Source organism: Oncorhynchus gorbuscha, linkage group LG12, assembly GCF_021184085.1.
Source record: "Oncorhynchus gorbuscha isolate QuinsamMale2020 ecotype Even-year linkage group LG12, OgorEven_v1.0, whole genome shotgun sequence".
In the NCBI taxonomy this organism is placed as follows: Eukaryota; Metazoa; Chordata; class Actinopteri; order Salmoniformes; family Salmonidae; genus Oncorhynchus; species Oncorhynchus gorbuscha.
The window spans coordinates 75,748,154-75,892,332 of NC_060184.1; the positions used below are offsets into that span (position 1 = coordinate 75,748,154).

At 44.0% G+C, this 144,179-nt stretch overlaps 2 protein-coding genes across 3 annotated transcripts in view; one reads left to right on the forward strand and one right to left on the reverse strand.

Annotated features, from left to right (window-relative positions):
- Positions 1-5,596, forward strand: part of LOC123991410 (myosin-7-like) — a 24,267-nt gene extending 18,671 nt beyond the window's left edge. For both annotated transcript variants that reach the window (XM_046292984.1, XM_046292983.1), the window contains 9 exons: positions 1,132-1,256; positions 1,344-1,652; positions 1,760-1,963; positions 2,065-2,361; positions 2,513-2,617; positions 2,717-2,812; positions 2,897-3,031; positions 4,551-4,599; positions 5,470-5,596. In XM_046292984.1, coding sequence (XP_046148940.1) covers positions 1,132-1,256; positions 1,344-1,652; positions 1,760-1,963; positions 2,065-2,361; positions 2,513-2,617; positions 2,717-2,812; positions 2,897-3,031; positions 4,551-4,571 — 1,292 coding nt within the window. In that variant the 3' untranslated portion in view covers positions 4,572-4,599; positions 5,470-5,596. The remainder of the gene's footprint in view (positions 1-1,131; positions 1,257-1,343; positions 1,653-1,759; positions 1,964-2,064; positions 2,362-2,512; positions 2,618-2,716; positions 2,813-2,896; positions 3,032-4,550; positions 4,600-5,469) is intronic.
- A 20,618-nt stretch (positions 5,597-26,214) lies between these two features.
- LOC123991411 (microtubule-associated protein 4-like) lies at positions 26,215-66,904 on the reverse strand. The gene is made up of 11 exons (XM_046292985.1): positions 66,593-66,904; positions 63,155-63,400; positions 59,378-59,531; positions 59,018-59,080; positions 53,340-53,614; positions 52,047-52,109; positions 40,522-40,614; positions 38,829-38,910; positions 38,452-38,564; positions 28,133-28,310; positions 26,215-27,347 (listed from the first exon to the last, which is right to left on the reverse strand). The coding sequence occupies exons 1-11, from the start codon at positions 66,707-66,709 to the stop codon at positions 27,343-27,345; spliced, it is 1,389 nt and encodes a 462-aa protein (XP_046148941.1). The 5' UTR covers positions 66,710-66,904; the 3' UTR covers positions 26,215-27,342.
- Positions 66,905-144,179: the final 77,275 nt, after the last annotated feature.

Below are 144,179 nucleotides of genomic sequence, written 5' to 3' on the forward strand. Positions count from 1 at the left end.
TAACGTTTCAATCGGTGACGGCACTCGCTCTGAGACCTTGAAGTAGTTGTTCCCCTTGCTCTGCAAGGGCCGCGGCATTTGTGGAGCAATGGATAACAATGCTTCGAGGGTGACTGTTTTCGATGTGTTCCTGGTTCGAGCCCAGGTAGGGGCGAGGAGAGGGACGGAAGCTATACTGTTACACTGGCAATATTAAAGTGCCTCTAAGAACATCCAAAAGTCAAAGGTATATGAAATACAAATGGTAAAGAGATAAATAGTCGTATAATTCCTATAATAACTGCAACCTAAAACTTCTTACCTGGGAATATTGAAGACTCATGTTAAAAGGAACCACCAGCTATCTCATGTTCTGAGCAAGGAACTTAAACGTTAGCTTTTTTACATTGCACTTTTACTTTAGTCTCCAACACTTTGATTTTGCATGATTTAAACCAAATTGAACATGTATCATTATTTATTTGAGGCTAAATAGATTTTATTGATATATTATATTAAGTTAAAATAAAAGTGTTCATTCAGTATTCTTGTAATTGTCATTACTACAAATAAATAAATAAATACAAATTGGTCACTTAACCGGTACCGGCTTTTTTTGGTCCTCCAATAATCGGTATCGGCATTGAAAAATCATAATTGGTCGACCTCTAGTCAGTAGTGATCAAAACGTCCATATTAGACAAAAACATTTATAAAAAATTATCATCGGATCTATACGAATCAAGTATGTTACCTATTTTGGATTCAAAACTAATTTCGCCTAAAGGTGACTAGTTTGCATCCCTGTATCTTATACAATGTGTGACTCTGTCACTATCAAATCTATTCACTTTCTGTAAGAGAATATGTATAATTAAATTGAGTTCATATATTTACATTACATTTAAGTCATTTAGCAGACGCTCTTATCCAGAGCGACTTACAATAAATGATCATAATAAAACATATTTGGTAGCGGAATAATAACACTTGGGGAAATTAGGTCAATTTATTATCCTTCTTCTTCTTATTATTATTATCCTTTGTCTTCTTCTTATCACTAAATAGCATAACTTAGACATTTAAAGATGGAGAATACAACAACATCAGAGATAATTCAAATATTCTGATTAACAATTACATTTTCCACAGAGGAAATTTCTGACCTGACTGAGCAACTTGGTGAGGGAGGAAAGAGCATCCATGAGCTGGAGAAGATCCGTAAACAGCTGGAGCAGGAGAAGGCTGAGATACAGTCTGCTTTAGAAGAAGCTGAGGTAAGAATATAAAACATTTACAGATAGTGAAAGTTCCAGAATTGAATTGTAAAATCTTCTAAACTATGGGTGGCTGTGTTCTCATAGGGATCCCTAGAGCATGAGGAGGGCAAGATCCTGAGAGCACAGCTGGAGTTCAATCAGGTCAAAGCTGACATTGAACGGAAACTGGTGGAGAAGGATGAGGAGATGGAGATGAATAAGAGGAACCAGCAGAGAGTGGTGGATACCCTGCAAAGCTCCCTGGAGTCAGAGACTCGCAGCAGGAATGAAGCTCTCAGACTGAAGAAGAAGATGGAGGGAGATCTCAATGAGATGGAGATCCAGCTCAGCCAGGCCAACAGGCAGGCAGCAGAGGCCCAGAAGCAACTTAAGGGTCTTCATTCCCATCTGAAGGTAACACCTCCACACCATTGTGAATTAAAAACATTGCTTGTGCCTTCACAAAAAGCCAAACCACACTGTGAAACAAAATATAGTAAAATCATAAATTCTCTCTACAGGATTCTCAAATGCAGCTGGATGATGCTCTTCGTGGCAATGATGATCTGAAGGAGAACATTGCTATTGTAGAGAGACGCAACAACCTGATGCAGGCTGAATTGGATGAGCTGAGAGCCATGGTGGAGCAGACTGAGAGAGGCCGCAAACTGGCTGAGCAGGAACTGCTGGATGTTAGTGAGAGAGTTCAGCTGCTGCACTCACAGGTAAGACGGTAATAGATAACAATTTGTGTTCTCCTTAAAATGTCTGCGATTTGAGATTTGTTGAGGTTATATTAAAAGGAATTTGTCATATATATGTGTAGAACACCAGCCTGTTGAGCCAGAAGAAGAAGCTAGAGGGTGACACATCCCAGCTTCAGAATGAAGTGGAGGAGGCTGTGCAGGAGTGCAGAAATGCTGAGGAAAAGGCCAAAAAGGCCATTACTGATGCTGCCATGATGGCAGAGGAGCTGAAGAAGGAGCAGGACACCAGTTCTCATCTGGAGCGCATGAAAAAGAACATGGAGCAGACCATCAAGGACCTGCAGCACCGCCTGGATGAAGCTGAACAAATTGCCATGAAAGGTGGCAAGAAGCAGATCCAGAAGCTGGAGTCCAGAGTAAGTGTCTGAGGCCCAGCTACATAATCTTCTATTCATTCTAAATAATTTTTTCATATTTCTAGTCATATTTCTAGCTTTAATATTAAAAGCAGTGGTAACTAACAAGGTAAATGGAATTAATGTGTTAACATTCATCATTTCTTTCTAGGTGAGGGAGCTAGAGAGTGAAGTGGAAATGGAGCAAAGGAGGAGCAGTGATTCTGTGAAAGGTGTCCGTAAATATGAGAGACGCATCAAGGAGCTCACCTACCAGGTACATCACATATTTTAATTTGACAGTGCATTATTAACATGCTAAGAATCAAATGCAAGACACACAAATGACAAGTTTTTCCTTTATTTTTGGGTACAGACTGAGGAAGACCGTAAGAATTTGTCCCGTCTTCAAGACCTGGTGGACAAACTGCAGCTGAAGGTCAAATCCTACAAGAGAACTTCAGAAGAGGCTGTAAGTAGAAAATGTTCCATCATCCAACTAATTCATCTGTAATTCTCAAATTGTTGTTTGCTAAAAACTTAAATCATTTCACAGGAAGAACAAGCCAATTCTAATTTGGGCAAGTTCCGCAAGATTCAGCATGAACTGGATGAGGCAGAGGAGAGGGCTGATATTGCTGAGTCTCAGGTTAACAAGATGAGAGCCAAGAGTCGTGATTCCGGCTCCAAGGTCAGTAAAGTTACTTTTTCAAGAGTCTGAAAGGATCATTTGCAAACATCCCATGTACTGTAGTGTAGATGGCAAAAAACTAAACTTGGAATAGCTTTAAGGCATATTACATCAAATAGCTATTCGCATTATCGTTATTTATATTCCTGTTTTTTTAGAGAAGTTCCCCTTTAATTTAATTGTCTCATCCTAAAATTGTTTTAGATTACTCCTTGAATTTGTGCCACAAACAGGTTTAACAATTTTCTGCTGTACATCCTGTAGTTGAAGAGCAGCAATCTATTGAACTTAGTAGGAAATCAAATAAATGTATTGCCCAAGATTATCATAATACATTAACAAAATCCATCAGTGATTCGTATTTTCCTTAAACTTTCTGAAGAGGCAACGCAGGAATGCCCCTTTCTTTGTGTGCGTGTTTGTCTACCACTTTGTGTAGCTGTTAGTGATGATGATAACCGTCATCTGGTGAAAGGGTTTCCCAAAAGCGTTCTCAATTAAATGTTAACTACAAAGTAAGCCTACTTGGTATCATGATAATTTGCATCAATCCAGTGGCGATTTTTTTTTGTGCAAACTCCGTAATTACATGTGTGGTACAGAAACACCACTAACCAAACAAGTCTCTTGCTGGTGCCCAGTTGAATTAAATGGTATCTACACGCCAAAATTAAAATGTATTAGATTTTTCCCAGACCTCAAAAGTGGTCTCCTGATGTAGTTAAATAATTTAGTTGTTTTTCTATTAAAAATGTGCAATTTTGAGAGCAAAAAAACAGAAGAAAAAAACAGGGCAAAAAACAGAAACATGGATTGACAAAACGGGGAAAAAACTGAATTTAGAAAAAACTGAATTAGGCAAAAAATGTAACAGATTTCATAACTTATTTTTTTGTGACCATTGAATTATTTAATTGCACATAATTGCTCTAAATAAGCATTGCACTTCTGTTGTCATCATCATTTATTTTTTTAACCTTTATTTAGCTAGGCAAGTCAGTTAACAAATTATTATTTACAATGACGGCCTACACAAGCCAAACCCTAACACTGGGCCTATGATCCCTATGGGACTCCCAAACACGGCCGGTTGTGATACAGCCTGGAATCGAACCAGCATATGTAGTGACAACTCTAGCACTGAGATGCAGAGCCTTAGACCCCTGTGCCACTCGGGAGCTTGAAAATTAAGCTTTTTCTCTGCTGAATTTGTAGGAAAGGAAAACTATATAGTTGCATGCCCCTGATCACTCTATTGAAGCAAAAGAAACCTGTGGACTTTCAATATAAAACGCAAAACTAAACGGTTTAAAACATTTTTTGATGGTCTGATTGTTTTAAAAATACAGATTTCTAAAAACTAACACAAACCATTTACCATAATATACATACTGTACATACCTGTTGAAGTTTCCAACCATATAATTTTAAGGACACAGTATATGGCAGTATAAAATGTTTTCCTTCACACAGTAATATTTAAAAAATGCTCATGATCAATCCATCTTCTCTGTCACAGAAAGGAAAGGATGAAGAGTGAGGCCAAGAGTTGTGATGCCAGCTGTCAGGTCAGTTCTTTCCATCAAAATAATTATATTGATTCTAATTTTCAAATTCCCTCATGTCAACAAGTATTTGATGTCAAACAGCTATACTATCATTGACATGACATATTTTTATACTCACTGAGTGTACAAAACATTAGGAACACCAGCGCTTTCCATGACATAGACTAAGCAGGTGAATCCAGGTGAAAGCTATGATCCCTTATTTATGTCACTTGTTAAATCCACTTCAATCAGTGTAGAGGAAGGGGAGGAGCCCAGTTAAAGAATCATTTTAAAGCCTTGAGACAGTTGAGACATGGATTGTGTATGTGTGCCATTCAGAGGGTGAATGGGCAAGACAAAAATGTAAGTACCTTTGAACGGGGTATGGTAGTAGGTGCCAGGCACACCAGTTTGAGTTTGTCAAGAACTGCAACGACGCTGGGTTTTTCACGCTCAACAGTTTCCTGTGTGTATTGAGAATTGTCCACCACCCAAAGGACATCGAGCCAACTTGTCACAACGGTGGGAAGCATTGGAGTCAACATGGTCCAGCATCCCTGTGGAATGAGATTAATTGAGGCTGTTCTGAGGGCAAAAGGGGTTGCAACTAAATATTATGAAGTATTCCTAATGTTATGTACACTCATTATAAAACAGAATCAAATATGAATTGGATTGTTGTCTACTTTTAACTATTTTTTAAACATTATTTCTAAAGCATAATGGTTTCAGTGGTCACTTTCTGTGCAATATCAAGCAAAACTATTTTTGTAAATTATGTATTATAAGATTTGATTGTAAGATTTAAACATAAATGAAGAACAGTATTTAATAATAACATTTTCAGAAGTACATTTTCTCAACCTTTATCTATCTTCTTTGTCACAGAAAGAACATGATGAAGAGTGAAGCTCTCAGATGGACCTTTCTGAAAATGTCCTGACTGTAGTGCTTTAGTTTTCTATATTCTCAATGTAACATGAGCAGAATAAAGAATAAACTAAATTTAAAATAGCCCCTTTGTGTATTCCTTGTAACATGTTACCTGTATGACAACGGTTTTTAATATCTGGTTGTCGAGGGTGTGTACGGGAGGCGAAGTCAGGTGCAGGAGAGCAGAGTTGGTGTTGATTCCATTTCAATATTTCTGGTATGTTCTATAATCTAATTTGGTTATTTAATTCAAATTGACTTCTAATCACATGGCCCAGTGGCATGCTGGACAGAAAGTGACTTTCCCACTAGCACTCGCATTATATAAAAATGGTTTATCTATCTATTGACATACAGTACCAAACAAAAGTTTGGACACACCTACTAATTCCAGGGTTTTTCTTTATTTTTTACTATGTTTTACATTGTAGAATAATAGTGAAGACATCAAAACTATGAAATAACACATGTAATCATGAAGTAACCAAAAAAGTATAAACAAATCCAAATGTATTATATTTGAGATTCTTCAAAGTAGCCACCCTTTGCCTTGATGCCAGCTTTGCACACTCATGGCATTCTCTCAACCACACTTTTTGTTTGGCCAGGCAGGGATGTCCTTGTCCCATCGCGTTCTAGTGACTCGTGTGGCGGGCCGGACGCATGCACACTGACACGGTCGCCTGGTGTACAGTGTTTCCTACTACACATTAGAGGTCGACCGATTATGATTTTTCAACGCCGATACCGATTATTGGACGCCCAAAGAAGCCGATACCGATTAATCAGACGATTTTTATTTATTTATTTGTAATAATGACAATTACAACAATACTGAATGAACACTTATTTTAACTTAATATAATACATAAATAAAAATCCATTTAGCCTCAAGTAAATAATGAAACCTGTTCAATTTGGTTTAAATAATGCAAAAACAAAGTGTTGGAGAAGAAAGTAAAAGTGCAGTATGTGCTATGTAAGAAAGCTAACGTTTCAGTTCCTTGCTCAGAACATGAGAACATATGAAAGCTGGTGGTTCCTTTTAACATGAGTCTTCAATATTCCCAGGTAAGAAGTTTTAGGTTGTAGTTATTATAGGAATTATAGGACTATTTCCCTCTATACCATTTTTCTTTCATAAATCCTTTGACTATTACATGTTCTTATAGGCACTTTAGTATTGCCGGTGTAACAGTATAGCTTCCGTCCCTCTCCTCCCTCCTCCCTGGGCGTGAACCAGCAACACAACGACAACAGCCACCCTCGAAGCAGCGTTACCCATGCAGAGCAAGGGGAACAACTACTAGAAGGTTCAGAGCGAGTGACGTTTGAAACACTATTAGCGCGCGCTAACTAGCTAGCCATTTCACTTCGGTTACACCAGCCTCATCTCGGGAGTTGATAGGCTTGAAGTCATAAACAGCGCAATGCTTGACGCACAACAAAGAGCTGCTGGCAAAACGCACAAAAGTGCTGTTTGAATGAATGTATACGCACCTGCTTCTGCCTACCACCACTCAGTCAGATACTTAGATACTTGTATGCTTGTAAGCTCCTGAGTCCGTATGAGAGTTGCAGTAATGAGACAAGACTGTAACTATCAATTAGATACTACGAAATTGGGGAGAAAAAGGGGTAAAATAAAATTCCACTCTTGTCTATCAGCACAGCCAATGTCCCCCTTATAGTGCAAAATGGCCGTACCACATTTGAATAATGCGACACAACAGGTAGGACTGTTGAAACTGTTCATTACTATTCACAAAACAATGTCCATACAGGCTAGAACACTTTACAATGCAAGAAGATGCCGGTAACTTCCAGCTTTGTAGGCTAACTTGTCTTGCTAGCTTACAGCTGAAGCTATCATCAATTCACTACCCTGGTACTTTGTTTATGATAACATGCTAATTGTGCTATATTGCAAAGCTTATTGCCACCAAAACTTTATTCCTTCACTTACTCGGTCTCTCTCTCACCTCTCCCAAAGATGATCTATTGCCTCAGCGAACTGACTCCAGGCAGTCCCCCTCTTGCCTTGTGAATGACTGCATTAGTAATTAACCTTTCTAGCGCAGGCGTTCCTCTAGCGGAACCCCTCAACAACATTCCGCTGAAAAGGCAGTGCGCGAAATGTAATTTTTTTTTAAACATAAAATATACATATGTAACACATTAACAAGTCCAATACAGCAAATGAAAGATAAACTTCTTGTTAATCTACTCATCGTGTCCGATTTCGAAAATGCATTACAGCGAAAGCACAACATATGATTATATTAGGTCATAGCCAAGTCAATAAAACACAGACATTTTTCCAGCCAAAGATAGGAGTCACAAAAAGCAGAAATATATATAAAATTAATCACTAACCTTTGATGATCTTCATCAGATGACACTCATAGGACATCATGTTACATAATACATGTATGTTTTGTTCGATGATGTGCATATTTATAGCCAAAAATCACAGTTTACATTGGCGCGTTACGTGCAGTAATGTTTTGATTCCAAAACATCTGGTGATTTTGCAGAAATACTCTTAATAAACATTGATAAAAGATACAACTGTTATTCACAGAATTAAAGATAGACTTCTCTTCAATGCAACCGCTGTGTCAGATTTTAAAAAAACTTTACGGAAAAAGCATAATCTGAGAACGGCGCTCAGAGCCCAATCCAGCCAGAGAAATATCCGTCATTTTGGAGTCAACAGAAGTTAAAAATAACACTATAAATATTCACTTACCTTTGATGATCTTCATCAGAAGGCACTCCCAGGAATCCCAGTTCGACAATAAATGACTGATTTGTTCCATAAAGTCCATCATTTATGTCCAAACAGCCACTTGTTGTTAGCGTGTTCAGACCAGTAATCCATCTTCATGAGGAGCGAGCACTTCGTCCAGACAAAAACTCGAAAAGTTCCGTTACAAGTCGTAGAAACAAGTCAAACGATGTATGGAATCAATATTTAAGATGTTTTTAAACATAAAACATCAATAAGCTTCCAATCGGAGATTTCCTATGTCTGAAGAAAAGCACTGGAACAAGAGCCAACTCTGTCGGGGGCGTGCATCACGAGCCTGAGACACTCTGCCAGACCACTGACTCAAACAGGTCTCATGAGCCCCTCCTTTATAGTAGAATCCTCAAACTAGTTTCTAAAGACGGTTGACATCTAGTGGAAGCCGTAGGAAGTGCAACTTGACTCCATGGACACTGTGTATTTGGTAGGCCAAGCATTGAAAAACTACAAACCTCAGATATCCCACTTCCTGGTTGGATTTGTTTCAGGTTTTCGCCTGCCATATGAGTTCTGTTATAATCACAGACATCATTCAAACAGTTTTAGAAACTTCAGAGTGTTTTCGATCCAATAATAATACTAATATGCATATATTAGCATCTGGGACAGAGTAGGAGGCAGTTCACTGGGCAAGCTATTCATCCAAAAGTGAAAATGCTGCCCCCTATCCCAAAAAGGTTCAAGAGACTGCGCACTTCTTAATCAAATAAGCTACTTTAACACAAATGTTGTTGTCATCTGTTGCCCTGTGAAATCAGCAAAACAAACTCAATAACTCAATGCATGCATGCACTCCTATTGAATATGTGACTCGTTTCAGATAACTAGGCATATGTCATACGTCACTACTTCACAGGAGGCATTTCATTTTATTTTATTTTTTATCAAAATGCATTTTTGGGAGAAATGCCTTCTAGAACATGTGGACTTTCATTGTGCCTTAATAACAACCTTGTATTCCATCTGTAAATACAAATAAAATAGTTAAATTATGAGCCTAGTTGGTTTAGACACCAGGAACCAGGAACCAAAAACCAGAAATTTTCCCGCTAGCCATGATTGGGTGAGATAATGGGTTGGCTGGATTTGTCGGGAGATGAATTTGGATTGGTCTGTAGCATCTGTCTATAACGTGAGCTTGCTCGTTATGTGTTGATAGACCTTTCTACCGTGCCGTTTTTGAAAGATATAAAATTAGCCACCAAGAACTACAAAAGTTTGCTACTTTTCTCAACAACATTGATAACCTGAAATTATCAGGCGCTATCTTTAGATCAGTTGGAAAAAGTGACGGGCTACTTTTTGCACACGCCACGGTCAGTGTGAACTAGATGACTTTACACAACGCTGGCCAAAAAAGATGTAATAATTAGCTACAACTAAAACTGGCTAAAAAAAATGAGTTAAATGGTTTGCAGTCTGCTGTGAAGCGTTCATCCATGTGTACGGGTAAAGTCTAGCTACATTTTCAGATATTATAAGTTTCTAATTTGGTCAGAAAGTACTTTTCATTGCAAGTTAAAGCATACTGTTCACTAGCTATCGAACATTTACGTGTATGAATCAGAAGTCCATTTGCATTGCTAGTTATAGCCTAATGTTAGCTAGCTAACACTGGACCTAGTTGTTAGCTTTAGCTACCTGCAGATTCATATTACAGCTATGGCAATGTTTGTACTGGTAGTAGTATGAGTTGGGATTATGCCAGTTCATAGTTTTGCTTGATAGGTACAAGGCTAAACAAAAGACTCCATTTCGCCAGATGATACAGGGATGCACTTTTTTGCACTGAAACTTGCAAGAAAAACCCCGCTAGGGGGAAATGCAGGTTTTAACTAATTAAACAACAAAGAATATGATCTACATGATCAGTCTCTATGTGTAAAATAACAAGTGGTTAATGTGAACCTAACTCACAGCTAAAAAAAATGTAAAGAAAGCAATCCAATTGTTGCCTAGACTTTCCTGCAAATGACACTCAAGTCTTGAGAAAAAACAATACACTAATATTGCAGTTAGCCATGACAGCCTGTATAATAGAACGCTTGTGACCACACACATCTAAATATTGCACTTGTGAAATAAACATCTTAAAGTAGAAATAGAATGAAACAAACAGGCATTCTATTTTTGCTCTATTATAGTGGCCACTATAGTAGATGCAGATCAAGTGCACAATGCTACATGTGTGCAAAAATAACATTCACTGAGTAAAAAATGTAATAATCCCCTCTCACTCACGTGTTACTGTCTAGTTCAACCTAACAAAAACAATATACTTGGGCTACTCTGCACATTATTACATCGTTCACGTTCTGCCTGTGGACATCTGTTCTACAATGTGCCAGCAGGGCATGATACCCTTTGTTTGCATAATTGATCTCTTTCAGGCAGAGAGTACACCTGGCATACCCCTTTTTATCCACTGTATTGAAAAAGTGAGAAGGAAGGAAAGTGTGTGGTGTTCCTTTCAACTCTATGGTGGCATCCAGTTTAAGCCAGGCCCAGCTCCAGCTACACTTCATCCCTGAATCCACTTGTTTAAACAAGCAACGCCTCATTTTCATCTAATTCTCTCATTCTGAAAATTAACCACATACTGTAGAGGGAAAACATTAGTTCACCGATAGTACTCTAGTTAGTTTGTTAACATTTAACACACAGATCAAGTAAGCAACTAACGCGTCATAACTTGAGGAACGGCAAGGAGTCGTATACCAGTTAATACTACAGAGAATGTTTAGGTTACTAACGTTAGCTCATCTGATGTTGTAACGTTAGCTGTTTGCTCATTTTCACACCATGAACTCAATTATTCTATCAGTTAAATTGGCTAATGTTGCTCAACATTTCTCTGGCTAGCTAACAGAGAATTTGACCCAGCTACTGCAGCAAGATCCTTAACAATGCTAACAATACTTGTTCCACCACACTTTCTCCCTCACCTCAAACTTTCCAAATGCCAGTTGTTTTTCGGTTACAGCTCATGAAGTACGCTTCCTCACTCCTGTCTCCGTGGTCAGGCTTCTCACCTACCTCTTCGTTATAGTTCAGAGGACACGCTGCTGTACCCAGCCTAAAAACCCCAAACAGCAAGCAATGCAGGTGTAGAAGCACGGTGGCTAGGAAAAACTCCCTAGAAAGGCCAAAACCTAGGAAGAAACCTAGAGAGGAACCAGGCTATGTGGGGTGGCCAGTCCTCTTCTGGCTGTGCCGGGTGGAGATTATAACAGAACAGCCTGTATAATAGAACGCTTGTGACCACACACATCTAAATATTGCCATGCCATTCCACTCTCCGCCCTTTCAACACGCGCTGATGCTGTCTTGTTCTCATACAACCAGTAGTGATCCGAAGACCCCCCCCCCGCCTAAACTTTTCTCATCGGAACTACACGAATCACGTAGGTCACCTATTTTGGAATCAAAACGGTGAATTTAGCTGAAAGGTGACTAATTTCCATCCCTGATGATTACATGACCCATTAAGTTAGCCTGGTGTGTCTGAGAGTGATTAAGACCATCTATTTTTTTCATGATCATGTGTACATGTCTAGACAAAAGTGACCATTTCCTTCACACGACCCATACATTTACCCATACAAGTGTGTCTGGGTAAGAATCATCTAATAATAATAAAATATTTATAAAATATTTTTATCTGGACACTTTCTGTTTTTGATTCTGAATGGGTGTAGACACACAAATGCTCTCCAGTAGCTCTTCTGTGGGGTTACAAGTTAATAAACCATTAAAGCAGAATTACTTTCCCATTGTTCCTCAACTGCAGTGTATGATATACCATTTTCTAGTTCTGGGTCTCTACTTTTATCGAATGTAAAAAACACTATTTCTAATTTTGCTACATAAAACCGAATGGAGGCATCTGGTCACATATGCATTCACCTGTACTGTTAATAGGCCTAGGCTACATCTTGATTTACCCAGTTTATCAATAGAGATATACCATTCAAATAATTGATTACCATTATGTTGTTATGGCGTTAGATTGGTAAAAAAAAAAAAGTCAAATTGATTGTATGATTGTACAATTGCTTCATTAACGTATACAATGCTTTCTGAAAGTACCCAGTCCCTTTGACTATTTCCACAGTTTGTAACCTTACCAGCCTCATTCTAAAATGGTTTTGTTTTTTAAACAAATAATCCTCATCAATCTACACACAATACCCCATAATGACAAAGCGAAAACGTGTTTTTATGCATGCATTTAACCCAACCCCTCTGAATCAGAGAGGCAGAAAGACAGATTTTTACCTTGTCAACTCGTGGATTTGATTTAGCAATCTTTCGTTACTGGCCCAACGCTCCTATCCACCTGGGCACTATAGTCGTGCCAGTATGTTATAACCGAGAACATTTAACATGAACTAGCTAGCTTTGACAATTACACTGTATTTATTACCTATATCATATTAACTAAACACATACATTTCCAGAACAATTATTCTTACCTTGGTCACTTGGTCAGTAAGTGGCAGTTGGTGGCAACTGGCAAGCTAAAGCTAACGTTAGCTGTTTTAACTAACATTAACGTTACCAGCTCGATGAAAACTCTTCCGAATTTATTTATTTTCTTCGTCTGTCAACCCAGGTGGAAATATATTTTAAATCAATGTTATTACATACGTAATTAAATAATTAATAATTAAATAAAATGCCATTTTCCATGAGAAAGCTTTTGGTAATGACTGGTCTTCTCCTTCGTCAGATGTAGTTTTTAAATAGTAACGGTCGCACTTGTCAGTTAATGGGGATCCTCTATGGAGGGAGATAGCTGCCAAAAGCTTGAATATCTTATCTTTAGGATTGTAATAAAATCCATATGTAAATGGTTAGGATCATAACAGAAGCCATGTGAAACGTGAAATGTAAATTAGATCTGTAAATGTACTATATTACGACTACGAATTAACATTTACAAGTACCATTTTTGGTCATTTACATGTATGGGGTATATATATATATATATATATAGAGAGAGAGAGAGATTTTTAATTTTTCTTACTTTACCCTTTACTCGGTTATAGATATTTTTTATACCTACACACTTTTGTAGGTAATGTGGTGTCTGCAGTGGACATGAACCAAATGTAGCTTGTTGGAATTAGCTAGTCAATCAAGCAACTCTAGCCCAGATAATAGAGTCATTTTTGCAGTTTCTGGTTTAATTTCCAAAATAAAAGTCTAGAGCTTATTTTAGAATGTTACACCATTAGATGGCTTAGTATAGGCTTGGGCCTTCAGCAAATTACTTGTTTGAGAATGATAAAGACACAGAAGAGTCTTGTCTAGAATAGCCACCTGAGCTGCAAAATAGAAAGTAAATATGATTTAGGCTAGGCCTATTCCGCCATCTACAAATGCCATGCTGTTGTGTGTTATTTGTAAGTCGCTCTGGATAAGAGCGTCTGCTAAATTACTTAAATGTAATGTAATGTTATTTAATGGCCATATAATTGCATAATTTGATTGTTGTCTATCAACAATGACAAACCACCGGGGTCTGACAATCTGGATGGAAAATTACTGAGGACTGTGAAGCTGCCTTTTCAGCAGCTAATGGGGATCCATAATAAATACAAATACAACTATTTTGTTTAACATTTACTTAGAGAAGATATTTAGAGGACTGTGAGCTAGGGTCTCTTTTTAAGGGGAGCCCTATAATAAAAACAGTTATAAAACACAATTACATTTCATTTGAAATTATTCCTCAAGACACCAGTCCCCAAAATGATGGTCTAAATTGCAATGCCTACAAGTTGCCTATTGTTAAACATTTGGATAGGCCTAAATTAAACACAGAATTATTCAAGTGATAGGCTAAAGAACTTTGGAGAGTTTAGATAATTTTGAATACACACATGGATTTAAATAAACAAATAGATAAGACTGTTCTTGTTATGCAGGTGAGTGAGGACCCAAAAGCGGTTTAACAGAAACAGAGTCTTTTAATGTCCAAACACAGGGAAGAAATATATCCTCTTCAGATGTATCGATTGACAAAATAGACAACCCGCAGAGAGGGCGACAAATAAATCATAAAGTCCTCTGATCTTTACAGGAGAGTCCCCTTCTAGCAGCAGAGGAGAATAGTAGGGTTAGCGGCAACAGACTGCTGGTCTCTCCGGGTAGGCGCGGGTTGTAGAGGACAGAGGTACCTGATCACACGTAGCATCTGATGAAGAGGCAGATTACGACAGGACGGGACAAGGGTGAAGCAAACGAGAATCTGACAAAGACAGAAGCAGAAACAGAGAGAGAAATAGAGACCTAATCAGAGGGAAAAAAGGGAACAGGTGGGAGAGAGTAAACGAGGTAGTTAGAGGAGATGAGGAACAGCTGGGGGAAGGAAAGGGAGAGAAGGTAACCTAATACGACCAGCAGGGGGAATCGAAGTGAAGAGAAAGAATAGGAACAAGACATAACATGACAATACATGACAGTTCTATTGTCTTTTATTTAGTTCCTATTGCAACTCAGACAAAATGACTAAATGGATGACATACTGACTGACTGAACTGAATGAATGATGAATTAAATGTTCAAATATGTTGGAATGACGAGTGTCACCCATCATGCATGCCCTGTACTTTATTTGGCTAATAGGCAAATAGGCCTACATTAGGGTATAAAGACCCTATATGGCTGCATGCCTCCAGAAGGGCATCTACTGAGGGCTGCTTTTCCAAGGTTGCGCGGTGCTGCATGGAGATCACAAGCTCAAAGACCACTGCAACAGAGTTATTGTAAAAAGTGGGAATGAGCTTATGCCAGATTTAGCCGACGTTTAACCTCTCCTTTGTTAATTTCAAAGTCAATATGTTCATGACCCGATTGATATAAATCATGTAAAATAATTTTAAATTCATATTAACCTACAGAATATGCATTGGCCAGATTTTGAGGAATGAAATATCTAAATATTCTACACAAAAGTGGTCATAATTAATAGATTCACAAAACATCTATTATTATTCTGTTTCATAATTCCTGATAGATATTACTGATTATGATTAATTATTTTTTAAACATTTATTTAACTAAGCAAGTCAGTTAAGAACAAATTCTTATTTTCAATTATGGCCTAGGAACAGTGGGTTAATGGCCTTGTACAGGGGCAGAAGGACAGATTTTTACCTTGACAGCTCGGGGGTTTGATATTGCAACCTTTCGATTACTAGTCCAACGCCCTAACCACTAGGCTACCTGCCACCTCTACACTCTAACCACTAGGCTACCTGCCACCTCTACACTCTAACCACTAGGCTACCTGCCACCTCTACACTCTAACCACTAGGCTACCTGCCACCTCTACACTCTAACCACTAGGCTACCTGCCACCTCTACACTCTAACCACTAGGCTACCTGCCACCTCTACACTCTAACCACTAGGCTACCTGCCACCTCCACACTCTAACCACTAGGCTACCCTGCCACCTCTACACTCTAACCACTAGGCTACCTGCCACCTCCACACTCTAACCACTAGGCTACCTGCCACCTCTACACTCTAACCACTAGGCTACCTGCCACCTCTACACTCTAACCACTAGGCTACCTGGTAGATAATACTGGTTATGATTCATTATCAAAGGTAGATACTACTGGTTATGATTATTCCTGGAAGATACTAAAAATCAAATCAAAGTTTATTTGTCACGTGCGCTGAATATAACAGGTGTAGACCTTACAGTGAAATGCTTACTTACAGGCTCTAACCAATAGTGCAAAAAAGGTACTTGGTGAACAATAGGTAGGTGCTCGGTCCTCCTTTTCCTGTAGTCCACAATAATCTCCTTAGTCTTGGTTACGTTTAGGGACAGGTTGTTATACTGGCACCACCCGGCCAGGTCTCTCACTTCCTCCCTATAGACTGTCTCGTCGTTGTCGGTGATCAGGCCTACCACTGTTGTATCATGGTGTTAGTATGTTCACAAATTTCACATTTACTTGAAATTTGTCTCGCTCCATAGGGCTTGGGAAAATTAGAAATTGTGATTGAGAACTCACTGAAAAATATATGTACATATATGTTATAGATTCACATGTCTCTTTCATCTTATGTTTAATAAGTAGCAGATATACCTCAAGGAAAATGATAATAGGCTAGCTACGTAATTCACTTTCTGATCCAACTTTTGCATGCAACGCCCACTTTGTGAACCTAATGCCAAAGGTCAATAGCATTACCATCAGGTTAGAGAAGGTTATAAGATGTGCCTTTGTATTTTACACACATATTTTAATGTTAATTTCTTTATGTATTTGATAAATACATTACCAAATATATTTACATGTTTCAATTGTATTTAAATATATTCCAATATTTTTTCCGTATGGGTTAGGCTTACACCGAAGCGAAAAACTACAAAGGACTTATTATATGTGCACCAGACAGATATTTATCAAAGGAAATAGAGGGTAGTGTCATGTTTTGTCTTATATTGTCTTGTCATTTTGCTTTTCCTTCTGTTCGTTTTCCCCCTGCTGGTCTTTTTAGGTTCGTTCCCCTTTTTTCTCTCTCCCTCCCTCTCTCTCTTCTCTCTATCGTTCCGTTCCTGCTCCCAGCTGTTCCTATTCCCCTAATCAATCATTTAGTCTTCCCACACCTGTTCCCTATCTTTTCCCCTGATTAGAGTCCCTATTTCTCCCCTTGTTTTCCGTTTCTGCCCTGTCGGATCCTTGTATATTGTTCACCGTGCTGTGTCTTTGTATCGCCCTGTCGTGTCGTGTCTCCCTCAGATGCTGCGTGGTGAGCAGGTGTCTGAGTCTGCTACGGTCAAGTGCCTTCCCGAGGCAACCTGCAGTTTATTATCGAGTCTCCAGTCAGTTCTCGTGATTACGAGTGGAATTGTTTTTTATGCTTTATTTACCGCTCCGATTTGTCTAGGAGTATTGCTATTTCCTTTAACTGGATTAAAGACTCTGTTTTCGCCAAGTCGCTTTTGGGTCCTCATTCACCTGCATAACAGAAGGATCCGACCAAAGAATGGACCCAGCGACTACAGACGCTCGTAACACTGCCGTCGAGATCCAAGGAGCCATGCTCGGCAGACACGAGCAGGAATTGTCTGCTGCTCGTCATGCCATGGAGAACCTGGCCGCTCAGGTTTCCGACCTCTCTGGACAGTTCCAGAGTCTTCGTCTCGTGCCACCTGTTACTTCCTGGTCTGCCGAGCCTCCGGAACCTAGGGTTAATAACCCACCTTGCTACTCCGGGCAACCCAAGGAGTGCCGCTCCTTTCTCACCCAGTGTGATATTGTGTTCTCTCTCCAACCCAACACATACTCTAGAGAGAGAGCTCGGGTTGCTTACGTCATTTCACTCCTTACTGGCCGGGCTCGAGAGTGGGGCACAGCTATCTGGGAGGCAAGGGCTGATTGTTCAAACAATTACCAGAACTTTAAAGAGGAGATGATTCGGGTTTTTGACCGTTCAGTTTTTGGTAGGGAGGCTTCTAGGGCCCTGGCTTCCCTATGCCAAGGTGATCGATCCATAACGGATTACTCTATAGAGTTTCGCACTCTTGCTGCCTCTAGTGACTGGAACGAGCCGGCGCTGCTCGCTCGTTTTCTGGAGGGACTCCACACAGTGGTCAAAGATGAGATTCTCTCCCGGGAGGTTCCTTCCAGTGTGGACTCTTTGATTGCTCTCACCATCCGCATAGAACGACGGGTAGATCTTCGTCACCAAGCTCGTGGAAGAGAGCTCGCGTCAACGGTGTTTCCCTGCTCCGCATCGCAACCATCTCCCTCCTCTGGCTCAGAGACTGAGCCCATGCAGCTGGGAGGTATTCGCATCTCGACTAAGGAGAGGGAACGGAGGATCACCAACCGCCTGTGCCTCTATTGCGGATTTGATGGACATTTTGTCAATTCATGTCCAGTAAAGCCAGAGCTCATCAGTAAGCGGAGGGCTACTGGTGAGCGCTACTACTCAGGTCTCTCCATCTAGATCCTGTACTACTATGTCGGTCCATCTACGCTGGACCGGTTCGGGTGCTACATGCAGTGCCTTGATAGACTCTGGGGCTGAGGGTTGTTTCATGGACGAAGCATGGGTTCGGAAACATGACATTCCTTTCAGACAGTTAGACAAGCCTACGCCCATGTTCGCCTTAGATGGTAGTCATCTTCCCAGTATCAGATTTGAGACACTACCTTTAACCCTCACAGTATCTGGTAACCACAGTGAGACTATTTCTTTTTTGATTTTTCGTTCACCTTTTACACCTGTTGTTTTGGGTCATCCCTGGCTAGTATGTCATAATCCTTCTATTAATTGGTCTAGTAATTCTATCCTATCCTGGAACGTTTCTTGTCATGTGAAGTGTTTAATGTCTGCCATCCCTCCCATTTCTTCTGTCCCCACTTCTCAGGAGGAACCTGGCGATTTGACAGGAGTGCCGGAGGAATATCATGATCTGCGCACGGTCTTCAGTCGGTCCCGAGCCAACTCCCTTCCTCCTCACCGGTCGTATGATTGTAGTATTGATCTCCTTCCGGGGACCACTCCTCCTCGGGGTAGACTATACTCTCTGTCGGCTCCCGAACGTAAGGCTCTCGAGGATTATTTGTCTGTGTCTCTTGACGCCGGTACCATAGTGCCTTCTTCCTCTCCGGCCGGGGCGTTTTTTTTTTTTTTGTTAAGAAAAAGGACGGTACTCTGCGCCCCTGCGTGGATTATCGAGGGCTGAATGACATAACGGTTAAGAATCGTTATCCGCTTCCCCTTATGTCATCAGCCTTCGAGATTCTGCAGGGAGCCAGGTGCTTTACTAAGTTGGACCTTCGTAACGCTTACCATCTCGTGCGCATCAGAGAGGGGGACGAGTGGAAAACGGCATTTAACACTCCGTTAGGGCATTTTGAGTACCGGGTTCTGCCGTTTGGTCTCGCCAATGCGCCAGCTGTTTTTCAGGCATTAGTTAATGATGTTCTGAGAGACATGCTGAACATCTTTGTTTTTGTCTACCTTGACGATATCCTGATTTTTTCACCGTCACTCGAGATTCATGTTCAGCACGTTCGACGTGTTCTCCAGCGCCTTTTAGAGAATTGTCTCTACGTGAAGGCTGAGAAGTGCTCTTTTCATGTCTCCTCCGTTACTTTTCTCGGTTCCGTTATTTCCGCTGAAGGCATTCAGATGGATTCCGCTAAGGTCCAAGCTGTCAGTGAGTGGCCCGTTCCAAGGTCACGTGTCGAGTTGCAGCGCTTTCTAGGTTTCGCTAATTTCTATCGGCGTTTCATTCGTAATTTCGGTCAAGTTGCTGCCCCTCTCACAGCTCTTACTTCTGTCAAGACGTGTTTTAAGTGGTCCGGTTCCGCCCAGGGAGCTTTTGATCTTCTAAAAGAACGTTTTACGTCCGCTCCTATCCTCGTTACTCCTGACGTCACTAGACAATTCATTGTCGAGGTTGACGCTTCAGAGGTAGGCGTGGGAGCCATTCTATCCCAGCGCTTCCAGTCTGACGATAAGGTTCATCCTTGCGCTTATTTTTCTCATCGCCTGTCGCCATCTGAACGCAACTATGATGTGGGTAACCGCGAACTGCTCGCCATCCGCTTAGCCCTAGGCGAATGGCGACAGTGGTTGAAGGGGGCGACCGTTCCTTTTGTCGTTTGGACAGACCATAAGAACCTTGAGTACATCCGTTCTGCCAAACGACTTAATGCTCGTCAAGCTCGTTGGGCGTTATTTTTCGCTCGTTTCGAGTTTGTGATTTCTTACCGTCCGGGTAGCAAGAACACCAAGCCTGATGCCTTATCCCGTCTTTTTAGTTCTTCTGTGGCTTCTACTGATCCCGAGGGGATTCTTCCTTATGGGCGTGTTGTCGGGTTGACAGTCTGGGGAATTGAAAGACAGGTTAAGCAAGCACTCACGCACACTGCGTCGCCGCGCGCTTGTCCTAGTAACCTTCTTTTCGTTCCTGTTTCCACTCGTCTGGCTGTTCTTCAGTGGGCTCACTCTGCCAAGTTAGCTGGTCATCCCGGTGTTCGAGGCACTCTTGCTTCTTTTCGCCAGCGCTTTTGGTGGCCTACTCAGGAGCGTGACACGCGCCGTTTCGTGGCTGCTTGTTCGGACTGCGCGCAGACTAAGTCAGGTAACTCTCCTCCTGCCGGTCGTCTCAGACCGCTCCCCATTCCTTCTCGACCATGGTCTCACATCGCCCTAGACTTCATTACCAGTCTGCCTTTGTCTGCGGGGAAGACTGTGATTCTTACGGTTGTCGATAGGTTCTCTAAGGCGGCACATTTCATTCCTCTCGCTAAACTTCCTTCCGCTAAGGAGACGGCACAAATCATCATCGAGAATGTGTTCAGAATTCATGGCCTCCCGTTAGACGCCGTTTCAGACAGAGGTCCGCAATTCACGTCACAGTTTTGGAGGGAGTTCTGTCGTTTGATTGGTGCGTCCGTCAGTCTCTCTTCCGGGTTTCATCCCCAGTCTAACGGTCAAGCAGAGAGGGCCAATCAGACGATTGGTCGCATACTACGCAGCCTTTCTTTCAGAAACCCTGCGTCTTGGGCAGAACAGCTCCCCTGGGCAGAATACGCTCACAACTCGCTTCCTTCGTCTGCTACCGGGTTATCTCCGTTTCAGAGTAGTCTGGGTTACCAGCCTCCTCTGTTCTCATCCCAGCTTGCCGAGTCCAGCGTTCCCTCCGCTCAAGCGTTTGTCCAACGTTGTGAGCGCACCTGGAGGAGGGTGAGGTCTGCACTTTGCCATTACAGGGCACAGACTGTGAGAGCCGCCAATAAACGTAGGATTAAGAGTCCAAGGTATTGTTGCGGCCAGAGAGTGTGGCTTTCCACTCGCAACCTTCCTCTTACGACAGCTTCTCGTAAGTTGACTCCGCGGTTCATTGGTCCGTTCCGTGTCTCCCAGGTCGTCAATCCTGTCGCTGTGCGACTGCTTCTTCCGCGACATCTTCGTCGCGTCCATCCTGTCTTCCATGTCTCCTGTGTCAAGCCCTTTCTTCGCACCCCGTTCGTCTTCCCTCCCCCTCCCGTCCTTGTCGAGAGCGCACCTATTTACAAGGTACGTAGGATCATGGACATGCGTTCTCGGGACGGGGTCACCAATACTTAGTGGATTGGGAGGGTTACGGTCCTGAGGAGAGGAGTTGGGTTCCGTCTCGGGACGTGCTGGACCGTTCACTGATTGATGATTTCCTCCGTTGCCGCCAGGATTCCTCCTCGAGTGCGCCAGGAGGCGCTCGGTGAGTGGGGGTACTGTCATGTTTTGTCTTATATTGTCTTGTCATTTTGCTTTTCCTTCTGTTCGTTTTCCCCCTGCTGGTCTTTTTAGGTTCGTTCCCCTTTTTTCTCTCTCCCCCCCTCTCTCTCTTCTCTCTATCGTTCTGTTCCTGCTCCCAGCTGTTCCTATTCCCCTAATCAATCATTTAGTCTTCCCACACCTGTTCCCTATCTTTTCCCCTGATTAGAGTCCCTATTTCTCCCCTTGTTTTCCGTTTCTGCCCTGTCGGATCCTTGTATATTGTTCACCGTGCTGTGTCTTTGTATCGCCCTGTCGTGTCGTGTTTCCCTCAGATGCTGCGTGGTGAGCAGGTGTCTGAGTCTGCTACGGTCAAGTGCCTTCCCGAGGCAACCTGCAGTTTATTATCGAGTCTCCAGTCAGTTCTCGTGATTACGAGTGGAATTGTTTTTTATGCTTTATTTACCGCTCCGATTTGTCTAGGAGTATTGCTATTTCCTTTAACTGGATTAAAGACTCTGTTTTCGCCAAGTCGCTTTTGGGTCCTCATTCACCTGCATAACAGGTAGACTTTTCTCATGTGAGGCCAAGTCCCATCATCCTCGTTGCCATCCAGGTTGCTTGGTGGAGGAGTGAATTCATCATTTATTGTCTCATAGGGAGATTTGCTTTGTCAAAAATACAAGAGTAGGCTATATGAGACCATAGCTGAGATTTATTGGACGATTATAGGCCAACAGTTTCCCCCCAAAGCCAATAATGTTTCTTTGCGGACACACAAACATAAGATTGATCAGCTCCAGTCAACTCCAAATATTTATGCATACACTCAATGGGGATTATAAAATGCCTGTCCAATTTCTTTGTAAATAAGCAGATTTACCCATGTCCACCCTGAATGGACACTGCTATGACTTCTGAACAAACTATTTGACCTAATAATAATTTTGGTGGGTGCAAACATTTGTCCTATTTCACACTTGTACAAGTTTGTATTATACACATTTGAATTGGAAATGTATTTTGTTGCATATCCCAACTCCCCCTGAGACCCTCAGAGAACGAGGTCATAGCCAGGGTCAGTAAATATCAGGAAGTGGACCAGGACGTGATGAAATGTGTGTAGCTTGTTTAAATCTACAGTTCACTGTCACTATGTGACTTGAATTGATTCCTCTTATGCATAGCCGCGGGAAGTTGCGGTGCTGAGGGCGCAGCACCCTGATTTAAAAAAAAGTAATAGTGATTTGTGAACTAGGCCTTTATTACTCCTGTATTAACATGGAAAATACTTCTCAGCACCAAGCCCCCAAATAGTTAATGTGAGATTGTCTTCCGACAGATAGGACTCACTTCTACAATACCATTTCACTGCTCTTCACTAAATCAATTGCAGTCATAATCAACAATTTTATCATGCCTCATTAAGTAATTCTCCAAAGGGAATGTGTCAAAATGTTTCCTGCTTTCTATTTGCAATGTAAATCTACATCCTGTACGTATTGCTCATCTGTGGCAGAGAGGATTACGTAATTAATCAAAAGGCAAGCACAATATCTTAAACATTTGTATTTTATTACATTTTTAATAATCACATCACTAATGAACAATTAACCACAAACACTTCTTTCAAAACCCCCCAAAAATAAATTCTAAATGAAGGAAAAAACAAAAAAAAACAAAATAAATTGACATAAGTCATCCTAACACATCCCAATAGTTTCTGCTCTTGAGTAGGTGTTTTCTATCAGTACACTTTGTGTGAGCTAACAGCTAGAAGCAGATCTATGGAGCTCATTGTTGCATCACTGGAGAACTCTAAGTATAACACAAGCCAAACCTGACAGCTGCTGTTAGTCTTACACAAAGGTGTGTTAGGACGTGGAGCTTTCCATGATACTCCAGGGCAGAACAATGTTACTAAATGACCCGATACGAACTCTGATTTCTAATCCCTCTTCCACCCATTTTGTATGTTATACAGTGAAATTCATACATATTAGTTTCAATCCCTTTCGTGTTACATGTATCTTGTTTTCAAATCAACGCGAGGTCGTCCACTGTATCCTACAATGTCAAAATCACATCTAAAAAGGTCTTCCTGTAAATAACAGTATTTCAATTTCTTAAGACTGGGGTTGTGGGGATGGACAAAGGTTATGTGAAAGTTAACAAAACTCTTACAATTTGTGAAAGAACGGCTGTTAAATAGACAGCAATGCACAAACTGGACCAGACCCCACTATGCCTTCCATAAGCCCTCTAACACTCCCCCAACCACCACAGCACCAATGGGAACACAAGGTAAATACACAAGATAAATACACATAGAAAAAGTGTTGTTTCTTTAGTACACTAAATCTCCAGAACATTCTTTTACTTTAGCAGCCCTTTTCTTAGAAAAAAGGTAGACTTGCTCAATAATAATAATAATTAATATTACTCATTACCATTAAATCTGTTAAAGGTAGATGAACATAAAAGCTATACTTAACATCCTTATTACACCCCCCCCCACACACACACAATTGTTGTTTTCATATTGTTGTTGTTGCTGTGGCGAAAGTGTATAAACAGTCAAAATCTATATTTCTAAAAATAAAATAAAAACGTGTGAGATTTCAAAGAGAACATGAAGACCAGGGGTGAAAGAGATAGTAAAAGTGGTTGTGGACAGGCACAAGGAGGACATGTCCCCATCAGAAGAGGAACGTGGCACCAGAGGCCATACTACGATCCACCTCAGCAGGCGCTCCTCAGCGCCTAACGACAAACCTCTCAAATATCAATATCTACAATCCGATAGAATTTCCAAATAAAATATTGTTGATAACAATAAAATCTATTTTCTTAAAACATTTGGCTCTGGGGATTATTCCACACATCTCAAAAGATTGTTACCCTCAATACAATATTTCATGGTGGTCCTAGGAGCAAAATGGGAGGCCATCAAGATGAAACACAGTTCTATGCTGTACAGGAGTGTGCTAAGCTCCTTAACAGTGTTGGTTAAGTGGCCCCTATGCATTGCAGACATATCCAGGGATACCTCTACCTTCAATCAAATACACATTTCCATCACGGTGAACCCTCTTCGATATATTCAAGCCTTTAAGGTGCTTTTAATAGTTTCCATACCTCTGATTTAAGAGGATATTAAAAATGTCAGTTGTATTATTCTTGCACATATTGGAGTGTTGGTGCTACTTTTAGGAGGTCTACATTTTGACTTGAATTAGCAGGGCGTTGGGGGGGGAAAACAGATCATTACTCAAAAACATTACTTGCTGTACTGTCCTCATTTTGAGTACAACACAAATAAACCCAATGAACGTATAGCTGATTTATATACCAAACCGCAATAGAATTTTCAGGCAAAATGACAGCCTCTGACTCTCTTCCTGCCCACTGTCTAAAGCAAAGAACGCAATAATAAGGAAAGATAAACCACTGACTATGATTTGCCCCCAAGGACAAATATACTGAACCACAACACTGCAAGTCTTAATGCACATAGGCTTTCTGCTCTGGGCATGATATTACCTTGCCATGCACTAAAATAAAGCAATTGGAGGCAATCGTTGGATACATTACTACATGTACAATAAGCCACATCGAATGTTCCACTGCCAATAGCCTGACAAGAGAAGTCCTTCAGCTAGTCCACTTGTAACTGTCAAAACACATCTGACCAGAACCCTCAGAAAAGAGCTGAACTGGAACAACAACAAGGATTAGTTACAAAATAGAATTATTGTAAATCCTAATCAGACTACAGAGCCACCGGCTTGACGGGTCTGTTACTCTCCAGGGACAAGGGCCCATCAGCTTGAGCTTCCAGCCCGAGTTCCATCCCAGTTTCAGGTAAACAGGACAGGAGGCACGTACAAGACACACAGCTCCACCAATTTCCAACACCCTTCCCTTCAAATAACTCATCTTCACACAAGTGCCTTGTACTGTATTCAAAATAAAAGCTTCCTAACTCTACTTTCTTCAACTTTCCCAGACTACTATTCTGACAGTGGAACATTCAACGTTCAGAACAGTTTGTACATATTATATACGCAAACTGTTTTGAACATGGAATGTTCCACTGCCATCACATTGTGGTTTTAACACACTGAAGTGGACACGTCTTTCACTATGCACTATGTTCTTATCCGTCTTTATCTCCCTCCTCACATTCCCAACATGCTTCCTCGGTCTCAAAGCCCTAAACAGAGTTGCGTCTTCATGACTGTGTGCCTTTGTTTCAATAAAAAATAAAAAATAAATGTTTGCGTGTATACAAGAAGCTCTCTGAGTCCTAACGGTAAATAGACCATCCAGCGTATTGCTTGTACGAGAAAGAATACTAATAAAGAAGGAAACGATGAGAAAAACCTTCTACAAAAATAGATGAGGAAAATAGAGAGAGAGAGAGAGAGGGAGAGAGAGACAGAGAGAAGAGACAGAGAGAAGAGAGAGAGAGAGAGAGAGAGACAGAGACAGAGACAGAGACAGAGACAGAGACAGAGACAGAGACAGAGAGAGAGAGAGAGAGAGAGAGAGAGAGAGAGAGAGAGAGAGAGAGAGAGAGAGAGAGAGAGAGAGAGAGAGAGAGAGAAATAGAGAGAGAGAGAGAAATAGAGAGAAAGAGAGAAATAGAGAGAGAGAGAGAGAGAGAGAGAGAGAGAGAGAGAGAGAGAGAGAGAGAGAGAGAGAGAGAGAGAGAGAGAGAGAGAGAGAGTAAACGGAACAGAACACCACAGCTCATTGTTACAGCAGAATTCACTCAAACACACCATCACAAACACATAGATTAAAGAGAGTTAAATAGCCTACTGTTCAAACAGTCTACTAGTTTCAAATGCTCTGATGACGGACAGTGAAGAGAGGAGGGAGGTGAACCAGTGAGTGAATTGATGGTTAGTGACACGGCAGCCCTACATGCTCACAAGTAAAGGGGTGCTACACACATATTACTCTCCGTACGTAACCCACAGGTGAGTCTAGGAGGGTTTCCCATTGGGTAGTGTCTATGGGGGTGTCTGTACGAAGCAAACAGGTTTGTTCAAGGCCGCTGTTGCCTGGTAGATTATGCTCTCACTAAAACGGCACTAGTACGTACTGTAATACTGGACATGACTGGCGTCTGCTACTGTGACTGCCATGTTCTGCTCTTGTAGAGACCAGGAAACATGATCTAAAATGAGTGCTGTTGTCAGAAAGCCAGGAAGGAAAAGGTTCATATACAACACAGCCCATCGCCCCTCCCATCACCTGATCAGAGGGACCAACGGAAAACCATGATCCTAGAAAAGTCCTCCGAGCACATTAATACAAGATTAGCACAACCAGACAAATCAGAGAGAACATGGCAAGCCTCCATTACCCTCCCATTGATATCCCACCCTGCCTGAAGCTTGGTCTACTGTATGTACAATGTCAGCTCAGCCAATGGGAACAGGACAGCGGTAGGTAGGTAGCGCAGGGTAGGCGTAATAACATGATACATGAATTAGATCATAGGAAGGGTGAGGTGTTTGGAACTAGGGTGTGGGGTTGAGGGTCATGATCCGAGTCCTGCTAGTGTTCCGTTGCCCCATGCCCTAGCGGGGGGAAGAGGGAAGGGGCTGGGGGTAGCCGGCAGAGGCCAGGAAGTCATTGAGAGAGACACTGGGTTGCAGGTGTGAGGGGCTGTTGTCTGGGGCTGGCCAGGTTATGATGTCGGCGCCGTGATCCGTGCGAGAGCAGGCGTTCTAGCAGAAGTTGAGCTTGAAAGACTCAATCTGTAGCAGGAAGAAAAGGAAAGAGGAGAGAAGTTGAGAGAAGGAGAGAGGAGAGAAGGAGAGAAATGGAGAGGAGAGAAGGATAGAGAGGAGAGAATAAGAGAGGAGAGGGAGGAGAAAAGGGGAGAGAAGGATAGAGAGGAGAAGAAGAGAGGAGAGAAGGAGAGAGAGATGGAGAGAGAGAGGGGAGAAAGTGAGAAAGGAGATAAGGAGAGAGGAGTGAGAAGAGAGAGAGGAGAGAAGATGAGAGAGGAGAGAAGGAGAGAGGAGAGGAGAAGAAGAGGAGTGAGAGAAGAGAGAGAGGAGAGAAGATGAGAGAGGAGAGAAGGAGAGAGGAGAGGAGAGGAGAAGAAGAGAAGGTGAAAGAGGGGAGAAGGAGATAGAGAAGAGAGGAGAGAAGGTGAGAGAGGGGAGATGGAGAGCGGAGTGAGAGAAGGAGAGAGGAGAGAAGGAGAGAGAAGAGAAGGAGAGAGGAGAGAGAGGAGAGAAGGAGAGAGAAGAGAAGGAGAGAGGAGAGAGAGGAAGGAGAGAGAGAAGAGAAGGAGAGAGGAGAGAAGGAGAGAGAGGAGAGAAGGTGAGAGAGAAGAGAAGGAGAGAGGAGAGAGAGGAGAGAAGGAGAGAGGAGTGTGGGACAGGAGATGTTGAGATGAAGAGGGTAGAGGGATAACACAAAGAAGAATTAGAAGCCTGTAGAATAAGAAGTCAAAGGTAATGTGGAGGTCAGGGACTTTGTATCCCAACTTCAAAAGGCCCCTCTCCAGACCAGACATCCCCTCTCTACTTACTTGTCTCAGGGATGTTTGAGTCCAGGCCCTGGGGGTCATGGAGGTCCTGGCAGGGGGCATCCTCCTTTACCCCATTCTCCCGGGAGGGGCTGCTTGCCTGTCCTGGCACCGTGGCTGGAACTGGGGTATCACTGGGGGGAACCTCATTCCGCTCTGCTATCTCCTGGGCCCCCTCAGCCTAGAAACAAACATAGTGGCAGGGTGTCAGTTGGGGCAATGGAACAGGGGTTTCAGTGTGTGTACAGTAGGACAAGTGGGACAATAACAAAAAGAGTATTCAAAGAAAACAGGCGCTGACGTTGTCTTCAAATGGTAAGAAACTCATTAAAACTATTGCAGTACCAGGGTGAGTGGTTTAACGGTATCAAATCAAGTGGAAAATAAAGAGCTTATATTAAATCAAAAATGTTAGATGGGGAATATAACCTTCAGCTATATTTAACAATCGGAATAATAATAATCGGAATCTTTAGACTGGGGTTTGGGAGTACGGTATGTCAGGGTCCATAAATCATGTGTCTCTATTTCACAAAAAGACTACAATGGAAGGGATCAATGACAAAATCCAGGGGGATTTAGATAGTTGGTATTTCAATACATTTCAAACCCATTAAACCCTTGTTTTTTTTGGACCATTTTTCATTCAAAGGAAATGTTCCTGCCGAAATCACAGAGAGTACCAGAACAACTATGATGTAAACATGGACTGGTCAAGTGTTGTGTAAGATGATAGGCATGTGTAGGCATACTACAACATCTCTGAAATAGACCTACAGCACCTTACTGTCATTATATTCTCAACTGTATACAAGTATTGTTGAGATGAAATCCAAAAGAATGTGATGGAGGACCAACTGAGAACATGTCCCGTCGTATGTGTTTATGATCAACTATGTACTTTCTATGCATTGTAGAACGATCAAGTTCATACCCAGTGTCAGAGGAGATGAATGGTGCAGCCATTGAGATGGTGGTCATGTGACTGATATTATGGACTGTGATAGGCTGAGGGGACAGGCGTCATCACACTAGATAGGACTGGCTGATGCACAGACATCCCCTACCCACCTAGATGGTTGTAAAAAGATGGAGGGTCCCTAGGAGAGGAGCCATAGTAGTTCCTTCCTGTATTACCAGCCTCTCCTCTTGGTTATCCTCACTCCCCTCACACATGTCCTCTTATGGGGGAATCAGTCTGTGTCTGATCCCCATTCACCCCTCATCTCCCCACTGTAAGGGTGCACATTCCCCTCCTCTTCTCTCTCTCTCCTCCACCCCAACTCCCCCCTTCCATCACCCGGTCTTTCTCTGTTGCTCAGACTAGAACTGCTATGCCTGAAGGTCCAGTCTTCCCACATCTCCAAGGAGGAGAAACGGGGGAGGAGGGAGGGAGATTCTTGAGGTGCCACATGAAGAGAGAACCATGCTGTCAACAGTCATTAGTAAAACACCTCCCAGCGTCTTCAAGTGTTGTTATGAACACAGTGAGGAAAGAGTACAGTGAAACTAAACACAATGCTCCCCCCCATTGCTTATTTTTTATTTATCTCTCCCCCAATTCAATTCAATTCAAGGGGCTTTATTGGCATGGGAAACATGTGTTAACATTGCCAAAGCAATGTCTCTCTCAATTCAATTCAAGGGCTTTATTGGCATGGGAAAGATGTGTTAACATTGCCAAAGCAAGTGAGGTAGACAACATACAAAATGAATATATAAAGTAAAAAACAACAAAAATTAACAGTAAACATTACACATACAGAAGTTTCAAAACAATAAAGACATTACTAATGTCATATTATATATATACAGTGTTTTAGTCTCTGTCTGTCTTTCCCTCTGTCTCTCTCACTTTATCTCTCTCTCTCCCTCTGTCTCTCTCTCTCTCTGTCTCTGTCTCTCTCTCTGTCTCTCTCTCTCTCACTGTCTCTCTCACTTTATCTCTCTCTCTCTGTCTCTCAATTCAATTCAAGGGGCTTTATTGGCATGGGAAACATGTTAACATTGCCAAAGCAATGTCTGTCTCTCTGTCTCTGTCTCTGTCTCTCTCACTTTATCTCTCTCTCTCTTTATCTCTCTCTCCCCCTCTGTATCTCTCTCTCTCTGTATCTCTCTCTCACTTTCTATCTCTCTCTCTCTCTCTTTATCTCTCTCTCTCCCTCTGTCTCTCTCTGTATCTGTCTCTCTCACTTTCTATCTCCCTCTGTCTCTCTCTCTCTGTCTCTCTCACTTTATCTCTCTCTCCCTCTGCCTCTCTCACTTTCTCTCTCTCTCACCTTCTCTTTGTCTCTCTCTATGTTTCTCTCTTTGTCTCTCTCACTTTCTCTCTCTCTCACTTTCTCTTTGTCTCTCTCTATGTTTCTCTCTTTGTCTCTCTCACTTTGTCTCTCTTTCTGTCTCTCTCTCTTTGTCTCTCTGTCTCCCTCTATCACACACACACACACGCACACACACACACAAACAAGCAAAATAGTGGGGAGCGACACATTCCACAGCCGTAATAAGGTGTAATAAGGTGACTTGATTATCGGTCAGTAAACAGGGCCAGATAGTACTTAATAACGTGGCTTGACCATCGGTCAGTAAACAGGGCCAGATAGTACTTAATAACGTGGCTTGACCATCGGTCAGTAAACAGGGCCAGATAGTACTTAATAACGTGGCTTGACCATCGGTCAGTAAACAGGGCCAGATAGTACTTAATAACGTGGCTTGACCATCGGTCAGTAAACAGGGCCAGATAGTACTTAATAACGTGGCTTGACCATCGGTCAGTAAACAGGGCCAGATAGTACTTAATAACGTGGCTTGACCATCGGTAAACAGGGCCAGATAGTACTTACCGTACCTGGGCCACCGGTCAGTAAACAGGGCCAGATAGCCAACAGGTACGGTAAGTACTATCTTCCCTTAAATGTTTTTCAGAATGCTATCATTGTGTTGATCACATTTCCAAGTTGTTATCTCGACTATGGCATTTGATACAGGCTGAACATCTGACATGCAGTAAACGCACGAGACTAAACCAGGCTGAACATATCAGAAGTAGGAGACTAAACCAGGCTGAACATCTGACATGCAGTAAACGTAGGTGTCATGTTTTGTCATATATTGTCTTGTCCTTGTGCTTTCCCTTCTGTTCGTTTCCCCCTGCTGGTCTTATTAGATTCGTTCCCTCTTTCTATCCCTCTCTCTCCCCCTCCCTCTCTCTCTTCTCTCTATCGTTCCGTTCCTGCTCCCAGCTGTTCCTCATTCTCCTAACTCACTCATTTACTCTTTTCACACCTGTCCCCTATTTTGCCCTCTGATTAGAGCCCCTATTTCTCCCCTTGTTTTCCGCTTCTGTCCTTGTCGGATCCTTGTATGATGTTCGCTGTTCTGTGTCCTGGTCTCGCCCTGTCGTGTTTTGTCTTCTTCAGATGCTGCGTGTGAGCAGGTGTCTTAGTCTGCTACGGTCGGTGCCTTCCCTAAGCAACCTGCAGTCTATGGTCGAGTCTCCAGTCAGTCCTCGCTACTACGAGTGGATTTCAGTTTTTCTTGTTTTGTTTTCTCCTTGTTATATCCAGGATTATTACTTTTGTCTTATACTGGAATAAAGACTCTGTTTTCGTTAAGTCGCTTTTGGGTCCTCATTCACCAGCATAACAGAAGGATCCGACCAAGAATGGACCCAGCGACTACGGATTCTTGTAACACTGCCGTCGAGATCCAGGGAGCAATGCTCGGCAGACACGAGCAGGAATTGTCTGCTGCTCGTCATGCCGTTGAGACCCTGGCCGCTCAGGTTTCCGACCTCTCAGGACAGTTTCAGAGTCTTCGTCTCGTGCCACCAGCTACTTCCTGGTCTTCCGAGTCTCCGGAACCTAGGGTTAATAACCCACCATATTACTCTGGGCAGCCCACTGAGTGCCGCTCCTTTCTCACCCAGTGTGATATTGTGTTCTCTCTCCAACCCAACACATACTCAAGAGAGAGAGCTCGGATTGCTTACGTCATTTCACTCCTTACTGGTCGGGCTCGAGAGTGGGGCACAGCTATCTGGGAGGCAAGGGCTGAGTGTTCTAACAATTACCTGAATTTTAAAGAGGAGATGATACGGGTTTTTGATCGTTCAGTTTTTGGTAGGGAGGCTTCTAGGGCCCTGGCTTCCCTATGTCAAGGTGATCGATCCATAACGGATTACTCTATAGAGTTTCGCACTCTTGCTGCCTCTAGTGACTGGAACGAGCCGGCGCTGCTCGCTCGTTTTCTGGAGGGACTCCACGCTGAGGTTAAGGATGAGATTCTCTCCCGGGAGGTTCCTTCCAGTGTGGACTCTTTGATTGCACTCGCCATCCGCATAGAACGACGGGTAGATCTTCGTCACCGAGCTCGTGGAAGAGAGCTCGCGTTAACGGTGTTCCCCCTCTCCGCATCGCAACCATCTCCTCCCTCCGGCTCAGAGACTGAGCCCATGCAGCTGGGAGGTATTCGCATCTCGACTAAGGAGAGGGAACGGAGGATCACCAACCGCCTTTGCCTCTATTGCGGTTCTGCTGGACATTTTGTCAATTCATGTCCAGTAAAAGCCAGAGCTCATCAGTAAGCGGAGGGCTACTGGTGAGCGCTACTACTCAGGTCTCTCCATCAAGATCCTGTACTACCATGTCGGTCCATCTACGCTGGACCGGTTCGGCTGCTTCATGCAGTACCTTGATTGACTCTGGGGCTGAGGGTTGTTTTATGGACGAAGCATGGGCTCGGAAACATGACATTCCTCTCAGACAGTTAGGGAAGCCCACGCCCATGTTCGCCTTAGATGGTAGTCTTCTCCCCAGTATCAGATATGAGACACTACCTTTAACCCTCACAGTATCTGGTAACCACAGTGAGACCATTTCCTTTTTGATTTTTCGTTCACCTTTTACACCTGTTGTTTTGGGTCATCCCTGGCTAGTATGTCATAATCCTTCTATTAATTGGTCTAGTAATTCTATCCTATCCTGGAACGTTTCTTGTCATGTGAAGTGTTTAATGTCTGCTATCCCTCCTGTTTCTTCTGTCCCCTCTTCTCAGGATGAACCTGGTGATTTGACAGGAGTGCCGGAGGAATATCATGATCTGCGCACGGTCTTCAATCGGTCCAGAGCCAACTCCCTTCCTCCTCACCGGTCGTATGATTGTAGTATTGATCTCCTTCCGGGGACCACTCCCCCTCGGGGTAGACTATACTCTCTGTCGGCTCCCGAACGTAAGGCTCTCGAGGATTATTTGTCTGTTTCTCTCGACGCCGGCACCGTAGTGCCTTCTTCCTCTCCCGCCGGAGCGGGGTTTTTTTTTGTTAAGAAGAAGGACGGTACTCTGCGCCCCTGCGTGGATTATCGAGGGCTGAATGACATAACGGTTAAGAATCGTTATCCGCTTCCCCTTATGTCGTCAGCCTTCGAGATTCTGCAGGGAGCCAGGTTCTTTACTAAGTTGGACCTTCGTAACGCTTACCATCTCGTGCGCATCAGAGAGGGGGACGAGTGGAAAACGGCGTTTAACACTCCGTTAGGGTATTTTGAGTACCGGGTTCTGCCGTTCGGTCTCGCTAATGCTCCAGCTGTTTTTCAGGCATTAGTTAATGATGTACTGAGAGACATGCTGAACATCTTTGTTTTTGTCTACCTTGACGATATCCAGATTTTTTCACCGTCACTCGAGATTCATGTTCAGCACGTTCGACGTGTACTCCAACGCCTTTTAGAGAATTGTCTCTACGTGAAGGCTGAGAAGTGCGCCTTTCATGTCTCCTCTGTCACATTTCTCGGTTCTGTTATTTCCGCTGAAGGCATTCAGATGGATCCCGCTAAAGTCCAGGCTGTCAGTGATTGGCCCGTTCCAAGGTCACGTGTCGAGTTGCAGCGCTTTCTAGGTTTCGCTAATTTCTATCGGCGTTTCATGCGTAATTTCGGTCAAGTTGCTGCCCCTCTCACAGCTCTTCTGTCAAGACGTGCTTTAAGTGGTCCGGTTCCGCCCAGGGAGCTTTTGATCTCCTCAAGAAGCGTTTTACGTCCGCTCCTATCCTTGTTACTCCTGACGTCACTAAACAATTCATTGTCGAGTTTGACGCTTCAGAGGTGGGCGTGGGAGCCATTCTATCCCATCGCTTCCAGTCTGACGATAAGGTCCATCCTTGCGCTTATTTTTCTCATCGCCTGTCGCCATCGGAACGCAACTATGATGTGGGTAACCGCGAACTGCTCGCCATCCGCTTAGCCCTAGGCGAATGGCGACAGTGGTTGGAGGGGGCGACCGTTCCTTTTGTCGTTTGGACTGACCATAAGAACCTTGAGTACATCCGTTCTGCCAAACGACTTAATGCACGTCAAGCTCGTTGGGCGTTGTTTTTCGCTCGTTTCGAGTTCGTGATTTCTTATCGCCCGGGTAATAAGAACACCAAGCCTGATGCCTTGTCTCGTCTCTTTGGTTCTTCTGTGGCTTCTACCGATCCCGAGGGGATACTTCCTGATGGGCGTGTTATCGGGTTGACTGTCTGGGGAATTGAGAGACAGGTTAAGCAAGCACTCACTCACACTGCGTCTCCGCGCGCTTGTCCTAGTAACCTTCTTTTCGTTCCTGTTTCTACTCGTCTGGCTGTTTTTCAGTGGGCTCACTCTGCCAAGTTAGCTGGCCACCCCGGCGTTCGGGGTACACTTGCATCTATTCGCCAGCGGTTTTGGTGGCCTACTCAGGAGCGTGACACGCGCCGTTTCGTGGCTGCTTGTTCGGACTGCGCGCAGACTAAGTCAGGTAACTCTCCTCCTGCCGGTCGTCTCAGACCGCTTCCCATTCCTTCTCGACCATGGTCTCACATCGCCTTAGACTTCATTACCGGTCTGCCTTCGTCTGCGGGGAAGACTGTGATTCTTACGGTTGTCGATAGGTTCTCTAAGGCGGCACATTTCATTCCCCTCGCTAAGCTTCCTTCCGCTAAGGAGACGGCACAAATCATCATTGAGAATGTGTTCAGAATTCATGGCCTCCCGTTAGACGCCGTTTCAGACAGAGGTCCGCAATTCACGTCACAGTTTTGGAGGGAATTCTGTCGTTTGATTGGTGCTTCCGTCAGTCTCTCTTCCGGTTTTCATCCCCAGTCTAACGGTCAAGCAGAAAGGGCCAATCAGACGATTGGTCGCATATTACGCAGCCTTTCTTTTAGAAACCCTGCATCTTGGGCAGAACAGCTCCCCTGGGCAGAATACGCTCACAACTCGCTTCCTTCGTCTGCTACCGGGCTATCTCCCTTTCAGAGTAGTCTGGGGTACCAGCCTCCTCTGTTCTCGTCCCAGCTCGCCGAGTCCAGCGTTCCCTCCGCTCAGGCGTTTGTCCAACATTGTGAGCGCACTTGGAGGAGGGTGAGGTCTGCACTTTGCCGTTACAGGGCGCAGACTGTGAGAGCCGCCAATAAACGTAGGATTAAGAGTCCTAGGTATTGTCGCGGCCAGAGAGTGTGGCTTTCCACTCGTAACCTTCCCCTTACGACAGCTTCTCGCAAGTTGACTCCGCGGTTCATTGGTCCGTTCCGTGTCTCCCAGGTCGTCAATCCTGTTGCTGTGCGACTGCTTCTTCCGCGACATCTTCGTCGCGTCCACCCTGTCTTCCATGTCTCCTGTGTCAAGCCCTTTCTTCGCGCCCCGTTCGTCTTCCCTCCCCCCGTCCTTGTCGAGGGCGCACCTATTTACAAAGTACGAAAGATCATGGACATGCGTTCTCGGGGACGTGGTCACCAGTACTTAGTGGATTGGGAGGGTTACGGTCCTGAGGAGAGGAGTTGGGTTCCATCTCGGGACGTGCTGGACCGTTCGCTGATTGATGATTTCCTCCGTTGCCGCCAGGGTTCCTCCTCGAGTGCGCCAGGAGGCGCTCGGTGAGTGGGGGGGTACTGTCATGTTTTGTCATATATTATCTTGTCCTTGTGCTTTCCCTTCTGTTCGTTTCCCCCTGCTGGTCTTATTAGGTTCCTTCCCTCTTTCTATCCCTCTCTCTCCCCCTCCCTCTCTCTCTTCTCTCTATTGTTCCGTTCCTGCTCCCAGCTGTTCCTCATTCTCCTAACTCACTCATTTACTCTTTTCACACCTGTCCCCTATTTTGCCCTCTGTTTAGAGCCCCTATTTCTCCCCTTGTTTTCCGCTTCTGTCCTTGTCGGATCCTTGTATGATGTTCGCTGTTCTGTGTCCTGGTCTCGCCCTGTCGTGTTTTGTCTTCTTCAGATGCTGCGTGTGAGCAGGTGTCTTAGTCTGCTACGGTCGGTGCCTTCCCTAAGCAACCTGCAGTCTATGGTCGAGTCTCCAGTCAGTCCTCGCTACTACGAGTGGATTTAAGTTTTTCTTGTTTTGTTTTCTCCTTGTTATATCCAGGATTATTACTTTTGTCATATACTGGAATAAAGACTCTGTTTTCGTTAAATCGCTTTTGGGTCCTCATTCACCAGCATAACAGAAGGAGACTAAACCAGGCTGAATATATCAGACGTACGAGACTCAACCAGGCTGAACATCTGACATGCAGTAAACGCACGAGACTAAACCAGGCTGAACATCTGACATGCAGTAAACGTACGAGACTAAACCAGGCTGAATATATCAGACGTACGAGACTCAACCAGGCTGAACATCTGACATGCAGTAAACGCACGAGACTAAACCAGGCTGAACATCTGACATGAAGCAGACGTACGAGACTCAACCAGGCTGAACATCTGACATGAAGCAGACGTACGAGACTAAACCAGGCTAAACATATCAGACTTACGAGACTAAACCAGGCTAAACATACCAGACGTACGAGACTAAACCAGGCTGAACATATCAGACTTACGAGACTAAACCAGGCTGAACATCTGACATGCAGCAGATGTACGAGACTAAACCAGGCTGAACATCTGACATGAAACAGACGTACGAGACTAAACCAGGCTGAACATATCAGAAGTAGGAGACTAAACCAGGCTGAACATACCAGACGTACGAGACTAAACCAGGCTGAACATACCAGACATACGAGACTAAACCAGGCTGAACATCTGACATGAAGCAGACGTACGAGACTAAACCAGGCTGAACATCTGACATGAAGCAGACGTACGAGACTCAACCAGGCTAAACATATCAGACGCACGAGACTCAACCAGGCTAAACGTATCAGACGTACGAGACTCAACCAGGCTGAACATATCAGACGTACGAGACTCAACCAGGCTGAACATCTGACATGAAGCAGACGTACGAGACTCAACCAGGCTAAACATATCAGACGTACGAGACTCAACCAGGCTAAACGTATCAGACGTACGAGACTCAACCAGGCTGAACATACCAGACGTACGAGACTAAACCAGGCTGAACATATCAGAGGTACGAGACTCAACCAGGCTGAACATATCAGACGTACGAGACTAAACCAGGCTGAACATCTGACATGAAGCAGACGTACGAGACTCAACCAGGCTGAACATCTGACATGAAGCAGACGTACGAGACTAAACCAGGCTAAACATATCAGACTTACGAGACTAAACCAGGCTGAACATCTGACATGCAGCAGATGTACGAGACTAAACCAGGCTAAACATATCAGACGTACGAGACTCAACCAGGCTGAACATATCAGACGTACGAGACTCAACCAGGCTGAACATCTGACATGAAACAGACGTGCGAGACTCAACCAGGCTAAACGTATCAGACGTACGAGACTCAACCAGGCTGAACATACCAGACGTACGAGACTAAACCAGGCTGAACATCTGACATGAAGCAGACGTACGAGACTAAACCAGGCTGAACATCTGACATGAAGCAGACGTACGAGACTCAACCAGGCTGAACATCTGACATGAAGCAGACGTACGAGACTAAACCAGGCTAAACATATCAGACTTACGAGACTAAACCAGGCTGAACATCTGACATGCAGCAGATGTACGAGACTAAACCAGGCTAAACATATCAGACTAAGACTCAACCAGGCTGAACATATCAGATACGAGACTCAACCAGGCTGAACATCTGACATGAAACAGACTACGAGACTCAACCAGGCTAAACGTATGAACGAGACTCAACCAGGCTGAACATACCAGATACGAGACTAAACCAGGCTGAACATCTGACATGAAGCAGACGTACGAGACTAAACCAGGCTGAACATATCAGACGTACGAGACTAAACCAGGCTGAACATCTGACATGCAGCAGACTACACTGTAATGTGTATGTTAGTAGGAGAGAAGGAGAGAGAAGAGAAGGAGAGTACAAAGTTACTCAGTATGAGGCTCCTTTGTCTGGTGACCTCACCTCGATGTTGCCACCGCCGGGCCCGTGACACAGGTTGTCCATTGAACCCACTTTGGATTTAGCCTTATCCTTGAAGTTCACTTTCTGGGACTCGATCTTCACATCGCCGCCCCCTGTAGGACACACACAGTCACTGCATAGGTCTGAGGAATATATCAGTTGGTGATTATGGATGTTTTGTTTAATCTTTATAATCATCTTTGGTAGTCATGTTTGAATGTTCCTTGATTACTTTTGGATTTCATCAATCAATACTTGTATAGAGTTGAGAAGATAATGACAGTAAGGTGCTGTGGTCAATCAAACCCATAGAGATACATGAATTACTGTGTACATACAGGATGACAACTCAACAGGTCTATCCAAGAAAACCTTACCAGGCTTGTGTTTGATGTTGGCCTTGGAGCCACACTTTGATGTCACTTTGCTTAAGTCCACCTTTTTGTTGAGTATCTGAACCTGCAAACCGTACAACAGACCCAGTTACTCACACCGAAGAGGTCCTTCATGAAAATCGGTCAAAGAGCCATGGCAGCCATCTTCTTCGCCGTGCAGTTGAATCAATTTACCTTTATCATCAGCCATCTGTTCTGTACTGCCCATTCTACCAATGTGTCCAGCGCAAACAGTAGTAATAAGAGCACAACCAATCAAAGGAGGAAGTATGCATGGAGAGCCAATCAGAGTTGAGTGTCTGTGCAGGTCAGAGGTCAGACAGGGAAGGGTGGTGTTTGGTGTTGAGTGAGTTAGAGAGACAGAGACAGGAGAAGTCTAAGCCAAGGGCAGTAGCAGGCACTGCAGAGGAGGGTTATCTAGAGCTACCATGCTGGCTGAAAAAAATATATCACACAACAGCCTCTTGTCGCCAAGGTCCAAAAACAACAGAAAGAAAAAAACTGTGATTGAGTGACGTGTCTCTGGGCCTCTCGCGTGGACCAGCAGTCTAAGGCGTTGCTACAGATCTGGGTTCATTCCGGGGCTGTGCCACAACCGGCTGTGGCCGGGAGTCCCGTAGGACAGAGCACAATTGGCCCAGCGTTGTTCGGGTTAGGGGAGGGTCGCCAGTTGAACGGTGTTTCCTCCGACACATTGGTGCGGCTGGCTTCTAGGTTAAGCTGGCGGATGTTAAGGGGCGTCGTTAGGTGGGTCATGTTTTGGAGGACGCATGACCCCACCCGTTGGGGAGTTGCAGCGATGAGGAAAGATTGAAAATTGGGGCCACCAAAATACAGTGGGGCAAAAAAGTATTGGTTCTGGAGTCACCTAGCCAGTCTCTAGATCTCAACCCTATAGAAAATGTTTGGAGGGAGTTGAAAGTCTGTGTTGCCCAGCAACAGCCCCAAAACATCACTGCTCTAGAGGAGATCTGCATGGAGGAATGGACCAAAATACCGGCAACCGTGTGTGAAAACCTTGTGAAGACTTACAGAAAACGTTTGACCTCTGTCATTGCCAACAAAGGGTATATAACAAAGTATTGAGATAAACTTTTGTTATTGACCAAATACTTATTTTCCACCATAATTTGCAAATAAATTCATTAAAAATCCTACAATGTGATTTTCTGGATTTTTTTTTCTAATTTTGTCTGTCATAGTTGAAGTGTACCTATGATGAAAATTACAGACCTTTCTCATCTTTTTAAGTGGGAGAACTTGCACAATTGGTGGCTGACTAAATACTTTTTTGCCCCACTGTATATATAAATTTAATTGAAAAAATAAATATATAATTGCGTTCAGGCAATGACGTGCCAGTGCCAAAAGGGGGCACCACTGTAGCATTTCCTAGACTGGAACAGAATCCTGACAATAAATGTCAATTGCAGGACAGTGACTCAGATAATTTGAGTCAGGTTCTTGAAAAAGGTGTCCAACCGAAAAGTCTACAATAAACGGGCGGGAGTTATTATTTTTTGCATCAGTCTAGTTCAGCCTGTCTCAAACCTGTTCCAGCGGAGGCTTCAGTAGACTAATAAATAAAACCCTCCGTGGTATTTATTGGTCATGACGTGTGGTCGGTCGTATGGGGTTGGGGGCCATTGAAGCTAAGCTGCAATCCGGTACTAACCTTCCCTCCACCAGGAACATGCTTGATATTGTCCTTGGAACCCAAGCGTGAGGTGACGTGGCTGAAGTCCAGCTTTTTGGTGACTATCTGAACCTACAAACACAGCATAGCAGGCAGAGAGGAAGAGTAGGGTCACCGTGGGGGTTAAGGTTAGAGGGAAGGTCGGGATAGTGCTGTGACGAGGAAGGAAGAGAAGTGTGCAGAAACATCCAGAGGCCACAGACAGAGAGGTGTATTAAGTCACACATGCGGGTCCCACATCCACACCTGCCCTTTGAGGACGCTCAATTGCTGCCGTATTGAAACAGGCCCCTCTTTCAATGGGATTGTATTATGATAGTGATGCTTCCTCCTGTTGTGTATTGTATGTTGTTGCTAATATACTTGTGTTGTTACGAGTGCTAATTACAAGAACTGTGGTGATATTGCTATGTATATTGCTATGTATATTGCTATGTATATTGCTATGTATATTGCTATGTATATTATATTGCTATGTATATTGCTATGTATATTGGTATGTATATTGCTATGTATATTGCTATGTATATTGCTATGCATATTGCTATGTATATTGCTATGCATATTGCTATGTATATTGCTATGTATATTGCTATGTATATTGCTATGTATATTGCATATTGATATGTATATTGCTATGTATATTGCTATGTATATTGCTATGTATATTGCTATGCATATTGCTATGTATATTGCTATGTATATTGCTATGTATATTGCTATGCATATTGCTATGCATATTGCTATGTATATTGCTATGTATATTGCTATGTATATATGTATATTGCTATGTATATTGCTATGTATATTGGTATGTATATTGCTATGTATATTGGTATGTATATTGCTATGTATATTGGTATGTATATTGCTATGCATATTGCTATGCATATTGCTATGTATATTGCTATGTATATTCCTATGCATATTGCTATGTATATTGCTATGTATATTGCTAAGTATATTGCTATGCATATTGCTATGTATATTGCTATGTATATTGGTATGTATATTGCTATGCATATTGCTATGCATATTGCTATGTATATTGCTAAGTATATTGCTATGCACCGCATTGTTGGTTAAGGACTTGTACGTAAGCGTTTCACGGTAATGTCAAATCATATTTTATTGTTCACATACACGTGATTGGCAGATGTTATTGCGGGTGTAGCGAAATGCTTGTCTACACCTGTTGTAGTCGGCGTATGTGACAAATACAATTGGATTTGATTTGATTTGATATGCCCTTTTAATGGTCTTAAGTGGATGGAGTAAGTCACTGTTAGTTTAATAGTCACTCTGATGATATCCAGCCATATTGAGACATTCGTACTTGTTAGCACATAGACCGATAATCACAGTGTGACAATATGAAATTAGTGCTACGAACCCACAAACCCACTACTTGGATTTAGACAGGAAAGTGACAAAACGTCATACTGTTCACGAGACATTTTTGTTAGAAATCACTGCACCCACCCTTGTGCTGACAGTTAAGTAAAGGAAACACACACACACACACACACACACACACACACACACACACACACACACACACACACACACACACACACACACACACACACACACACACACACACACACACACACACACACACACACACACACACACACACACACACACAGCTATCCTTGTGGGAACCAAACAATTGATCTCACATTATTGATGATAAACTCCAGAGAGATGAGAGCTACACACTGGTGTGTAGTCCACCGTGAGCGCTGTCTGGCTGTAAACACACTGGTGTGTAGTACACTGTGAGGTCACACCAGTGAATCATGACTCTCTTTTCAGGCTTCATTCTCACAATGGAAAAGTCAGGAACAGTGTCAGTCGGTCCGTCAGTCACTTGTTAGACAGCAGTCCGTCAGTCCATGCAGTGAATGAGGGACAATCAGAGAATGAGTGAGTGCATCTGTTTCCGTGTGTGAAGAATGAAATGTGGCACAAAAAAACTGTAAAACCGCAATGCAGCTTGGGGAAGAATGGAGGAGATATGAAGAGACACTTTAGAAGACAATGACAAGTGAATAGAGACAAATAAAGAGAGAGAGTAGTAAACAGAGGGTAGTAAACAGAGGGTAGTAAACAGAGAGTAGTAAACAGAGGGTAGTAAACAGAGGGTAGTAAACAGAGAGTAGTAAACAGAGAGTAGTAAACAGAGGGTAGTAAACAGAGGGTAGTAAACAGAGATTATAAACAGAGAGTAGTAAACAGAGAGGAGTAAACAGAGGGCAGTAAACAGAGGTTATATACAGAGAGTAGTAAACAGACAGTAGTAAACATAGGGTAGTAAACAGAGAGTAGTAAACAGAGGGTAGTAAACAGAGGGTAGTAAACAAAGGGTAGTAAACAGAGGGTAGTAAACAGAGGGTAAGAGAGATAATATTAAACAGAGAGTAGTAAACAGAGAGTAGTAAACAGAGAGTAGTAAACAGAGGGTAGTAAACAGAGAGTAGTAAACAGAGAGTAAGAGAGATACTATTAAACAGAGAGTCATAAACAGAGGGTAAGAGAGATAATATTACACAGAGAGTAGTAAACAGAGAGTAGTAAACAGAGGGTAGTAAACACAGAGTAATAAACAGAGTAGTAGTAAATAGAGAGTAGTAAACAGAGAGTAGTAAACAGAGGGTAAGAGAGATAATATTAAACAGAGAGTAGTAAACAGAGAGTAGTAAACAGAGGGTAGTGAACAGAGGGTAGTAAACAGAGAGTAAGAGAGATAATATTAAACAGAGAGTAGTAAACAGAGAGTAGTAAACAATGAGTAAGAGAGAGTAGTAAACAGAGAGTAAGAGAGATAATATTAAACAGAGATTCATAAACAGAGAGTTGTAAACAGAGAGTAAGAGAGATAATATTAAACAGAGAGTAGTAAACAGAGAGTAGTAAACAGAGGGTAGTAAACAGAGGGTAAGAGAGAGTAGTAAACAGAGTAGTAAACACAGAGTAGTAAACAGAGAGTAGTAAACAGAGAGTAGTAAACAGAGGGTAAGAGAGATAATATTAAACAGAGAGTAGTAAACAGAGAGTAGTAAACAGTGAGTAAGAGAGAGTAGTAAACAGAGTAGTAAACAGAGAGTAGTAAACAGAGAGTAAGAGAGATAATATTAAACAGAGAGTCATAAACAGAGAGTTGTAAACAGAGAGTAAGAGAGAGAATATTAAACAGAGAGTAGTAAACAGAGAGTAGTAAACAGTGAGTAAGAGAGAGAATATTAAACAGAGAGTAAGAGAGAGAGAGAGTAGTAAACAGAGTCATAAACAGAGAGTTGTAGTAAACAGAGAGTCGTAGTAAACAGAGAGTCGTAGTAAACAGAGAGCTGTAGTAAATAGAGAGTATTCATAAACAGAGAGTAGTAAACAGAGAGTAGTAAACAGAGAGTAAGAGAGATAATATTAAACAGAGAGTCATAAACAGAGAGTTGTAAACAGAGAGTAAGAGAGAGAATATTAAACAGAGAGTAGTAAACAGAGAGTTGTAAACAGAGAGTAAGAGAGATAATATTAAACAGAGAGTAGTAAACAGAGAGTAAGCGGGAGAGAGAGTAGTAAACATAGGGTAGTAAACAGAGAGTAGTAAAGAGAGAGTAAGATAGAGACTATTAAACAGAGAGTAGTAAACAGAGAGTAGTAAACAGAGGGTATTAAAAAGAGAGTAGTAAAGAGAGAGTAAGATAGAGACTATTAAACAGAGAGTAGTAAACAGAGGATAGTAACAGAGAGTAGTAAACAGAGAGTAAAGAGAGAATATTAAACAGAGAGGAGTAAACAGAGAGTAGTAAACAGAGAGTAAGCGGGGAGAGAGTAGTAAACAGAGAAACGTAAACAGAGAGTCATAAAGAGAGTAGTAAATAGAGAGTAAGCGGGAGAGAGAGTAGTAAACATAGGGTAGTAAACAGAGAGTAGTAAAGAGAGAGTAAGATAGAGACTATTAAACAGAGAGTAGTAAACAGAGGATAGTAACCAGAGAGTAGTAAACAGAGAGTAAGAGAGAGGATATTAAACAGAGAGGAGTAAACAGAGAGTAGTAAACAGAGAGTAAAGTAGTAAACAGAGAGTAGTAAACAGAGTAGTAAACAGAGAGTCATAAACAGAGAGTTGTAAATAGAGGGTAGCAAACAGAGAGTAAGAGAGAGAATATTAAACAGAGAGTAGTAAACAGAGAGTAGTGAACAGAGAGTAAGATAGAGACTATTAAACAGAGAGTAGTAAACAGAGGGTAGTAAACAGAGGGTAGTAAACAGAGGGCAGTAAATAGAGGGTAGCAAACAAAGAGTAAGACAGAGAGTAGTAAACAGAGTAGTAAACAGAGAGTAGTAAACAGAGAGTAGTAAACAGTGAGTAAGAGAGAGAATATTAAACAGAGAGTAAGAGAGAGAGAGAGTCGTAAACAGAGAGTCGTAAACAGAGTCATAAACAGAGAGTTGTAGTAAACAGAGAGTTGTAGTAAACAGAGAGTCATAAACAGAGAGTCGTAGTAAATAGAGAGTTGTAGTAAATAGAGTATTCATAAACAGAGAGTCGTAAACAGAGAGGCGTAGTAAACAGAGAGTCGTAGTAAACAGAGAGTCGTAGTAAACAGAGAGGCGTAGTAAACAGAGTAGTAAATAGAAAGTAAGAGAGAGTAGTAAACAGAGAGTAGTAAACAGAGGATAGTAAACAGAGAGTAGTAAACAGTGAGTAAAAGAGAGAATATTAAACAGAGTAAGAGAGAGAGTCATAAACAGAGTAGTAGTAAACAGAGAGTAGTCGTAAACAGAGAGTCATAAACAGAGGGTCAGAGTAAACAGAGAGTCAGAGTAAACAGAGAGTCAGAGTAAACAGAGAGTCAGAGTAAACAGAGAGTCGTAAACAGAGAGTCGTAAACAGAGAGTCGTAGTAAACAGAGAGTAGTAAACAGAGAGTCGTAAACAGAGAGTCGTAGTAAACAGAGAGTCGTAGTAAACAGAGAGTCGTAGAAAACAGAGAATAGTCGTAAACAGAGAGTCGTAGTAAACAGAGAGTCGTAGTAAACAGAGAGTAGTAAACAGAGAGTCGTAAACAGAGAGTCGTAGTAAACAGAGAGTCGTAGTAAAGAGAGAGTCGTAAACAGAGAGTCGTAGTAAACAGAGAGTCGTAGTAAACAGAGAGTCATAGTAAACAGAGAGTCATAAACAGAGAGTCGTAGTAAACAGAGAGTAGTAAACAGAGAGTCGTAGTAAACAGAGAGTCATAGTAAACAGAGAGTCATAAACAGAGAGTCGTAGTAAACAGAGAGTAGTAAACAGAGAGTCATAGTAAACAGAGAGTCGTAAACAGAGTCGTAGTAAACAGAGAGTCGTAGTAAACAGAGAGTCGTAGTAAACAGAGAGTAGTAAACAGAGTCGTAGTAAACAGAGAGTCGTAGTAAACAGAGAGTCGTAAACAGAGAGTCGTAGTAAACAGAGAGTCGTAGTAAACAGAGAGTCGTAGTAAACAGAGAGTAGTCGTAAATAGAGAGTCGTAGTAAACAGAGAGTCGTAGTAAACAGAGAGTCGTAGTAAACAGAGAGTCGTAGTAAACAGAGAGTCGTAGTAAACAGAGAGTCGTAGTAAACAGAGAGTCGTAGTAAACAGAGAGTCGTAAACAGAGAGTCCTAGTAAACAGAGAGTAGTCGTAAATAGAGAGTCGTAGTAAACAGAGAGGCGTAGTAAACAGAGAGTAGTAAATAGAAAGTAAGAGAGAGAGTAGTACACAGAGAGTAGTAAATAGAGAGTAAGAGAGAGTAGTAAATAGAGTCGTAAACAGAGAGTCATAAACAGAGAGTTGTAGTAAACAGAGAGTCGTAGTAAACAGAGAGTCGTAGTAAAGAGAGAGTTGTAGTAAATAGAGAGTATTCATAAACAGAGAGTCGTAAACAGAGAGTCGTAAACAGAGAGGCGTAGTACACAGAGAGTCGTAGTAAACAGAGAGTCGTAGTAAACAGAGAGTCGTAGTAAACAGAGAGTCGTAGTAAACAGAGAGTCGTAAACAGAGAGTCATAGTAAACAGAGAGTCGTAAACAGAGTCGTAGTAAACAGAGAGTCGTAAACAGAGAGTAGTAAACAGAGAGTAGTAAACAGAGAGTAAGAGAGATACTATTAAACAGAGAGTAGTAAACAGAGAGTAGTAAACAGAGAGTAGTAAACAGAGGGTAGTAAACAGAGAGTAGTAAACAGAGAGTAGTAAACAGAGAGTAAGAGAGATACTATTAAACAGAGAGTCATAAACAGAGGGTAAGAGAGATAATATTACACAGAGAGTAGTAAACAGAGAGTAGTAAACAGAGGGTAGTAAACACAGAGTAATAAACAGAGTAGTAGTAAATAGAGAGTAGTAAACAGAGAGTAGTAAACAGAGGGTAAGAGAGATAATATTAAACAGAGAGTAGTAAACAGAGAGTAGTAAACAGAGGGTAGTGAACAGAGGGTAGTAAACAGAGAGTAAGAGAGATAATATTAAACAGAGAGTAGTAAACAGAGAGTAGTAAACAATGAGTAAGAGAGAGTAGTAAACAGAGAGTAAGAGAGATAATATTAAACAGAGATTCATAAACAGAGAGTTGTAAACAGAGAGTAAGAGAGATAATATTAAACAGAGAGTAGTAAACAGAGAGTAGTAAACAGAGGGTAGTAAACAGAGGGTAAGAGAGAGTAGTAAACAGAGTAGTAAACACAGAGTAGTAAACAGAGAGTAGTAAACAGAGGGTAAGAGAGATAATATTAAACAGAGAGTAGTAAACAGAGAGTAGTAAACAGTGAGTAAGAGAGAGTAGTAAACAGAGTAGTAAACAGAGAGTAGTAAACAGAGAGTAAGAGAGATAATATTAAACAGAGAGTCATAAACAGAGAGTTGTAAACAGAGAGTAAGAGAGAGAATATTAAACAGAGAGTAGTAAACAGAGAGTAGTAAACAGTGAGTAAGAGAGAGAATATTAAACAGAGAGTAAGAGAGAGAGAGAGTAGTAAACAGAGTCATAAACAGAGAGTTGTAGTAAACAGAGAGTCGTAGTAAACAGAGAGTCGTAGTAAACAGAGAGCTGTAGTAAATAGAGAGTATTCATAAACAGAGAGTAGTAAACAGAGAGTAGTAAACAGAGAGTAAGAGAGATAATATTAAACAGAGAGTCATAAACAGAGAGTTGTAAACAGAGAGTAAGAGAGAGAATATTAAACAGAGAGTAGTAAACAGAGAGTTGTAAACAGAGAGTAAGAGAGATAATATTAAACAGAGAGTAGTAAACAGAGAGTAAGCGGGAGAGAGAGTAGTAAACATAGGGTAGTAAACAGAGAGTAGTAAAGAGAGAGTAAGATAGAGACTATTAAACAGAGAGTAGTAAACAGAGAGTAAGCGAGAGAGAGTAGTAAACAGAGGGTATTAAAAAGAGAGTAGTAAAGAGAGAGTAAGATAGAGACTATTAAACAGAGAGTAGTAAACAGAGGATAGTAACCAGAGAGTAGTAAACAGAGAGTAAGAGAGAGAATATTAAACAGAGAGGAGTAAACAGAGAGTAGTAAACAGAGAGTAAGGGAGAGAGTAGTAAACAGAGAAACGTAAACAGAGAGTCATAAACAGAGAGTAGTAAATAGAGAGTAAGCGGGAGAGAGAGTAGTAAACAGAGGGTAGTAAACAGAGAGTAGTAAAGAGAGAGTAAGATAGAGACTATTAAATAGAGAGTAGTAAACAGAGGATAGTAACCAGAGAGTAGTAAACAGAGAGTAAGAGAGAGGATATTAAACAGAGAGGAGTAAACAGAGAGTAGTAAACAGAGAGTAAGGGAGAGAGTAGTAAACAGAGAGTCGTAAACAGAGAGTCGTAAACAGAGAGTCATAAACAGAGAGTAGTAAATAGAGGGTAGCAAACAGAGAGTAAGAGAGAGAATATTAAACAGAGAGTAGTAAACAGAGAGTAGTGAACAGAGAGTAAGATAGAGACTATTAAACAGAGAGTAGTAAACAGAGGGTAGTAAACAGAGGGTAGTAAACAGAGGGCAGTAAATAGAGGGTAGCAAACAAAGAGTAAGACAGAGAGTAGTAAACAGAGTAGTAAACAGAGAGTAGTAAACAGAGAGTAGTAAACAGAGAGAATATTAAACAGAGAGTAAGAGAGAGAGAGAGTCGTAAACAGAGAGTCGTAAACAGAGTCATAAACAGAGAGTTGTAGTAAACAGAGAGTTGTAGTAAACAGAGAGTCATAAACAGAGAGTCGTAGTAAATAGAGAGTTGTAGTAAATAGAGTATTCATAAACAGAGAGTCGTAAACAGAGAGGCGTAGTAAACAGAGAGTCGTAGTAAACAGAGAGTCGTAGTAAACAGAGAGGCGTAGTAAACAGAGTAGTAAATAGAAAGTAAGAGAGAGTAGTAAACAGAGAGTAGTAAACAGAGGATAGTAAACAGAGAGTAGTAAACAGTGAGTAAAAGAGAGAATATTAAACAGAGTAAGAGTAGAGAGAGTCATAAACAGAGTAGTAGTAAACAGAGAGTAGTCGTAAACAGAGAGTCATAAACAGAGGGTCAGAGTAAACAGAGAGTCAGAGTAAACAGAGAGTCAGAGTAAACAGAGAGTCAGAGTAAACAGAGAGTGTAGTAAACAGAGAGTCGTAAACAGAGAGTAAACAGAGAGTCGTAGTAAACAGAGAGTAGTAAACAGAGAGTCGTAAACAGAGAGTCGTAGTAAACAGAGAGTCGTAGTAAACAGAGAGTCGTAGAAAACAGAGAATAGTCGTAAACAGAGAGTCGTAGTAAACAGAGAGTCGTAGTAAACAGAGAGTAGTAAACAGAGAGTCGTAAACAGAGAGTCGTAGTAAACAGAGAGTCGTAGTAAAACAGAGAGTCGTAAACAGAGAGTCGTAGTAAACAGAGAGTCGTAGTAAACAGAGAGTCATAGTAAACAGAGAGTCATAAACAGAGAGTCGTAGTAAACAGAGAGTAGTAAACAGAGAGTCGTAGTAAACAGAGAGTCATAGTAAACAGAGAGTCATAAACAGAGAGTCGTAGTAAACAGAGAGTAGTAAACAGAGAGTCATAGTAAACAGAGAGTCGTAAACAGAGTCGTAGTAAACAGAGAGTCGTAGTAAACAGAGAGTCGTAGTAAACAGAGAGTAGTAAACAGAGTCGTAGTAAACAGAGAGTCGTAGTAAACAGAGAGTCGTAAACAGAGAGTAGTCGTAAACAGAGAGTCGTAAACAGAGAGTCGTAGTAAACAGAGAGTCGTAGTAAACAGAGAGTCGTAGTAAACAGAGAGTAGTCGTAAATAGAGAGTCGTAGTAAACAGAGAGTAGTCGTAAACAGAGAGTCGTAGTAAACAGAGAGTCGTAGTAAACAGAGAGTCGTAGTAAACAGAGAGTCGTAGTAAACAGAGAGTCGTAGTAAACAGAGAGTCGTAAACAGAGAGTCCTAGTAAACAGAGAGTAGTCGTAAATAGAGAGTCGTAGTAAACAGAGAGGCGTAGTAAACAGAGAGTAGTAAATAGAAAGTAAGAGAGAGAGTAGTACACAGAGAGTAGTAAATAGAGAGTAAGAGAGAGTAGTAAATAGAGTCGTAAACAGAGAGTCATAAACAGAGAGTTGTAGTAAACAGAGAGTCGTAGTAAACAGAGAGTCGTAGTAAAGAGAGAGTTGTAGTAAATAGAGAGTATTCATAAACAGAGAGTCGTAAACAGAGAGTCGTAAACAGAGAGGCGTAGTACACAGAGAGTCGTAGTAAACAGAGAGTCGTAGTAAACAGAGAGTCGTAGTAAACAGAGAGTCGTAGTAAACAGAGAGTCGTAAACAGAGAGTCATAGTAAACAGAGAGTCGTAAACAGAGTCGTAGTAAACAGAGAGTCGTAAACAGAGAGTAGTCGTAAACAGAGAGTAGTCGTAAACAGAGAGTAGTAAACAGAGAGTAGTAAACAGAGAGTCATAGTAAACAGAGAGTAGTCGTAAACAGAGAGTCATAGTAAACAGAGAGTAGTCGTAAACAGAGAGTAGTAAACAGAGAGTCGTAAACAGAGAGTAGTAAACAGAGAGTCGTAAACAGAGAGTCGTAGTAAACAGAGAGTCGTAGTAAACAGAGAGTCGTAAACAGAGAGTAGTCGTAAACAGAGAGTAGTCGTAAACAGAGAGTCGTAAACAGAGAGTCGTAAACAGAGAGTCGTAGTAAACAGAGAGTCGTAAACAGAGAGTCGTAGTAAACAGAGAGTCGTAGTAAACAGAGAGTCGTAGTAAACAGAGAGTCGTAGTAAACAGAGAGTCATAAACAGAGAGTCGTAGTAAACAGAGAGTAGTCGTAAATAGAGAGTCGTAGTAAACAGAGAGGCGTAGTAAACAGAGAGTAGTAAATAGAAAGTAAGAGAGAGAGTAGTACACAGAGAGTAGTAAATAGAGAGTAAGAGAGAGTAGTAAATAGAGTCGTAAACAGAGAGTCATAAACAGAGAGTTGTAGTAAACAGAGAGTCGTAGTAAACAGAGAGTCGTAGTAAAGAGAGAGTTGTAGTAAATAGAGAGTATTAAACAGATTCGTAAACAGAGAGTCGTAGTAAACAGAGAGTAGTCGTAAATAGAGAGTCGTAGTAAACAGAGAGGCGTAGTAAACAGAGAGTAGTAAATAGAGAGTAAGAGAGAGTAGTAAATAGAGTCGTAAACAGAGAGTTGTAGTAAACAGAGAGTCGTAGTAAACAGAGAGTCGTAGTAAAGAGAGTTGTAGTAAATAGAGAGTATTCATAAACAGAGAGTCGTAAACAGAGAGTCATAAACAGAGAGGCGTAAACAGAGAGTATTCATAAACAGAGAGTCGTAAACAGAGAGTCGTAGTAAACAGAGAGTCGTAAACAGAGAGTAGTCGTAAACAGAGAGTAGTAAACAGAGAGTCGTAGTAAACAGAGAGTCGTAGTAAACAGAGAGTAGTAAACAGAGAGTCGTAAACAGAGAGTCGTAAACAGAGAGTCGTAAACAGAGAGTCGTAAACAGAGAGTCGTAAACAGAGAGTCGTAAACAGAGTCATTAACAGAGAGTCGTAGTAAACAGAGAGGCATAGTAAACAGATAGTAGTAAATAGAAAGTAGTAAACAGAGAGTCGTAGTAAACAGAGAGTCGTAGTAAACAGAGAGTCGTAAACAGAGAGTCGTAAACAGAGAGTCATAAAACAGAGAGTCATTAACAGAGAGTTGTAGTAAACAGAGAGTTGTAGTAAACAGAGAGTCGTAGTAAACAGAGAGTCGTAGTAAAGAGAGAGTTGTAGTAAATAGAGAGTATTCATAAACAGAGAGTCGTAAACAGAGAGTCGTAAACAGAGAGGCGTAAACAGAGAGGCGTAAACAGAGAGTCGTAGTAAACAGAGAGTAGTAAATAGAAAGTAAGAGAGAGAGAGTAGTACACAGAGAGTAGTAAATAGAGATTAAGAGAGAGTAGTAAACAGAGTCGTAAACAGAGAGTCGTAAACAGAGAGTCGTAAACAGAGGGTAAGAGAGATGGGGGTGAGAGATGGGGGTGAACTCACTTTAGCCTGTCTGGTCTCTTTGGAGGAGGAGCCTTGGCCCAGGGCGTCGCTCCTGCCAGAGACCTGGGGAGACAAGGCCCACCTTGGGTCAATACTACACACAGGAAAACCAACTGAGGGGTGGAGAGAGGAAGGGAGGGAGGGAGGAGAGGGGGCCGCAGGACTACCTCCTCTAATTTGAGGATGTATCCAAAACAGCAGGGCTATGTTTATTTCAGAGAACGTGCATGCCTGTGTTACTGGACACATGCAGTTTGGGGTCCATAGCTCAACATGTGGAACCATATTTCTATCAACATTGGTTATTGGTTAGTCCAACATTGGACTTGGTCATTCCATCCTGTTGACACTTGACAGTAGAAGTGAAAGGTTTAGTATAAGGGGACAGACAGGAAAAAGAAAGTGAGAGGTGAAGTTGTACAGAGGTTAGATTCAGAGAATGGGGTGAGATGTCAGGATGGACGCAAGATGGTCAATGGAATAAAATGGAGATTTATGGCGGAAGTCACAGAGTTAACTGAGGTTAACTGGGAAACATTTTGAATTAAAATAGAAGACAAGTTTGGACCAGTTACTAGATGGGACCAGTTACTAGCTGGGACCAGTTACTAGGTGGGACCAGTTACTAGATGGGACCAGTTACTAGGTGGGACCAGTTACTAGATGGGACCAGTTACTAGATGGGACCAGTTACTAGATGGGACCAGTTATTAGGTGGGACCAGTTACTAGATGGGACCAGTTACTAGATGGGACCAGTTACTAGGTGAGACCAGTTACTAGGTGGGACCAGTTACTAGATGGGACCAGTTACTAGATGGGACCAGTTACTAGGTGGGACCAGTTACTAGATGGGACCAGTTACTAGATGGGACCAGTTACTAGATGGGACCAGTTACTAGGTGAGACCAGTTACTAGGTGGGACCAGTTACTAGGTGGGACCAGTTACTGGATGGGACCAGTTACTAGATGGGACCAGTTACTAGATGGGACCAGTTACTAGATGGGACCAGTTACTAGGTGAGACCAGTTACTAGGTGGGAATGCGGGACGTGGTGTTAGGAGCAGGGTACTATGGGAAAACAGCTTGTTAACTGGGGCATCATCTACTGAACATAACCTGGCTGTAGGAGGTAAAGCCATTAGATGGTCAACATGGAGAACCCTACAGAATATTAGAACAACAGTGTCTGTAAAGCAAGGCCATCTGTGAAACAGAATACCTAATGTATAAAACCCAACCTGGCTCATCAACCCCGTCACCCCCTCCATCACTGATGCACGACTCCCTACCTTCCCCCCTCCGGGCTGGTACTTCATGTTGTCCGTGGAGCCGATCTTTGAGCGCACGTTGCGGATGTCAGGTGCGGGGGCTGTGCTTGGGTGGGAGGTGGTCCCCGAGGCGCTGACATTGCCCCAGGTGGTGTTAGAGGTGGGACGGGGGACACGGGGCCCAGGGGGCTTCTTCTCTGGTACTGTGGAGGAGGGGGCGGGGGCTGGTTTGGTGGTGGTGGCGCGGACACGGGGGGTGGCATTGGTGGTGCTTATCCGGGGCCGGGTGGAGTCAGCTAGAGGATGAGGAAGAGGAGGAGGAGGAAGACGAGGGAGGAGGGGAGAGAGAGGATGAGGAAGAGGCGGAGGGAGAGGAAGAGGAGGAGGAGCAGGAGGAGGAAAAGGAGGAGGAGGAGGAAGAGGTGGCGGAGGAAGAGGAGGAAGAGGCGGAGGAGGAAGAGGCGGAGGGAGAGGAGGAGGGAGAGAAGGTGAAAGAGGAAGAGGAGCAGGGAGAGGAGGAGGAAGAGGAGGAGGGAGAGAAGGTGAAAGAGGAAGAGGAGCAGGGAGAGGAGGAGGAAGAGGAGGAGGGAGGAGGAGGACAGTAATAAAACAGGTCATGAAGCTGTAAAAAGTAAACAGACAAATTATATACAGTGCCCTCCGTAATTATAGGAACAGCAACACGTTTGTTGCTTTGGCTCTGTACTTCAGCACTTTTTACAGTTACAGACACACAAATATCATACCCCGAAGACATGCTAACCTCTCACCATTACAATAACTGGAGAGGTTAGCATTTTATATCATACCCCAAGACATGCTAACCTCTCACCATTACAATAACTGGGGAGGTTAGCATTTTATATCATACCCCGAAGACATGCTAACCTCTCACCATTACAATAACTGGAGAGGTTAGCATTTTATATAATACCCCCAAGACATGCTAACGTCTCACCATCACAATAACTGGGGAGGTTAGCATTTTATATCATACCCCCAAGACATGCTAACCTCTGACCATTACAATAACTGGGGAGGTTAGCATTTTATATAATACCCCCAAGACATGCTAACGTCTCACCATTACAATAACTGGGGAGGTTAGCATTTTATATCATACCCCCAAGACATGCTAACCTCTCACCATTACAATAACTGGGGAGGTTAGCATTTTATATAATACTCCCAAGACATGCTAACGTTTCACCATTACAATAACTGGGGAGGTTAGCATTTTATATCATACCCCCAAGACATGCTAACCTCTCACCATTACAATAACTGGGGAGGTTAGCATTTTATATCATACCACCAAGACATGCTAACCTCTCACCATTACAATAACTGGGGAGGTTAGCATTTTATATCATACCCCCAAGACATGCTAACCTCTCACCATTACAATAACTGGGGAGGTTAGCATTTTATACAATACCCCAAGACATGCTAACGTCTCACCATTAAAATAACTGGGGAGGTTAGCATTACTGGGGGGTATGATATTGGTGCGTCTGTAACTTTCTCAGTCATCATTATTCACGATTCATCCAGGACTATCTGAAATCATGGTAGAATCCACATTAATGTGTTTAGAAACATATTATATTCTTAATTACAATAAAAGTGACTGCAAAATGACACAATACATTATTTACCATTCATCTCTATTGGGCAAAAAATAATGTGAAACACGACCAAAAACAAACTGCAAATGAATTCAACAAGTTTGTAGAGCCACAAGCTTGATGTAATCATTGTGTGCTAGGAATATGGGACCAATTACTAAACTTTTGACTACTTTAATACACATTAGTGAATTTGACCCAAAACCTCTGGTCCCGTAAAATAGGTGTACAATGTACAACAAATAAGTTTAATTTCGAAACGGCTCACCTGACATGGATGAAAATACTCTCAAATGAAAGCTGACCGTCTGCACTTTAACCTCATAGTCAGTGTACCATTTGAAAACCAGAAAACATGTGTCACTGTCAGCCCAATAATTACAGAGGGCACTGTAGGTCAGCTCAGAGTATAAACCAGACAGGACCACTGTAAACCCCAGTATAAACCAGACAGGACCACTGTAAACCCCAGTATAAATCAGGCAGGACCACTGTAAACCCCAGTATAAACCAGACAGGACCACTGTAAACCCCAGTATAAACCAGACAGGACCACTGTAAACCCCAGTATAAATCAGGCAGGACCACTGTAAACCCCAGTATAAACCAGACAGGACCACTGTAAACCCCAGTATAAACCAGACAGGACCACTGTAAACCCCAGTATAAATCAGGCAGGACCACTGTAAACCCCAGTATAAATCAGGCAGGACCACTGTAAACCCCAGTATAAACCAGACAGGACCACTGTAAACCCCAGTATAAATCAGGCAGGACCACTGTAAACCCCAGTATAAACCAGACAGGACCACTGTAAACCCCAGTATAAATCAGGCAGGACCACTGTAAACCCCAGTATAAACCAGACAGGACCACTGTAAACCCCAGTATAAACCAGACAGGACCACTGTAAACCCCAGTATAAACCAGACAGGACCACTGTAAACCCCAGTATAAACCAGACAGGACCACTGTAAACCCCAGTATAAATCAGGCAGGACCCCAGTAAACCCCAGTATGAACTGCTACATGTATTATCCCACTTCATATGTAACTGTTATCGCATGATGAACTACATGTGCCCTGCCTGCCTGCCGAGACTTAAACCTTACATCCTCCCTGAAAGAGTCTTATATCTGAGCAGAAAGACATGCTCGGTTAATAAATATCATCACTTTACGCATATGGAAACAGCTTCTGCCTACGTTGCTGGTTACGCAACGTTGAGATGTAGTGTCAGCAGGGGAAGGTAATCCCTAGTGTTGAGATGTAGTGTCAGCAGGGGAAGGTAATCCCTAGAGTGTTGAGATGTAGTGTCAGCAGGGGAAGGTAATCCCTAGAGTGTTGAGATGTAGTGTCAGCAGGGGAAGGTAATCCCTAGAGTGTTGAGATGTAGTGTCAGCAGGGGAAGGTAATCCCTAGAGTGTTGAGATGTAGTGTCAGCAGGGGAAGGTAATCCCTAGAGTGTTGAGATGTAGTGTCAGCAGGGGAAGGTAATCCCTAGAGTGTTGAGATGTAGTGTCAGCAGGGGAAGGTAACCCCTAGAGTGTTGAGATGTAGTGTCAGCAGGGGAAGGTAATCCCTAGAGTGTTGAGATGTAGTGTCAGCAGGGGAAGGTAATCCCTAGAGTGTTGAGATGTAGTGTCAGCAGGGGAAGGTAATCCCTAGAGTGTTGAGATGTAGTGTCAGCAGGGAAGGTAATCCCTAGTGTTGAGATGTAGTGTCAGCAGGGGAAGGTAATCCCTAGTGTTGAGATGTAGTGTCAGCAGGGGAAGGTAATCCCTAGTGTTGAGATGTAGTGTCCAGGGAAGGTAAGAGTGTTGAGATGTAGTGTCAGCAGGGGAAGGTAATCCCTAGAGTGTTGAGATGTAGTGTCAGCAGGGAAGGTAATCCCTAGTGTTGAGATGTGTGTCAGCAGGGGAGGAGTGTTGAGATGTAGTGTCAGCAGGGGAAGGTAATCCCTAGAGTGTTGAGATGTAGTGTCAGCAGGGGAAGGTAATCCCTAGAGTGTTGAGATGTAGTGTCAGCAGGGGAAGGTAATCCCTAGTGTTGAGATGTAGTGTCAGCAGGGGAAGGTAATCCCTAGAGTGTTGAGATGTAGTGTCAGCAGGGGAAGGTAATCCCTAGTGTTGAGATGTAGTGTCAGCAGGGGAAGGTAATCCCTAGAGTGTTGAGATGTAGTGTCAGCAGGGAAGGTAATCCCTAGAGTGTTGAGATGTAGTGTCAGCAGGGGAAGGTAATCCCTAGAGTGTTGAGATGTAGTGTCAGCAGGGGAAGGTAATCCCTAGTGTTGAGATGTAGTGTCAGCAGGGGAAGGTAATCCCTAGAGTGTTGAGATGTAGTGTCAGCAGGGGAAGGTAATCCCTAGAGTGTTGAGATGTAGTGTCAGCAGGGGGGAAGTGTAATCCCTAGAGTGTTGAGATGTAGTGTCAGCAGGGGAAGGTAATCCCTAGAGTGTTGAGATGTAGTGTCAGCAGGGGAAGGTAATCCCTAGAGTGTTGAGATGTAGTGTCAGCAGGGGAAGGTAATCCCTAGAGTGTTGAGATGTAGTGTCAGCAGGGGAAGGTAATCCCTAGTGTTGAGATGTAGTGTCAGCAGGGGAAGGTAAGAGTGTTGAGATGTAGTGTCAGCAGGGAAGGTAATCCCTAGTGTTGAGATGTAGTGTCAGCAGGGGAAGGTAATCCCTAGTGTTGAGATGTAGTGTCAGCAGGGGAAGGTAAAGTGTTGAGAATCAGCAGGGAAGGTAATCCCTAGTGTTGAGATGTAGTGTCAGCAGGGGAAGGTAATCCCTAGAGTGTTGAGATGTAGTGTCAGCAGGGGAAGGTAATCCCTAGAGTGTTGAGATGTAGTGTCAGCAGGGGAAGGTAATCCCTAGAGTGTTGAGATGTAGTGTCAGCAGGGGAAGGTAATCCCTAGTGTTGAGATGTAGTGTCAGCAGGGGAAGGTAATCCCTAGAGTGTTGAGATGTAGTGTCAGCAGGGGAAGGTAATCCCTAGAGTGTTGAGATGTAGTGTCAGCAGGGGAAGGTAATCCCTAGTGTTGAGATGTAGTGTCAGCAGGGGAAGGTAATCCCTAGTGTTGAGATGTAGTGTCAGCAGGGAAGGTAATCCCTAGAGTGTTGAGATGTAGTGTCAGCAGGGAAGGTAATCCCTAGAGTGTTGAGATGTAGTGTCAGCAGGGGAAGGTAATCCCTAGTGTTGAGATGTGTGTCAGCAGGGGAAGGAGAGTGTTGAGAGTGTCAGCAGGGAAGGTAATCCCTAGAGTGTTGAGATGTAGTGTCAGCAGGGGAAGGTAATCCCTAGAGTGTTGAGATGTGTTGAGGATGTTGAGTGTCAGTCAGGGGAAGGTAATCCCTAGAGTGTTGAGATGTAGTGTCAGCAGGGGAAGGTAATCCCTAGAGTGTTGAGATGTAGTGTCAGCAGGGGAAGGTAATCCCTAGAGTGTTGAGATGTAGTGTCAGCAGGGGAAAGTAATCCCTAGAGTGTTGAGATGTAGTGTCAGCAGGGGAAAGTAATCCCTAGAGTGTTGAGATGTAGTGTCAGCAGGGGAAGGTAATCCCTAGAGTGTTGAGATGTAGTGTCAGCAGGGGAAGGTAATCTCTAGAGTCCTGTGTTGAGGTTTTACTCTCTTCGGCTTTTAGAAATACATTTTCCTTTTTTTTCTCTGAGACTTCACCACCTCTTTGTCACGGCCTGCATGCGTCATCTATGTGTTCCTGCGTGACCACTGTGTCACTCTTCATTTCTGTCCCACTCTGTGCAACAGCCGCCTCTAATCCCCCAGCTGGAGTTACAGTACTGTCTGGCTGAGGGACGGAGAGAGAGAGAGAGGTAGAGAGCAGAGAGAGAGAGAGAGAGAGAGAGAGAGAGAGAGAGAGAGAGAGAGAGAATGAGAGAGAGAGAATGAGAGAGAGAGAGAATGAGAGAGAGAATGAGAGAGAGAGAGAATGAGAGAGAGAATGAGAGAGAGAGAGAGAAGAGAGAGAGAGAGAGAGAGAGAGAGAGAGAGAGAGAGAGAGAGAGAGAGAGAGAGGGGTGGAAGAGAGGGTGGAAGAGAGGAGTGTTTCTGTACCTGTTGTTGACTTCAGAGTGCTGGGCTTGATTTCCTCTCCTGGCTTGCTGTCAGTCTTTGATGCTGAGAGGCAAAACAGAAGAGATCGTTCATGATCAGAGCTCAGCCTGTTCCTGTTCCTCCAAACAAACTTGCTAAAGTTTGTTTGGCAAAGCATTGAAGTCAGGTTGTGGAATGCAGAAACAGTTTTGTACCCTGCTGGCTCGACATCAGACACTTTGAGTCACCAAAATAATTGGTGGCAGTGTGTGTGTGCGCGCGGGTGTGTGTATGCGTGTGTGTGTGTGTGTGTGTGGGTGTGCACGAGTGTGTACTGTATGCGTGTTCAAAGATGTGTAAGTGTGTGGTATAGAGACTCACCCAGGGGGCGTCTGGTTGCGGGTGTGCTTGTGGCGGTGCGGGGCGCCATGGCTGGTTTACTGGTTGCCGTGGTAGCAGAGACGTTTTTGGGGGCAGCATTTGGAGCCGTGGAGGTGGTGGTCGCCTTTGGTACTAGAGGACGTCTCTCTGTGGTCTGGAGAGAGAGAGAGTGTGTGGTAAACAGAGAGGAAGGAAGGAAGAAAGGGAAAAGAAAGGAAAGAAGGAAAGGAAAGGGAAGGAAGGAAGGAAGGAGCTCCACTCTTCAGTCACAAATAATGGAGTACTAGAATTCAATACAAATAAAAGGTTGGATGTATTACGTAGCACTCTAAAAAACTTAAGCTGTGGGAAAGAACCTCCTCGTGGCATCATTTTCATTCAGAAAAACCATTGGATAATGACATATTCATAAAAAACACTTACCATAAATAAGTACTATTTGATGTACAACAAAAATATCAACAAAATCCTTATAATGTAATTGTACCTTGTAGGATTATTCATGATATCACTCTTATTGCCATCTGTCCTCTGTCCTCTGCAATCAGAGCAGAACAAGGGCCAGGTCCCATGGTGTTTTTTGAAGCATTTTCATAATGTACTGCTCTATAGGGTATTTTCACAACAGTGGGCACATTAAATTGCCTCACCCCTCATGCCCCTGAGACGTTTTTCAGACAAATAAGTTGTGATAATGTCCCTGTTCCTAGTTAAACAGGCCACCATTAGAGGACAATGGCAGATAATTACTGTCTGGAGCATGTGTGGAACTCCTAGTTCATGCTTAGTTACAACTATGTGCCATCATCCACAGCAGTAGCGGGCACTATCATCCAGAGAGGGCTGTTGTTTGTCCAGACCTTCGCTCCAACCAAGCAGTAACACACGTGATTCATTCAACTAATCAAGAGTCAAACTAAATCAGATGTGCTTTGGCTTGTCTGGAACAACAGCCTGGACTCACACTGGCCCGCTGTCGAGAAGATTGGACACTTATTTTACTGAATACGGTCTACGGTAACAGATGGCCCTGCTTTACACCATCTATCACCTCAGAGAGCACAGGTCAGATAAATACGATCAAGATTTCAGGAAAGAAGTGCTTATTTATGTCCTATTCCTCTCCAGACAATCTTGTCACGGAAGCATCTGGAATGTGTCGCATCGGAACTGGGAGGAATCGAATGGCATGCGACGGAATCCTCAATACACAGGAGAGGCAGGTGTTGGCAGGTGTCTGGTTTCACAATAGGATATGTGTTGCCTTGGCGCTGATGTAAGGATTGCACTGGGAACCAGGGATATTAAAAGACGGCCAATTCCTGTCTGATTTCCCCACGTGTGGACACACTGCCCGAGGGAGGCTTGACATGGAAACCGGCCTTGTTTTCCCCACAGCCTCCTCATTCATGTCTTGCGATACTTTGAGCTGCCGGACCTTTTGCCTTAGACGTCATTACCGTACTTTAATAAACATTGGTGTCATACATACAGTACCAGTCAAACGTTTGGACACACCTACTCATTCAAGGGTCTTTATTTCAATTGGACTATTTTCTACATTGTAGAATAATAGTGAAGACATCAAAACTATGAAATAACACAATATGGAATCATGTAGTAACCAAAAACTTGGTAAACAAATCAAAATATATTTTATATTCTTCAAAGTAGCCACCCTTTTGCCTTGATGACAGCTTTGCACACTCTTGGCATTCTCTCAACCAGCTTCACCTGGAATGCTATTCCAACAGTCTTGAAGGAGTTCCCACATATGCTGCTTTTCCTTCACTCTGCAGTCCAACTCATCCCAAACCACTCAATTGGGTTGAGGTCTGGTGATTGTGGAGGCCATGTCATCTGATGCAGCACTCCATCACTCTTCTTCTTGTTCAAATAGCCCTTACAAAGCCTGAGGGTGTTGAAAAACAAATTATTGTCCCACTAAGCGCAAACCAGATGGGATGGCGTAACTCTGCAGAATTCTGTGGTAGCCATGCTGTTTAAGTGTGCTTTGAATTATAAATAAATCACTGACAGTGTCACCAGCAAAGCACCCCCACACATCATACCTCCTTCTCCATGCTTCATTGTGGAAACCACACATGTGGAGATAATCCGTTCACCTACTCTGCATCACACAAAGACACAACAGTTGGAACCAAAAATCTCAAATTTGGACTCATCAGACCAAAGGACAGATTTCCACTGATCTAATGTCCATTGCTTGTGTTTCTTGGCCCAAGCAAGTGAGTCTCTTCTTATTGGTGTCCTTTAGTAGTGGTTTCTTTGCAGCAATTCGACCATGAAGGCCTGATTCACGCAGTCTCCTCTGAATAGTTGATGTTGAGATGTGTCTGTTACTTGAACTCTGTGAAGCATTTATTTGGGCTGCAATTTCTGAGGCTGGTAATTCTAATGAATTTATCCTCTGCATTAGAGGTAACTGTGGGTCTTCCTTTCCAGTTTCATCATAGCGCTTGATGGTTTTTGCGACTGCACTTGAAGAAACTTTAAAAGTTCTTTACATTTTCCAGATTGACTGACCTTCATATCTTAAAGTAATGATGGACTGTCATTTCTCTTTTCTTATTTGAGCTGTTCTTGCTATAATATGGACTTGGTCTTTTACCAAATAGGGCTATATTCTGTATACCACCCCTACCTTGTCACAACACAACTGATTGGCTCAAATGCATTAAGAAGGAAATACATTCCACAAATTAACAAGACACACCTGTTAACTGAAATGCTTTACAGGTGACTACCTCATGAAGCTGGATGAGAGAATGCCAAGAGGGTGGCTACTTTGAAGAATGTAAAATATATTTTGATTTGTTTACCACTTTTTTTGGTTACTACATGATTCCATATTATGTTATTTCATCATTTTGATGTCTTCACTTTTATTCTACAATGTAGAACATAGTAAAAATACAGAAAAACCCTGGAATGAGTAGGTGTGTCCAAACTTATGACTGGTACTGTCGATATACATAGCCAATTATGTCTATCCTACTTGTGAAAGCAAAATAAAGAAACACCCTGGAATGAGTAGGTGTGTCCAAACGTTTGACTGGTACTGTATGTATGACACCAATGTTTGTTGTAGTACGGTAATCTAATGACGTTAAAGGCAAATATATAACACCAGCAGTTTAGAGAAGTGGCTGTGCATCATGTACATTGTAGTGTATATCTGATACAATTAACTGTTGAAGGTGAGAGACTTAGGTGTGGTGAGGGAAGCCTTGAGCGACTGATGGTTGTCCTTAGGTCTCTCTAGTGATGAATGCAGGCTGCCCTTGTGGCCTCTCCTCTGACCCCTCACCTCTGGCCCCCTTCCCTCTGGCCCCCTCCCCTCTATGAACCATGCTCTGAGTAATCCTGTGTACGGCCACTCAGCACTCGGGACTTACTGGGAGCCTACGGGGCTTACTGGGAGCCTACGGGGCTTACTGGGAGCCAAGTTTAAAAAGGTGGATACCTTACAGGCAGATTATGCTCTGAGCATCACAGAAGTCAGTGTCTAATTTACAACTCCTGTAAAAATGAACATAGTAGCTAACTAAGCTAACACTTCTGCTAAACAGAACTGCACATGCCCATTCTTCTGATCAACAAGATGATGAGAAGGAGATTGAAAGACAAGCTAGGAGAGTAGAAGTAGGTAATAGTTTTGCCTAGACAGACCGACACCATACAGTGGTAAGGTATGGAGGTGCCAATATCTGAGGTGGAGGGGACTGCGGCTGTCCCTAAAGCAGGGGCACTCACCTTAGACTTGACTTCACGGGACGCAGGGGTGGAGGTGGCGGCGGCGCCAGACGTGGAAAGGTTGGCTGCGGACAAGGGTCGCTTGTGGGCAGTGGTGGGGGTGGGGGCCTTGGGCATGGGCGTTTTTTTGCTGAGTGTGGCTGAGGTGGAGGAATGGGTGGGGCGTTTGGGGGCGGCAGCACTGACGGATGCTGCCGAGCTCGGCCGCGGCTTAGCAGCGCTCGGTTTGGTTGCCCCAGCAACAGGCTGTGCGATGGACGGCACACCAGACAAATGGAGAGCAAAAGAAAGAACAAAAGAAAGCGAGAAAGAAAAGAACAAAAAACACATGATAACAGCAACAGGATAACAGCAGCAGGATAACAGGATAACAGGATAACAGGATAACAGCAACAGGATAACAGCAGCAGGATAACAGGATAACAGGATAACAGGATAACAGCAACAGGATAACAGCAGCAGGATAACAGGATAACAGGATAACAGGATAACAGCAACAGGATAACAGCAGCAGGATAACAGGATAACAGGATAACAGCAACAGGATAACAGAAACAGGATAACAGCAACAGGATAACAGCAACAGGATAACAGCAACAGGATAACAGCAGCAGGATAACAGGATAACAGGATAACAGGATAACAGCAACAGGATAACAGAAACAGGATAACAGCAACAGGATAACAGCAACAGGATAACAGCAACAGGATAACAGAAACAGGATAACAGCAACAGGATAACAGCAACAGGATAACAGAAACAGGATAACAGAAACAGGATAACAGAAACAGGATAACAGAAACAGGATAACATAAACAGGATAACATAAACAGGATAACAGCAACAGGATAACAGAAACAGGATAACAGAAACAGGATAACAGAAACAGGATAACAGAAACAGGATAACAGAAACAGGATAACATAAACAGGATAACAGCAACAGGATAACAGAAACAGGATAACAGAAACAGGATAACATAAACAGGATAACAGCAACAGGATAACAGAAACAGGATAACATGATACCAGCAGCAGGTTAACATGATACCAGCAGCAGGATTACAGGATAACAGCAACAGGATAACATAAACAGGATAACAGCAACAGGATAACATAAACAGGATAACAGCAACAGGATAACATAAACAGGATAACATGATACCAGCAGCAGGTTAACAGCAGCAGGATTACAGGATAACAGCAACAGGATACCAGAAACAGGTTAACAGCAGCAGGATTACAGGATAACAGCAACAGGATACCAGAAACAGGATAACAGCAGCAGGATTACAGGATAACAGCAACAGGATAACAGGAGCAGGATAACATAAACAGGATAACAGCAGCAGGATAACATAAACAGGATAACAGCATCAGGATAACAGCATCAGGATAACAGCATCAGGATAACAGGATAACATGATACCAGCAGCAGGTTAACAGCAGCAGGATTACAGGATAACAGCAACAGGATACCAGAAACAGGTTAACAGCAGCAGGATTACAGGATAACAGCAACAGGATACCAGAAACAGGTTAACAGCAGCAGGTTAACAGCAGCAGCATAACATAAACAGGATAACAGCAGCAGGATAACATAAACAGGATAACAGCAACAGGACACCAGCAGCAGCAGGATAACAGCAACAGGTTAACAGCAGCAGGATTACAGGATAACAGCAACAGGATACCAGAAACAGGTTAACAGCAGCAGGATAACAGGATAACATCAGCAGGATAACAGGATAACATCAGCAGGATAACAGCAGCAGGATAACATAAACAGGATAACATAAACAGGATAGCAGCAGCAGGATAACAGGATAACAGCAGCAGGATAACAGGATAACAGCAGCAGGATAACAGCAGCAGGTTAACAGCAACAGGATAACAGCAGCATGATAACAGCAGCAGGATAACAGCAGCAGGTTAACAGCAACAGGATAACAGCAGCATGATAACAGCAACAGGATAACAGGATAACAGCAGCAGGATAACAGCAGCAGGTTAACAGCAACAGGATAACAGCAGCATGATAACAGCAGCAGGATAACAGCAGCAGGTTAACAGCAACAGGATAACAGCAGCATGATAACAGCAACAGGATAACAGGATAACAGCAGCAGGATAACAGCAGCAGGTTAACAGCAACAGGATAACATCAGCAGGATAACAGGATAACATCAGCAGGATAACAGCAGCATGATAACAGCAACAGGATAACAGCAGCAGGTTAACAGCAACAGGATAACAGGATAACAGCAGCAGGATAACAGCAGCAGGTTAACAGCAACAGGATAACAGCAGCATGATAACAGCAACAGGATAACAGGATAACAGCAGCAGGATAACAGCAGCAGGTTAACAGCAACAGGATAACAGGATAACATCAGCAGGATAACAGGATAACATCAGCAGGATAACAGCAGCATGATAACAGCAACAGGATAACAGGATAACAGCAGCAGGATAACAGGATAACATCAGCAGGATAACAGCAGCATGATAACAGCAACAGGATAACAGCAGCAGGTTAACAGCAACAGGATAACAGCAGCATGATAACAGCAACAGGATAACAGGATAACATCAGCAGGATAACAGGATAACATCAGCAGGATAACAGCAGCATGATAACAGCAACAGGATAACAGGATAACATCAGCAGGATAACAGGATAACATCAGCAGGATAACAGCAGCATGATAACAGCAACAGGATAACAGCAGCATGATAACAGCAACAGGATAACAGGATAACAGCAGCAGGATAACAGGATAACATCAGCAGGATAACAGCAGCATGATAACAGCAACAGGATAGCAGGATAACAGCAGCAGGTTAACAGCAACAGGATAACAGCAGCATGATAACAGCAACAGGATAACATCAGCAGGATAACAGGATAACATCAGCAGGATAACAGCAGCATGATAACAGCAACAGGATAACAGGATAACAGCAGCAGGATAACAGCAGCAGGTTAACAGCAACAGGATAACAGCAGCATGATAACAGCGACAGGATAACAGGATAACAGCAGCAGGTTAACAGCAGCAGGTTAACAGCGACAGGATAACATGATAACATCAGCAGGATAACATCAGCAGGTTAACAGCAGCAGAAGCAGCCCTAACCATAATCAACAGAATACCAACAGATGGAACTGTGTGCCCTGACAAAAACAAACACTCAATGAAGAAGTTACATGGAGTTCAAATCTGCACTAAAACAACAAGGACCAAAATCTTTTTATTGTTCTGATAATAATGTTATGACTGATATTACTTAAATGAAAGTGAGTACCATGGACTACTTTTAGTCTTATCCCACTACTATATGGACAAATAAAGAAGAGGAAGCAGCAGCAGCGTTAGCAGCAAGAATGGTGTAAGATTTGATAATGTTCCACTTTAAACCTTGACTCTGGCCTACCTTGGTCTTCTTGTCTGGACTTGGCAGGTCCCTGCTTGGTGCAGCACCGCTCCCATTGGTTGAAGGTTTACTTGCAGTTTTTTTGGCCTTATCAACTGTGTCTGCTGTCTTGTCCATTTTCCTCTCAGGACTTTTAAGCTCTTTTTTCTCGGATTTCTCATCCTTCGCCTTGTCTGTTTCCTCTGTCTTCTTCTTCTTCTTCTTCTTCTTCTTCTCCTCCTCCTCCACCTTGTCTGTTTTCTCTGTCTTTATCTTCTTCTCCTCCTCCACCTTGTCTGTTTTCTCTGTCTTCTTCTCCTCCTCCTCCTTGTCTGTTTTCTCTGTCTTTATCTTCCTCTCCTCCTCCCCCACCCTGTCTGTTTTCTCTGTCTTCTTCTCCTCCTCCTCCACCTTGGCTGTTTTCTCTGTCTTCTTCTCCTCCTCCACCTTGTCTGTTTTCTCTGTCTTCTCCTCCTCCTCCACCTTGGCTGTTTTCTCTGTCTTCTTCTCCTCCTCCACCTTGTCTGTTTTCTCTGTCTTCTTCTCCTCCACCTTGGCTGTTTTCTCTGTCTTCTTCTCCTCCTCCACCTTGTCTGTTTTCTCTGTCTTCCTCTCCTCCTCCCCCACCCTGTCTGTTTTCTCTGTCTTCTTCTCCTCCTCCTCCACCTTGGCTGTTTTCTCTGTCTTCTTCTCCTCCTCCACCCTGTCTGTTTTCTCTGTCTTCTCCTCCTCCCCCACCCTGTCTGTCTTCTTCTCCTCCTCCTCCTCCACCTTGTCTGTTTTCTCTGTCTTCTTCTTCTTCTCCTCCTCCCCCACCTTGTCTGTTTTCTCTGTCTTCTCCTCCTCCACTTTGTCTGTGGGCTTCTCTGCTCTGTCTGTTTCTTTCTCAGCTGTTACTGTTACCTTTCCAACATGGGCTGTCTCCTCCTTGTCAGACTGTGTTTCCATCTTGTCAAATGTGTTCGACTTCACCGATGTCTCCTGTTTTTCTGGGGTCTTCTCAACTTTTTCAATACTCTGTTCTTTCTGTTCTGTCTTCTCAGGTGTTTCCACCTTATCCATCTTCTCTACCTTGTCAGTCTTCTCATCCTTATCCATCTTCTCAGTTTTTTCTTCTTTTTCAGTCTTTTGCACTTTATCCATCTTCTCTACCTTGTCAGTCTTCTTGTCCTTGTCCATTTTATCCATCTTCTCCTCTTTGTCCAGTGGGACTGCGTACTCCACCTTCACTGACGCTTCAGTCTTCGCAGTCGTATCCTTCTTCTCCACTTTGTCTAGTTTATCGAGCATCTTAAATTGGTCCAACTTCTCGAAGTTGTCCATCTTCTCCTCTTTCTCTGGTTTGTCCATCTTATTGGATTTTACTGTGAGAGAGAGAGAGAGAGAGAGAGAGAGAGAGAGAGAGAGAGAGAGAGAGAGAGAGAGAGAGAGAGAGAGAGAGAAAACACAACATATTTTAGAACCATACCGATCATGTGAATGAAGTGTCATGACTCTCTCTCCTTGCTGAGGATTAAAGGTGCCGGATCAACTCAGCACATGGCTGACAGATAGCTTTTATAACGAACACCCCAAGACAGAGGAAGGCTACAACTAAGAAGGACATTGTGACCTCTGGTAGACAACCGTAGACTTATATCGAACCACTTCCCATAGACGCATAGAGTAGTTTCAACAGAGACGACAGAGAAAGACATCTATGTGTAAATATATATTTCATTTCTAATTCGAATGAGCGGTTGTTAGGGTGTAAGTATTCTGGTTATGGTGAGCGTAGTTTCCAACGATAAGTTGACTCTTTGTCTCTCCCTCTCCTTACATACCCTTCCCTTTCCATTGCGTAACCAAACGGGCATGCTTTTGTTAGTCCACTAGGGAGCTGTTTTCATTGTATTATGTATGTAATCAATAACCTATGCTGTGTGTTTACATATTCTGTGTGATGATTTAGTTAGTTTGTAAAGAAATAATTAAGCCAATTTGTGTATTGCTGATTCACCACTTAGGTTAGGGTTCGTGCAGATATCCAACAATTACGCAACGTTCAGAATGAGACTGATGAGGTAATAATTCACCATTGACTGTTATTGATGTAAGAGATCTGTATATCTTTAGAGTTTAAGTCGGGAGACAGTAACTCGTTAAACAACTTTTCCCGTGGTGCCCCAAATTCATAATGAGTTGATTGTTACATGATTAATTCAATCGAGTGATAATTAAAAGTAGTAGGTAATTATTCAACAAATAGCAGTCATCACATTAATGACAGACACATCACGACAGAAGTCATCATCAAATGCCTTGCTGACCTCAAAGATTTGACCTCAAGTACCACCACAGAACAGGGCAGATGACCAAACCGGATGACAAAATTTTTAAGTGATTAACCACAATACACACACACACAATATCCTTTAGTCAGGACTCAATCATGGACACTCTTACTGACAGTTGTGGCTACTTCACGTGATGTATTGTTGTCTCTACCTTCTTGCCTTTGTGCTGTTACTTTGCCACCATGGTGTTGTCATGTGTTGCTGCCACGCTATGTCGTTGTCTTAGGTCTCTCTTTATGTAGTGTTGTGTTGTCTCTCCTGTCGTGATTGTGTGTTTTGTCCTATATTTTTATTTTTAATCCCAGGCCCCCGTCCCCGCAGGAGGCCTTTTTCCTTTTGGTAGGCCGTCATTATAAATAACAATTTGTTCTTAACTGACTTGCCTATTTTTTATTTTATTTTTTACCTTTATTTAACTAGGCAAGTCATTTAAGAACAAATTCTTATTTTCAATGACGGCCTAGGAACAGTGGGTTAACTGCCTGTTCAGGGGCAGAACGACATATTTGTACCTTGTCAGCTCAGGGGTTTGAACTTGCAACCTTCCGGTTACTAGTCCAACGCTCTAACCACTAGGCTACGCTGCCTAGTTAAATAAAATAAATATGATAAATAGTCCCAAAGGGCATGGTCAAAGGCTTTCAAAAGTTGGAAGTTGGAACAAGTGAATATTTAATAATGCAACTATCAGATGAATCAACAGTAGGCTAAATTAAAATGTGGGGACTGGAATTATCCTGTGGGCTCAGCTCGATTTAGAGATGGCCTTTGACCCTGGCAATCAAACCAATCAGCAAGAGCTGAGGCAAAACCACAACCAAAATGACCATGACCATCTCTTAAGGTCCATCTCTCAATATTGTCATGGACAGAGAGACAGACTCCCAGACAGACAGAAAAATTCACACACAATTATTGCGTTCCTAAAACATGTATGTATGTAACACAAACCTACGCTGTTACGCATATACCAGCCTACACGAAGACACACAACTACTTCCATTTCCTTTAGGCTACATATTGCACTAGTACAGTACATAGTGTCACCTTCATTCTACAAAACATACAGTATCTTGAAGTGTTCTGAGTAAAGAACAAAATCTTTATCTTCACAGGGGAAATAGTGGCAGTGGTTTATAAAGACCCTTTGGTCACTGCAAATGTTTTATGATGCTCTGCTTGTCTAATAAAGTATGGTCTTCTAATAAAATATGGCTTGTCTAATTAAGTATGGTCTACTAGTAAAATATGGCTTGTCTAATAAAGTATGGTCTTCTAGTAAAATATGGCTTGTCTAATTAAGTATGGTCTTCTAATAAAATATGGCTTGTCTAATTAAGTATGGTCTTCTAATAAAATATGGCTTGTCTAATTAAGTATGGTCTTCTAATAAAATATGGCTTGTCTAATTAAGTATGGTCTTCTAATAAAATATGGCTTGTCTAATAAAGTATGGTCTTCTAGTAAAATATGGCTTGTCTAATTAAGTATGGTCTACTAGTAAAATATGGCTTGTCTAATTAAGTATGGTCTACTAGTAAAATATGGCTTGTCTAATTAAGTATGGTCTTCTAGTAAAATATGGCCGTGAGCGTGTGGCAGGCAGGCAGGCCGGTCTGTCTGTCTGTCCTTCTGCATTAGACCCAGGGCGGGACACACTGAGATATGAAGGCACAGTCACCCAGAGAAAGCCTAATTAGCATTGTCACATCAGCTGAAACAAGCTCTGCAGCCTTCACACTTTCAATGGAGGGACAAGACCCGACTAAGCCTTGGGTAGAATATGGGTGGAATAGGTCATCAAGAGGACACACAATCACCATAACCCAAATCTAACAAACTCAACAGAATGTTCTAGCAATGTGCAGTATGTGAAACACACAAACTCACATTTACCACTCTTTTTTCTTGGACATATCCCTGAAGCTCTGCCCCCTTCCATCCCCCTGACTGACAACGCCCCCCTCTCCAGAAGCGGGTTCCATCCCTCACCCACCCTCATTACAGGGCAGGTCATCTGGGGTACTGGCCCGCTCCACACCAGAGGAGAAATTAGTGGCCCTAACGCTTCCACAACGCCTCGGGCCCTAAACCCTAACGTTCCCGAGATTTCCCACAACACCTCAGGCCCTGAACCCTAACGTTCCCTAATGTTCCCACAATGCCTCTGGCTCTAGCTGTAGGACTAACAGTATATAGTTACTGCCAGTAGGTGACAGAAAGGCTATGTGTTAGTGTATCTTATGTTTACTATACTGACATGAGGATACAGAGCTAAAGGGCTGATGACATTACACAGCTGGACAGGAGAATGACCTAATGGAACCAATACACCAAGAATTCTAAAATGCGAAGAGCAAATAGCTCAGTCATGCTTAAATAGACCCGTGACTTCATGGCTAAATAACCAACTAAATCAATATGATTACAGGGGTTTGTGGAGTAATACAGAAATGCATACTATTTCAGCTGTGCAGTGTGTCAGCTACAACCCAGTAAAACAGCTCACCCACTACATACCATGGATGAGATATCGTTGACTGTCATATTTCCATCCTATAACCCCCCCCCATTCGCTTAAAAGTCTATCAGCTCTATACACTGTTATGAGATCTGAAATGAGCCATTTTGAAAAGGCTCAGTATAAATCAGCCAGAGCAAAGCCCAACTGATTTGTGTGAGAGGAGGCAGGACGGTCCACTTACCACCTGACCCTACTTTAATTACTGCACACCTGAAACCCCTACCTTTGGTAATACGTCTCCAATTGTTTTGTTGAAGCACCCAAATGAGCAATTAGAGAGCAACGGGATGTCTGAAGTGAGGGAACGTGCAGCAGGGGGGGATAGAGAGGGAGGAGGAGACCCATGTTGAGTCAACAGAAAAACCTGTTGCTAGCGGAGACGCCTTACGTGACCATATATGGTGCTCCACAAACTTCAGAAGAGGAGAACTGAGGAAAAACAGAGAAACCAATAGGTGGACTAATTAATTAAGACCCAAATCCAGTCAGACTACACAATATAGTAATTTGGTGGGTGCTTAAATTTTCCTACTTCACACATGTACCCGTGTGTATTATATACATGTGTGGATTGGAAGTGTGGCACATCGACAGATCTTTTTCACCTTGGGGATTCGAACTTGCAACCTTTCGATAACTGGCCCCTGCTAGGCTACCTGCCACCCACGACAAGACAAAGAGAATTGAAATAGACAAGGCAGGACGACTTGAGGCTTCGTCTCTATAGTCCACAGCACAAACAACGATGAGCTTTAATGAACATGTCTGAATAGATCACATATAAACTCGATATCTTACTCAGCGAAGATATTTGATATCCAATGTGCTCCTTTCACCCCCACCTCTCTAAACAACCTCATCAACCGTGCTCCATTTTCATGTCATATTCACCAGGTAATGGATGAATACCAACAGAGGTGATCTGTGGAGTACCAAGAGAACTTTGGGACCTATAAATCCGCTGAAGCCAACACACTCCTCAACAGCCAGCTCTGTGTCTCAGTCTTCCCATTCACTGAACAGCATGGGTAAAAAGGTAAAACAGGCAGCCATTTTGAAACCCTTCAGTAGAAGGACGTTAATAAATCATGAATAGAGCATCTGATTAGAATCATCCATCACTTCTAGGGTCTATGAGGCTGATAATCATTGTGAGGGAAGTCATTATCTGGAGATGTGATGATATTGTGGCGGTCACGTGTGAAGCCACAATGTGAAGCCACAATGTGAAGCCACAATGTGAAGCCACAATTTGAAGCCACAATGTGAAGCCACAATGTGAAGCCACAAAGCCGCAATACAGTTCCAGTCAAAAGGGTTGCTCTATATTTTTACTATTTTTTACTACATTGTAGAATAATAGTGGAGACATCAACACTATGAAATAACACATATGGAATCATGTAGTAACCCCAAAAATAATAAAACAAATCAAAATATATTTTACATTCTTCAAAGTAGCCACCCTTTGCCTTGATGACAGCTTTGCACACTCTTGGCATTCTCTCAACCAGCTTCACCTGGAATGCTATTCCAACAGTCTTGAAGGAGTTCCCACATATGCTGAGCACTTGTTGGTTACTTTTCCTTCACTCTGTGGTCTAACTCATCCCAAACCATCTCAATTGGGTTGAGGTCGGGTGATTGTGGAAGCCAGGTCATCTGATGCAGCACTCCATCACTCTCCTTATTGGTCAAATAGCCCTTAGACACACCTCAAGCTCTATTAAGGTGGCTAAACAGCATTGAATCCATTTTCTGACCCTTGCATTTTTTTTTATGAGAGGTGATTAAAAAAAACATGACAGAGATACTAACATCTTCACGTGGATGTTGAGCCCATTGGCTTCTTCAAGTACCATCATTGCATCAGATGAGGAAACCCCACTCGCCACCAGAAAATGTCAACGTTAACTGTGAGGAAACCCAAACTGGGATCCTTGACTACCCGCTACAACACTGACACTCTAAACTACCAATGAATATCCTGACTACTTTCTTGTCTATTTCTTTCTGATTCCTCAGATGACTTCCACACCTGCATTGCTTGCTGTTTGGGGTTTTAGGCTGGGTTTCTGTACAGCACTTTGAGATATCAGCTGATGTACGAAGGGCTATATAAATACATTTGATTTGATTTGACTAGATCGATCCTCAAGGCAAACATAGTCTCATTAAAAGACAGTCATTACACCTCCAGCTCACCTGGAAAGCCTTCCAAAGGAACGATCCCCCTCAGCGACACATCAAGGAAGCTGCTGGCCATCCATAGAATGTCTGGAGTGATTTAGCGAGAGTGGACGCCATGGAGTTTCATTGCATTCAGCTGTCAAAGAAAGGAGCCATTCTTCTTCATGCTAAAAGCTGCTCATTTGGTGTGTGACTCAAGTGTGGATCTGATCACCACAAAGGCATATATTCAACAAGGCAACTTCAAAAAAGGCAGAAATAAATTAAAAACCCAGGCAATTAATCAAAAGTAATTCCATATGGTGTCAGGCTGGACAGTCAGCTTTTGGAAGGACTTAGGCATCATCTACTGAATACTGTATACTGGCATGACACTAGACATACACACACAAGGATGATCCACATTCATCATGGCAACGCTTACTGCAGGCGTCATCAACTAAATTCAGATGTTTCTTCTGGAGCCGTCAGGGGCCGGGAACATAATTACAAAATAAATCGACTGCAACAATGAACAAACAGATACAATGTTTCACTGAAACATCATCCTTCCAAAACTCCATTTTTATACGATCACGTCTCTCTATTGGACGTGGGAATACTTTGGGAACACATTTCCCAAATTAAAATCACATGGAGCTGATTGGCTGGTGTTTTTTCATTTTTATGTCCAATAAATAAATACAAATTTGCTCAGAAAACTTAGGGGGCCAAATAAAATCACCCAAGGTCCAAATACAACTAGTGGGCCGCCAGTTGGGGAACACTGACTTACTGGGTCCTCTGCCATCTGGATTGGAGTTATTTATCTCTCTGATACAAACACGCACACACACGCACGCACGCACGCACGCACGCACGCACGCACACACACACACACACACACAATGCACCGCATCCTTGATGGCAAGACAGGTCATAGCATAGGACTTTTCTAATCTACGATGTGACAGACATCAGGGAAGGTCAGGAAAGCGTTGATAATACAGAGCATTCGGAAATCATTTAGACCCCATCCCCTTTTCCACATTTTGTTACGTTACAGGTGTGCCAAGCTCGGAGCGTCATACCCAAGAAGACTGGAGGCTGTAATCTCTGCCAAAGATGCTTCAACAAAGTACTGAGCAAAGGGTCTGAATACTTATGTAAATGTGTTATTTTTAATTTTTAAAATTTTACAAATTTGCTCAAAATTCTGTAAACCTGCTTTTGCTTTGTCAGTATGGGGTATTGTGTGTCGATTGACGTGGGGGAAAAACAATTTAATACATTTTATAATAAAGTTGTAACTGTGTAAAAAGTGAAGGGGTCTGAATACTCTCCGAATGCACTGTAAGCGTTGATAGCATATGAACCTAAAGTCTCTATTACATCCAGACCTCCATCAGATCAAATCAAGCTTCATAAAGCACATTTCAGGCATGAATGCAACATAACACACTTCACAGTTACACGCCTAGTGAAATAAAGGTCAAATAAAACATGTAAAAAAGGAAACATTTGTTGGTTCTTTGGCTCCAACAATAAGTACTTGTCTTGATTTAGCTGGAGGAAGTTGTGAGCCATCCAAGTATTTAAATTACTAATACAGTCTAATCATTTGTCTGTGGAGCTAAAAAGGGATTCGATCTTGCAACCTTTCAGTTACTAGTCCAACGCTCTAACCACTAGGCTACCTGCCACCTTCATATAGTAGTACACTGTGGCCTTGGTAACAGCATATAGACCATATATGCCAGCAGCATACCACCCTGCATGCCACTGCTGGCTTGCTTCTGAAGCTAAGCAGGGTTGGTCCTGGATGGGAGACCAGATGCTGCTGGAAGTGGTGTTAGAGGGCCAGTAGGAGGCACTCTTTCCTCTGGTCTAAAACATATCCCAATGTCCCAGGGCAGTGATTGGGGACATTGCCCTGTGTAGGGTGCCGTCTTTCGGATGGGACGTTAAACGGGTGTCCTGACTCTCTGAGGTCATTAAAGATCCCATGGCACTTATCGTAAGAGTAGGGGTGTTAACCCTGGTGTCCTGGCTAAATTCCCAATCTGGCCCTCAAACCATCATGGTCACCTAATAATCCCCTGTTTACAATTGGCTCATTCATCCCCTGTAACTATTCCCCAGGTCGTTGCTGCAAATGAGAATGTGTTCTCAGTCAACTTACCTGGTAAAATAATGGATAAATAAATAAATATAGAGAGGCTCTACTTAAGCGTGACCAAGCAAGGGGAGGAAAACCATTTGAGCTGTGCTGATGAGATCGGGAGGGTTCTACAGCTCTATGTCCCCCTGGGAAACAGGATTCTTACGCATAAGCATCTACACTGTTCACTCACTCAGACACATAGATTGATTGTTGACTGATTGGGGAGTGATGGTTTTCACCTGTGAGGGCAGAAGGAGAGAAAAGAAACACACACAGGATAACTGTATCCGTAACACATGCACACACATAGGAACACTGTGACACAGTGAAACACACACCAGTATTCATTTTGGCACTCTTTAAAAAAATGTAGTCTAGAGAGAGAACGAGAGAGAGAGGGAGAAACACACAGAGAGAGAGAGAGAGAGAAAGAGAGAGACACACACAGAGAGAGAGAGAGAGAGAAAGAGAGAGACACAGCGAGAGAGAGAGAGAGAGAGAGAGAGAGAGAGAGAGAGAGAGAGAGAGACACACACAGAGAGAGAGAGAGAGAGAGAGAGAGAGAGACAGAGAGACAGAGAGACACACACAGAGAGAGAGAGAGAGAGAGACACACAGCGAGAGAGAGAGGGAGACAGAGAGACACAGAGAGAGAGAGAGAGAGAGAGAGAGAGAGAGAGAGAGGGAGACAGAGAGAGAGGGAGACAGAGAGACACACACAGAGAGAGAGAGAGAGAGAGAGAGAGAGAGAGAGAGAGAGAGGGAGAGAGAGAGGGAGACAGAGAGAGGCACAAAGTCTTTGTTATCAACGTTCCTTAGACACCACTCTGATGTCCAGAAGTAGTACAATAATAACTTTGAATGGGAGCTGATGGCTGTTCTGCCCAGTGATTTAGTCAAGTCACGAAACCTTGAGTCAAAAGTCCCCTGTGCTCGAGTCCGAGTCATCAATAGCCGAGTCACGAGTCCATATGGCTGAAGTCCGAGCCCCTGTGCTCGAGTCCTGGTCCAAGTGCTCTGAGTCACTGGGAACATATTAACTCAAAATAAAGTCAGATATAGAGGAGTTATTTACCCAGTCAGATATAGAGGAGTTATTAACCCAGTGAGATATAGAGGAGTTATTAACCCAGTCAGATATAGAGGAGTTATTAACCCAGTCAGATATAGAGGAGTTATTCACCCAGTCAGATATAGAGGAGTTATTAACCCAGTCAGATATAGAGGAGTTATTCACCCAGACAGATATAGAGGATTTATTCACCCAGACAGATATAGAGGATTTATTCACCCAGACAGATATAGAGGAGTTATTAACCCAGTCAGATATAGAGGAGTTATTAACCCAGTCAGATATAGAGGAGTTATTCACCCAGTCAGATATAGAGGAGTTATTAACCCAGTCAGATATAGAGGAGTTATTAACCCAGTCAGATATAGAGGAGTTATTAACCCAGTCAGATATAGAGGAGTTATTCACCCAGACAGATATAGAGGAGTTATTAACCCAGTCAGATACATTACATTACATTTACATTTAAGTCATTTAGCAGACGCTCTTATCCAGAGCGACTTATTCACCCAGTCAGATATAGAGGAGTTATTAACCCAGTCAGATATAGAGGAGTTATTAACCCAGTCAGATACAGAGGAGTTATTAACCCAGTCAGATATAGAGGAGTTATTAACCCAGTCAGATATAGAGGAGTTATTAACCCAGTCAGATATAGAGGAGTTATTAACCCAGTCAGATATAGAGGAGTTATTCACCCAGTCAGATATAGAGGAGTTATTCACCCAGTCAGATATAGAGGAGTTATTAACCCAGTCAGATATAGAGGAGTTATTCACCCAGTCAGATATAGAGGAGTTATTAACCCAGTCAGATATAGAGGAGTTATTCACTCAGTCAGATATAGAGGAGTTATTCACCCAGTCAGATATAGAGGAGTTATTCACTCAGTCAGATATAGAGGAGTTATTAACCCAGTCAGATATAGAGGAGTTATTAACCCAGTCAGATATAGAGGAGTTATTAACCCAGTCAGATATAGTGTAATGGCAAGAGGGATTTAGTCAATAAATTGTTTACTATCCATTTTCCTATCTTTATATTTCAGCAAGCGTTTGCATATAGAACATTGGTAATGTTACCATGGCTATGTTCAGTTGAAAACTGTTCTAGAACGTTGCAGATAGAAATGCCCTGAAGAGAGCCAAAGTTGTTCCTTATTCAACATGTTAGAGAGGCATGTTTGTTCTACATAGCATATTTCTATCAGAACGTTCCAAAACATTGATTCCTGCTGAATGCACCCCAAGGTTGTTAGCTACAGTCAGAGAATGAGGTAACATGACTGAAGACGGTTTATCCTGAACAAACTGTTAATGGTCCCGTCCCGATACGTTTTATTAATGTAAAATGTGGCCCACCAATGCATGATAGAAAGTAAAAACTGTATATTTTCAACGATTTATCTGAGGAAAAGAGGGAGACTTGGCTAGTACATTGGCTACAGAACCTGGCTATGAAATGTAGTGGAGAAAAGTGCGAGGGTTGAACGAGACTACAAATTCATAAACTTTTCTATACTCAGGGGAGAGAAAAATATAGCTACAGTAGACTGTTGTTTTACTATTAAACTCAATTCCGTTATTGTTTTCAATTTCGTAAAGCAGCTTGTGTTTCTTAACCAGGCGAATGGTATCTAACTAGAAGACTGGTGGGGACTGGTTAGCTACGAGGAAGCAAGAGAGTCGCCTGCGTGATGTGTAATCGGAGGTGGAGCCGGAGCAGAGCCTTTCTGCCCACACTCATCGCTTGTTCCCCCGCAGCTCACAAGCTGATGTAGGCTGGGCGTTCCAGGTGTGGCGTGTCCTTCCCACTGCTGAACAGAACATCTGTGCATCTAATATTAATTGTGCTTATCACTGAAAAGCTCTCAATCTTTTCAAAACTCTTGGTCAGTCCACTTAGTAGTCCGATTTTAGTCACAGAGATAATATAGTCTCGTCTCCGTCAACTGAAATTAATAATAATTTTCCTTATTAAATTACATTTTTTTTTCGGGTTCTATTTAGTCAGCCATAGTCTCGTCAATTGCCACTGAAAAATAGGTGTGACTAATATTTTCTATTTTTTGTTGACGAAATGAACACTGGCACGCACGCACGCACGCACGCACACACACACACACACACGACCAGAAATAAACAAACAGAAGCGTTTGTACACGAAAAACAAGACTACAGAGCACTCCCTAAAACATTAGACTACAGAGGACTCCCTAAAACATTAGACTACAGAGGACTCCCTAAAACATTAGACTACAGAGCACTCCCTAAAACATTAGACTACAGAGCACTCCCTAAAACATTAGACTACAGAGCACTCCCTAAAACATTAGACTACAGAGCACTCCCTAAAACATTAGACTCCCTAAAACAGAGCACTCCCTAAAACATTAGACTACAGAGGACTCCCTAAAACATTAGACTACAGAGCACTCCCTAAAACATTAGACTACAGAGCACTCCCTAAAACATTAGACTACAGAGCACTCCCTAAAACATTAGACTACAGAGCACTCCCTAAAACATTAGACTACAGAGCACTCCCTAAAACATTAGACTACAGAGCACTCCCTAAAACATTAGACTACAGAGGACTCCCTAAAACATTAGACTACAGAGCACTCCCTAAAACATTAGACTACAGAGCACTCCCTAAAACATTAGACTACAGAGCACTCCCTAAAACATTAGACTACAGAGCACTCCCTAAAACATTAGACTACAGAGCACTCCCTAAAACATTAGACTACAGAGCACTCCCTAAAACATTAGACTACAGAGCACTCCCTAAAACATTAGACTACAGAGCACTCCCTAAAACATTAGACTACAGAGCACTCCCTAAAACATTAGACTACAGAGCACTCCCTAAAACATTAGACTACAGAGCACTCCCTAAAACATTAGACTACAGAGCACTCCCTAAAACATTAGACTACTGACCACTCCCTAAAACATTAGACTACAGAGCACTCCCTAAAACATTAGACTACAGAGCACTCCCTAAAACATTAGACTACAGAGCACTCCCTAAAACATTAGACTACAGAGCACTCCCTAAAACAGACTACAGAGCACTCCCTAAAACATTAGACTACAGAGGACTCCCTAAAACATTAGACTACAGAGCACTCCCTAAAACATTAGACTACAGAGCACTCCCATAAACATTAGACTACAGAGCACTCCCTAAAACATTAGACTACAGAGCACTCCCTAAAACATTAGACTACAGAGCACTCCCTAAAACATTAGACTACAGAGCACTCCCTAAAACATTAGACTACAGAGGACTCCCTAAAACATTAGACTACAGAGCACTCCCTAAAACATTAGACTACAGAGCACTCCCTAAAACATTAGACTACAGAGCACTCCCTAAAACATTAGACTACAGAGCACTCCCTAAAACATTAGACTACAGAGCACTCCCTAAAACATTAGACTACAGAACACTCCCTAAAACATTAGACTACAGAGCACTCCCTAAAACATTAGACTACAGAGCACTCCCTAAAACATTAGAAGACACACTCATTATTCTGTTTGGTAGAAGACAATGAGTGGAACATTGTTCGACAATTATCTGCTTCGTTCTGGGGGCAAACATCCCAGTATGACTCCAAGTCATGAAGAAAGACACTGAAGTAATTCAAAATGACAGCAGCATGTAAAATGATTGGAGCTTGTTTGTGTTTAAGTTCCTTTGTCTCTCCTCCAGCCTCATCTCCTAATCGCTCTCTCCAAACAGGGAGAGGGAGAGGGAGAGTGAGAGGGAGAGGGAACCAAGGGAGCCAGTACAAATACATCTAGGCAGATGCTTAGACTGGGCCAGACACATGTTTCACTCTCCAAAGGACCAGACAGTGCATGTGCGTGAATTCATGAAAGTGCATGCGCCACATGAATACCCTATGTGCACAAACTGCCTTTGAAAGTCCTTGTCAAGCCAGCGCACACTCAAACAAGATGACACGCACACACTGAATCAGTCAGTCTGGTGGTATCAGCTCAGTTGTGAATCAGTCAGTCTGGTGGTATCAGCTCAGTTGTGAATCAGTCAGTCTGGTGGTATCAGCTCAGTTGTGAATCAGACAGACTGGTGGTATCAGCTCAGTTGTGAATCAGACAGACTGGTGGTATCAGCTCAGTTGTGAATCAGTCAGTCTGGTGGTATCAGCTCAGTTGTGAATCAGTCAGTCTGGTGGTATCAGCTCAGTTGTGAATCAGACAGACTGGTGGTATCAGCTCAGTTGTGAATCAGACAGACTGGTGGTATCAGCTCAGTTTTGAATCAGACAGTCTGGTGGTATCAGCTCATTTGTGAATCAGTCAGACTGGTGGTATCAGCTCAGTTGTGAATCAGACAGTCTGGTGGTATCAGCTCAGCTGTGAATCAGACAGACTGGTGGTATCAGCTCAGTTTTGAATCAGACAGTCTGGTGGTATCAGCTCATTTGTGAATCAGTCAGACTGGTGGTATCAGCTCAGTTGTGAATCAGACAGACTGGTGGTATCAGCTCAGTTTTGAATCAGACAGTCTGGTGGTATCAGCTCATTTGTGAATCAGTCAGACTGGTGGTATCAGCTCAGTTGTGAATCAGTCAGACTGGTGGTATCAGCTCAGTTGTGAATCAGTCAGACTGGTGGTATCAGCTCAGTTGTGAATCAGTCAGACTGGTGGTATCAGCTCAGTTGTGAATCAGTCAGACTGGTGGTATCAGCTCAGCTGTGAATCAGACAGACTGGTGGTATCAGCTCAGTTGTGAATCAGACAGACTGGGTGTATCAGCTCAGTTGTGAATCAGACAGACTGGGTGTATCAGCTCAGCGGTGAATCAGACAGACTGGGTGTATCAGCTCAGCTGTGAATCAGACAGACTGGGTGTATCAGCTCAGCTGTGAATCAGACAGACTGGGTGTATCAGCTCAGCTGTGAATCAGACAGACTGGGTGTATCAGCTCAGCTGTGAATCAGACAGACTGGGTGTATCAGCTCAGCTGTGAATCAGACAGACTGGGTGTATCAGCTCAGTTGTGAATCAGACAGACTGGGTGTATCAGCTCAGCTGTGAATCAGACAGACTGGGTGTATCAGCTCAGCTGTGAATCAGACAGACTGGGTGTATCAGCTCAGCTGTGAATCAGTCAGTCTGGTGGTATCAGCTCAGCTGTGAATCAGACAGACTGGGTGTATCAGCTCAGCTGTGAATCAGACAGACTGGGTGTATCAGCTCAGTTGTGAATCAGACAGACTGGTGGTATCAGCTCAGTTGTGAATCAGTCAGACTGGTGGTATCAGCTCAGTTGTGAATCAGACAGACTGGTGGTATCAGCTCAGTTGTGAATCAGACAGACTGGTGGTATCAGCTCAGTTGTGAATCAGTCAGACTGGTGGTATCAGCTCAGTTGTGAATCAGACAGACTGGTGGTATCAGCTCAGCTGTGAATCAGACAGACTGGGTGTATCAGCTCAGTTGTGAATCAGACAGTCTGGTGGTATCAGCTCAGTTGTGAATCAGACAGACTGGTGGTATCAGCTCAGTTGTGAATCAGACAGACTGGTGATATCAGCTCAGTTGTGAATCAGACAGACTGGTGGTATCAGCTCAGCTGTGAATCAGACAGTGATGCACCATCTCCTCATACACATTATTAGAGCCTGACCGAAATGGGATTTATAATATAATGTTTTTTAAAGGTGGAATGAAAAACAGACCTTTTTAAACACTAATTATGCTCCAAATGATGAACATATATTCTAAATGATGATTTCTTAATTAACATTATTTATGAACATTTTATTTCTGGTTTACCAACAAGAAACTATATTCTCTATAAGTACAAAACACCTGTTCAGTTTATCTTCTTAGGTAGAACTTAAAGATGTGTCTATCTAAGGCAGTGGATAAGAATCCAGATGTGTCTGTGCTGAATCACCACAAGCACACTAATAGAAGGGCTGAATGAATTCAACTCTGTCTGAAAGTAAATCTGAAACTGCACTGTTGACAAGTACACAACCTACTGCATGCAGTGAAACGCAGTAACTTGCAGTTCGTAATGCCACCACTAGATGTCAGCGTCAACATTTGAGTAGATTCGATACAGTGCTTAACAACAGTCAAAGGTCATGTAAACAGACGTATTTATAATTCTATGTATATAATATTGTTGATTTATCTGTGGCATAAAGACCGATACAAATATTTCTGTGAAAGACTAATATTGGCTGATAATATTGGTCATCCGATTTATCGATCACACAATCTGGGCCATCTGCAATCTGCAGTGCCAGACAGCATCACCATTACCTACCCTCCAACGTGGTGAAAGGGTTGGTACCCATGCTTTCACCAAAGCCAGTGCCCGAGTTGTTACTCATATCTGCTCCAAAGCCGGTGCCCAGGTTTGTGTCCATGCCCAGGCCTGTCCCGTTCAAGGCCTGACTGCTGAGGGGTACAGGCAGCAGCACGTCCTGCTCCTTGTCTGCCCCCATCCCTTCCATGATGCCCTCTAGAGGCGAGGTGCCCCCACAGTCTCTCATTGGGGGGAAGGGCAAGAGGTTTAAGGTGGGGTCTTGGTCCTGCCTCAGGTCGGAGCGGGTGGCACCTGCAGCGGACAGGGTGGGGGGCGCCTGGTCGTCCGCCACCGTCATTGAGCGCTTCATGGTGGAGTGGGGGGAGCGGCGCGGGGCGCCCATGGACGATGTCAGCTCGTCCAGCCCAGCACCAGGGTAATGGTCAGGCAGCTCCAGGCTAGAAGGTACTGAGAGGTGGGAACACTCAGACATGGTCCGACGCATGGCCTTCCGCTGCTTTTCAGCACGTCCCATGAAACACGGCTCAAGTTTCACCTCCTCCTCTTCTTCCTCATTCTCCTCCGAGGAGCCTTCGGCCATTTGACGGCCACCTAGTGCTGACATGCTGTCCTCGTCCTCCCTCTCCAGGTAGTTGTCATTGACAACCCCGATGACACAATAATTAGTGGCGCCAGTATTCTGGGGTGGAAGCGTCTCGGGGTTCCACGCTCCGGTGCTGTCTGGGCCTGGTTTTAGCGAGCTAGAGGGCGAGGGTATGTCCATGCGTCTGGTTGGGGAACCAGGTACGGGGAGCAGTAGGACACCGTTGTTCCCATAGCTCATGGGGGAGGGGGAGGAAGACACTGGGCTTTCTGGACTCTCCCCGGCACTGTCTAACCCAGGAAAGCCCCCCCTGCCGGGTACCTTACGATCCGCATCCATGCCACCGCCTGCTGGAGGGTCAAAGAAGCACAGCTTGTCCTCATCTGTGAGTCCTGTGGCCCCTCCAAAACTCCTGGGGGGCCCCATGTCTCCATGCTGCCAGTCCCAGGCCTGGGTGGCAGGGGCCACGGAGGGGACCTTACACAGTTCGCTGTACTCCGAAAACGGAGAACCAGGCTGCTGGTTGGAGAGAGAAGACATGCTTTCCCTCCTTTCTCACTCTCACTCTTGATTTTTTCCTCAGGGTACGATTCTTTGTCCTCTCTTTGTTCCCTTTCCTCTGTGGGTCTGCTGGTTAGATTCACAGGTGGGTTCTGTCTCGGCTGCAATAGGGGCAGTGATGAGAGCGAGCGTGTGTGTGTGGTGGAGCCTCTCTGTGTGTGCTTCTTCGCTCTCAAACGACCAGGAGGAAGAGGAGACTGAGACTGTAAACTGGATGTGCTGCCCTTTCTCTCTCTCCTCCCTCACTCTCTCTCTCTTTCCCTCCTCAATCTCCATCTCGCTCGCCCTCCACCCTTTCCATCTCTCTCCCTCCTCTCCCTCCTCTCTCTCTCTCTCTCTCTCTCTCTCTCTCTCTCTCTCTCTCTCTCTCACTTCCAGTCTTTTGCATGGCTATTGGTCATGTGACTAGTGTGGGTGCTCATTGGCTGCTGCCGACTCACAGCTCCCTGCCCCTGTAGTGGAGCATTCATCCCCCTCCTCTATTTTTTCTCTTTCTTTCCCTTTCTACCCCCCACTCCACCTCTCTCCCCCTCTTCCATACTCCTCCCTAGGCAACCTGCGCTTACAGTGATAGTGAGGGGTATGGCACACACACCTAGGGAAATGTGAGTGAGGTCTGGGGCGGCTGCTTTAGGGGATAATGAGCCTCGAACAGCAAAGTGATCGATATCTGGGTAACATCTATTTGACCTCTTTCTTTGCCTTTCCACCTCACTTTCCCGCTTTGAAACTTACACACCCTCACTGTGTATCTCTGAGCCAGACAGGCAGTAGTGTACCCTGACAGAGGCCTCTGGTGAGCAGTGCCAAAGTCTAGAGTGAGAGAGAGAGGGAGAGAGATTTATGAATGTACGTGTCTGTGTGTAGGCGTGTTTAGGTATGTGTGTGGTTAATTCTGGTTCAATCTCAGTCTGCGGCATTACTAAAGGCAAAATGAGAAACTGGAGTACGGTACACAACCTCAGTCCACTTCCTGATTTAACACATACCATTATGTGTTTGTATACGCGTAAACATTTGATACCAGTCGGTTAAGGTTAGGTCAGTAGCGCCACAGAGTGACAGTTACAGCCAAAATGACTGTTCTGACTGGAACAAGCTTCTGTGGCTTCGAACAAAATAGACAGATTGTCCACAGAGAGAGACTGTTTCTGTACAGCCTTCATCTTTGGTTTAAGAGACGACCCTGATGGCATCTCGGTCGCCATCGCGACCGTCGCCCCCGGTTACCAAAGGAACAAGTCCCTCCCACCAAACATGTGTTCGCTGCTCACCACAAAAACACCAACAAACAGAAACACACACACGAACACACAGGGCTCTACCAGTCATCCAGTGCCCCAGCAGTAATGAGGCCGTGTTACATTAGCTTCAGTACGGTGCTCTGACAGGAGAGACAGGAACACACACACGAACACACAGGGCTCTACCAGTCATCCAGTGCTCCAGCAGTAATGAGGCCGTGTTACATTAGCTTCAGTACGGTGCTCTGACAGGAGAGACAGGAACACACACACGAACACACAGGGCTCTACCAGTCATCCAGTGCCCCAGCAGTAATGAGGCCGTGTTACATTAGCTTCAGTACGGTGCTCTGACAGGAGAGACAGGAACACAATGAGACAGATCAGATCAGTGGGACACAAACAATTCAGATGCTAATCACAAGCCGAATAGCTACCATAAACAAAATGGCTGCCTACTCAATCGCATGGTGAATGAAGTAAACTACACTGAACAAAAATATAAACGCAACATGGAAAGTGTTGGTCCCATGTTTCATGAGATGAAATAAAAAGAACCCAGAAATTTGCACAAAAAGCTTGTTTCTCTCAAATGTTGTCCACAAATCTTTGTTATTATTTTTCATTTTCCAAGATAATCCATCCACCTGACAGGTGTGGCATATCCGGAAGATGTTTAAACAGAATGATCATTACACAGGAGCACCTTGGATCCTGGGACTAAACACCTCCCTCTGCAACTGGATCCTGGACTTCCTGACGGGTCGCCCTGAGGTCGTGAGGGTAGGTAGCAACACATCTGCCACACTGATCCTCAACACTGGAGCTCCCCAAGGGTGCGTGCTCAGTCCCCTCCTGTACTCCCTGTTCACCCATGACTACATGGCCAGGCACGACTCCAACACCATCATTAAGTTTGCAGACGACACAACAGTGGTAGGCCTGATCACCGACAACGGCGAGACAGCCTATAGGGAGGAGGTCAGAGACCTGGCCGGGTGGTGCCAGAATAACAACCTCTCAACTTAACCAAGACTAAGGAGATGATTGTGGACTACAGGAAAAGGAGGACCGAGCACGCCCCCATTCTCATCAACGGGGCTGTAGTGGAGCAGGTTGGGAGCTTCAAGTTCCTTGGTGTCCACATCACCAACAAACTAGAATGGTCCAAACACACCAAGACAGTTGTGAAGAGGGCACTACAAAACCTATCCTCCCTCAGGAGACTGAAAATATTTGACATGGGTCCTCAGATCCTCAAAAGGTTCTACAGCTGCAACATCGAGTGCATCCTGACCGGTTGCATCACTGCCTGGTACGGCAATTGCTCGGCCTCTGACCGCAAGGCACTACAGAGGGTAGTGCATACGGCCCAATACATGACTGGGGCAAAGCTGCGTGCCATCCAGGACCTCTACACCAGGCGGTATCTGAGGAAGGCCCTAAAAATGGTCAATGACCGCAGACACCACAGTCATTGACTGTTCTCTCTACTACCAAAAAAAAAAAAAAAATGCCATTTAGCAGACGCTTTTATCCAAAGCGACTTACAGTCATGTGTGCATACATTCTACGTATGGGTGGTCCCGGGGATCGAACCCACTACCCTGGCGTTACAAGCGCCATGCTCTACCAACTGAGCTACAGAAGGACCACATGGCAAGCGGTACTGGAGTGCAAAGTCTAAGACGAAAAGGATTCTCAACCGTTTTTACCCCCAAGCCATAAGACTCCTGAACAGCTCATCAATTGGTACCCAGACTACTTGCATTGTGTGCCCCCGCCATCTCCTCTTTTACGCTGCTGCTACTCTCTGTTTATCATACATGCATAGTCACTTTAACCATACCCACATGTACATACTACCTCAATAAGTCTGGCTACCTCAATAAGCCTGACTACCTCAATCAGCCTGACTAAACGGTGTCTGCATGTAGCCTCTCTACTGTATATAGCCTGTCTACTGTATATAGCCTCTCTACTGTATATAGCCTCACTACTGTATATAGCCTCTCTACTGTATATAGCCTCTCTACTGTATATAGCCTCACTACTGTATATAGCCTCTCTACTGTATATAGCCTCTCTACTGTATATAGCCTCTCTACTGTATATAGCCTCTGTACTGTATATAGCCTGTCTACTGTATGTAGCCTCACTACTGTATATAGCCTGTCTACTGTATATAGCCTGTCTACTGTATATAGCCTCACTACTGTATGTAGCCTCACTACTGTATATAGCCTGTCTACTGTATATAGCCTCTCTACTGTATATAGCCTCTCTACTGTATATAGCCTCTCTACTGTATATAGCCTCACTACTGTATATAGCCTCACTACTGTATATAGCCTGTCTACTGTATATAGCCTGTCTACTGTATATAGCCTCACTACTGTATATAGCCTCACTACTGTATATAGCCTCGCTACTGTATATAGCCTCACTACTGTATATAGCCTGTCTACTATATATAGCCTGTCTACTGTATATAGCCTTTCTACTGTATATAGCCTGTCTACTGTATATAGCCTCACTACTGTATATAGCCTCGCTACTGTATATAGCCTGTCTACTGTATATAGCCTGTCTACTGTATATAGCCTCTCTACTGTATATAGCCTCTCTACTGTAGGTAGCCTCTCTACTGTAGGTAGCCTCTCTACTTTTATAGCCTGAGTTGCTCACTCTATGTTGTAGTGGTGTCCTGTACCCGAGTGCATCAACAGCTGAGCCTGGTATACATTAGTATAGTAGAGTATTGTAGTGTAGTATTGTATAGTGCAGTATTGTGGAGTGGAAATATAGTATAGTACAGTGTGTTATTTTGGAGCGGAGTATAGTGTAGTATTGTATAGTGTAGTATTGTATAGTGTAGTGTAGTATTGTGGAGTATAGTGTCTTGTAGCATATTGTATAGTGCGGTATTGTGGGGTGGAGTATTAGCATTGTATAGTGTAGTGGATTATAGTATAATATAGTATAGTACAGTATAGTGTGGTCTAGTGTAGTATTGTGGAGTACAGTATTGTATAGTAGAGTATAGTGGAGTGTCGTATAGTATAGCGGTGTGCAGTATAGTACAGTGGAGTATAGTATAGTGGAGTAGTGTGGTGTTGTGGAGTAAAGTATAGTGTAGTATTGTGGAGTATAGTATGGTATAGTGGAGTATAGTACTGTGGAGTATGCTCAGCAAACAGTGGAATAGTAATTTGGATATCTGGGCCATGTCAACTCATGCCATGTCGAGCCTGCTGATTCATGCCATGTCAACTCTGCCGACTCATGTCATGTTGACCCTGCCACATCGCAGCGCTCTCTCTCCTAAAGGCGTGACATCTGAGCCCCTCAGGGACAGGGACACAGAGCGCTCCCTCTCTAGTGATGACCTTACTCTGCCTGACCCGGCTGGGTGGCTGGACGCACACACACACACACACACACACACACACACACACACACACACACACACACACACACACACACACACACACACACACACACACACACACACACACACACACACACACACACACACACACACACACACACACACACACACACACACACGGCCAACTTAGATAATCCCGCTGCTCTACTGATGCATCTAATCGACCAATAACAAGGACGGAGAAAAGAAGACATTAAGTAAAGCAAAACCATCCCATCATTTCATTTAGCAGTGGACATTTGGAGAAAAGGTGATCGGTGTGGTAAATCAAATCACATCTCACCTCCTGTTGCACATGTTTGTCTCAGCTTCATCTCTAACCATAGAAGTCATTGTGAGGTTAAAACGACAGCCTGGAAATATATATTTCCAGATGAATCATATCAATGACATATACTGCAATGTTCCATACCAACAATGGCTACCCTATGCACCCGAGCCTTGTTGTCTTTCACCGGTGAACTACTGTATATACTGAGCTGCAGAGAGGTTGGATAGGTGGCCATTAACTGAGAGAACTGATGAGACTAAAAAAGGGCGTTTATCAAACCCGGTGCCCTCCGGAGTATAGGCCAATCGGTCAAGCTATTAAACTAGCAAACACTCCCTGGTACATTATTCAGAAGGATTGTTATACACAGAGGTGCAATACTTAAAATGTGAGCTGTGAAAGGCTACAGCTGTAAATAAGAGAGAGAGAGAGAGACAGAGAGAGACAGAGAGACAGTGAGAGACAGAGAGAGACAGATAGACAGAGAGAGACAGTGAGAGACAGAGAGACAGTGAGAGACAGAGAGAGCGAGAGTCAGAGAGAGAGAGACAGAGAGAGTCAGAGAGAGCGAGAGTCAGAGTGAGAGAGTCAGAGAGAGAGAGAGACAGAGAGAGCGAGAGTCAGAGAGAGAGAGAGACAGAGAGAGTCAGAGAGAGCGAGAGTCAGAGTGAGAGAGTCAGAGAGAGCAAGAGTCAGAGAGAGAGAGTCAGAGAGAGAGTCAGAGAGAGAGAGTCAGAGAGAGAGTCAGAGAGAGCGAGAGTCAGAGTGAGAGAGTCAGAGAGAGAGAGAGTCAGAGAGAGCGAGAGTCAGAGAGAGAGAGTCAGAGAGAGAGAGAGTCAGAGAGAGCGAGAGTCAGACTACATGGGAGTCAGTGTTATTAATGCATTCACTTCTGAGAGAGAAAAAGAAAGGAAAGAAAGGTGTGGAGGGAGAGATCAGAAGACAGAGAAAACAAGTGAGGGGGGAGAGAAAGAGAGCCAGTCTTTAGTTGTTTTATTTTTATCTCAATCAGTACACCCCTCCCTCTTCCCCCTGCTGTCACACCCCATTGTTTCCTTGGTATCCCCCTCTTCCCAATGTCTCCAAAGCAATTGCCTCCCGTTTCCATGGCAACAGAATCCTTGCCACGGGGCGGCAAACAAGTGGCGGGGGGGGGGGGGTCATCCCGCCAACACAGGGAGCCAGTGGAAGATATGAAGAGAGGAGAGAAGGGGAGAGAGAGCGAGAGAGGTGAGATGGTGGAAGAGGAAGGAGGTGAGATGGTGGAAGAGGAAGGAGGTGAGATGGTGTGAGGGGGGAAGGGGAGAGGGAGGGAGGGAGGGAGAGGGGTGGGAGGGAGAGATGAAGGGAGATAGGTTGGAGGGCGAGAGGGAGGGAGAGAGGTGAGAGGGGGAGGGAGAGAGGTGGGAGGTGGGAGGGCGAGATGAAGGGAGAGAGGTTGGAGGGTAAGAGGGATTGGAAGGGGAGGGAGTGAGTTGAGAGGGGGAGGGAGAGAGGTGGGAAGGCAAGAGGGAAGTAAGGGGGGTGAAATCAACTGGGGGCATATTAAAATATTCAGCATATTAGGCCGTCCTAGTAAATAAGAATATGTTCTTAATAAAATAAATATTATTATCTGCTGAGCTATGAGCACACTGCTCAAGTCAATGGTATCTTTCAATTAATCAGTCAGTCTGCTACAGTCTCTGCTGCTAATGTCTATGCAAGTCTGTTAATCCAGCAATGTCTGTGACATGCTGATAGACTAGCCTCCAGCATTTCAGATGTAAATAGCTTAGTTTTAGGCTTAGCACAACAGTCTCCTTGACCCAAACAGAGGGAGAAGATTGAGTTTGATCAAGCTGAAAACGTGGTGCTGTGGAGTGTGACAGTCACACACTGTGGCCATATCGTTTAAGCCTCAGATCCTCCACTTCCACCATGAACTACTTGCCTGCCTTGGATCAGTGCTCTACATCACACCAGCTTCAAAATCTGAGAGAGAGAGCCTTGCTTTGTGTACATTGTGTTTGAGACACCTCCGTTTCCAGACATGAAGGCACACATTACCAGACATGTTACGTGGTAAGGTTACAGAGAAGGTGCAGAGAAGAGAACAGATGTAGAATCAGTGGTTAAGGGGAGGGGCGAACCCGAACTGACCAACAAACGGTGACAGTCCAGTGGATGAGTTTGGCAGTGTGTTGTGAGCATACTCCGCCCACGAGAGGAACTTGCTCCAGTTGCTGGCCTGGGTGGAGACCAAACAGTGGAGGAACTTCTCCAGCTCCTGGTTGTCCCGCTCCGTTTTCCCATTCGACTGTGGGTGGAATCCCGAGGAGACTCACCGACGCTCCCAATAGGGAGCAGAAGGCTTTCCAATACCTTGTGACAAACTGGGGGCCACGATCCGAGACAATGTCCTGGAGAAGTCTATGTAGTTGAAAAACATGGGTAATCATGAGATCAGCGGTATGGTAAGGCAATGAAATAGGCTGCCTTGGAGAACCGATCAACGACCACCGGGATAGTGGTAAGCCCTTGAGATGGAGGTAACCCTGTGTTAAAGTTTACGGACAGGTGGGACCAGGGCCGGCTGGGGATGGGCAGAGGTTGGAGCAACCCAGCCAGTCGCTGTCGTGAGGACTTGCTTTGTGCACAGATGGAACAGGCAACAACAAAGTATCTCATATAGTCCATCATGTTGGGCCACCAGAATTTCCACCTCAGGAACTCCAGTGTCTGATTAACCCCTGGATGCCCAGTTAATTTAGAGGAGTTTCCCCATTGTAGATCCCGGGAACGGGCTGATCGAGGAATGTAAAGTCTGTTAGTGGGTCCCCCCACCGGGATCAGGTTCTTGGGTCTGGGCTTGTCGGACCGTGGCCTCAATACTCCATATCAGAGGGGCCACAATGCGGGAGCTGGGGATGATGGGTTTGGAGTCCCTCTCCTCTAACGAGGCATCATGTTGGCGGTCGTCTGCTTTCTGACTCTTGGATCCCGGGCGATTGGCTAGTGTGAAATCGAACCTGTTAAAAAACAGAGACCACCTAGCCTGGTGAGCATTCAAACTCTTGGCTTCCTGAATGGAGACAAAGTTCTTATGGTCTGTCTAGATCACGAAAGGATGATGTTCCCCCTCCAACCAATGTCTCCACCCTTCAAGGGCCCTTAACTGCCAAGAGCTCCCAGTTGCCTACATTGTAGTTGCGTCCCGGTGCTGAGAACCGGTTGGAGAGAAAGGCGCATGGGTGCAGTTTCTTGTCCTCGTTCCGCTGTGAAAGGACCACCCCTGCTCCGGTGTCTGAGGCGTCCACCTCTACCACACAGGGTAGGATCAGGATGAACAAGGATGGGTCCAGAGGTGAAATGTCCCTTGCGCTCCATGAATGGCCTGTCAGTCTCGGGAGTCCAGCAAAAACGGGTCTGGTACTTCTGGGTTAGGACCGTGAGAGGCGAAGCCACCGCACCAAAATTGCGTATAAAACGCCTGTAAAAATGGGCAAACCTGAGGAACAGCTGGACCTGCTTGAGTGAGGTGGGACGTGGCCAGTCGGCAACCGCCTCAACCTTTACGGGGTCCATTTGGATGTCTGCGGTAGAGATAATCTTGGGATACATGGAACTCACACTTCTCTATCTTGACATATAGTTGGATCCGCAGGAGGCGTCTCAGGACTTGCAGTATGTGTTCCGGAAGGAGAAGATCAGGATGTCGTCAAGATAAACAAAGATGAACCGATTCAACATAGCCCTAAGAGTGTCATTGACCAATGCTTGAAAGACTGCTGTTGAGTTTGATAAACTGAAAGGTATGACTAAATATTCATAATGACCACTAGGGGTGTTAAAGGCAGTTTTCCTCTCATCTCCCTCCCTGATTCGCACCGGGAGGTCCAGTTTGATGAAGAATTGGGCCCCTTGGGCCAAGTCCAAGGCGACGGACATCAGGGGTAGAGTGTTCAGCCCTCTTACCCACGAAGAAGAAGCCTGCACCAGCTGGGGATGTAGAGGGGCGAATGAAACCTGCCTCCAGTGACTCCCAGATGTAATTGTCCATGACTGCTGCTTCAGGGGTTGAGAGGGAGTACAGACAGCCTCTGGGAGGTGTGGAGCCGGGTAGGAGTTCTAAGGCACAGTCGTATGGACGATGGGGGGGGGCGGCTTGCCTCTTACTGAAGGACTCCCAGAGGTCAAAGCATTCGGGAGGGAGAGCGGAGAAGTCTTGGTCTTAAATAGATGCAGGAGGACACAGCGAGGCTCTTGGTGGGGGTCTTAGACACTTAGTCTGGCAGTCCTTACCCCAGTCTAGTAGGTGTCCCGTGGACCAGGAGAAGAGTGGGTTATGTAGTGCTAGACAAGGGTACCCTAGGATAAGGGGGTTCACGGGAGCAGTGATCAAAATAAATCTAAGAGTCTCTGAGTGGTTCCCCCCAACCTGCAGTAGAATGGGCTTGGTCTGATATTCCACTTGACTGGAGCCAATGTGTCGTCCATCGAAGGCTTGAATTTGCAGAGGGATGATCAATGAAATTATCTGCGGCCCCTGAGTCCATGAAGGCTTGAATCTGCTGACGGTTGTCCCAGTGGACGGTTGCGGGTAGTAACAGACGGTGACTGGGTAGCCGGGAGGTAACTGCACAGCTCGTCAGGGTCTCATCCTTGTCCTGGCGAGCCCTGGCATTTCCCATCAGCTCTGGGCACGGAGATGGCCGAGACCTCCACAGTAGAAGCAGCAGCCTTCGCGCATGCGCCTGTCACTCACCTGTAGGCTCAGATGTGTGCGTGCCAGCTGCATGGGCTTCTCAATGCTGGGTTTCGGGGGGCTTGTGGTGCTCAGGGAACTGGGATACTTGGGTGGTATCAAAAAGGCACTGTCTCACTCGTTCTTGGAGGCATTTGTCAATCCTGATTGCCAGCGTTATCAGGGTCTCGAGGTCCTCTCCCAGTTCCCGGGAGGCCAGTTAATCCTTGATGGAGTTAGACAAACCCTGGTGGAAAGCGGTGACCAGGGCCTCCATATTCCACCCACTCTTGGCGGCAAGGGTGCGGAACTCAATGGCGAAGTAAGACACTGGTCTGGCCCCTTGGTGGATGTTGAACAGTCGGCTGGCCGCTTATTGTCCACCGACTGGGTGGTCGAAGACTCGTCGTAGCTCCGCAATTAAGTCCAATATGGAGCTGCAGGATGGTGGCTGCTGTTCCCATACCGCTGTTGCCCACACCAGGGCCTTACCCAAGAGTAATAATAATAATATAATAATATAATAATATAATAATAATATAATAATATAATATAATATAATATAATAATAATAATAATAATATAATAATAATATAATATAATAATAATATATATAATATAATAATAATAATAATAATATAATATAATAATATAATAATATAATATAATAATATAATAATAATAATATATGCCATTTAGCAGACGCTTTTATCCAAAGCGACTTACAGTCATGTGTGCATACATTCTACGTATGGGTGGTCCCGGGGATCGAACCCACTACCCTGGCGTTACAAGCGCCATGCTCTACCAACTGAGCTACAGAAGAGAGATGATGTAGGCGATCATGGCCCGATCGGCTGGAACGAGGAGGACTGTAGCTCGAACACCAGAGAACACTGAGTGAGGAACCCCTTGCATCCTCCCGGGTGTCCTTCATACCGCTCGGGGGCTGGGATCTTGGGTTCCCGGTGCAGGTTCCCTGGAGGAACTACGGCAACGCCTGTAGCACTGGGCGATGAGACGTGAACATTGGCTCCTCCTGGGTTGAGGTTGGACTGTGGTTGGAGGGAGTTGGTAAGTGCCCGGAGGGTATCTGATATTTGGGAGACTTGTTCTTGCTGCCGCCCCAGCAGTGCTCCTTGGTGGGTGACAACATTTTTGATCTGGGTGATCTCTGCTGGGTTCATGTTTGTGCAGAAGCTTGCTGTGACGTGGTGAGGTTCGACCCAGGTGCAGAGAGAGACCAGATGAGGAATCAGTGGTTAAGGATAAACATAATACTTTACAGAGAAACGGTAGCCGCAGGATCACAGTACACTTGAAAAAACAACAAACACAAAGTCTTAAAAACCCACTCAGGAAACGACCGTAAACAATTCAAGCTTCTGCCAAGGACAACAGAAAACACATGTCTTATAACAGGGAAATCATAATAGGTCTATTGGACACACCTGAGTGTCGTTAATGTCTCTAGGATGGTCTCTGCCGCTCTCTGGTGACAGGTGGGACCACAACAAGACAGACTGCTTTAAATAGTGTGCTGTTAAAAATAACATGACAATGTGCTTTGATTGCTTACCAGGAATGGATATTAAAATGATTTATGTATGATGTAGTTGATGCTTCAGCGTGCTACTGCCTTGTAGTCAATGGGAAAGTTTTAATCTCTCCTCAGGGTCTATTTCTGAACATTGACATACAGTGTAGGTGTACGTAGAGCCATATATTTGGATTTTAAATACTTGGCTCTGGGTGTACACATTAAGATCTGTATTATTTCCACCCCTTGAGTAGCTATGATCTGATTAGAAAATGCCTACTGCCTTCTGTAGCAGCACATTGACATTGTAATGGTCCTGCAGCATACACTGCTGCCCCTATTACAGTGTTGTAAATGGTCTGAGATCCATCTCACCATCTAACACCTTGAAATATATTTTCAATCTTGTCTGTCTTTTGTGGTCGAAACATCCAAAAACCACCTCACCGTTTTAGTCATGTTGTAGCAGACGTGCTCGGGAACTCTCATCCATTTCTATTCATTATGGATGTGCTGTCGATTGGCCAATCCGCTCTGCCGACTTCACAGTCATTCCCATTCTGGGCACACATGGTCCTTGATCCATCCAACAAGCTCCCCAAATTCCCTTAATTTCAATAAATATGGACGCTAAATCAAGTGGGATGATTTTTGGAGGGTAAATATATGTATTCACGTGTTCATGTCCAATCGATAGGACATCTTAGTAGATGGCTGCATTTCGAGGCTTAGGTTTATGAAGAGATTGATTGGGCATTTTATTTGGTTTGCCATGTAATGCCAGCATGTGGTTGTCAAGCCTTTGACCCTACAGTGATGAGACATTTCTCAATAATATCCCTCCGTAATCCAGCACCATAGTAAGAACACTGCCATTTAAATACAGCGAACGAGAGATGAGTATATAGTGTGAACCACTGCACTAAGAAGAAGAAAAAAACGAATTTCTCCTTTAACCAGCACCACATCAGCTCTATTCAACCTTCAAATACAGTACGAGAGGGCGAGAGTGAACTATTTCTGCCAATGAGAAGAAACTGGAACCAGGACAAGCTCAAAGTAAAACACTGTCAGGTTGTTCCAGTTACGGAATCTAAAATTAATTATAGAATGTCTTCGGTTAATCAAACAGTGTTAGATAGGATGACATCAACAGGTTACTATAGAGACTCTGATGATAGGATGACATCAACAGGTTACTATAGAGACTCTGATGATAGGATGACATCAACAGGTTACTATAGAGACTGATGATAGGATGACATCAACAGGTTACTATAGAGACTGATGATAGGATGACATCAACAGGTTACTATAGAGACTGATGATAGGATGACATCAACAGGTTACTATAGAGACTGATGATAGGATGACATCAACAGGTTACTATAGAGACTGATGATAGGATGACATCAACAGGTTACTATAGAGACTGATGATAGGATGACATCAACAGGTTACTATAGAGACTCTGATGATAGGATGACATCAACAGGTTACTATAGAGACTGATGATAGGATGACATCAACAGGTTACTATAGAGACTGATGATAGGATGACATCAACAGGTTACTATAGAGACTCTGATGATAGGATGACATCAACAGGTTACTATAGAGACTGATGATAGGATGACATCAACAGGTTACTATAGAGACTGATGATAGGATGACATCAACAGGTTACTATAGAGATAGGATGACTCTGATGATAGGATGACATCAACAGGTTACTATAGAGACTCTGATGATAGGATGACATCAACAGGTTACTATAGAGACTGATGATAGGATGACATCAACAGGTTACTATAGAGACTGATGATAGGATGACATCAACAGGTTACTATAGAGACTGATGATAGGATGACATCAACAGGTTACTATAGAGACTCTGATGATAGGATGACATCAACAGGTTACTATAGAGACTCTGATGATAGGATGACATCAACAGGTTACTATAGAGACTGATGATAGGATGACATCAACAGGTTACTATATGAGACTGATGATAGGATGACATCAACAGGTTACTATAGAGACTGATGATAGGATGACATCAACAGGTTACTATAGAGACTGATGATAGGATGACATCAACAGGTTACTATAGAGACTCTGATGATAGGATGACATCAACAGGTTACTATAGAGACTGATGATAGGATGACATCAACAGGTTACTATAGAGACTGATGATAGGATGACATCAACAGGTTACTATAGATGACTTACTGATGATAGGATGACATCAACAGGTTACTATAGAGATCTGATGATAGGATGACATCAACAGGTTACTATAGAGACTGATGATAGGATGACATCAACAGGTTACTATAGAGACTCTGATGATAGGATGACATCAACAGGTTACTATAGAGACTCTGATGATAGGATGACATCAACAGGTTACTATAGAGACTGATGATAGGATGACATCAACAGGTTACTATAGAGACTGATGATAGGATGACATCAACAGGTTACTATAGAGACTCTGATGATAGGATGACATCAACAGGTTACTATAGAGACTGATGATAGGATGACATCAACAGGTTACTATAGAGACTGATGATAGGATGACATCAACAGGTTACTATGATGATAGGAGACATCAACAGGTTACTGATGATAGGATGACATCAACAGGTTACTATAGAGACTCTGATGATAGGATGACATCAACAGGTTACTATAGAGACTATGATAGGATGACATCAACAGGTTACTATAGAGACTCTGATGATAGGATGACATCAACAGGTTACTATAGAGACTCTGATGATAGGATGACATCAACATGTTACTATAGAGACTCTGATGATGATCAACAGGTTACTATGACTGATGATAGGATGACAACAGGTTACTATAGAGACTCTGATGATAGGATGACATCTGTTACTATAGAGACTCTGATGATAGGATGACATCAACAGGTTACTATAGAGACTGATGATAGGATGACATCAACAGGTTACTATAGAGACTGATGATAGGATGACATCAACAGGTTACTATAGAGACTCTGATGATAGGATGACATCAACAGGTTACTATAGAGACTGATGATAGGATGACATCAACAGGTTACTATAGAGACTCTGATGATAGGATGACATCAACAGGTTACTATAGAGACTCTGATGATAGGATGACATCAACAGGTTACTATAGAGACTCTGATGATAGGATGACATCAACAGGTTACTATAGAGACTGATGATAGGATGACATCAACAGGTTACTATAGAGACTCTGATGATAGGATGACATCAACAGGTTACTATAGAGACTGATGATAGGATGACATCAACAGGTTTACTGATAGGATGACATCAACAGGTTACTATAGAGACTGATGATAGGATGACATCAACAGGTTACTATAGAGACTGATGATAGGATGACATCAACAGGTTACTATAGAGACTGATGATGACATCAACAGGGTTACTATAGAGACTCTATTGATAGGATGACATCAACAGGTTACTATAGAGACTCTGATGATAGGATGACATCAACAGGTTACTATAGAGACTCTGATGATAGGATGACATCAACATGTTACTATAGAGACTCTGATGATAGGATGACATCAACATGTTACTATAGAGACTCTGATGATAGGATGACATCAACAGGTTACTATAGAGACTGATGATAGGATGACATCAACAGGTTACTATAGAGACTCTGATGATAGGATGACATCAACAGGTTACTATAGAGACTCTGATGATAGGATAACATCAACAGGTTACTATAGAGACTGATGATAGGATGACATCAACAGGTTACTATAGAGACTCTGATGATAGGATGACATCAACAGGTTCAACAGGATTACTATAGAGACTCTGATGATAGGATGACATAGAGATAGAGACTGATGATAGGATGACATCAACAGGTTACTATAGAGACTCTGATGATAGGATGACATCAACAGGTTACTATAGAGACTCTGATGATAGGATGACATCAACAGGTTACTATAGAGACTGATGATAGGATGACATCAACAGGTTACTATAGAGACTCTGATGATAGGATGACATCAACAGGTTACTATAGAGACTCTGATGATAGGATGACATCAACAGGTTACTATAGAGACTCTGATGATAGGATGACATCAACAGGTTACTATAGAGACTCTGATGATAGGATGACATCAACAGGTTACTATAGAGACTGACATCAACAGGTTACTATAGAGACTCTGATGATAGGATGACATCAACAGGTTACTATAGAGACTGATGATAGGATGACATCAACAGGTTACTATAGAGACTGATGATAGGATGACATCAACAGGTTACTATAGAGACTGTGATGATAGGATGACATCAACAGGTTACTATAGAGACTCTGATGATAGGATGACATCAACAGGTTACTATAGAGACTCTGATGATAGGATAACATCAACAGGTTACTATAGAGACTGATGATAGGATGACATCAACAGGTTACTATAGAGACTCTGATGATAGGATGACATCAACAGGTTACTATAGAGACTCTGATGATAGGATAACATCAACAGGTTACTATAGAGACTCTGATGATAGGATGACATCAACAGGTTACTATAGAGACTCTGATGATAGGATGACATCAACAGGTTACTATAGAGACTGATGATAGGATGACATCAACAGGTTACTATAGAGACTCTGATGATAGGATGACATCAACAGGTTACTATAGAGACTCTGATGATAGGATGACATCAACAGTTACTATAGAGACTCTGATGATAGGATGACATCAACAGGTTACTATAGAGACTCTGATGATAGGATGACATCAACAGGTTACTAGAGACTGATGATAGGATGACATCAACAGGTTACTATAGAGACTGATGATAGGATGACATCAACAGGTTACTATAGAGACTGTGATGATAGGATGACATCAACAGGTTACTATAGAGACTCTGATGATAGGATGACATCAACAGGTTACTATAGAGACTCTGATGATAGGATAACATCAACAGGTTACTATAGAGACTGATGATAGGATGACATCAACAGGTTACTATAGAGACTCTGATGATAGGATGACATCAACAGGTTACTATAGAGACTGATGATAGGATGACATCAACAGGTTACTATAGAGACTCTGATGATAGGATGACATCAACAGGTTACTATAGAGACTCTGATGATAGGATGACATCAACAGGTTACTATAGAGACTCTGATGATAGGATAACATCAACAGGTTACTATAGAGACTCTGATGATAGGATAACATCAACAGGTTACTATAGAGACTGATGATAGGATGACATCAACAGGTTACTATAGAGACTCTGATGATAGGATAACATCAACAGGTTAGTATAGAGACTCTGATGATAGGATAACATCAACAGGTTACTATAGAGACTCTGATGATAGGATGACATCAACAGGTTACTATAGAGACTCTGATGATAGGATGACATCAACAGGTTACTATAGAGACTGATGATAGGATGACATCAACAGGTTACTATAGAGACTCTGATGATAGGATGACATCAACAGGTTACTATAGAGACTCTGATGATAGGATGACATCAACAGGTTACTATAGAGACTCTGATGATAGGATGACATCAACAGGTTACTATAGAGACTGATGATAGGATGACATCAACAGGTTACTATAGAGACTCTGATGATAGGATGACATCAACAGGTTACTATAGAGACTGATGATAGGATGACATAATAATAATAATAATATATGCCATTTAGCAGACGCTTTTATCCAAAGCGACTTACAGTCATGTGTGCATACATTCTACGTATGGGTGGTCCCGGGGATCGAACCCACTACCCTGGCGTTACAAGCGCCATGCTCTACCAACTGAGCTACAGAAGGACCACCAACAGGTTACTATAGAGACTGATAATAGGATGACATCAACAGGTTACTATAGAGACTCTGATGATAGGATGACATCAACAGGTTACTATAGAGACTCTGATGATAGGATGACATCAACAGGTTACTATAGAGACTCTGATGATAGGATGACATCAACAGGTTACTATAGAGACTGATGATAGGATGACATCAACAGGTTACTATAGAGACTGATGATAGGATGACATCAACAGGTTACTATAGAGACTGATGATAGGATGACATCAACAGGTTACTATAGACTCTGGGTTTGATGTTCCAATGTAGACATTTTGATTCCATCATGTCAGGTCTGTGTCAGGGGAGTGAGTGGAAGGGTAGAGGTAGAATAGCATCTCTGCTGCTCTCCTTTGCCCTGTCTGGGTAGAGATTATATTATTCGTTGACAGCAGACAGCTCCCTTCCTCATTCCCCATGCAGACAGCCGCCCGCCGGTTTAGGAAACCACCCGATCCCAGAGCCCGTTATAGAAACAGAAACATTTCCAGGGATGCTTCATTTACATGTTTTGCATAATTAAGAGACTGATACAGAGTGGCTGGTGCTATAATATAGCTACAGTGACCCCCCCCCCCTTTTTAGACTGATACAGAGTGGCTGGTGCTGTAATATAGCTACAGTGACCCCCCCCTTTTTAGACTGATACAGAGTGGCTGGTGCTGTAATATAGCTACAGTGACCCCCATTTTAGACTGATACAGAGTGGCTGGTGCTGTAATATAGCTACAGTGACCCCCCCATTTTAGACTGATACAGAGTGGCTGGTGCTGTAATATAGCTACAGTGACCCCCCCCCCCCATTTTAGACTGATACAGAGTGGCTGGTGCTGTAATATAGCTACAGTGACCCCCCCTTTTAGACTGATACAGAGTGGCTGGTGCTGTAATATAGCTACAGTGACCCCCCTTTAGACTGATACGGAGTGACTGGTGCTGTAATATAGCTACAGTGACCCCCCTTTTAGACTGTTACAGAGTGACTGGTGCTGTAATATAGCTACAGTGACCCCCCTTTTAGACTGTTACAGAGTGACTGGTGCTGTAATATAGCTACAGTGACCCCCCTTTTTGCGTTGTTGTTTCTGTGTACGTGATTAGCTTCCCTCCAATGAGGTTGCATGTGAAAAAATGCATGCATTTATTTGTGCTGTGACCTGTTTGTGAGTCAGTTAGTGTGACGTTTATGTGAGTTGTGTGTGTGTGTGTGTGTGTGTGTGTGTGTGTGTGTGTGTGTGTGTGTGTGTGTGTGTGTGTGCGTGCGTGCGTGCGTGTCACTGATAAAGTGCTTTTAGCCTCAGCCTACTTTCTCAGTATCAGTCGCCATCCCCATGGCAACATAAACTGCTGCTCAGTCACCATGGCAACTAGCCAGACCCTCCCCCCTCACCAAAGGTGCATGTAAAACTGTCTATCACTGTAACTGCCTATAACTGTAACTGTCTATAACTATAACTGTCTACTTCTGTAACTGTCTATAACTATAACTGTCTACTAATGTAACTGTATATCACTGTAACTGTCTCCCACTGTAACTGTCTATCACTGTAACTGTCTATCACTGTAACTGTCTCCCACTGTAACTGTCTCCCACTGTAACTGTATATCACTGTAACTGTATATCACTGTAACTGTCTACCACTGTAACTGTCTATCACTGTAACTGTCTATCACTGTAACTGTCTACTACTGTAACTGTCTATCACTGTAACTGTCTACTACTGTAACTGTAAAGGTCTATCACTGTAACTGTCTACTACTGTAACCGTCTATCACTGTAACTGTCTATCACTGTAACCGTCTATCACTGTAACTGTCTACCACTGTAACTGTCTACCACTGTAACTGTCTACTACTGTAACTGTAAAGGTCTCCCACTGTAACTGTCTCCCACTGTAACTGTCTCCCACTGTAACTGTCTATCACTGTAACTGTCTATCACTGTAACTGTCTATCACTGTAACTGTCTATCACTGTAACTGTCTATCACTGTAACTGTCTACCACTGTAACTGTCTATCACTGTAACTGTCTATCACTGTAACTGTCTCCCACTGTAACTGTCTCCCACTGTAACTGTCTATCACTGTAACTGTCTATCACTGTAACTGTCTATCACTGTAACTGTCTACTACTGTAACTGTCTATCACTGTAACTGTCTACTACTGTAACTGTAAAGGTCTATCACTGTAACGGTCTACTACTGTAACTGTCTATCACTGTAACTGTCTCCCACTGTAACTGTCTATCACTGTAACTGTCTATCACTGTAACTGTCTATCACTGTAACTGTCTATCACTGTAACTGTATATCACTGTAACTGTCTCCCACTGTAACTGTCTCCCAATGTAACTGTCTCCCACTGTAACTGTCTATCACTGTAACTGTCTATCACTGTAACTGTCTACTACTGTAACTGTCTATCACTGTAACTGTCTACTACTGTAACTGTAAAGGTCTATCACTGTAACGGTCTACTACTGTAACTGTCTATCACTGTAACTGTCTCCCACTGTAAATGTCTATCACTGTAACTGTCTATCACTGTAACCGTCTATCATTGTAACCGTCTATCACTGTAACCGTCTATCACTGTAACTGTCTACCACTGTAACTGTCTACCACTGTAACTGTCTACTACTGTAACTGTAAAGGTCTCCCACTGTAACTGTCTCCCACTGTAACTGTATATCACTGTAACTGTCTATCACTGTAACTGTCTATCACTGTAACTGTCTATCACTGTAACTGTATATCACTGTAACTGTCTACCACTGTAACTGTCTATCACTGTAACTGTCTATCACTGTAACTGTCTATCACTGTAACTGTCTCCCACTGTAACTGTCTCCCACTGTAACTGTCTATCACTGTAACTGTCTATCACTGTAACTGTCTACTACTGTAACTGTCTATCACTGTAACTGTCTACTACTGTAACTGTAAAGGTCTATCACTGTAACGGTCTACTACTGTAACTGTCTATCACTGTAACTGTCTCCCACTGTAACTGTCTATCACTGTAACTGTCTACCACTGTAACTGTCTATCACTGTAACTGTCTATCACTGTAACTGTCTATCACTGTAACTGTCTATCACTGTAACTGTATATCACTGTAACTGTATATCACTGTAACTGTCTCCCAATGTAACTGTCTCCCAATGTAACTGTCTCCCACTGTAACTGTCTATCACTGTAACTGTCTATCACTGTAACTGTCTACTACTGTAACTGTCTATCACTGTAACTGTCTACTACTGTAACTGTAAAGGTCTATCACTGTAACGGTCTACTACTGTAACTGTCTATCACTGTAACTGTCTCCCACTGTAAATGTCTATCACTGTAACTGTCTATCACTGTAACCGTCTATCATTGTAACCGTCTATCACTGTAACCGTCTATCACTGTAACTGTCTACCACTGTAACTGTCTATCACTGTAACTGTCTACTACTGTAACTGTAAAGGTCTCCCACTGTAACTGTCTATCACTGTAACTGTCTATCACTGTAACCGTCTATCACTGTAACTGTCCATCACTGTAACTGTCCATCACTGTAACTGTCCATCACTGTAACCGTCTATAACTGTAACCGTCTATAACTGTAACCGTCTCCCACTGTAACTGTCTATCACTGTCTATCACTGTGACTGCCTATCACTGTAACTGTCTATCACTGTAACTGTCCACTACTGTAACTGTCTACCACTGTAACTGTCCATCACTGTAACTGTCTCCCACTGTAAATGTCTCCCACTGTAACTGTCTATCACTGTCTATCACTGTGACTGCCTATCACTGTAACTGTCTATCACTGTAACTGTCTACTACTGTAACTGTCTACCACTGTAACTGTCTATCACTGTAACTGTCTATCACTGTAACTGTCTACTACTGTAACTGTCTACTACTGTAACTGTCTACCACTGTAACTGTCTCCCACTGTAACTGTCTATCACTGTCTATCACTGTGACTGCCTATCACTGTAACTGTCTACCACTGTAACTGTCCATCACTGTAACTGTCTACTACTGTAACTGTCTACCACTGTAACTGTCCATCACTGTAACTGTCTACTACTGTAACCATCTATCACTGTAACTGTCTCCCACTGTAACTGTATAACACTGTAACTGTCTACTAATGTAACTGTTTACTACTGTAACTCTCAACTACTGTAACTGTAGCTGTCTACTACTGTAACTGTCTACTACTGTAACTGTCTATCACTGTAACTGTCTACTTCTGTAACTGTCTACCACTGTAACTGTCTACTAATGTAACAGTCTATCACTGTGACTGCCTACCACTGTAACTGTCTACCACTGAAACTGTCTACGAATGTAACTGTTTATCACTGTAACTGTCTATCACTGTAACTGTCTACCACTGTAGCTGTCTACTACTGTAGCTGTCTACTACTGTAGCTGTCTACTACTGTAACTGTCTACTACTGTAGCTGTTTATTACTGTAACTGTCTACTACTGTACCTGTCTACTACTGTACCTGTCTATTACTGTAGCTGTCTACTACTGTAACTGTCTACTACTGTAGCTGTCTACTACTGTAACTGTCTACTACTGTAACTGTCTATCACTGTAACTGTTTATTACTGTAGCTGTTTATTACTGTAACTGTCTACTACTGTAGCTGTCTACTACTGTAAATGTCTACTACTGTAACTGTCTACTACTGTAACAGTCTACCACTGTAACTATCTACTACTGTAACTAACTGTCTACCACTGTAACTGTCTACCCCTGTAATGATCTACTACAGTAACTTTAACTGTCCACAACTGTAACGGTCTACTAATGTAACTGTCCGCCACAGTAACTGTCTACCACTGTAACTGTATATTAACTTAACTGTCTACCATTGTAACTGTCTAATAATGTAACTCTCTAGCACAGTAACTGTCTACTACTGTAACTGTCTACTTACTGTAACTGTAACTGTCAACTACTGTCACTGTCTACTACTGTAACTGTCTCCTTCTGTAACTGTCTACTACTGTAACTGTCTATCACTGTCTACCACTGTAACTGTCTACTACTGTAACTGTCTACTAATGTAACTGTCTATCACTATCTACTACTGTAACGGTCTACTACTGTAACAGTCTAGCACTGTCTACTACTGTAACTGTAACTGTCAATCACTGTAACTGTAACTGTCAATCACTGTAACCGTCTACTACTGTAACTGTCTACTACTGTAACTGTCTATCACTGTCTACCACTGTAACTGTCTACTACTGTAACTGTCTATCACTGTCTACCACTGTAACTGTCTACTACTGTAACTGTCTACTAATGTAACTGTCTATCACTATCTACTACTGTAACGGTCTACTACTGTAACAGTCTAGCACTGTCTACTACTGTAACTGTAACTGTCAATCACTGTAACTGTCTACTACTGTAACTGTTTGTCTATCACTGTCTAACACTGTAGCTGTCAATCACTGTGACTGTCTACTACTGTAACTGTCTGTCTATCACTGTCTAACACTGTAGCTGTCTATAATAATAATATAATATACATTTGTCTAACACTGTATGGGTGGCTGTCTACAAGCGCCATACCAACTGAGCTACAGAAGGACTATCACTGTGACTGTCAATCACTGTGACTGTCAATCACTGTGACTGTCAATCACTGTGACTGTCTACTACTGTAACTGTCTGTCTATCACTGTCTAACACTGTAGCTGTCTATCACTGTAACTGTCAATCACTGTGACTGTCTACTACTGTAACTGTCTATCACTGTAACTGTAACCCACTGTAACTGTCTACCACGGGAACTGTCTACCATTGGAACTTTCTACCATTGTAACTGTCTACCACGGGAACTGTCTACCATTGGAACTGTCTACCACGGGAACTGTCTACCATTGGAACTGTCTACCACGGGAACTGTCTACCATTGGAACTGTCTACCATTGGAACTGTCTACCATTGGAACTGTCTACCATTGGAACTGTCTACCACTGGAACTGTCTACCACGGGACCTGTCTACCATTGGAACTGTCTACCACGGGAACTGTCTACCATTGGAACTGTCTACCATTGGAACTGTCTACCACTGGAACTGTCTACCATTGGAACTGTCTACCACGGGAACTGTCTACCATTGGAACTGTCTACCATTGGAACTGTCTACCATTTGAACTGTCTACCACGGGAACTGTCTACCATTGGAACTGTCTACTACTGTAACTGTCTATCACTGTAACTGTCTCCCACTGTAATTGTCAACCACTGTAACTGTCTACCATTGGAACTGTCTACCATTGGAACTGGAACTGTCTACCATTGGAACTGGAACTGTCTACCATTGGAACTGGAACTGTCTATCACTGTAACTGTAACTGTCTAACATTGGAACTGTCTACCATTGGAACTGTCTACCATTGGAACTGTCTACCATTGGAACTGTCTACCACGGGACTGTCTACCATTGGAACTGTCTACCACGGGACTGTCTACCATTGGAACTGTCTACCACGGGAACTGTCTACTACTGTAACTGTCTATCACTGTAACTGTCTCCCACTGTAACTGTCTCCCACTGTAACTGTCAACCACTGTAACTGTCAACCACTGTAACTGTCAACCACTGTAACTGTCAACCACTGTAACTGTCTACCATTGGAACTGTCTACCATTGGAACTGGAACTGTCTACCATTGGAACTGGAACTGTCTACCATTGGAACTGGAACTGTCTACCATTGGAACTGTCTATCACTGTAACTGGAACTGTCTACCATTGGAACTGGAACTGTCTACCATTGGAACTGTCTATCACTGTAACTGTAACTGTCTACCATTGGAACTGTCTACCATTGGAACTGTCAACCACTGGAACTGTCAACCACTGGAACTGTCAACCACGGGAACTGTCAGCAATCTGACCTTTCCTACCATTTTCACTACATTCATATTTCTGCAGTTATACAATATTACATCATTCCATTTGAATTCAAGTCCATATGAATTAGTCTGCCATTCATAAACACTCCCATGGTGCTTTTTCAAGCCTTATATAGCCAATGCAAGCCTTAGACAACCAATGTAAGCCTTATATAGCCAATGCAAGCCTTAGACAACCAATGTAAGCCTTATATAGCCAATGCAAGCCTTAGACAACCAATGTAAGCCTTATATAGCCAATGCAAGCCTTAGACAACCAATGTAAGCCTTATATAGCCAATGCAAGCCTTAGACAACCAATGTAAGCCTTATATAGCCAATGCAAGCCTTATATAGCCAATGCAAGCCTTAGACAACCAATGTAAGCCTTATATAGCCAATGCAAGCCTTAGACAACCAATGTAAGCCTTATATAGCCAATGCAAGCCTTAGACAACCAATGTAAGCCTTATATAGCCAATGCAAGCCTTAGACAACCAATGCAAGCCTTATTTAGCCAATGTAAGCCCATAGGGATTTCATTATTCACATATCATTGTCTAGTTCACAGAAAACAATAATTGTCTGTCACACTGTGTTGGAGTGTGGAGACCAAGTCCACTTAAGACAGCTCACACACACACACACACACACACACACACACACACACACACACACACACACACACACACACACACACACACACACACACACACACACACACACACACACACACACACACACACACACACACACACACACACACACACACACACACACACACACACACACACACACACACACACATTCTCTCAGAGGAAGAGAGAAATCAAGGCCTCGCTGTGCTTTGCAATGCTGCTGAGAGCCAGCGGCGCAGCCCTGTTGTGGATAGATTTGTCTGTCTCTACGGGGGCTGTGTCAGAAGCCTTTTTTATAACCCCAGGCCCTGAGCCCACACCTGAGCGCCCAGCTCTCATCAACACGCCACATCAGCTCGTCGCTGAAAATATCTAATTTACATAAATATTCACACCCCTGAGTCAAGAATCACCTTTAGGAGTGATTACAGGTGTAAGTCTTTAAGGGTAAGTCTATAAGACATTTGCACACCTGGATCGTACATTATTTGTCATTTATTCTTTAAAAAATGTTCAAGCTCAGTCAAATGGGTGTTGGGCATTGCTAGACATCCATTCTAAAAGTCTTGCCATAGATTTTCAAGACGATTTAAGACAAACTCTAACTAGGTCACTCAGGAACATTCAGTGTCATCTTGTTAAGCAACTCTAGTGTATATTTGTAGATTATTGTCGTGTTGGAATTTGTCTCCCAGTGTCTTTTGGAAAGCCGACTGAAGCAAGTTTTCCTCTAGGATTTTGTCTGTGCTTAGCTATATCCTAAAAAACTCCTTAGTCCTTGCCGATGACAAGCATACCCATAACATGATGCAGCCACCACCATGCTTGAAAATATAAAGAGTGGTACTCAGTGATGTGCTGTGTTGGATTTGCCCCAAACATAACACTTTGTATGCAGGACATAAATGTAATTTATTTGCCCAATTTTTGGCAGTTTTACATTAGTGGATTATTGCAAACAGGATGAATGTTTTGAAATATTTTCACTATGTCATTTAGGTTAGTATTGTGGAGTAAGTACAATGTTGTTGATCTATCCTCCGTGCTCTCCTATCACAGCCATTAAACCGTGTAACTGTTTTAATGTCACCATTGGCCTCATTGTAAAATCACTGAGCGGTTTCTTTCCTCTCCAGCAACTGAGTTAAGAAGGACGCCTGTACCTTTGTAGTGACTGGGTGTATTGATAAACCATCCAAAGTGTACTGAATAACTTCACCATGCTCAGAGGAATATTCAATGTCTGCTTTTTTGTATTTACATTTTTTATCAACTAATATGTGCCCTTTTTGCGAGGCCTTGGAAAAGCCCCCTGGTCTTTGTGGTTGAAACGGTGTTTGAAATTCACTGCTTGACTGAGGGACCTTACAGATAATTGTAGGTGTGGGGTAGAGAAAATACTATTATTACGCACAGTCCATGCAACTTATTATGTCATTTTTAAAGCACATTTTTACTCCTGAACTTATTTAGGCTTGCCATAACAAAGGGATTGAATACTTATTGACTCAAGATACTTTAGCTTTTCATTTTTAATTCATTTGTAAAAATTCCCCCCCAAATTATGACACTTTTATGACACTTTTACATTATACGATATTGTATGTAGGCCAGTGACACAACATCTCAATTGAATACATGTGTTCTTCACCACTCTAATCTACTGTGTTCTTCATCACTCTAATCTACTGTGTTCTTCACCCCTCTAATCTACTGTGTTCTTCACCACTCTAATCTACTGTGTTCTTCACCACTCTAATCTACTGTGTTCTTCACCACTCTAATCTACTGTGTTCTTCACCACTCTAATCTACTGTGTTCTTCACCACTCTAATCTACCGTGTTCTTCATCCCTCTAATCTACTGTGTTCTTCACCACTCTAATCTACTGTGTTCTTCACCACTCTAATCTACTGTGTTCTTCACCACTCTAATCTACTGTGTTCTTCACCACTCTAATCTACTGTGTTCTTCATCCCTCTAATCTACTGTGTTCTTCACCACTCTAATCTACTGTGTTCTTCACCACTCTAATCTACTGTGTTCTTCACCACTCTGATCTACTGTGTTCTTCACCACTCTAATCTACTGTGTTCTTCACCACTCTAATCTACTGTGTTCTTCACCACTCTAATCTACTGTGTTCTTCACCACTCTAATCTACTGTGTTCTTCATCCCTCTAATCTACTGTGTTCTTCATCCCTCTAATCTACTATGTTCAATAGAGTAATGCTGTGTCCTGGCATTCAACATGTCCTCATAGGAATACAACACAGAGAGAACAAACCTCCACCCAAACACCATTAGATCTGTAACATTATAAATAGCCCCCACACATGAATAATAACCCCTTTCTATAACACCACCGCCAGGTGTTGCCTGTAACGTGAAATCACATCGGTCACATCACGTCACATGACATCAACTCACAATGCACAGAAACTTGTCCCTCCTAGGATCCTGTCCGTCAACGGCCCATTGAAAGAATCCGCCCCCCCAGGAACATGTGAAAAACACTTTAGATAATAATAGGTGGCTGAAATATTTATACCGCTTGATGTTTTGGGTTGCCGGCCTGAAATAACCCCAGTGACTCAGCTTTGAGGGCCTTTATGTTGCTGTGTGCAGCCAAAGTGACATGAGGACAACGTGGGAGCACATTGGTGGCACGTGGGCACCGTTATCCAGGATGACACCTCTGTTTTGGAGCTGTCCTCCTCCCGCCGCCCTCCAAAAGGCAGAGTTATCAGACTGACAGCCTCAACTCAAAGCCACAATGCTGGATGAAAACAATCCCAGCATTGCTTGAATTATGTAAACCACAGAAATCACATCAATATTACATTGGTTCACAGGTGGTCGGGTGGGGGTGGAGGGTTGTGTATGGGAATGGGGGGGGCAAGGATATGTTCCTTATTGGTTGGTCTATAAATATGCTAATGATATGCCAATTCAGCATCAGTTGATAGAACATTCCAAAATACCATGGAAATGATTGCATCATAATACCAATTGCCAGGGTTGGAGCTCCTAAGCCTGTTCTACTTATTCTAATTCTATGGACAACACACACAGACAACACACACAGACAACACACACAGACAACACACACAGACTGCTGTTGGGCTCATCCCGCCCCTCATCCCCAAAGAAATAGCATGCTGGGTGAGGGACGGGAGACAGCGGCCCAGTCTCCTGTCTCCTACAGGGCCTAAATAGCACCGTCAGTGACACAGCTCCACCCCGGCACACTGACAAAAGAGGACAAATTACAGAGGGGCAACAGAGACAGCTGTGTCTGTTCCAAAAACGCACACGCACACAAGCTATTAATCTCAAAGAACAGAACGCAACTGTTAAAAGTCTGTTATTTCACCCCCCTACACAATTTGTGTTACCCTTGTAGATGAACAATGGACCCTGTTGCAATGGCTGACTCAAAGTGCCAGACGAAATGAAGCACTTTTTCCCCCCTCAGGAAATTGATCAAAAACAACTTCATTGTCAGTCGACACACTCCACTGTTCCCCTATCTATCTCCAAAGGTCAATAACGGCCTCACGTCTCATCACAATGAATCTCTGTCTGCAACGAGCCCATTGAGGATGCCACAGACAGGAAATGATGCAGGATTAGACGGTAAACTGAATCTCCTGTCCAATTCTTCATTAAGCATAGCGGTTCCCACTGAGCCTCGTTTTAACGTGTCGACGACATCTATTTATATACCGGCAGCTCATTGGTCGCCCGCATAAACATAAATATTTCACAAGCTACTCGACGGGCCGTTTCTCCAAAGTGAATCAGAAGGTGTCGCGACTTTTATAACTCTCCATTACCGAGGAACCCCGAGGCCAAAACATACAAATAAATGGGTGTAGTTTGGGAAGTAGGCACCTGATGGTGAAGTTGGCGTCTAATTGGCTGTATCTTGAGGGGCATGTACTGTACACATGGCAAATGTCGCTACACTTAGAATAAACCTGTGCTAAAGAACTGACTGCAATGCTTGTTTATCACTTGCTCCTGTGAGCGTCTAGTTCTTCATCTGATGTCAGTACCACCGACTGAAAGGAAAGGGGGGTACCTAGTCAGTTGTACAACAGAAAGGGGGGTACCTAGTCAGTTGTACAACAGAAAGGGGGGTACCTAGTCAGTTGTACAACAGAAAGGGGGATACCTAGTCAGTTGTACAACAGAAAGGGGGGTACCTAGTCAGTTGTACAACAGAAAGGGGATACCTAGTCAGTTGTACAACAGAAAGGGGGGTACCTAGTCAGTTGTACAACAGAAAGGGGATACCTAGTCAGTTGTACAACAGAAAGGGGGATACCTAGTCAGTTGTACAACAGAAAGGGGGATACCTAGTCAGTTGTACAACAGAAAGGGGATACCTAGTCAGTTGTACAACAGAAAGGGGGGTACCTAGTCAGTTGTACAACAGAAAGGGGGGTACCTAGTCAGTTGTACAACAGAAAGGGGGATACCTAGTCAGTTGTACAACAGAAAGGGGATACCTAGTCAGTTGTACAACAGAAAGGGGGGTACCTAGTCAGTTGTAAAACAGAAAGGGGGGTACCTAGTCAGTTGTACAACAGAAAGGGGGGTACCTAGTCAGTTGTACAACAGAAAGGGGGATACCTAGTCAGTTGTACAACAGAAAGGGGGGTACCTAGTCAGTTGTACAACAGAAAGGGGGTACCTAGTCAGTTGTACAACAGAAAGGGGGGATACCTAGTCAGTTGTACAACAGAAAGGGGGTACCTAGTCAGTTGTACAACAGAAAGGGGGTACCTAGTCAGTTGTACAACAGAAAGGGGGATACCTAGTCAGTTGTACAACAGAAAGGGGGATACCTAGTCAGTTGTACAACATAAAGGGGGTACCTAGTCAGCTGTACAACAGAAAGGGGGATACCTAGTCAGTTGTACAACATAAAGGGGGGTACCTAGTCAGTTGTACAACAGAAAGGGGGTACCTAGTCAGTTGTACAACAGAAAGGGGTTACCTAGTCAGTTGTACAACAGAAAGGGGATACCTAGTCAGTTGTACAACAGAAAGGGGATACCTAGTCAGTTGTACAACATAAAGGGGGATACCTAGTCAGTTGTACAACAGAAAGGGGGATACCTAGTCAGTTGTACAACAGAAAGGGGGTACCTAGTCAGTTGTACAACAGAAAGGGGGTACCTAGTCAGTTGTACAACAGAAAGGAAAGGGGGATACCTAGTCAGTTATACAACAGAAAGGAAAGGGGGATACCTAGTCAGTTGTACAACAGAAAGGGGGATACCTAGTCAGTTGTATAGGGAAAGGGGGATACCTAGTCAGTTGTAGAGGGAAAGGGGGATACCTAGTCAGTTGTAGAGGGAAAGGGGGATACCTAGTCAGTTGTAGAGGGAAAGGGGGATACCTAGTAAGTTGTAGAGGGAAAGGGGGATACCTAGTCAGTTGTATAGGGAAAGGGGGATACCTAGTCAGTTGTAGAGGGAAAGGGGATACCTAGTCAGTTGTAGAGGGAAAGGGGGATACCTAGTAAGTTGTACAACAGAAAGGGGGATACCTAGTCAGTTGTACAACATAAAGGGGGATACCTAGTCAGTTGTACAACAGAAAGGGGGTACCTAGTCAGTTGTACAACAGAAAGGGGGAAAACCTAGTCAGTTGTACAACAGAAAGGGGGATACCTAGTCAGTTGTAGAGGGAAAGGGGGATACCTAGTCAGTTGTAGAGGGAAAGGGGGATACCTAGTCAGTTGTAGAGGGAAAGGGGGATACCTAGTCAGTTGTACAACAGAAAGGGGGATACCTAGTCAGTTGTACAACAGAAAGGGGATACCTAGTCAGTTGTACAACATAAAGGGGGATACCTAGTCAGTTGTACAACATAAAGGGGGATACCTAGTCAGTTGTACAACAGAAAGGGGGGTACCTAGTCAGTTGTGGAGGGAAAGGGGGATACCTAGTCAGTTGTAGAGGGAAAGGGGGATACCTAGTAAGTTGTACAACAGAAAGGGGGATACCTAGTCAGTTGTACAACAGAAAGGGGGATACCTAGTCAGTTGTAGAGGGAAAGGGGGATACCTAGTAAGTTGTAGAGGGAAAGGGGGATACCTAGTCAGTTGTATAGGGAAAGGGGGATACCTAGTCAGTTGTAGAGGGAAAGGGGGATACCTAGTCAGTTGTAGAGGGAAAGGGGGATACCTAGTCAGTTGTAGAGGGAAAGGGGGATACCTAGTCAGTTGTAGAGGGAAAGGGGGATACCTAGTAAGTTGTAGAGGGAAAGGGGGATACCTAGTCAGTTGTAGAGGGAAAGGGGGATAGCTAGTAAGTTGTACAACAGAAAGGGGGATACCTAGTCAGTTGTACAACAGAAAGGGGGATACCTAGTCAGTTGTACAAGGGAATTGGGGATACCTAGTCAGTTGTAGAGGGAAAGGGGGATACCTAGTAAGTTGTACAACAGAAAGGGGGATACCTAGTCAGTTGTATAGGGAAAGGGGGATACCTAGTAAGTTGTACAACAGAAAGGGGGATACCTAGTCAGTTGTATAGGGAAAGGGGGGATACCTAGTCAGTTGTATAGGGAAAGGGGGGATACCTAGTAAGTTGTACAACAGAAAGAGGGGATACCTAGTCAGTTGTATAGGGAAAGGGGGGATACCTAGTCAGTTGTACAACAGAAAGGGGGGATACCTAGTCAGTTGTACAACAGAAAGGGGGATACCTAGTCAGTTGTACAACAGAAAGGGGGGATACCTAGTCAGTTGTACAACAGAAAGGGGGATACCTAGTAAGTTGTACAACAGAAAGGGAGGATACCTAGTCAGTTGTACAACTGAACTGTGTCTTCTGCATTTAACCCAACCCCTCTGAGGGCTACCTTAATTGACATCCAAGATTTTTGGACAATTTTTTACGTGTCCTTTCCTGATTGAGATAGGTTTCTACTTATAATTTCCGACATTTTGGTAGGCTATTTGTTAGTCAACTTGTCTACAATTAGATACACGCAGCTTCTCTTCTGTCCTTGTATGTTGACCTAGAAGACAAAAAAAAACCTTGCTCACCAGAATAATGTAATTTTAAAAAATCGATAGAATGAATGCTTCAATCTAGTTGACATCAGTAAAGTTCTCGGTCATCTCTGCTTTTTTTGCGGAGCAAAGACATTTAGGGACCGGGGAGTAAATGCAATAACAAAACAAACTGGAAATATTTTCTGTGTGAAACGTCCAAATGACATCAGTTTGGCCGGTTATAAGCAAATATAAAGCTGTGAAAATGTCACGTTTCTGATAAGATTTCAGTTAGGCTTGGATACATATTTTATGTGGTTGAAAAACTATAACACCACAGATGTTCCCTAACTGCACATTCACATTCTCTCAAGATGCTGAAAGAAATAAATCATATTTCTCCACATCTGTTCTCGAGTCAACATTTTGCATGTTATTTTACTGCAAGAATTCTAGAAGATATTAATATTACGGCTATGTGAGAGGTTTTAAGACCTACAGCAGTGGTGTAAAGTACTTTAAAGTACTACTTAAATAAAAATACTTTAAAGTACTACTTAAATAAAAATACTTTAAAGTACTACTTAAATAAATAATACTTTAAAGTACTACTTAAATAAAAAGTACTTTAAAGTACTACTTAAATAAAAATACTTCAAAGTACTACTTAAGTCGTTTTTATGGCCCCCCAATGGTGGAACAAACTCCCTCACGACGCCAGGACAGCGGAGTCAATCACCACCTTCCGGAGACACCTGAAACCCCACCTATTTAAGGAATACCTAGGATAGGATAAAGTAATCCTTCTCCCCCCCCCCTTTAAGATTTAGATGCACTATTGTAAAGTGACTGTTCCACTGGATGTCATAAGGTGAATGCACCAATTTGTAAGTCGCTCTGGATAAGAGCGTCTGCTAAATGACTTAAATGTAATGTAAATGTTATGGGTATCTGTACTTTACTATTTATATTTCTGACAACTTTTACTTCACTACATTTCTAAAGAAAATCATTTACTTTTCACGCCGTACATTTTCCGACACCCAAAAGTACTGCTTACATTCTGAATGCTTAGCAGGACAGGAAAATGGTCTAATTCACACACTTATCAAGAGAACATCCCTGGTCATCCTTTCTGCCTCTGATCACTAAACACAAATGCTTTGTCTGTAAATGATGTCTGAGTGTTGGCGTGTGCCCCTGGCTATGCGTAAATAAAATAAAAACAAGAAAATGGTTCTGTCTGGTTTGCTTAATATAATATAAGGAATATTAAATTACTTCTTACTTTTGATCACTTTTGATATTTAAGTATATTTTAGCAATTACATTTACTTTTGACTGGGTAATATTTTACTTGGTGACTTTTTCTTGAGTCATTTTCTATGAAGGTATCTTTACTTTTACTCAAGTATGACAATTGGGTACTTTTTCCACCACTGACCTACAGTCAAGGTCCATATTTCAGATTCCATCAGATTCCATTTTAACCCATCGGAACAGTAGGCTACAGTTGACGTGCCACAGGACTACAGGAAGTCCCCGTCTTGTGACTGTCAAATTTGTAAAGCGCCTCACAATCATCACACATAATCCTCTTTTGCCACTTCACCAAATATTTCCCAAACATTACTTTTCTGGCCTTCCCTTCAATTTATTTTCAACTCTACTTTTGCAGCTTTTCTCTTATTGAATTAAATTCCAACATTGTCCTTTTTGCCTCTGTGGATCTCCGTAAAGTTATCTGCCCACTCCCAAAACCATTTGGTGTGTAGGCTGTTTGGCGTGTGTAGGCTGTTTGGTAGGCTGTTTGGCATGTGTAGGCTGTTTGGTAGGCTGTTTGGCGTGTGTAGGCTGTTTGGTGTGTGTAGGCTGTTTGGTAGGCTGTTTGGCGTGTGTAGGCTGTTTGGCGTGTGTAGGCTGTTTGGTAGGCTGTTTGGCGTGTGTAGGCTGTTTGGCGTGTGTAGGCTGTTTGGCGTGTGTAGGCTGTTTGGCGTGTGTAGGCTGTTTGGCGTGTGTAGGCTGTTTGGCGTGTGTAGGCTGTTTGGTAGGCTGTTTGGCGTGTGTAGGCTGTTTGGCGTGTGTAGGCTGTTTGGCGTGTGTAGGCTGTTTGGTAGGCTGTTTGGCGTGTGTAGGCTGTTTGGTGTGTGTAGGCTGTTTGGTAGGCTGTTTGGCGTGTGTAGGCTGTTTGGCGTGTGTAGGCTGTTTGGCGTGTGTAGGATGTTTGGTAGGCTGTTTGGCGTGTGTAGGCTGTTTGGCGTGTGTAGGCTGTTTGGCGTGTGTAGGCTGTTTGGCGTGTGTAGGCTGTTTGGCGTGTGTAGGCTGTTTGGTGTGTGTAGGCTGTTTGGTGTGTGTAGGCTGTTTGGTAGGCTGTTTGGAGTGTGTAGGCTGTTTGGTAGGCTGTTTGGCGTGTGTAGGCTGTTTGGCGTGTGTAGGCTGTTTGGCGTGTGTAGGCTGTTTGGTGTGTGTAGGCTGTTTGGCGTGTGTAGGCTGTTTGGCGTGTGTAGGCTGTTTGGCGTGTGTAGGCTGTTTGGTAGGCTGTTTGGTGTGTGTAGGCTGTTTGGCGTGTGTAGGCTGTTTGGCGTGTGTAGGCTGTTTGGCGTGTGTAGGCTGTTTGGCGTGTGTAGGCTGTTTGGCGTGTGTAGGCTGTTTGGTAGGCTGTTTGGCATGTGTAGGCTGTTTGGTAGGCTGTTTGGTGTGTGTAGGCTGTTTGGTAGGCTGTTTGGTGTGTGTAGGCTGTTTGGCGTGTGTAGGCTGTTTGGTAGGCTGTTTGGCGTGTGTAGGCTGTTTGGTAGGCTGTTTGGCGTGTGTAGGCTGTTTGGTAGGCTGTTTGGTAGGCTGTTTGGCGTGTGTAGGCTGTTTGGTAGGATGTTTGGTGTGTTTAGGCTGTTTGGTAGGCTGTTTGGCGTGTGTAGACTGTTTGGCGTGTGTATGCTGTTTGGTAGGCTGTTTGGTGTGTGTAGGCTGTTTGGTGTGTGTAGGCTGTTTGGCGTGTGTAGGCTGTTTGGCGTGTGTAGGCTGTTTGGCGTGTGTAGGCTGTTTGGCGTGTGTAGGCTGTTTGGCGTGTGTAGGCTGTTTGGCGTTTGGTAGGCTGTTTGGTGTTTGGTAGGCTGTTTGGCGTGTGTAGGCTGTTTGGTAGGCTGTTTGGTGTGTGTAGGCTGTTTGGTGTGTGTAGGCTGTTTGGTGTATGTAGGCTGTTTGGCGTGTGTAGGCTGTTTGGCGTGTGTAGGCTGTTTGGCGTGTGTAGGCTGTTTGGCGTGTGTAGGCTGTTTGGCGTGTGTAGGCCAAAGTTTAGACTTACACACTAAGGTCAGAGAGCCTAAAATAATGAAAGAAAAACCTCAATGTAGCGTATAGATATAAATGACACGAGAATAATACATTGATTAATTTTTAAAAGTGATTGTTTTCTCTTTATTCTCTGGGTCTGAATATGGCAGCTTATGCACGGGACTTTGCGGGGGGGGTCAGCTAACCTTCACTCAGCCCTCCCAGCCCTCAGAGAGAGCACACAGAACACCCCAGGTGACTCAAGGGATTCTAGCCTACATCTGGATTCTTAATTTGTTTACCTGGTAAGTTGATTGAGAACACATTCTCATTTACAGTAACAACCTGGGGATAGTTACAGGGGGGGATGAATGAGACAATTGTAGGACGGGGATGATCAGGTGACCATGATGGTATGAGGGCCAGATCGGGAATTTAGCCAGGACACCCGGGTTAACACCCCTACTCTTACAATGAGTACCATGGGATCTTTAGTGACCACAGAGAATCAGGAGACCTGTTTAATGTCCCATCTGAAAGACAGCACCCTACACAGGGCAACATCCCCAATCATTGCCCTGGGGCATTTTTTTTAGACCAGAGGAAATAGTGCCTCCTACTGGCCCTCCAACACCACTTCCAACAGCATCTGGTCCTAAAACAACATCTCTCTCAATACTATTCTATATTCCACTTTAATGTCTAGTGTCTCCCGCCTGTCACTGAATACTGTATATATCTACCCTGGCCTGGACATAGTCACAGCACCTGCAATCCCTGACAGACTTATCACATTGATTTATGCGTGGATTCAGCCTCAAACCATCTGTTTTCAGCCCTGTCTCGCCCTGTCTTGAAGGGGTTTGTGTCACTATGGCGCATTGCAACACAAGACTTTCCTACAATCTATTAAAACAATGTTCCACAATCTATTTCCCACAATCTACACCCATAAAGATCACGTAGATTTCCTGACTCACCTGTTGTGGTGGCCGTCGTGGAGGCAGAAGGGAATCGGCAGGACATGGAACGAAAGAAAGAGGTAATAACAATCAACATGTGACCTGATTTGAGTGTATATTCATTCAGACGTGTTTTTGGTTAGTGAGCGGTCATGCATTGCAGTGGTTTGGACAAAACATCAACAGAGAACTGTTTAGAGGCTCCTCTCTGAACGAAATGTTAGCTATAGAAGAGACAGCGTGGAGGGAACATTTGAATTCAACAGAGAGGATAAGAAGACATGAAGAAGTCATGGACCTTCAACATACTAGACTAAGAGAGACACCGGGACACAGCAGAAAGGAAGACAGAAAGAGAGAGAGAGGTTTGGTGATGAAAGAAAATGCCAGTGAAACTGGTGACACCGCAATGTGGTGAGTGTGTGTGGTAGTTAGTAGCACACCCTGGACCACACAGGGTTAATGAGAACACTCCAGCACTGCCCAGACGCAGCAGTGCCTTGTGGGTAAGAGGAAACTCCCCCAAAAAAGCCAAACCACGCCCCTCGGACAGTGTATCTTAGTTAGTCAGTCAGGCTGTCTAGACTGGGCTATTGGGTCGGTCCCAGCCCAGCCATAGAGCTACATGCCCATGCAAGGTATTGGTGGACTCCTCTAATCCTCCTGGTGAACATCACACGCCACTGCAACAAACCTTCAGACATTGGGGTCACCACCACGGTGAGGGGCTCTGTGGGGTTGGCAAAGCAGGGGAAGAAGGACTGGGCGGTGGGGTTGAGACTGGAACCTGGTGAGGTGGGGCTTTTGGTGGAAGTTGAGGAGGAGGAGCGGGACTTCTTGGGTATCTTCTGTGATGGGGATTTGGCCTTTTTGTCCCCCCTGGGGTAGAATTCAGGCACGGTTTTGGGGGAGCGGAGCGAGACTGGGCTGGGTGTGTCGAAGGCCAGGCCCACAGGTAGGGAGTGCCCTGGAGTGATGTCACTGAACTCAAAGCAGTTGTTGTTGAAGTGGTAGTCGTTGATGAGCCAGGAGCTGTCGGAGGGGGAGAAAGGGGGTGCGGTCGCTGTGAGCTCACTAGGCTTCTCCAATGGTGATAGGCCACTATCTGGTTGGTGGGTGGGGCTAAAACTCACGGCATCTTCAATATGGACATCCTGCATTGAGGTGTCATGATCAAACATCACTTTGACCCCTGACTCATGAACTAGGGAATCTAGGGAAAACGTTGGGGAGAAAGCCTCTTTGTCATTACCCAGGCTGGCAGTCTCTGTATCCATAAGCAAGTCTTGGTAGCTGGCGGTGAATGGGCCTCCAGGACACTTGGGGAAGGAGCCTCTGGGCGAGAAGTCTCCCTGACTGGTGGGGATGGAGACGGGGGTGGTAGGCAGGAGATCGCAGCCCATGGCAGGTGGAGGGGAGGTTGTGGCCATGAGAGGGAGCAGATTCTGGGTGAGAGATGAAGGGAAGAGGTCTTCACTGGCAGGGATCAGCCCCATGTCACCCATGCTAGAGCAGGGGTTCTCCAGGCGCCGGGGGTGGACGATGGGGGGCGCTAGTTGGTCTAACACCCCCTCAGGGAGGTGAGCGGCAGAGGAGGTCACGAAGGGCTCAGCTGTAAACCCCCACTCTTCTGGAAGCTTCTTCCTGCTCTTGCCCCTCTTTCCCCTGCCTCCACTTCTCCCTGGCTCTTCCCGCTCCCAGCCCCCCACCATCCTGTCCCTGTCCTTGCGGGGGGTGACCCCGTGGTGGCCCTCTGACGGGATTGTGTTCTCAGTCTCCGGTTGGCCCCTGTCGTACACCTCGTCTCGGGGCCTCCTCTTCTTCTTCTTCTTCTGCTGTTGTTGTTGTTTGCAGTCATTTCCCTCGTTGCTCTCCATCTCCTCCCCCATGGCCAAGGCCTCTTGGTGGGGCCAGCCACAGTCAGGAAGGACCTCGGGGCTGGCCGCCAGGTGGCTTGCATGGTGACTGATCATTGTGGAGAAGCTTGGGGTGAACGGCAGGTCGGTGGGAATGCAAACCTTGTCTGTCCAGCCATCGCCCAGGGCACCTTGTTTGTGAAGAGGGAAGAGAGTTTAAAGTAGGCATATACAGTGTATAAGTATTCAGAAGCCTGGACTTTTTCCACATTTTGTTACGTTAAAGCCTTATTCTACAATGTATGAAATTGTGTTTTTGTTCTCATCAATATACACACAATATCGCAAAATAACAAAGCAAAAACAGGTTTTTAGAAATTTTTGCAGTTTTGCAAATTTTCAGGTCTCTCTAAGCATGTTCAATCGGGTTCAAGTCCGGGCTCTGGCAGGGCCACTCAAGGACATTCAGAGACTTGTTCCGAAGCCACTCCTGCGTTGTCTAGGCTGTTATGGTCATTGTCCTGTTAGAAGGTGAACCTTCTCCCCAGTCTGAGGTCCTGAGCACTCTGGGGCAATTTTTCATCAATGATCTCTCTGTACTTTGCTCCATTCATTTCCCCTCGATCTTGACTAGTCTCCCAGTCACTGCCACTGAAAAACATCCCCACAGCATGATGCTGCCACCACCATGCTTTACTGTAGGGATGGTGACAGGTTTCCTCCAGACGTGACACTTGGCATTCAGGGCAAAGAGTTCAATCTTGGTTTCATCGGACCAGAGAATCTTGTTTCTAACGGTCTGAGAGTCTTTTGGTGCCTTCAGGCAAACTCCAAGTGGACTGTCATGTGCATTTTACTGAAGAGTGGTTTCCATCTGGCCACTCTACCATAAAGGCCTGATTGGTGGAGGGCTGCAGAGATGATTGTCCTTCTGGAAGGTTCTCCCATCTCCACAGAGGAACTCTAGAGCTCTGTCAGAGTGACCATCGGGTTCTTGGTCACTTCCCTGACCAAAGCCGTTCTTCCCCGATTGCTCAGTTTGGCAGGGCGGCCTGCTCTAGTAAGAGTCTCGGTGGTTCTAAACTTCTTCCATTTAAGAATGATGGAGGCCACTGTGTTCTTGGGGACCTTCAATGCTGGAGACATGTTTTGGTACCCTTACCCAGATCTGTGCCTTGACACAATCCTCTCTCAGGGCTCTACGGACAATTCCTTCAACCTCACGGATTGGTGTTGGCTTTGACATGCACAGTCAACTGTGGGACATTATATAGACAGGTGTGTGCCTTTCCAAATCATGTCCAATCAATTGAATTTACCACAGGTGGACTCCAATCAAGTTGTAGTAACATCTAAAGGATGATCAATGGAAACAGGACGCACGTGAGCTCAATTTATAGTCTCATAGCAAAGGGTCTGAATACGTATGTAAATGAGGTATTTCTGTTTACATTTTTGCATTAAAAAAAACAGTTTTTGCTTTGTCATTATGGGGGTTTTATTGTTGACATCCATTTTAGAATAAGGCTGTAACATAACAAAATGTGGAAAAAGTCAAAGGGTTTGAATACTTTCCAAAAGACACTGTACTCACTCTTTCACTCCCTCTCGCAAAGCATTTCTCATCCAGACAAAAGCTTGCACTTCAAAGTGCTCAAAACCACATTCAACAGTGCAGTTTAAGACATGAGAGTAGTAACAGTCACAGTGTGCAGCTGTGGACGCTCATTGGAGTTCCATTCAAGGGAACTGAACTGGCTCTGTATGGGTGTCGCTGCAACTTGTCACTGAACACTCAAAATGCAACCATGGGTTTAAATCAGGCATTCTAATTGGCCCGTTGCCTTTGTTCTCCTGTGTGAATGAATAGTCACAGGGAGGGATTTAAGGGTGATACTGTGACTCAGTGTTACCCTAGGGACATGCTGGAGTACTGAATGGGATTTTAGGAGTTGGAGAAAGATGTGTTTATTTCATAGTGTGTTCATAGTGTGTTCATAGTGTGTTCATTTCATAGTGTGTTCATAGTGTGTTCATAGTGTGTTCATAGTGTGTTCATAGTGTGTTCATAGTGTGTGGGTGATTGAATGCAAGAAATACAAACGTAAACACATGTATTGGTCAAGTACACAGAAACGGGCACAGTAAAATACACAGTACGATACACAGTACAATACACAGTACAATACACAGTACAATACACAGTACAATACACAGTACCATGCACAGTACAATACACAGTACAATACACAGTACAATACACAGTACAATACACAGTACAATACACAGTACAATACACAGTACCATGCACAGTACAATACACAGTACAATACACAGTACCATGCACAGTACAATACACAGTACCATGCACAGTACAATACACAGTACCATGCACAGTACAATACACAGTACAATACACAGTACAATACACAGTACCATGCACAAACATAAAAACAGCTTTGAAAAGCAGGAAACACTTTGTACATTTCGAGAACAACATTGTGCAGTAAATCAGACGTAGAGTTTTATTTAAGCAATAAGGCCAGAGGGGGTGTGGTATATGGTCAATATACCACGGTCAATGTGGCGTGCCTGGACACAGCTCTTAGCCGTGCTATATGGGCCAAATATCACAAACCCCTGAGGTGCCATATTGCCATTATAAACTGGTTACCAACGTAATTAGAGCAGTAAAAAAAAGACATGTTTTGTCATACACGTGGTATACGGTTTGATATACCACGGCTGTCAGCCAATCAGCATTCAGGACACGAACCACCCAGTTTATAATGTACAGTATAGCCATCCATTAAGGTCAATCATATCTTGATTGATACAGGATTGATTATTTTTCCGGACTGTTTGGAATGATGAGGTAGCTAGTTAAATTCTAGAACCCCGTGCTGCCAAGTTGCTCAGTAAAGCTGTGCTCGTTCTGAGGAGAGGAGGAATGGAGCGATGGAGGGGGATGGGATTTAGAGGAATGATTACCCAAGGCTGGATCAATGTGCCTCGGTTGTCTCTCAGATTGGTGGAACTCTAACGGAGCATCTCTTTGTGGTGCCCTATAACGTTTCTCTCTCTCTAGCCGTATTTTTACATGAATCAACCACACACACACACACACACACACACACACACACACACACACACACACACACACACACACACACACACACACACACACACACACACACACACACACACACACACACACACACACACACACACACACACACACACACACACACACACACACACACACACACGACAAGACTGACATAATATGTTAGAGCAGAGAAGGGTGACAGTAAAGCAGCACTTAGAGCCGTTCCCTCGAAGCTCTGGAGAGCTGTTAATGTGGTGAACAGCAACAGGAAGGTGGTCGTCGTGGTTCTCTCTATGTACAGAACCATGGTTTGATGTGGCACAGCATCCCTGGCTCCATGACAGATGCAGTGGAAGGATGTCACGTACTGGGAGTCACTGAAACACTTCTGTTCCACTGGGTTCCTTCTCCTCGCAACCTTCCCTCAGCGCACACACCCTTAGCTAGCTAACTACCATGCTAGGCTAACGGTAGCATTGGGAAACATAAGGCAGCTCACCATAAACCATGACTAAGACGTGACACATTTAATGCGCAATGACTTCTGCAGCAGAGGATGTTTTGTTTGCTAATTGTTGTGGTTGTTATGCTTCCCGTGAGTTAGAGTGTCTCTGACGAGGGAGGGGTGTGCTGCATTGTTGAGTCATAACAGCCAGGACACTTTTTCCCCCTCACTAGCAAGAAGGGTCTTTCAGGAATAAACACGAACGCAATATGCATTCAGATATTGTACTGATCAAATTAGTTTTGCCATATCGAGGTCCCGAATGAATTATTCTCTACGACAAAGCCAAGCTCTGGAGTCTGGATTCATTCCAGAGGCAGGATACCTGCAAAGTTTATCTTTCACCCTCAGGCTTTCAATCTGTTTGCATCCTACAGTTCTTTCACACAAACAGGCTAATGGGACACGGTACAGACCACTTCCTGTGTAGTAACCTAACACTGTGACACGGTACAGAACACTTCCTGTGTAGTAACCTAACACTGGGACACGGTACAGACCACTTCCTGCGTAGTAACCTAACACTGGGACACGGTACAGACCACTTCCTGGGTAGTAACCTAACACTGGGACATAGTACAGACCACTTCCTGCGTAGTAACCTAACACTGGGACACGGTACAGACCACTTCCTGTGTAGTAACCTAACACTGGGACACGGTACAGACCACTTCCTGTGTAGTAACCTAACACTGGGACACGGTACAGACCACTTCCTGGGTAGTAACCTAACACTGGGACACGGTACAGACCACTTCCTGTGTAGTAACCTAACACTGGGTCTTAGTTGTGCTATAGCCATGTGAACCCTGGGGTATTAGGAGATTGCTGAGTGACAATAGCCACACTATTATGACATACAGTATTCTATATCATCGGAAGGTCTACGGTGTAAGGTATTCCCAGCAGGGGTTTCCCCCGGTGAGTGGCGTGAGAGAACCACAGCTCTAGCTATAGCGCCTCTCAGTGGACAAGAGAGGGTATTAAGCAAAGAAGCTCCATTTAAATTTTTTAATTTGACCTTTTATTTAACTAGGCAAGTCATTTAAGAACAAATTCTTATTTTCAATGACGGCCTAGGAACAGTGGGTTAACTGCCTGTTCAGGGGCAGAACGACAGATTTGTACCTTGTCAGCTCGGGATTTGAACTTGCAACCTTCAGGTTACGAGTCCAGCGCTCTAACCACTAGGCTACCCTGCCGTTGGTGCCCCGTGTGAGGACGCTCTAGTCTAGTCTCCACGGGAGTGTAGTTGGGGTTGGACTGGGAGATGAACCCCACAGGATGGGGTATTCCTGATGCTCTAAGCCCATAAAGCCCTCAGCCAAAACCCAGACCTCATCAACTGAACTGGGCACGAGGTATGGAGGAGGGGTAGGGGCTGGATGGCGCTGGGAATACCGGCACCGGTATGATGAGACATTCAGATAGATAAGTTGGGTGAAGGGATGGACCGGGCTGACAGATGGCAACGGCTATTCTGGATTTGTGGCACACCCTCTAGTTTGCATATTGACTTTTACTAATGCCATACATGCATGCCCAATAGGAAACAGAGAGAGACAGAGACAGAGAGACAGAGAGACAGAGAGAGAGAGAGAGAGAGAGAGAGAGAGAGAGAGAGAGAGAGACAGAGACAGAGACAGAGACAGAGAGACAGAGAGAGACAGAGAGAGAGACAGAGAGAGAGACAGAGAGAGAGACAGAGAGACAGAGAGAGAGGGAGAGACACAGACAGACAGACAGACAGACAGACAGACAGACAGACAGACAGACAGACAGACAGACAGACAGACAGACAGACAGACAGACAGACAGACAGACAGACAGACAGACAGACAGACAGACAGACAGACAGACAGACAGACAGACAGACAGACAGACAGACAGACAGACAGACAGACAGACAGACAGACAGACAGACAGACAGACAGACAGACAGACAGACAGACAGACAGACAGACAGACAGAGGCAGACAGAGGCAGACAGAGGCAGACATACTGAAAGACATACACATAGGCCCTAAGAGCTGGCTTAATATGTTGGTAGGTACTGAGAGGTACGTAACTTGGCACTGAGGTAGGTACTGTTATGTGTGTGTCTTAGTGTGTATTTCCCTCTACCTGTAGACATGTCCTTGGGCGTCTGGTGCTCAGCGATGCTGGGAGGCCTCTCTGCTGACAGTAGAGCCATCCCCATGTCCATATTCACCCCCATGACATGCTGGGAGAAACCTGCCACACAGAGATGCAATCAGCATCTGTACTCGCCAAGGGTCTCAGAGTAGTATGATCTAGGATCAGCCCCACCTCTGTCCATGTAATCCTATTCATTGTGATCTATAAGACAAAACTGATTCTAGATCAGCACTTCTCGTCTGAGATGCGTTGTAAATACAGGCCCAAAGCCGCTTTGAACTGATCCCGATACAGAGTCAGACAAATGTCACACAGACCAGGACCAATCAGAGCTTAGATCAACCTCTGAGACACTAATGAACAGGTTGAACATTAGTCAACGCACAGGCAGACAGAACGAGAAGTTATCAATCTGAAGAGCTCATTGAGGAAAGTTCGAAAGATGATTAATGTAGAACGAGGCCTTTCAGATGCAGAAACGAGGGACAGCGACGACGTGAGTTCTATTCATCAATAAGTGTTCCTGAGTCAGGACTGCCTAGCGACACTTTCTGAGGCAAGTGCAGTCCGAAATGTCACAGACAGCGAGAAAGTGACACAGTAATGCAGCGTTTCCCAAACTCTGTCCTGGGGTCCCTAAGGGGGACGTTATAGTTGTTGCTCTTAACACTACACAGCTGATTCAAATAATCAAAGTTTGATGATTAGTTTGTTATTTGAATCAGCTGTATAGTGCTAGGCCAAAAACCAAAACATGCCCCCCTTGGAGTCCCCAGGACCGAGTTTGTGAAACGCAGCAGTAATGAGAATTCCGTGCGTGTGTTCCCTTTTGTGTGTTTATGTGTCTGTGTGTGTCTTTGAGTGACTAGCCCTGTTTATGTGTCTGTGTGTCATGTTTGTCATTTATTATCATGTCTTGTCCCTGTGCTCCCCATGCTATTCGTTTCCCTCTGCTGGTCTTATTTGGTTCTTTCCCTCCTTCTATCCTTCTCTCTCCCCCTCCCTCTCTCACTCTCTCGCTCTCTCTTCTCTCTATCGTTCCGTTCCTGCTCCCAGCTGTTCCTATTCCCCTAATCATCATTTAGTCTTCCCACACCTGTTCCCGATCCTTTCCCCTGATTAGAGTCCCTATTTATTCCTTTGTGTTCCGTTCCTGTCCCGTCGGTTCCTTGTATTGTATTCACCATGCTGTGATTGCGTTTCGCCCTGTCCTGTCGTGTTTTTGCTGTGATTGTGTATCGCCCTGTCCTGTCGTGTTTTTTTTGCCTTCATCAGATGCTGCGTGTGAGCAGGTGTCTCTGTCGACTACGGCCTGCGCCTACCCGGCGACCTGCAGTCTGTGGCCGCTTCTCCAGTTATTTCCCTCTACAAGTCTAGAGGATTTCTGTTATTCCCTGTTTGGACTTAAATAAACTCTGTTTCTGTTAAGTCGCTTTTGGGTCCTCTTTCACCTGCATGACAGAAGGAACCGACCAAGGAATGGACCCAGCGACTTCAGACGCTCGTTACACTGCCGTCAAGATCCAAGGAGCCATGCTCGGCAGACACGAGCAGGAATTGTCTGCTGCTCGCCATGCCGTGGAGAACCTGGCCGCTCAGGTTTCCGACCTCTCTGGACAGTTCCAGAGTCTACGTCTCGTGCCACCTGTTACTTCCTGGCCTGCCGAGCCTCCAGAACCTAGGGTTAATAACCCACCTTGCTACTCCGGGCAGCCCACTGAGTGCCGCTCCTTTCTCACGCAGTGTGAGATTGTGTTCTCTCTCCAACCCAACACATACTCTAGAGAGAGAGCTCGGGTTGCTTACGTCATTTCACTCCTTACTGGCCGGGCTCGAGAATGGGGCACAGCTATCTGGGAGGCAAGGGCTGATTGCTCTAACAAGTTCCAGAACTTTAAAGAGGAGATGATTCGGGTTTTTGACCGTTCAGTTTTTGGTAGGGAGGCTTCTAGGGCCCTGGCTTCCTTATGCCAAGGTGAACGGTCCATAACGGATTATTCTATTGAGTTTCGCACTCTTGCTGCCTCTAGTGAGTGGAACGAGCCGGCGCTGCTCGCTCGTTTTCTGGAGGGACTCCACGCAGTGGTTAAGGATGAGATTCTCTCCCGGGAGGTTCCATCAGATGTGGACTCTTTGATTGCTCTCGCCATCCGCATAGAACGACGGGTAGATCTTCGTCACCGGGCTCGTGGAAGAGAGCTCGCATCAACGGTGTTTCCCTGCTCCGCATCGCAACCATCTCCCTCCTCTGGCTTTGAGACTGAGCCCATGCAGCTGGGAGGGATTCGCATCTCGACTAAGGAGAGGGAACGGAGGATCACCAACCGCCTGTGCCTCTATTGCGGAGTTGCTGGACATTTTGTTAATTCATGTCCAGTAAGAGGCCAGAGCCCATCAGTAAGCGGAGGGCTACTGGTGAGCGCTACTACTCAGGTCCCTTCATCTAGATCTTGTACTACTATGTCGGTCCATCTACGCTGGACCGGTTCGGGTGCTACATGCAGTGCCTTGATTGACTCTGGGGCTGAGGGTTGTTTCATGGACGAAGCATGGGTTCGGAAACATAACATTCCTTTCAGACCGTTAGACAGGCCTACGCCCATGTTTGCCTTAGATGGTAGTCATCTTCCCAGTATCAAATTTGAGACACTACCTTTAACTCTCACAGTATCTGGTAACCACAGTGAGACTATTTCTTTTTTGATTTTCCGTTCACCGTTTACACCTGTTGTTTTGGGTCATCCCTGGCTAGTATGTCATAATCCTTCTATTAATTGGTCTAGTAATTCTATCCTATCCTGGAACGTTTCTTGTCATGTGAAGTGTTTAATGTCTGCCATCCCTCCCGTTTCTTCTGTCCCTACTTCTCAGGAGGAACCTGGCGATTTGACAGGAGTGCCGGAGGAATATCATGATCTGCGCACGGTCTTCAGTCGGTCCCGAGCCAACTCCCTTCCTCCTCACCGGTCGTATGATTGTAGTATTGATCTCCTTCCGGGGACCACTCCTCCTCGAGGTAGACTATACTCTCTGTCGGCTCCCGAACGTAAGGCTCTCGAGGATTATTTGTCTGTGTCTCTTGACGCCGGTACCATAGTGCCTTCTTCTTCTCCGGCCGGGGCGGGGTTCTTTTTGTTAAGAAGAAGGACGGTACTCTGCGCCCCTGCGTGGATTATCGAGGGCTGAATGACATAACGGTTAAGAATCGTTATCCGCTTCCCCTTATGTCATCAGCCTTCGAGATTCTGCAGGGAGCCAGGTGCTTTACTAAGTTGGACCTTCGTAACGCTTACCATCTCGTGCGCATCAGAGAGGGGGACGAGTGGAAAACGGCGTTTAACACTCCGTTAGGGCATTTTGAGTACCGGGTTCTGCCGTTCGGTCTCGCCAATGCGCCAGCTGTTTTTCAGGCATTAGTTAATGATGTTCTGAGAGACATGCTGAACATTTTTGTTTTTGTCTATCTTGACGATATCCTGATTTTTTCTCCGTCACTCGAGATTCATGTTCAGCACGTTCGACGTGTTCTACAGCGCCTTTTAGAGAATTGTCTCTACGTAAAGGCTGAGAAGTGCTCTTTTCATGTCTCCTCCGTTACTTTTCTCGGTTCCGTTATTTCCGCTGAAGGCATTCAGATGGATTCCGCTAAGGTCCAAGCTGTCAGTGATTGGCCCGTTCCAAGGTCACGTGTCGAGTTGCAGCGCTTTTTAGGTTTCGCTAATTTCTATCGGCGTTTCATTCGTAATTTCGGTCAAGTTGCTGCCCCTCTCACAGCTCTTACTTCTGTCAAGACGTGTTTTAAGTGGTCCGGTTCCGCCCAGGGAGCTTTTGATCTTCTAAAAGAACGTTTTACGTCCGCTCCTATCCTCGTTACTCCTGACGTCACTAGACAATTCATTGTCGAGGTTGACGCTTCAGAGGTAGGCGTGGGAGCCATTCTATCCCAGCGCTTCCAGTCTGACGATAAGGTTCATCCTTGCGCTTATTTTTCTCATCGCCTGTCGCCATCTGAGCGCAACTATGATGTGGGTAACCGTGAACTGCTCGCCATCCGCTTAGCCCTAGGCGAATGGCGACAGTGGTTGGAGGGGGCGACCGTCCCTTTTGTCGTTTGGACAGACCATAAGAACCTTGAGTACATCCGTTCTGCCAAACGACTTAATGCCCGTCAAGCTCGTTGGGCGTTGTTTTTCGCTCGTTTCGAGTTTGTGATTTCTTACCGTCCGGGTAGCAAGAACACCAAGCCTGATGCCTTATCCCGTCTGTTTAGTTCTTCTGTGGCTTCTACTGATCCCGAGGGGATTCTTCCTTATGGGCGTGTTGTCGGGTTAACAGTCTGGGGAATTGAAGGACAGGTTAAGCAAGCACTCACGCACACTGCGTCGCCGCGCGCTTGTCCTAGTAACCTCCTTTTCGTTCCTGTTTCCACTCGTCTGGCTGTTCTTCAGTGGGCTCACTCTGCCAAGTTAGCTGGTCATCCCGGTGTTCGAGGCACTCTTGCGTCTATTCGCCAGCGCTTTTGGTGGCCGACTCAGGAGCGTGACACGCGCCGTTTCGTGGCTGCTTGTTCGGACTGCGCGCAGACTAAGTCGGGTAACTCTCCTCCTGCCGGTCGTCTCAGACCGCTCCCCATTCCTTCTCGACCATGGTCTCACATCGCCTTAGACTTCATTACCGGTCTGCCTTTGTCTGCGGGGAGGACTGTGAGAGCCGCCAATAAACGCAGGATTAAGAGTCCAAGGTATTGTTGCGGTCAGAGAGTGTGGCTTTCCACTCGCAACCTTCCTCTTACGACAGCTTCTCGTAAGTTGACTCCGCGGTTCATTGGTCCGTTCCGTGTCTCCCAGGTCGTCAGTCCTGTCGCTGTGCGACTGCTTCTTCCGCGACATCTTCGTCGCGTCCATCCTGTCTTCCATGTCTCCTGTGTTAAGCCCTTTCTTCGCACCCCCGTTCGTCTTCCCTCCCCCCCTCCCGTCCTTGTCGAGAGCGCACCTATTTACAAGGTACATAAGATCATGGACATGCGTTCTCGGGGACGGGGTCACCAATACCTTGTGGATTGGGAGGGTTACGGTCCTGAGGAGAGGAGTTGGGTTCCGTCTCGGGACGTGCTGGACCGTTCACTCATCGATGATTTCCTCCGTTGCCGCCAGGATTCCTCCTCGAGTGCGCCAGGAGGCGCTCGGTGAGTGGGGGGTACTGTCATGTTTGTCATTTATTATCATGTCTTGTCCCTGTGCTCCCCATGCTATTCGTTTCCCTCTGCTGGTCTTATTTGGTTCTTTCCCTCCTTCTATCCTTCTCTCTCCCCTCCCTCTCTCACTCTCTCGCTCTCTCTTCTCTCTATCGTTCCGTTCCTGCTCCCAGCTGTTCCTATTCCCCTAATCATCATTTAGTCTTCCCACACCTGTTCCCGATCCTTTCCCCTGATTAGAGTCCCTATTTATTCCTTTGTGTTCCGTTCCTGTCCCGTCGGTTCCTTGTATTGTATTCACCATGCTGTGATTGCGTTTCGCCCTGTCCTGTCGTGTTTTTGCTGTGATTGTGTATCGCCCTGTCCTGTCGTGTTTTTTTTGCCTTCATCAGATGCTGCGTGTGAGCAGGTGTCTCTGTCGACTACGGCCTGCGCCTACCCGAAGCGACCTGCAGTCTGTGGCCGCTTCTCCAGTTATTTCCCCTCTACAAGTCTAGAGGATTTCTGTTATTCCCTGTTTGGACTTAAATAAACTCTGTTTCTGTTAAGTCGCTTTTGGGTCCTCTTTCACCTGCATGACACTGTGTGTGTCTTTGAGTGACTAGCCCTGTTTATGTGTCTGTGTGTGTCTTTGAGTGACTAGCCCTGTTTATGTGTCTGTGTGTGTCTTTGAGTGACTAGCCTTACAGCAGTGATTCAGTTGTACCGAGATGACAAATGCCATTAGGCTGTGGTGGGGTTGTATCTGCCGCAGCTGGCATCGTAGACGCACAACTCAACTCAGCCCATAACACTCAGACCAGCACAAATTAGGCCAGTCACAACTCCTAAGCCACCAATGTGGCAAAACAGAGCATGGTCAGCTCAAGGGGCACTAAGTAAATACTCTGTAGTATGGTTTATAACAGTTTATAATAGCAATAAGGCCCGAGGGGATGTGGTATATGGCCAAAATACCACAGCTGTTCTTATGGACTACAAGACGTGGAGTGCCTGGATACAGCCCTTAGCCGTGGTATACTGGCCATATACCACAAACCCCCGAGGTGTCTTATCGCTATTATAAACAGGTTACCAATGTAATCAGAACAGTAAAAATACATGTTTTGTCATTCCCGTGGTATACGGTCTGATATACCACGGCTGTCAGCCAATCAGCATTCAGGGCTCAAACCACCCAGTTTATAAATGCATGTTTTACATTCATTGCATACTCTTTGTAATGTATTACACTCAGTTTACAATATTTTTTTAGCCAGCACGTATTCTTATCGTGTGATTGTATACGTCATTTGATGTTAAAATTGAATGAAAATCTGCATAACCAATTATGACGTGTGCAAAACAAACCCTACATAATCCATTTAATATAATATAATATATGATATAATATATAATATAATATCACGTAGTGAAGTGTTTCTGATGGATGACATTGTATTATTCTGGCAAAAGCATGTAGGATGTGTGTAGCTCAAGTATTGACAATTGAATCAAAGACTCTACCTGAAGGAGGGACTCTACCTGAGGAATCTCTTATCAGTCCACTATCCATCATCTGGGGCGGGATGTTGGGCTGGGAGCTCCACTGATCAGGGACGCCCGCCATGGAGCCTGGACAGAGAGAGAGGGAGAGAGATAGAGGGAGGGAAGGGAGGGGGGGGGGAGGAGGGAGGAAAATAGTAGGGAACAGAGGAAAGGACATGAATAACAGGATCAGAGAGGGGAAATAGAGGGAGAGAGATAAAGATAAAGAGGAAGGGAAGGAAAGAGGGAGCGAGAGAAAGAGCGAGAGAAAGAGTGAGAGAGAGAGAGAGAGAGAGAGAGAGAGAGAGAGAGAGAGAGAGAGAGAGAGAGAGAGAGGTGGGTGTGACTAAGCATGAGACCTTCCACTCCAAACTGAACAGTACAGTACTCTCTTTAAGGGTGATCAACCACATCTCTTTAAGGGTGAACAACACATCTCTTTAAGGGTGAACAACACATCTCTTTAAGGGTGAACAACACATCTCTTTAAGGGTGAACAACCCATCTCTTTAAGGGTGAACAACCCATCTCTTTAAGGGTGAACAACACATCTCTTTAAGGGTGAACAACACATCTCTTTAAGGGTGATCAACCACATCTCTTTAAGGGTGAACAACACATCTCTTTAAGGGTGAACAACACATATCTTTAAGGGTGATCAACCACATCTCTTTAAGGGTGATCAACCACATCTCTTTAAGGGTGAACAACACATCTCTTTAAGGGTGATCAACCACATCTCTTTAAGGGTGATCAACCACATCTCTTTAAGGGTGATAAACCACATCTCTTTAAGGGTGAACAACACATCTCTTTAATGGTGATCAACCACATCTCTTTAAGGGTGATCAACCACATCTCTTTAAGGGTGATCAACCACATCTCTTTAAGGGTGATCAACCACATCTCTTTAAGGGTGAACAACACATCTCTTTAAGGGTGATCAACCACATCTCTTTAAGGGTGATCAACCACATCTCTTTAAGGGTGAACAACACATCTCTTTAAGGGTGAACAACACATCTCTTCAGTCACACCTGTAGGAGTTGAGTTCAAATCTCAACCAGCTTTCCAAATCAATATATAAGATATGGTTCAGGATAAACATGATTTAACGTATAATAGTGCAGTATCAGGTGTCTTACCTGAGAGGAAATCTGTTGCTGCAAAGACCTGGTGCTCTGCCGATTTGGGACGCACTTCCCCCTGTGGTTCTGGGCGCGAAGCTGATATCTGTCCCCCCGGTGTCACATTAGAACCTGAAGTGTCGGGAACACAGATCACCTCACATTAGTTCCACTCCCCCCCACTCACTGTACAGAACAAACGCAAAAACCTCACTCACTCACCTGTATTTTCCACTCTACATAAATATATAACAAGCCTGTTAAATCTAAAACAGCATTTGATATTGGTAATGGTCTAGCCCCTCTCTCTCTTTCCAGTGCAGTCTCAGCTGTATCTCTGTGTAGGCAGTAGCTCTGTGATGATCAGTGGTTGCAGTAGCCTGGGCCGTGGTGACGTCTCCCTGTCTGTGACTGGTTCTGTCCCCCCTCCCGCCCCACACCGCCCCCATCCCAGGGCTTTGGCTCCTAACTCCACTATCTAGGCCCTCCGCCTGATCGCCAGATCCGATGTGGCTGTTATTTGGCCGTTGTGAGAGAGAGCACCCCCCCTGTATCCCTGCAGTTACAGAGAGGGTGACAGTGAAGCGGGTGGACAGGACGACACCCAGAGTCATAAACACAGCCCAAAAGCCAGACAGGGGGGCAGGCGGGGGGAATATGGACTTCCCAGACGGGCCACGGGACTTTTCGTCGGTCAGAGAGGGCACTGATTAATTTGAAAGCACCGGTGTGTCCTCACATGTTTCTGTGTGTGTGTGTGTGTGTGTGTGTGTGTGTGTGTGTGTGTGTGTGTGTGTGTGTGTGTGTGTGTGTGTGTGTGTGTGTGTGTGTGTGTGTGTGTGTGTGTGTGTGTGTGTGTGTGTGTGTGTGTGTGTGTGTGTGTGTGTGTGTGTGTGTGTGAGTGTGGCTCAGAGTTCGATAATACATTAACCTATTCAGAGAGACAAGAGAAGACACAAAGAGTTGAACCAGATAGGCTGTTTGTATTTGTTAATTTATTATTGATCCCCATTAGTTCCTGCTAAGGCAGCAACTACTCTTCCTGGGGTTTATTATGGACCCCCCCATTAGTTCCTGCTAAGGCAGCAACTACTCTTCCTGGGGTTTATTAAGGATCCCAATTAGTTCCTGCCAAGGCAGCAGCTACTCTTCCTGGGGTTTATTATGGATCCCAATTAGTTCCTGCCAAGGCAGCAGCTACTCTTCCTGGGGTTTATTAAGGATCCCAATTAGTTCCTGCCAAGGCAGCAGCTACTCTTCCTGGGGTTTATTAAGGATCCCCATTAGTTCCTGCCATGGCAGCAGCAACTCTTCCTGGGGTTTATTAAGGATCCCCATTAGTTCCTGCCAAGGCAGCAGCTACTCTTCCTGGGGTTTATTATGGATCCCCATTAGTTCCTGCTAAGGCAGCAGCTACTCTTCCTGGGGTTTATTATGGATCCCCATTAGTTCCTGCTAAGGCAGCAGCTACTCTTCCTGGGGTTTAATATGGATCCCCATTAGTTCCTGCTCAGGCTGCAGCTACTCTTCCTGGTGTCCAGCTAAATTAAGGCAGTTATATACAATTAAAACATTACATTTCACAACACATGAAGTGTGTTCCCTCAGGCCATATGTGTCTGTGTCTCTTCACAGTCCCTGCTGTTCCATAAGGTGTATTTTTATCTTAAAATGTTTTAATATATATTTTTTTTACATCTGATTCTACTGCTTGCATCAGTTACTTGATGAGGAATAGAGTTCATTTTAGTAATGGCTCTATGTAGTAAATCCAAGATGGCGTAGCAGTCAGACGTCGTTGTCTTGTCCCTTGTATATATCGTTTCACATCTTTTTCTTCGCATATCTTTTAAAATATTTTGATAAACCTCAACTTCTAAATACTCTCCTGCAACCCGCCTCACCCAATGTGGCATGGATCTGCTTTTTTTCTAAAGTATTTATATTTACAAACTGAACCATTTTAACTGGATCTTCACAACAAGCTAACCGCAATCCCGGATGACTACTCCTGGCTAGCATTTCCATCCCAGAGCAAGCACCAATTAGCTTGAAGCTAGCCTGGCCAGGGCTCCTGTGCTACCATCGATGCATACTCCTGGGCTACAATATCCGGACCCCTTCTACAGCCGGTACGGGGCACGGAACCCCGCAGATCCCCTACGACTGGAATACCGACATAATCTGCCCGAGGACTCCAACAGGTCCCTCAGGCGCGAAGCCCGCTGAAGGCCCATTTTGCAAACCAGCTAGGCCTACTAGCTACCTAGATCTACTTGGAGCCCTACTAATTCCACGACTGGTCTATCGACGTCACCGCACAAAGAGGCAAAAACAGACTTACCCCCATCGCGACGTCCCCCAAAGGCTAACTTGCTAGCCCGTGCTATGTGCTTGCTTGCTAACCCGGTCTGCTAATTGCTAGCTTGCCGGCCCGGTCTGCTAACGGCTAGCCCCTGCTAACTGCTTGCTTGCTAACCCGGCCTGCTAACTGCGAGTTTGACCCGGTCTGCTAATTGCTAGCTTGCCAGCCCCGGTCTGCTAACTGCTAGCCCCTGCTAACTGCTTGCTTGCTAACCCGGCCTGCTAACTGCTAGTTTTCCCCGGTCTACTAACTGCTAGCTTGTTTAGCCCCGGCCTACTAACTGTTCGTTTGTTAGCATCGGTCTGAATCGCCAGTATGCCCTAACCAACCATGTTGTTCCACCTCCTACATATCTGATGACATCACCTGGTTTAAACATCTCTAGAGACAATATCTCTCTCATCATTACTCAATGCCTAGGTTTACCTCCAATGTACTCACATCCTACCTTAACTTTGTCTGTACATTATTACATCATCCTAACTAACTCACCCTCCAAATACACCTCTGCTGTTTTCAATCAAGATCTCAGCGATCACTGCCTCATTGCCTGCATCCGTAATGGGTCTGCGACCAAACGACCACCCCTCATCACTGTCAAATGCTCCCTGAAACACTTCTGCGAGCAGGCCTTTCTAATCGACCTGGCCGGGGTATCCTGGAATGACATTGATCTCATCCCATCAGTAGATGATGTCTGGCTATTCTTTAAAAGTGCCTTCCTGTCCATCTTAAATAAGCATGCCCCTCTCAAAAAATGTAGAACTAGGAATAGATATAGTCCTTGGTTCACTCCAGACCTGTCTGCCCTTGACCCGTCTGCCCAGCACAAAAACATCCTGTGGCGTTCTGCATTAGCATCGAATAGTCCCTGTGATATGCAACTTTTCAGGGAAGTTAGGAACAAATATACACAGGCAAGGTTAGAAAAGCTAAGGCAAGCTTTTTCAAACAGAAATTTGCATCCTGTAGTACTAACTCAAAAAAGTTATGGGACACTGTAAAGTCCATGGAGAATAAGAGCACCTCCTCCCAGCTGCCCACTGCTCTGAGGCTTTGGAACACAGTCACCACTGATAAATTTCAATAAGCATTTCTCTACGGCTGGCCATGCTTTCCACATGGCTACCCCTACCCCGGTCAACTGCCCGGCACCCTCCACAGCAACCCGCCAAAGCCCCCACCATTCTCTTTTACTCAAATACAGATAGCTGATGTTCTGAAAGAGCTACAAAATCTGGACCCCAACAAATCAGCCGGGCTAGACAATCTGGACCCTCTCTTTCTAAAATGATCTGCCAAAATTGTTGCAACCCCTATTTACTAGCCTGTTCAACCTCTCTTTCGTATCGTCTGCGATTCCCAAAATTTGGAAAGCTGCCGCGGTCATCCCCCTCTTCAAAGGGGGTGACACTCTAGACCCAAACTGCTATAGACCTATATCTATCCTACCCTGTCTTTCTAAGGTCTTTGAAAGCCAAGTTAACAAACAGATTACTGACCATTTCGAATCCCACCATACCTTCTCCGCTATGCAATCTGGTTTCAGAGCTGGTCATGGGTGCACCTCAGCCACGCTCAAGGTCCTAAACGACATCATAACCTCCATCGATAAGAGACATTACTGTGCAGCCGTATTCATCGACCTGGCCAAGGTATTTCGACTCTGTCAATCACAACATTCTTATTGGCAGACTCGACAGCCTTGGTTTCTCAAATGATTGCCTCGCCTGGTTTACCAACTACTTCTCTGATAGAGTTCAGTGTGTCAAATCAGAGGGCCTGTTGTCCGGACCTCTGGCAGTCTCTATGGGGGTGCCACAATGTTAAATTCTCGGGCCGACTCTCTTTTCTGTATACATCAATGATGCTGCTCTTGCTGCTGGTGATTCTCTGATCCACCTCTACGCAGATGACACCATTCTGTATACTTCTGGCCCCTCTTTGGACACTGTGTTAACTAACCTCCAGGCAAGCTTCAATGCCATACAACTCTTCTTCCGTGGTCTCCAACTGCTCTTAAACGCAAGCAAAACTAAATGCATGCTATTCAATCGATCACTGCCCGCACCTGCTCGCCCGCACCTGCTCGCCCGCACCTGCTCGGCCGCACCTGCTCGGCCGCACCTGCTCGGCCGCACCTGCTCGGCCGCACTTGCTCGCCCATCCAGCATCACTATTCTGGTCGGCTCTGACTTAGAATACATGGACAACTACAAATACCTGGGTGTCTGGTTAGACTGTAACCTCTCCTTCCAGACTCACATTAAGCATTTCCAATCCAAAATTAAATCTAGAATCGGCTTCCTATATCACAACAAATCATCCTTCACTCATGCTGCCAAACATACCCTCGTAAAACTGACCATCCTACCGATCCTCGACATCGGTGATGTCATCTATAATATAGCCTCCAACACTCTACTCAACAAACTGGATGCAGTCTATCACAGTGCTATCCGTTTTGTCACCAAAGCCCCATACACTACCCACCATTGCGAGCTGTACGCTCTCTTTGGTTGGCCCTCGCTTCATACTCGTCGCCAAACCCACTGGCTACAGGTTATCTACAAGTCTCTGCTTGCTAAAGCACCGCCTTATCTCAGCTCACTGGTCACCATAGCAGCACCCACCCATAGCACGCGCTCCAGCAGGCATATCTCACTGGTCACCCCCAAAGCCAATTCCTCCTTTGGTCATCTTTCCTTCCAGTTCTCTGCTGCCCATGACTGGAACGAATTGCAAAAATCTCTGAAGCTGGAATCTCCCTCACTAAAAATCTCCCTCACTATCTTTAAGCACCAGCTCACAGATCACTGCACCTGTACATAGCCCATCTGTAAACAGTCCATATATCTACCTACCTCATCCCCATACTGGTATTTATTTATTTATTTTGCTCCTTTGCACCCCAGTATCTCTACTTGCACATTCATCTTCTGCCAAATCTACCATTACCTCATTTGCACTCTGTATAGAGACTTTTTGTTTTCTTTTGTTCTACTGTATTACTGACTGTATGTTTTGTTTATTCCATGTGTAACTCTGTGTTGTTGTATGTGTCAAATTGCTATGCTTTATCTTGGCCAGGTCGCAGTTGTAAATGAGAACGTGTTCTCAACTAGCCTACCTGGTTAAATAATGGTGAAACAAAATGAGTACCTCCCATAGTCTGTTCTGGACATGGGCACTGTGAAGAGACCTCTGGTGGTATGTCTTGTGGGGTATGCTAACCTGTGTGCTAGTAGTTTAAACAGACAGCTTGGTGCATTCAACATATCAATACTTCTCACAAATACAAGTAGTGATGTAATGGCATCGGAGGGGATGGCTGCCGTTTTACAGGCTCCTAACCAACTGTGCTATGTTGTGTGTTTTTTCGCGTTGTTTGTAACTTATTTTGTACATAATGTTGCTGCTACCGTCTCTTATGATCGAAAAGAGCCTCTTGATATCAGAACAGCGATTACTTACTTTGAACTGTACAAACACTTGGGGCAGTATTTTCATTTTTGGAAAAAAAACGTTCCTGTTTTAAGCGGGATATTTTGTCATGAAAAGATGCTAGACTATGCATATAATTGACAGCCTTCGATAGAAAACACTCTATCGTTTCCAAAACTGTAAAGATATTGTCTGTGAGTATAACAGAACTGATGTTGCAAGCGAAAGCCTGAGAAAAATCCAATCCGGAAGTGCCCCAGGTTTTGAAAGCGTTGCGTTCCAATGACTCCCTATTTGGCTGTGAATGTACCATCAACGAGCTTTCTACGTATTCTCCAAGGTGTCTACAGCATTGTGACGTAGTTTTACGCATTTCTGTTGAAGAATAGCCATAGGCGACCACATTGCGTAAGTGGTCACATGGGGGCTCCGAGAGAGATTCTCGCGTAAAGTACAGAGGTAGCCATTACTCCAATCGGTCATAGAGAAAAACAAATTGTCCCGACGGATATATTATCGAATAGATATTAGAAAAACACCTTGAGGATGGATTCTAAAAAAAATTGGAGTTGTGGTGACAGCAATTTCCGGGCGATTTCTCAGCCAAATGTGAAGAACAAACAGAGCTGTTTCGCCTACAAAAATAATATTTTGGGAAAAAATGAACTTTGGCTATCTACCTGGGAGTTCATCAAAGGTAAACAATTTAATTTGATTGCTTTTCTGATTTCCGTGACAAGGTTGCCTGCTGCTAGCAAGGCATAATGCTATGCTAGGCTATTATAAACTAACACAAATGCTTGTCAAGCGTTGGCTGTAAAGCATATTTTGAAAATCTGAGATGACAGTGTGATTAACAAAAGGCTAAGCTGTGTCTCAATATATCTCATTTGTGATGTTCATGAATAGGAATATTTTCTAGGGATATTTATGTCCGCTGCGTTATGCTAATTAGTTTCAGGCGATGATTACGCTCCCGGATCCGGGATGGGTAGTATCAAGAGGTTTTAATGAGTCCGGAGTGAAGGATATACTCAAACAAACTGAACGATCTACGATTAAGACTATCCTACCAACGGGACATTAAAAACGGTAATATCTTATGTTTCACCGTGGCTAAACGACGACACAGATAAAATAGAGCTGACTGGCATCGGCAGTACAGAGCAGCTACACCTGGTAAGACAAGGGGCGGGGGTGTGTGTCAATTTGTCAATAACAGCTGGTGCCCGATATCTAATATTAAAGAAGTATCGAGGTATTGCTCGCCTGAGGTAAAATACCTCATGATAAGATGTAGACTGCACTATCTACCAAGAGAGTTCTCATCTGTAATATCCGTAGCAGTCTATTTACCACCACAAAACGAAGCTGGCACTAAGACCTCAACCAACTCTATAAGGCCATAAGCAAAGAAAATGATCACCCAGAAGCGGCGCTCCTAGTGGTCAGGGACTTTAATGCAGGCAAACTTAAATCAGTTTTACAAAATTTGTACCAGCACGTCACATGTGCAACCAGAGGGAAAAACAACTCTAGACCACCTTTACTCAACACATAGAGACGCCTACAAATCTCTCCCTTGCCCTTCATTTGGCAAATCTGACCTTAATTCCATCCTCCTGATTCTTGCTTAACAAGCTAAAACTAAAGCAGGAAGTACAAGTAACTCACTCAATACGGAAGTGGTCAGATGACACGGATGCTACGCTACAGGACTGTTTTGCTAGCACAGACTGGAATATGTTCAGGAATTCATCCAATGGCACGGAGGGGTATACCACCTCGGTCACCGGCTTCATCAATAAGTGCAACATCCGCATTGAGCTAAAGGCTAGAGCTGCTGCTTTCAAGGAACGGAACACTAATCCGGACGCTTATAAGAAATTCCACTATGCCTTCAGACGAACTATCAAACAGGCAAAGCGTCAATACAGGATTAAGATTGAATCCTACTACACCGGCTCTGATGCTCGTCGGATGTGGCAGGGCTTGAAAACTATTACGGACTACAAAGGGAAACCCAGCCACAAGCTGCCCATTGACACAACCTTACCAGACAAGCTAAATGCCTTTTATGCTCACTTCGAGGCAAGCAACACTGAAGCATGGATGAGAGCACCAGTTGTTACGGACGACTGTGCGATCACGCTCTACACAGCCGATGTGAGTAAGACCTATAAACAGGACAACATTCACAAGCCGCGGGGCCAGACAGATTACCAGAACGTGTAGTCAAAGCATGCGCAGCCCAACAGGCAAGTGTTTTCACTGACATTTTCAACCTCTCCCTGACTGAGTCTGTAATATCTACATGTTTCAAACAGACCACCATATTCCCTGTGCCCAAGAAAGCAAAGGTAACCTGCCTAAATGATTACCGCCCCATAGCACTCACATCGTTAGCCATGAAGTGCTTTGAAAGGCCATGGCTCACATTAACACCCTCATGCCGGAAACCCTAGACCCATTCCAATTTTCATACCGACCCCCAACAGATCCACGGATGACGCAATCTCAATCGCACTCCACACTGCCCTTTCCCACCTGCACAAAAAGGACACCTATGTGAGAATGCTGTTCAGTGTTCAACACCATAGTACACACAAAGCTC

Coding starts and splice junctions, on each gene's coding strand:
- LOC123991411 (XM_046292985.1), bottom strand. CDS start 66,709: ATGGACAAGACAGCAGACACAGTTGATAAGGCCAAAAAAACTGCAAGT. Junction 59,081..59,377: donor CGCAACCAGACGCCCCCTGG/GTGAGTCTCTAT, acceptor TTTGCCTCTCAG/CATCAAAGACTGACAGCAAG. Junction 53,615..59,017: donor CACTCTGAAGTCAACAACAG/GTACAGAAACAC, acceptor CTCATCCTCTAG/CTGACTCCACCCGGCCCCGG.